Here is a 144,179-nt window from a genome sequence, read left to right on the forward strand (position 1 = left end):
GGCTCGGTATTCGGTCCGAACCCAAAGTACTCCCTCCCCGTATTCCTGGCTGTGGAAGAACAAGCCGAGAGTGAGTGGAGGGATGCTGAAAACTGTCAAGGAATGTTAGGTGAGTTGACAGAGTGAATAAATATATGCTTCCTCTCTTGCTGATAAGGTAGACATGGTAATTGTTTGATGACAAGTTGATTGGATTGATTATTTGAACGTGCTCCTCCCTAACTTTATGAAACATTATGTGGTTGATTCCACCATCGCGTCTGTTATAGTAGATATCAATCGCGCATTAATTTTAGGAACAGAGAACCGCGATCACGGCATTTGTCGATCGGAAAGATGAATGAAAAACATACGTCACTTACTCTGTTGCTCTGATTGGTTGTAGGTCTATCCAATTGAGTGCAGATGCATTTTCCTTCCTGGTTCGGTTGAAACACGCCCCATAATCACAGCCCAATAGAGCAGTATCAGACTCACATTCTGACTAGAATCTGAGTATGGCGACGTCAGGCTGTAAATGTGGTATTTTTTTACTGAATAACAATTCATTTCCATGGTAAATTGGGTATACAATGTAAACATACTGAAAGTTTTAGTCTTATTTTAAGTCTTACTGTATTGAAACCAATGGCGATTGCATAAAAAAAAAAAGAGGAACTAGCTTACAGCAAACACTGAACCAGACTATTTAAATGTTGAGCAAGCAATCTCATTGGCTGGCCAATCAGCTTGTGGCATGCGGTAATGATGTGATTGGTTGCAGATTGCATGTAAAGGACCGATCAGCCTGCGCCCTCTAGAGTTTCAGGACTGAACTAGATATTCAACATCACTGTTGGTGGATTTAAATTTAAATTAGTGCTGGGCAGCGATTAACTGCATACAAAAGTAAAAGTTTGTGTTTACATAATATATGTGTGTTTACTGTGTATAATTATGTTGTATATATAAATATACACACATGCATATATATTTAAGAAAAATGTGTTATTTATATATTAAATATTTATATATAATATAAATTATGTATAAATATATATACATATACATTCAAATAGTTCTTAAATATATACATGCATATGAGTGTATTTATATATACAAAATAATTATACACAGTAAACACACAAATATTATGTAAACACAAACTTTTATTTTGTATGCGGTTAATCGCTGCCCAGCACTAATTAAAATACAGTAATATAGCGCCTCATTGAAGCATTGGTGATCACAGCTATCCATTATGTAAACATAATTAAAAACTAAAACACTTGCACCAAACATCTGGTCCTCATCTGCCAACAGATGCATTCTTCAGTTGATGATGTTTCAGTTATGCGCGCACTAAATAATTTTCATTATATGACCCGCCTTCTCTCTGAACACAGACCTGAAAAACAACAACAAAACAGCCTTAAAAGAAAGATCAAACTATTGCATCAAAGGGCAGTTAGTGTTTACCATTTTGTCATTTACTTTTTTTTTTTTTCACAAAGCACCTTCGGCTCCAGAGTATTTTCAAAGTCTGTTTTGATGTCCGTGTATGTTACTGCAATAATAATGTTCCCTTTCGTTCAGTCACTTTGAGTTACGTCAGTGATTGACGAATGGAGGTTTCGCTTAGAAGCCTATCACCTTCGAGTTCTTACAAAACGAGCCAATGGCAAAACAATGCCATGGGACTGCGGAATTTGCATAGCGCAACTCCGCCCCACCGCGTGGGTATAAAGGAAGCAGCGCGGCAATCTCGCATTATGTTTTTGCTTCGGAGCCGAGTGTTCTCTTCACTCCTCTCCACTGCAAGTTGTCTACGAGTTCTAGATACGAGACGAGTGACTCTTCAGCGGTGTTGGTGTGACGGCGTGTTCCAGCGAGATCTCATTCCTGCTGCTGGTCTGTGCAGTGATCTGCTCTTCGTCACCTGGTGCTCTTCTCGCTGAGAAGAACCCAGAAAATGCCCGATCAGTGTCGTGCTTTCCTTCCTGCAAGATGGGTTGGAGCGAAGGCTGTCTCCCTCCACCCTCAAAGTGTATGTTGCCGCTATCACCGCAAATCACGATGCAGTTAAAGGTAAGTCCTTGAGGAAGCATGACCTGGTCATCAGGTTCCTTAGAGGAGTGAGGAGACTAAATCCTCCTTGCTCTCCTCTTGTACCCTCTTGGGACCTCTCAGTGGTCTTATCTGCCCTGCAGAGAGCTCCCTTTGAGCCTTTGCAATCAGTTGAGCTTAAGTTCCTGTCTATGAAGACAGCGCTCCTGGTTGCATTGGCCTCCATCAAGAGGGTAGGGGACCTGCAGGCATTTTCGGTTGAAGAAGCGTGCCTAGAATTCGGGCCGGCTAATTCTCACGCGATCCTGAGACCCCGGCCTTGATATGTGCCCAAGGTTCCCACCACTCCCTTTCGAGATCAGGTGGTGAACCTGCAAGCGCTGCCCTCAGAGGAGGCAAACCCAGCCTTGGCGCTGCTCTGTCCAGTACGCTCTCCGTGCTTACGTAGACAGAACGCAGTGTTTCAGGACCTCAGACCAGCTCTTTGTCTGTTATGGTGGGAAGCTGAAGGGAAAGGCTCTCTCCAAGCAAAGGTTGTCTCACTGGAGTGGACGCCATGTCCCCTTGGGGTTCGGGCACACTCCACTCCTCCATGTACATGGTTCCCCCTCTGGGCGACCCCCACATGTGTATTTCCACTGTAAGCTTCTCTGAGCGTGTATCTTTCCCTTGGCAAGCCACCTTGCCACCCCTGGGGTTGAAAGATACCACCCTGCGGGCTGGATACCCAAGTGTTCTCCATATGCAGCCCGCTCGTGGTTCATATTTGTATTCTGCAAGTCTTCCCTTTGGCCGGCATTGTTTTGCATATTTCCACTGAGATATGCTTCCCAGTGTACCTTGGTATTCCTGTGTTAAGTACTTTGTCCGTGCCAGTCTCACGACAGGGAGCTCAGACTTGCGCAGGGCACTGGAAGACAGCCGCTGTGGCGTGATTGAATTGGGACCCCCATTCGTCAGTCACTGACATAACTCGGAGTGACTGAACGAAAGGGAACGTCTCGGTTACACTCTCAGAAAAAAAGGTACAAAAGCTGTCGCTGTGGCGGTACCTTTTCAAAAGATACACTTTTGTACCTAAAGAGTACATATTAGTCCCTCAAAGGTACATATTAGCAGAGGTGGGAAATCCAGGGGCCAACGAGTAAAAGTCCTGCCATATGTTTATTCCACCCATGAACTCAGTCAGCTGATTTCACTAATTAGTTCTCTCTCCTGTCTGAATTAGCAAATCCAGGTGATTGGAACAAAATACAGAGGAGGACTTTTACTTCCTGAACCTGGACTTTACACCTCTGCATAGCAATGCCACATGTCAGCCAAGAGCAAAGAAATAAACCATAACTGGACTTTATCGTAGCCACAAAATCTGTGTATATTAAATATGGATTAATTTCAGCCACAGCCTCAGATGAAATCAACTGAAGAGAAAAGAAGACATTAAATCTGTGAAGATCTCAGCAGAGGAGGATTAAACAACTCCACAAACAGCATTACCAGCTTCACTTATTACTAACCAGACTGACTTTATGTCTGTCAGACGTCTACAGAAGTTTTATTGAGAATTAACAGAGGTTTAACTCTAATGTGTTTCATTTGAAGTCACCATAACAGTGATTAGTGCTTCCATTAGTTGGGCTCTTAACTCTTATTTGCTAATTCAGACAGGAGAGAGAACTAATTAGTGAAATGAGCTGACTGAGTTTATGGGTGGAATAAACATATGGCAGGACTTTTACTCGTTGGCCCCTGGATTTCCCACCTCTGCTAATATGTACCTTTGAGGGACTAATATGTACTCTTTAGGTACAAAAGTGTACCTTTTGAAAAGGTTTGACAGCTTTTGTACCTTTTTTTCTGAGAGTGTACGGATGTAACCCTCGTTCCCTGAGGAGGGAACGGAGACGTTACGTCCCCCTGCCACAACCGCTGTACCGCTGGAACAGCCGGGAGTGCAGTCTCGGCTCCTCAGCATAACATAATGCGAGATTGCCGCGCTGCTTCCTTTATACCCACGCGGTGGGGCGGAGTTGCGCCAAGCAAATTCCGCAGACCCATGGCATTGTTTTGCCATTGTCTCGTTTTGTAAGAACTCGAAGGTGATAGGCTTCTAAGTGAAACCCCCATTCGTCAATCACTGACGTAACGTCTCCGTTCCCTCCTCTGGGAACGAGGGTTACATACGTAACTGAGACGTTTGAGCTAACAAACCTCCCAGATATCTCCAAATATCTTGCAGATTTCTCTGTAGTAATTTTATAAAGTGAACTCCATTGTAGTTCTAGAGGCCGTTGAGAATAATGACTGATCTTGTATGCATGAGAGGAGGCGAGACTACAAAGCATCCAATCAAAGACACACAAAACATCTGTAAAACACGACACAATATCATAGAGGAGAATCATTAATGACACAGAGATGAATAATAATCTGCTAATGTGTGAACGTGTTCGGCTGAAAACCATTTAAGAGATTGATTGTATCCTGCAAGATCCGAGATTTCATTTACGACGGAGAGCTACTCTTTGAAAGGTTTTGTTTTTTGCTCTCCTCCCGACATTAAAGGCGATAACATTGTCCATCTGGTCATTACGGTGATCATTTAACAGCTCAGACTGAGGCCTTTATGATAGTGAGGTGTCCATCCATCCATCCATCCATCCATCCATCCATCCATCCATCCATCCATCCATCCATCCATCCATCCATCCATCCATCCATCCATCCATCCATCCATCCATCCATCCATCCATCCATCCATCCATCCATCCATCCATCCATCCATCCATCCATCCATCCATCCATCCATCCATCCATCTACAGCTACAGTTCTGGTTGTTTGTGGAATAATTAAGGCCAGTACATTTTTGGACTGTGTGTGTGTGTGTGTGTGTGTGTGCACAGTAGAGTGTTTATGCTGTCAGAATGTGTCATGATGGACACATGATCACATGATACAGTAACTGGTGTTGATATCCCATATATTGATCACACTGAACAATGTCCGATTTCATCAATGGTACACTGATAATGTGGACAGTCAGAACTAGATCGGACTCACAAAACAAATCACAATGATTGAACGAAACTTTTGAAAAAAACTGCAAATCTTACAAACAGCCGGACAGCACGATTTGCTCGTAGTAAAGGAGTGACAAGCAAAGCCCAAGTGAACAGCCAATCAAACAGGGACATTCGCAGCCGCTGGGAATCATTTGCTTCCTTCAATGTTCTGCGCACTGAAAAAAAATGTCAGGTAAGAATCCTGCTGTTGAAGATTAAAAGTCAAGAAGCTGTCAGAGTGTCTCTAACCAGCATCACAGTTGCGCTGAAAACACAGCAGGCTCATCAATAAATCACAAACACAAGCAGAAAAACACCAACTACATGCACGAATATGACAGAAAATACAGATACATGAAGTGATTTCACTGACAGCTTTTGTAAAACTGCAGTGAAGATGAGGAGTATTTACCTGAAATAAAACAAAAACAGAAGAAATTGATTATTAGTCTAATTCAGATTGGAATTTAAAAAACGAATAATTGTGAAATAGTGTTTAGAGCAATATATTTACAATGGATGTCTATATAGGGCAAGACAATGAATGTTAAAATGCACACGGTTTCAAAAGCATTCTCTACTAAACTTAAACATTGTGTTGACATGAGATCAGTGCAATTAAATCACTTACCAAAGTTTTCAGCGATGCGATGACAATTATTTCCACTCGTCATGATCATTTAGAGTCAGTAAACAGCCACTCTTCTGCTAAAATGACCATTTAGACACTCAAACAATGCACATTTTAAAGGAAAAATCCATGCAAATGCATTTAACTTTCAAATAGTTAAATAATTTTCTGTGGTTTTATGCTATTTTAACAAACAAACAATTAATTGTTCGGTTGTAATTATTTTCTGCGATAATCAACATTATGCTACAAATTCTGTCAACAGAGCTTGACTTGATTTTAATTGTGTTTAAGCTTTTTAACAAATAAACAAACAAAAAAGTGAAGACATAATTGTCTGTGGTTGTAAGCTTTTTAAATAAATAATTAAAACAAATGTTACTTTAATTTTTATTATTTAAAAAAAAGATAAAAAACTTTAATAAATAAATAAATTCTGAACTTTTAAAATAAACAAATCAATAACAATTTGAAATTATTTTCTGTGGTTTGAAGTTTTTTTAATATATATATATATATATATATATATATATATATATATATATATATATATATATATATATATATATATATATATATATATATTAAATCAATTAATAATCATGTGAAATAATTTTCTATGGTAATCAATATCATTCTACAAATGCTACTGATAAAGCTTAACTTTTATTGAACCCCAAACCTTCCTTTGACACCCTTGTAAATGGTGTCTATTTTATCATCAGCCATCTTTTGGTTATGTGCGACACAGCGAGTTTAATCTAATATTTCATTACAAATAATAATAATAAAAAAACTTAAGATAGGGCATCTGTGTGTGAATGTCAGAAAATCATACATTTCATTAAAACCTTATTTATTGAGAACCAACACAATAAAACAACACAAATCCCCTTCAGAGTTGTGCAGACTATCATTGCCGTGGCAAAGCATCATGGGAAATCCTTGATAGACTGATGGTAAACATCATAGACAGAAGGCTGTTAATTAACATCCATCTCGAGGGTATACGCAGATTTGATTGTATATAATAGAGTATTAAAGGCATATCTTCCATTATCATTAATTTTCCGTCACTCATTTTCTCATCTTGATTGCTTTTGATTGCTTTTGTCTGCTTGTTCAACATGTCAGAGATCTTGAAAGCAAAGGGAAGGATGATTCCTATTCAAAACTAGCAGACAATACGTACGAATGGCTGAATCAACCAAATTTATTCACCATTAGTCTACAAGTACAGATTAAAAAACACACACACACGCACGTTACTGTACACATTTGTGTCATCAAATATACTTCGGGTGGGTTGATGCTAGAAAATGTCCGAACAGAAGCAATGAAAATGCAAAAAGCAACCCATAGTAACCCACAAAGCGAACTCACTGTTTAACTGCTGCTAACCGAGTGTATATTTACAATCACCTACGCAGAAGGAAACGACACAGGTCCACTGAAAAAAATACATGAAACTGAGAAACCAAACAGAGATAATGCGACAAAGGAAAAGAAAAACAACGTCAGTTTTATTGTGCTTTTAAACCCTTTCCCCACTTCGGTATCGAAGCGGGACGTGTTTTGAGAAGAGGCACTCGCTAAAGTGCTTACACAAGTTTATATTCAAGAAGAATCGCTATCGCTATGTTTAGGACTCAAGTTAGAAATCATAAATCTATATACGCTACCGCTCAATGTTTGGAAAAATTACGATATTTCCATGTTTTTTGAAAGAAGTCTCTTCTGCTCACCAAGGCTGCCTTTATTTGATCAAAAATACAGTAAAAACAGTAAAACTGTTAAATATTATTACAATTTAAAATAACTGTTTACCATGGAACCTTGTTTCCGCCACGGAATAAACCAATTTAAAATGTAATTACGACTTTTTATCTCACAATTCTGACCTTTTTCTCTCACAATTGCAAGATATAAACTTGCAACTGCAAGAAAAAAAGTCGGAATTGCGAGATATAAACTTGCAACTGTGAGAAAAAAAGTTGGAATTGCAAGATAGAGACTTGCAACTGCGAGAAATAAACGTGCAACTGTGAGAAATAAAGTCAGAATTGCGAGATATAAACTTGCAAATGCGAGAAATAAATCAGAATTGCGAGAAATAAAATCGAAATTGCCAGATATAAACTTGCAACTGCGAGAAATAAAGTCAGAATTGCGAGATATAAACTTGCAACTGCGAGAAATAGAATTGTGAGATATAAACTTGCAACTGCGAGAAATAAAGTCAGAATTTGCAAGATATAATCTTGCAACTGCGAGAAATAAAGTCAGAATTGCAAGATAGAAACTCAGAATTGCGAGAAATGAAGTTGGAGTTGCGAGATATAAACTTGCAACTGCGAGAAATAGAATTGTGAGATATAAACTTGCAACTGCGAGAAATAAAGTCAGAATTTGCAAGATATAATCTTGCAACTGCGAGAAATAAAGTCAGAATTGCAAGATAGAAACTCAGAATTGCGAGAAATGAAGTTGGAGTTGCGAGATATAAACTTGCAACTGCGAGAAATAAAGTCAGAATTGCGAGATATAAACTTGCAACTGCGAGAAATAAAGTCAGAATTGCAAGATAGAAACTCAGAATTGCGAGAAATGAAGTTGGAGTTGCGAGATATAAACTTGTAACTGCAAGAAATAAAGTCAGAATTGCGAGATATAAACTTGTAACTGCGAGAAATAAAGTCAGAATTTCGAGATATAAACTTATATATAAAATAAAAAAAGTCGGAATTGCAACTGTGAAAAAAAAGTCAGAATTGCGAGATATAAACTTGCAAATGCGAGAAATAAATCAGAATTGCGAGAAATAAAATCGAAATTGCAGATATAAACTTGCAACTGCGAGAAATAAAGTCAGAATTGCGAGATATAAACTTGCAACTGCGAGAAATAGAATTGTGAGATATAAACTTGCAACTGCGAGAAATAAAGTCAGAATTTGCAAGATATAATCTTGCAACTGCGAGAAATAAAGTCAGAATTGCAAGATAGAAACTCAGAATTGCGAGAAATGAAGTTGGAGTTGCGAGATATAAACTTGCAACTGCGAGAAATAAAGTCAGAATTGCGAGATAGAAACTCAGAATTGCGAGAAATGAAGTTGGAGTTGCGAGATATAAACTTGTAACTGCAAGAAATAAAGTCAGAATTGCGAGATATAAACTTGTAACTGCGAGAAATAAAGTCAGAATTTCGAGATATAAACTTATATATAAAATAAAAAAAGTCGGAATTGCAACTGTGAAAAAAAAGTCAGAATTGCGAGATATAAACTTGCAAATGCGAGAAATAAATCAGAATTGCGAGAAATAAAATCGAAATTGCCAGATATAAACTTGCAACTGCGAGAAATAAAGTCAGAATTGCGAGATATAAACTTGCAACTGCGAGAAATAGAATTGTGAGATATAAACTTGCAACTGCGAGAAATAAAGTCAGAATTTGCAAGATATAATCTTGCAACTGCGAGAAATAAAGTCAGAATTGCAAGATAGAAACTCAGAATTGCGAGAAATGAAGTTGGAGTTGCGAGATATAAACTTGCAACTGCGAGAAATAAAGTCAGAATTGCAAGATAGAAACTCAGAATTGCGAGAAATGAAGTTGGAGTTGCGAGATATAAACTTGCAACTGCGAGAAATAAAGTCAGAATTGCGAGATATAAACTTGCAACTGCGAGAAATAAAGTCAGAATTGCAAGATAGAAACTCAGAATTGCGAGAAATGAAGTCAGAATTTCGAGATATAAACTTATATATAAAATAAAAAAAGTCGGAATTGCAACTGTGAAAAAAAAGTTGGAATTGCAAGATATAAACTTGCAAATGCGAGAAATAAAATCAGAATTGCGAGAAATAAAGTCAGAATTGCCAGATATAAACTTGCAACTGCGAGAAATAAAGTCAGAATTTGCGAGATATAAACTCGCAATTGCGAGAAATTAAATCTGAATTGCGAGAAATAAAGTCAGAATTGCCAGATATAAACTTGCAACTGAGAGAAATAAAGTCGGAATTACGAGATAGAAACTCGCAACTGCAAAAAATAGAATTGCGAGATAGAAACTTGCAACTGCGAGAAATAAAGGTGGAATTGCCAGATAGAAACTTGCAAATGCGAGAAATAAAATCAGAATTGCGAGAAATAAAGTCAGAATTGCCAGATATAAACTTGCAACTGCGAGAAATTAAGTTGGAATTACGAGATAGAAACTCAGAATTGTGAGAAAGAAACTTGCAATTGCGAAAAATAGAATTGCGAGATATAAACTTGGAACTGCGAGAAATAAAGTTGGAATTGCCAGATATAATCTTGCAACTGCGAGAAATAAAGTCAGAATTGCGAGATATAATCTTGCAACTACGATAAATAAAGTCAAAATTGAGAGATAAAAAGTCGCAATTACCTTTAAATTTTTTTATTCAATGGCAAGAAACAAACTTCCAGAGTTTTCTTTGTGAATATGTGTTAAAATGTAATTTATTTCTGCGATCAAAGCTGAATTTTCAGCATCATTACTCTTAGTCTTCAGTGTCAAATGATCCTTCAGAAATCATTCTAATATGATGATTTGGTGAGCCTTGGTGAGCAGAGACTCCTTTCAAAACCATAAAAAAAATCATAATAATTCCAAGCGGTTGACCAGCAGTGTAGGTTTTTTGATACTGAATGTATATAAAGTCAGTGCAGGTTCGCAACAGTTCAGTACTGATTCTGAAAAAAATAGTTTCAGGCCTCTGTTTCTAGTCCAGCGTCCACGCGCGAAGCCCTTGCGTTTGCTCTACGTGCGAGGAGATCCGGGTCGCTCCGGAAAGTGTGGATCCTATCCCAGCTGACCCAGAACTGATGGAGTGGAAAGCTTGCGCTGGAAGCGGGAACAGGTCAAGGTTGGACGCTTAAAAAAAAGAAACCTGTCCAGGGGGACACCACACATTTCCCGAGCCGGATTGTTTGTTGACATCATTCGCTCTCCCGTCTTCTCCCGTCTCTCTCAGACAGTTACTTCGGTCTTACTCGCGGTTCTGTACTGATGATGGTGGTGTCCAGGTATGTACTGCAGGTGGTCGACCGTGTGCATCTTTCGGTTGGCGAACGCCTGCCGTTTATTTCCCACCTGCGCGCTGTTAACAGTCAGTGTGTTGTAGGACTCGTTGTTGTGGGTTGTTGTGGGGTGCGAATGCATCTTCATCATTTTGTAGTGCCGGTCCATGACCGGCGTTGTCGGGATGAACATGTCCGTCTGGGAAAGCGCCCGCGACATGGCCTTCTCCCGGAAGTTGGAGCGCCGCAAGGAGAGCATCTTATCCGGGGAGAGCAGCGGATCCTGGGAGAGCAGTCGGTCGGCCGACAGCAGCTGCTCCTCGGAGAGGATTCGCCCGTGGTACGGAGACAGACCGCCGGCGCCGCCCGTGTATGAGGACAGGCCGTAGTCCCGGTGCGGCTTGGAGCGGGCGGGCGAGAGCACGTGGTCCTGGGATATGGTGCGCTGGACGCGTTTGGGCGAGAGCACGTGATCTTGAGACATGGCTCGCTGGACGCGCTTGGGCTTCTGGCGCTGCGCGGGCGGATCCACGTTCAGCTTGATCATGTGCGTCTGTAGGTTTCCGCCGCGAGGCGTCAGGTCGGACAAATGGTGCTTCCGTATGTAATACTCGTCATTGTCACCTGAGAACGAGAGATCAGAGCGGTGCTGTTATACCGTGAAAATAAAACTAACACTTTAGTTTAGGGTCCAATTCTCACTGTTAATTAAGCCCCTTTCACACAGCGCTTTGAACCCGGGAAATTGACGGCAAATTGCCAGAGTGCCTTCTGTGTGAACGCAAACACGACCCGGGATTGATGCCGGGATCGATGCCGGGTTGGGGACCTAGTAACATTGCCGTGTTCAGTCCCGGAACGCACACTGTGTGAACAAAAGCCGTAATAATGGCGTGTCGTAGTGATGACGCTGAAGCGCGGGATCGTTCGCCAGCTGTGAAACGGTACGTAATGCGCAAGTTTATGATCGAATCAGAGTAAAAAATGCACAAGCGTGGTTTATCAGCAAACTTAAGACGCTGCTGAGACATTACAAGTCACATCGATGTCACGTGTCTTTACGGGATTTTTACGGGTTGTGTGTGAACGCACTCTCTGATTCCGGCAAATCACTGGCAGTGTGAATGAACCAAAATCGAACGAACCCGGGTCAAATCCCGGGTCACTTTATCCGTGTATTTTCCGGAATCTCTGTGTGAAAGGGGCTTTTGTTGCTTACACAGGTAAATCGCAGAGTTAAATTAACTACTCTGCTCAGAGTACATATGGTCCCACTTTAAAGAGTATTAGGCTGTGTCCACCAAAGCGTTTTTTCACGCAGCTGGCGTATTTTTTCAATTGTTTTCAATGGGAGCGCTGCATTTTTAAAACGGCATGAGCTTAACGAGGCACTGAGCGTTTATTTCACGCTGAAGCGCTGAGCGCTCTGCGTTTTTTACAGCCCGCCGAGAGTTGAAGAATGTTCAACTTTGGGTAAAACACAGCGCTCATCACTGTGACTTTTTACCCAACCGTCCAATCACAGTGGAGGAGGGGCGGGACTAATACCACACCGACCAACCGCCACATTCTGCTTGTACAACGTTAACAGATGACAACAACAAGCATAATAACGGAACAAAATATTTTAAAACAAGAGCCAGAGAAAATACGTTACACTGTATCGACATTTTAATATAGAATCAACACAGAAACAAAATATGTGTGAAATGAGATACTAGTAACACTTTCGCGGATATTCCGTATCATAACAAGCAACGTGTCTCAACTGAAAAAAATGCTGCGCTGCCAAAATGCTCTCAAGCGCCCATAGCTAGGCGTTTTGGTGGACACATGGCCTTAAAGTAACTCTGAATCAGAGTTGAAGTTAATGAGATAATTAAGTGATTAATTAAGTGATGATTGGGTATTAGTGATGAACACCTGCTGTTAACAAGCAGAATCACGGAAGGAAAAAGAAACAATAAGAACAGAAAAAAAAGAAACGTAAGAGCTACAACTTAAGCCTTAGATAAAAAAACAAACAAATAAATCTAAATGAAAAAAAAAAAAGATAAAAACCACAAAAACACTACAAAATGACTAAAACTGACCTTTTGAAAAACATTTACATGAATTGAAATAAAATGTTAACTGATACACACGCGCACACACACACACACACACACACACACACACACACACACACACACACACACACACACACACACACACACACACACACACACTATAAACTTATACACAATTTATTTTATTTCAGTTAGTTGTAAAGGCAACATTTCTAGAATCTATAGTTCTATGTCTATTTATAATCTAGTTTAGTTTACATTGAAGTCCTAAAATAACTAAAACTAAAACAAAAATTTGAAACCTCAAATATAAAAGTAAAATCTCAAAATTCTAAATATAAATACATACTACAATGCTGTACTGGATCAGAGTAACATCAGCAGAAATGAAACAGAACAAAATCGGACTGATAATAAAATAACTCTGTTGTAACTCCCCCTAAAAAGTGCAGCTGATGCCGAAGCGACAGGTCCTGCAGAGACTATTCTGCAGATGTGCAATGGGGTTCTAAATTGTGTTTTTATGTCTCTGTTGCCTCGCTTTCTCTATTTGTATTGCTCTGTTAATCTTTTCTTTGTTTTTCTCAACAATGGCACAGGAAACACAATGTTTGGACTGAAACCGTTGAGACTATATGATGAGTCTCTGTGGAACAGGGAAATGTGTGTGTGTGTGTGTGTGTGTGTGCACGCGAGTGTGTGTGCGAGTGTGTACTTGTACAACTATCTTTGTGATAGGGATGTTTTAGGGATAAGGTTATAATTAGGTTAAGGGCCGGTTTAGGGTCAGGGTTCAGGTTAGGCACTTAGTTGTGATGGGTAAGGTTAGGGTAAGCGGCTAGAAATTGCATCATGTCAATGAATGTCCACATAAAGATAGATGTACAAGAATGTGTGTGTGTGTGTGTGTGTGTGTGGCCCATTTTGTAGTGTTTGTTGAGCAGCAGATGAACTCAAGGATAGGGCACTTCTCCTGAGATGTTGCTCTAGTCTTGTTAAAGCTTCTTTCTAGTTACTCATGAAGCAGTATGCGTCTGTGGCAGATGTTTGGGATGGTATCCTTTAGGGGTGTAACAGTAAATGTTCAATCCTGAACTATCACGGTTCGGACGTTACAGTTTGGTTTATACAGTCAGACGACGAATGTGGTGAGTCACAGGCGATCCACACCCCAATACAGAAGGGGGAGCGCGGTAATGCAACACTGTTTGCTAACCACCAACTTTTCTAAAAGGGTAGCTTTACCAAATTAAAATTATAACAAGTTACAGTGTTCTAGTAGCTTCCCCAAAATCCCTGCCCGTTTCCTTTCCGAACAGCCTCGGACAGAGAGCAAAGTTACGAGAAACATGAATGTGTTTGTCAGCGTTCAGTACAAGACTAGATATCGATTCAGCACTGAACTGTTTATCTTGGAGCTAATGAAGACAGGCTTGTGTAGTTCAGAATTACCATCACTGACACGGCAGGGTTTTGGCAGACGAACGGTTTCCAAAGGCCGAATGTTCCGATGCGAGGGCGTGACATTACAGAGAAAAGGTCAGCTGAACAGGCCTAAGGCCTCGCGCTGGCTAACGGTCACTCCAGGACCCCAGAGCTCAATTATACACTCACATAAGAGCGAATCTAATGCCACAGGCTTCAGCTGAGGAATATGAGCTACGGGCCATCCCACACTCTTCAAAATAAAAGTTATTTATCGGAATCGGTGGTTCCATGAAGAACCTTTAACACTTTCCATCTTTCCATTCCACAAAATTCCATTATGAGCCTCTTTTTGTCTTTCTATTTTTTTGTCATGCTAAATATCTTTGCATCTATATATATATATATATATAGATGCAAGGCAAAATATTTTATACAAATCTCAAAAAAAGTTGCTTTTTTGTTAAGTATCATATTTGATACACCATTTATGGCTCATATAGTTAGAGATAATATAGTGAGGATATGAAACTCTCACTCGAGTAGGAAAAACGCCTCAATTTTATTCAGAGGCCCAAACTGAGCAAAAAATATGCGATTTGTTGCAACTGCTGATATTTATATATAAAAAGTTAGATGAAATTCTGGAATGTAAATCGCTGAGATCTTTATAGCAGTCTAGCAGATACTCACATAAAATGCATATAAATGGATCAGTCGTCACTAAATCTGCCAATAATGTCTTAGTAAGATAATATTTGAATGTTTAGTTTTATCTAAGCTCTGTTGTTTTAAAACATATAATGTAATGCAATGATGATTGAGAGATGAACAAATAAACCTTCCTCAAAAACCTGATGATCATGTGTGAAAAACTCATAGATTTTTCTACAAAAATTATCGATAATCAAGTAACCGAAGTTGCTTCAGTCTGGTAAGTGTTCATCGTGAAATATTATTAACAATATAACAGTTATTCTATACGTTTACTTTATAAAAATCAGTAAAGATTTCACAGCAAAAGACCACGAGCTGAAGGAGGATGTTTTTACAACTACGCTAAAAAAGTCTTTTACTTGCTAAAAAACTATCAATCAGATGAAAAAAAGTAGATAATGTGCAACAGTCTTTTCAGCAGTTTTGATAATGTTGATCATTCAGAGGCCTTATAGATTTGTGTATCAAATACGATACAGTAGGATTTATAGGATTAAACTTATGACAAAGATCCCCAAAAAATTGCATGCTCTCTCTCTCTCTCTCTCTCTCTCTCTCTCTCTCTCTCTGTGCCATACGAAGCGTCTCCCTATTAAAACGAGACTAATTGTTCTTCATTACTGCTCATTACTCTCAGGTCTGCCTCCCTGTTCGCCTCACAGCAGGTGAAGTCCGAAATTACTCAAACCACACTGCAAACAGGGCTAGTGATTTAAGACACCAGAAGCACCATTATTTACTCCCCACTGGGAACAAAACCACGTCTAAAGCACTAAAACTGGGTTTGGCTCGCCTAGTGTTCAGTAATATCATTGATTCGACTGCACTGACACCATCAGATGAGAACAAAACTTCAACCGACTCGAGCTGAATAATGACACTATTGTCTTCTGTTTATTTGTTTCACAACTGACTAATTTTGCAAGATTGACTCAGTTATTGATCTGAACTGAATCAACACTGAGCCGTCTTGAGCTGAATAACAACACTATTGTCTTTTTAGAGCTGCTTTACAGCTGAATATGGATTTTTTTTCTCATATAATGAAGTTTGCATCATTGATTCTGCTATTTTCCTGTTTATCACGGTGAAGCTGCTTTGAATCAATAGTGAAATTAATAGCAATAAAGGTGACTTGACTGATTTTTCTCGTCTGTCATGGCAAGTTTGCTTTTGTGATCAGTGTCGGTTTGCACTTCAGAAAGAAGCTTCATTATGAATTCTTCTTGGTTTTCAATGTTTTTATTTTCTTCATTTGGTTTTGAATGTCATTCATTTAAGAGCCGTATAGTGGCATCCATCTGATCATAATGGTTTTGGACTATGTTAACGCAGCATGTCAATACTTTAATGTTTAATTTATCCTGCCCTTTATATTTAATGAAAGCCGTCTGGTTATTTGTCATTTAGCAGGTGCTTTTAACCGGAGAGATCCGCAGTGCGTTTATTATAAGCGCAGTCCCTGTGGAGCTGAGCGTCCCGCACAAGGTCACTGAAGTGAGAGGAAACCTTACTCATTTAAGAAACAACCTAATAGGGGTTTAATCCTACAACCCACCGAGATCCTGTGATGTGTGCTATACTGGTCAAAAGATTGGGGTTAGAAAGAGAAGTCTCTTCTGCTCACCAAGGCTTTATCTATTTGATTAAAAATACAGCAAAACATACTATTCAAAATAGCTGTTTTCTATGTGAATATACACTCTCCTAAAGGATTATTAGGAACACCTGTTCAATTTCTCATTAATGCAATTATCTAATCAACCAATCACATGGCAGTTGCTTCAATGCATTTAGGGGTGTGGTCCTGGTCAAGACAATCTCCTGAACTCCAAACTGAATGTCAGAATGGGAAAGAAAGGTGATTTAAGCAATTTTGAGCGTGGCATGGTTGTTGGTGCCAGACGGGCCGGTCTGAGTATTTCACAATCTGCTCAGTTACTGGGATTTTCACGCACAACCATTTCTAGGGTTTACAAAGAATGGTGTGAAAAGGGAAAAACATCCAGTATGCGGCAGTCCTGTGGGCGAAAATGCCTTGTTGATGCTAGAGGTCAGAGGAGAATGGGCCGACTGATTCAAGCTGATAGAAGAGCAACTTTGACTGAAATAACCACTCGTTACAACCGAGGTATGCAGCAAAGCATTTGTAAAGCCACAACACGCACAACCTTGAGGCGGATGGGCTACAACAGCAGAAGACCCCACCGGGTACCACTCATCTCCACTACAAATAGGAAAAAGAGGCTACAATTTGCACGAGCTCACCAAAATTGGACAGTTGAAGACTGGAAAAATGTTGCCTGGTCTGATGAGTCTCGATTTCTGTTGAGACATTCAGATGGTAGAGTCAGAATTTGGCGTAAACAGAATGAGAACATGGATCCATCATGCCTTGTTACCACTGTGCAGGCTGGTGGTGGTGGTGTAATGGTGTGGGAGATGTTTTTGGCACACTTCAGGCCCCTTAGTGCCAATTGGGCATCGTTTAAGGCGAGACACGGCAGGCAAAAACATCGTTTTTTTTTTTGCAAGTAAGCCTACACATTGGATTCACGTTTATTATTATATTTAATTATTTTTTATATTTTTTTTATATTTTGTTGTATTTATCCGCCGCACCTTAAAGGCCGGTCCGTGAAAATATTGTCTGATATTAAACCGGTCCGTCACATGATCCTTCAGAAATCACTCTAATATGAGGATTTGATGCTCAAGAAACATTTATGATTATTATCAATGTTGAAAACAGATGTACTGCTTCATATTTTTGTGGAAATTCTTTGATGATTATAAAAATATATATATATTTTTTATAAATATAATTCCAACATTATAAATGTCATACTGTAACTTTTTTTATCAATTGAATCCATCCTTGCTGAATAAAATTTCTTCCTTTAAAAATGTCTTTCTTACCCCAAACTTTTTAACTGTATTATATATATATATATATATATTACACATCAAACTGGGTTGCTAATGTGAATGTGAATTTACATTAGTGGCATAACTCAGAATAATTAATAAGATCTCCTTAAGAGCTTGACTGCTTCTCTTAAATAGAATTAATAAATAGAAAAGGCAGTGATCTCCATATGAATTCAAACATGTCTCCAAAATCATAATCTTGAGCTGCTGTGCACATAATATTTTTATAACTCTATATGCTTACTGTATGACACAAATTGTGTCTGTTTTTATCTCTCTCTGCCCTGAAAAAAAAAAGGATCACTGCATGAATAAAAAGGTGACTAAATATGAATAAATATATTTATTAAGCATTTATAGCGTCAATTAAAAATGCTTCATTATTTGGCAGATATTGCGCTAAAGTCACCTTTTTCATTCACGCAGTGATTTTAACTGCGTATCAGTGATTTATAATGCATTTGTAAATGAGTCATTAGTAATTAATGTACATCTTTATAAACCCTTCACAAAGGGAACTTTAATGTAAAGTGTTATCAGAACAACAACAACTGAGGAACAAAATATTGCAGATTGCAGCCAATATGGAAAAATATTTCTACCTGAAAATATAAGCACTGATAAATGATCATACAACATTTAAACTACATTCTTTAAACAAGTGTGCAATCAGAAATGTTGTTTGTTATTTGAAGTCTCTCTATACTTCCTCATAACCATAAAAGGAAAGCATAATTTTCTTTTACAGTACACTTTACACTTTTATATTAGTGTGATTGATTCAATGATGAGTAGACATGTATGAAACCTACAGTAAGATATATGGCAAATGATAGAGTTCTCAACGGGTCGGGTCGGCCCGACAAACCCGACGGGACCAGCGGGTTCGGGCCGGGTTCGGGTCGAAAATATAATCAAATGACTCGGGTCGGGTCGGACCTCGGGCTTAATCTTTTCCGCTCAGTAAAAAAAAAAAAAAAAAAAAAAAACATTTATTAATCATCGCTGCTGTTCACCGTAAAGAAAGTCTGGCTGCTGCGTAACGTGCATCATGGAGAGGGGCGGGGGCAGACCTGACGCCGCTGCGTGCGCGGCTGCGCGCCTTTATAGCCTGGAGAAGAAGATGGAGTTGGTGAAAAGTAAACTTGACTCAGGTGAATTCACCGTCGCTACTACAGCCTATTTATATATTTATAGTTTATTGTTTCAGTTGTTTGTATTGTTAAAAGGCGTGAACATTAAAGGTTGATTTGAATTCCCGTCTGCTGGTCATGATAATACGTGTATGAGAGAAAAAAAAAATCCGACGCGGCGTCGGGCCGCGGGCCGGGTTCGGGCAGATAATTCATGTTTATGTGTCGGGTTACATCGGGTCTGGGCTTTAAAAGCCACGGGCCGGGTCGGGTCGGGTTGTCATTTTCAGGCCCGTTGAGAACTCTAGCAAATTATATACAAATCCACCATCTTGTATGATTCTGGTCTCATTTTTTTAAGATAATTCTGCTCATAAATGTATGAAAAGTATGAATATTTCTCTCACTCACACTGGATGTGTTGTGTACAGTGAGGAAGGGAAGAGTATTTACCCAAGTCTGCTTTCAGGGCCATCTCGTAGGACGGCGGGAGGTGAGCGAGGTTCTGGAAGGAGCGGGAGAACGACATTTCGTACGGCTCCGTCTGGGATGTCAGGATGTTGTTCATTCTCGGCTTCTCTGCGGGGCGGAAAAGAAAAAGAGGCAGAGAAAGATGAAACACATCCGATACAAGCTCTGTGTTTGTGCAGGCCACCATGGCATCTGTCTGTGTGTGTGTGTAATCTTTTTTGAAGAACGTGTTTAATGAGGGTGAGTGTTGGTCCGGGCAGCAGCTGCTCACCCAGTAAAACACTTGTTGGGAATGTCGTTCCCTCATTTTAATTGTGTGCTCATGAGACTATGGACTGCCAGGCCTGGGATCTCCAATCTATTTTCAGTGGCATGTGTTTCTAGACTCGCATTCATGACATTATATAGGCACATTATATATGTCACACCACATACACACCGCAAAAAAACCTCGGTATTACTCAGTTTTTAGTAAAATATTTAAACATTCTTAAAGCAACAAACTTGAGAAGCAATCAGATATTAAGTCTGTTTTCTGGAAAAAAATATCAAAATTAAGTGACTTTATGTTTTCTCTTTTTTATTAATTTCATTTTCTGAGCCCATTGGCCCATTCTTGTTTTAAGTATAAACTCACTTAATTCTGATACCTTATTCAGAAAACAAGACTTAATACATTAAGTGAATTTGTGTCATTATGTAAATGCATCTTGATTTAAGAAAAATAAGTCAAAAATACTAAGAAAATAGTTTTTTTTGTTGCAGTGTATATACCAACATAGACATTGTACAAGTACTGTAACAAACACAGAACGAATGAACACCAACACTGGGAGATTATACACGAGAAATGAGAAATTATACACATGTGCAACATGTGTACTACTTACCATAGTGCTCTATTCTGTGTCCTAACAAACCCAAGTGAGAAAAACAAAATCAGTAACTTTTTTCTGCAGAATTTTAATTCACGGTGTCACATATTGTAAGGGCCGTTCTGTGTCAGATCAACCAAATTTCAGAAACTTGACTCGATACAATTTTTGATTTTGTTCATATTCTTTTCTGAAGAAAGACCGACATAAATAGAGATGAAAGGCAAAATATGAAATGTCATATTTATATTTACTGATTGATCCACAATTTTTGGAGAGGGCAGTAAAAATGGCACTTTTATCATTACAAAATGATTTTTTTTTTCCCCAATTGAATGCAGTTTTCCACATTTGGTTTTCAACCATTGAAAAAAATTACCATGGAGCCGCATTGAGATCTCAATATCTCTAGGATTGAACCATATTTGGCCTTCACTCTAAAATATGCTGGGTTGTGTCAACCCAAATTTGGGTCAAATATGGACAAACCCAGCTGCTGGGTTAAATTTTTTAATACAATTTTTAACTCAACGGTTGGGTTTGTCCATATTTTACCCAAATTTGGGTTAAACAACCCTGCATTTTTTTGTGTGAAATGAAGGGTCCAAAAGAAAAGTTAGAGAAGGAAAATCTAAGAGGATATCTTTAATATTTCTTGAGTTACAGGCATGCTAACTTTGGAATAAGAATATTTTTTGGTATGTTGTATGCAGTTGTTTTGATAGAGGGAAACAAGATACATTTCTAGTTTCAACATTATTTGTTCTTCAGACATTCCTCTTTGAAAAGAAAAGTATCAGCTGTGTGTAAAAGTGCCTGACATTTGGATTTGGCCCACTGAAAATGGATAAAATTCAACAATTTTAACATTGAGCCGCATTAAGATCCCAATATCTCTGGGATTGAACCATCGAGGGCCTTAAAAATGAAGATTGCAAAACAAAAGCTTGTTAAGAACCAAAATCTAAAAGGATAATGTGATATATTTAATATGTCTAGAGTTACAGGTGCATGTGCAAACTTTGGAAAAATAATATTTTTGGCACTCAGAGAGGAATTTTCTATTCAATTGTTTTGATAGAGGAAAACGAGATAGATTTCCAGTTTCAACACTATTTGTTCTCCAGACATTCCTCTTTAAATGAAAAAGTACCAGCTGTTTGCAAAGTGACCCACATTTGGTTTTTGACCACTGAAAATGTGTATAATTTATTCATGGAGCCACACTGAAATCCTCATATGTCTAAAATTGAACAATATAGGGCCTTACAAATGAAGACACCAAAAGAAAAGTTTGTGAAAAACAATCATTAATATTTCTTGAGTTACAGACATGCAAACTTTGGGGGAAAAAAGCTTCTCCCCATATTTGAACTCTCAACGTTGGCATATAAGGCAACAAAGATTGCTAAAGTCAACAGATTTCAGCATCATTATTTTAATAATAAAATAATGATGCTGCCATATTTCTAAAGTCTTTTTTACCGCCCTGTAATCTGGCTCCAAATCTCAGGTGAAAATGGTCATTTTGACACCCTCAACAGAACAGATTACTTGGTAAATATTCAGCTACTGTATGACATTTAATATTCTGTCTTTCTTCTCCATTTATGTTCTTCTTTCACCAGAAAAAAAGAGAGAGATTAAAATCAAAATTTTGAGCTGTGGACGTCAGGTTGATTTGACACAGAATGACCCTTCATTATCATTGGAGTGAGCTGATATTAACTTCCTCCAGACCAGTTCGTTTTCAATGACAGCCTTAGCACACAAGGTTAATTTAATTGAGTACAAAAGCTAATGGTATCGCCGCTCCAAAACGAGAGATGTGAGCTTTGCAGACTGAAAAGCTTTTTCACACAAAATCAAATTTGGGAATGCAAGATATAGTCAGAATAATTACAATTGTGGCTTTTCAATAACGTCGGCAAACTGTGCAGATCCGATTAGCATACTGTTTTGTTACAGAAACCTCCCCGCTAGCGGGGCCATTTACAGGCTAAGCTTTTAATTTCCTGTCAAGAGACCTGTTATTTTTTTTTTGTCAAAGCCCTGCTTTTTTTCCCAATCAATTTTTTGGTGAAAACCGTCTCTGATCTTGAGGACTGCCGGGGAGTTAAGCATCTTGAGTAATGGAGATTATCAGTGCTCATTTGATGAGGCTAATTATGAAAATCTTTTCTGGAGATAAAATCTAGCTCCATTAATTTCTCAAAATCTACACCGCACTGATATTATCCACCATGTTTTTCACACTTCAAACCATCTGGATGTGGAAGACACTGATGTCGTCATAAAGCGTCGTTTCACAACTCCGGACGAAATGAATGAATGAATTACCTGGACACAAAGGTGTTAAAACGACTCACCGATTTTAGGTGTGTGTGACCCAGTGAGATCCAGATGGCTGGTGTAGTGGTGTGGATGGTTATCTGTTAAAAGAAAACGAGGGGAAAAACTGGTGTGGTTTAATGTATTCCATATGAATTAATCTGCGTGACGGAGCATGTGCCATTTCTACACAGAAAACACAGCGTTCCCGACACTTCATCCATTCGGCAGATGCTTCTGGAAGACAATATATCTTTGTTTACAGCGGAAAACATCTGTACAGCACTCATAAGAAGAGCAGAAATCCCTCAAGACTTATCAAGAACACGTATAGAAAAGTTTTAGAGAGGAAAACAGGATGAAATCGAAAACTAAACTGAAAGAACTGCAGCTTTTAAGCCTCAAATAAACAGAAAATAATAAAACCTGTTTTGCTCCATTTCTGCTAGACGTCAGCGTTTACTCTTGAAACTGAAATTAAACTAAATGATCTCAGGGATGCGTAGTTGATAGAAGGACTGCATGAAAAGAAACAGCTTTCTACATTTTCTGAAGAAGCGAGTGATGTTTACCACATAAATGGTTTTAAAAATACCTTCATGTTTTTGAACAAAGTCTCTTCTGCTCACCAAGGCTGCATTTATTTGATCAAAAACAGTAAAATTCTGAAATATTATTACAATTCAAAATAACAGCTTTTTATTGTAATGTGTTAAAATGTAATTTATTCAAAGCTGAATTTTCAGCATAATTATTCCAGTCTTCAGTGTCACATGATCCTTCAGAAAACATTCAAATAAGATGAAACTTTTATGATGATTATCAATGTTGAAAACAGTTGAGCTGCTACATATGTTTGTGGAAACAATTACAAACTTTTCACCGGTATAGTGTATGTGCAGCAGGAAGAGTTACAAATGTCAATACTTTGAGCGAAAGCAATTGACCTTTTGCCAGGAGTTTGATTGGCAGGCGATCTGACCAATCATAACGCTGAATCCACCATTTTGTCCGACAAACAAACCAGACAGGAGAGTTAGTAGATTAACGTCGGAGGACTTGAACTTGAAAATTGGTGTGTAATGTGCAATGATGTCTTTCTGCGGTCGAAACAACATACCTTCTGATGTTCATTCATGTTTATTTTGTGCTATAACTAGTAAAGAGGAAGAGATATCGGTTCAAGTGCTGCTTGAACTGAGTAACAGCGATCTGTGTCTCTTTAATGTTCAGATCGCTGTTACTCAGTTCAAGCAGCACTTGAAACGATATCTCTTCCTCTTTACTAGTTATAGCACAAAATAAACATGAATGAACATCATTTGATGGCTGAGACTTTGTTTTATACCTAAAGTAACCTGCTCTGTCTTGTCTGTTGGCGTGTTGTCAGTGTCCTCTTTGCTCTTTGTGTTTTGCGAAGGGTCAATTGACATACTTATTACCATAGCAGGTAAATCAAATGATATTCAAAATTACTGAGCGTTTTAATGTTCTGAGGTTTGGAATCACACTTGCTCATTTTTAAGGACTCATAAAATGGTTTTTATGTAATGCTCAGTAGGCAAGTAAAAGGTTTACACCATTCAGACAATTATATCTCATTAGCCAACGAGATCTCCGATAAAAACCCAGCTTGTTTATATGTGATTAACATCAGTGACTTTCACCGGGTTTAATTTTCCTACAATGCTGAAGCAAATCAGCAATGGCAGATTATCTGGTTACACAAATCCTCTCAGAGCAGTGCGAGTGAAAAAAAAAGCTTGTAAACAACAACAACAACGTGACATTAATGAGAAGACTCACTGAAAATCACTCTAAAACAAAGATTTACTCTTCTCTCTGGATGTCCCGGCTATGCAACTCAAAACACAGAGAGGAAAAACAGGTTGTGTTTGGTGTAATCAGTGTGCAGCTTTCAAACATCACAGAGCTTGTTCGGTCTCTTCTGGTTTGTGGATTCGAGGGTGAAAGCAGAACAGACAAGCGCAGGTGATTAGGTGCATTTCCGCAGCAGAAAACACAGTCCAATTACACAATGTAGCTCTGCATGCTAAAGCGGCAGGACCGCTAGCTGCTGTCCCACTCAAACATCCCGCTTTGATCAAGGGACCAATTATCTTGTCTTCACTCCGCTGCGTAAATTAACTTGTTTGGTGCTTTCAGACGGGAAACAGCTTTCCTTTGCTTCACACGGACACACACACACACACACGCGCACATACTTTGCAGCCTCACTACACCAACCGAAAACTGCTTTTTATCCGGAATGATAAAGAAAGTCAGGAGAGCGTTTGAAAGAAAAAAATATCTCTGGATGGAACATTGCTGAAACAAAAAAAAAGCTTTTCATGACGCCTGAAAACAGTCAGCTAAAGTCAAGCTTTCCGAATGCACGAAAGATGAGACGGAATCAATTAGCTTCAAATGGTGATCCAAAACAACTTCAGCTCGACGTTGACAGGACAAAACCCCACGCTGTCAGACCACAGCAGTCCCTACATGCAATCTGTGCCAATATCTGCAATGCCTTTCAGGGTTACTGGATAATACACATCAAATGAAGCACTACAGGGACTGTCCACTGAAGTATTTTCTACCACAGATTTTTTCCACAGCGATTTAAAAAACACTAAACCAACCAGCTCCAAGAAAAAAACACACTTTTTGAGACAAAAAGAAGATTGTTGGGGGAAAAAAGCAGGTATGCATATTTAAATAGGTACTTATTTACTGTAGGTCTGTCTATGAAACTTTAGTTAAAAAACAATAAAAAGTTCAGTCTCAAATGTTGTCTCAGTTTTTCCCCAACTTTAGGTTGCTTCTAAATGTATCATGGCTCACACATACATCAGTGAACAAATTATTTCTACAATGACGGGGAAAACAACTCATTTTGTATGATGCTGTATCCTAGACCAGTGCTGTAGTGCCCACCGAAACATATAAACATTAATCAATTATTGTCACACTTTTAATTAATCTGCCCTCCACCCCAGTTAACACAGAACGTTCCCCTAATGTTATTTTTTGGTTCTTTTTTTGGGAACCAAATACTTATGTTAGGGGAACGTTCTTTTTTGGTTTTATTTTTATGTAACAATAAAATAACGTTCCCAGAACATTGCTGGGTGGTTACCATAAAAAATAACGTTCTGGGAACCATAAACTAACATTCTGAGAATGTTCTGGGTACCAAAAACTAACGTTATGGGAACCAAAAATTGTTAGCTGGGACCAGACATCAATTAAAGAATGGTGCTCTTCGACGAGACACGCACTGTCCCTTTAAGTCGCTTTCAAAAGGTGCATTCTCTGAATTAACATTTTTTGATGAAGATTCCCAGCCCTGATGTCAAAACCAAATGTCAAACAGCCCCTCAAGCGCTGGAAGTTATTTCTCCTAAAAACAGGGTCACAACCCTCGCCCTCCAAGTCAGTAATGCGACACACATGGGTGTGTGTCCTCATTATACGGTCACGCCGAGAAATTAAAATGATCCGTTTCATTGATTATAGTTAAGAAAAAGCACTAAATCACTGAAAGTCTCTCTCTTATGATGCATTTTGGAGTTTTTTTTGAGGAAAAAACTTTTGGGAAAAAACAGCATCTCAAAACAGTTTGGGAAGATATGAGAGTGAACCTATTCCTTAAATAAAACACACAGTGCTGTTTTGTATATGTAGTATATTCCATTAATTGTGTGAATCATTCACTGAATTCAGTCTAGCTAAATGAATCCGCACCTAAAAAGGCAGAGTTATTCAACCGACAGTGACAAAATTCCCCAAGGCTTGAACAAAGCTCTTTCTGAAGTGTCCTGTGTGTGGCAAACACTTGTGGATGTTAATCAAACGCTGAGAGATCTCCGAGCGGACACTGAACAACACACTCCAGCTGACCTGATTAACATCAGCCTCCTTTCTGCATGGGGAATTTATTCATTTCAATAAAACACACAGCTGAAAATGTGACTAAACGGCTCTCAGACAAGATTCTGAAATACTCATTTCTCCATCGTACTATGGAAACTTGATATTATCTAGCTATCATGAACAAATGATTTATTTTTGCTATAATGCCTGAATAATTATGCATCACATATTTCACTCTATTCGCTAAAAAGAAAACCAACCAACCAACCAACCAACCAAATAAATACATAAATAACATTTAGGATAGTAAAAAAATATAATTGTTTTTAGGACCATAAAGCTTTTTCATAGGTTTTTCACCAGAATAAAGCTAAAATTAAATAAACAAACAAACAAACAAACAAACAAACAAACAAATAAATAAATAAATAAATAAAAATGTATATAATAAAAATAAAACATATAAAACATAGGATCATTAAGCTTTTTCATAAGTTTTTCACCAGAATAAAGCTAAATATAAATAAATAAACAAACAAACAAACAAATAAATAAATAAATACAAATTTATATAATAAAAATAAAACATAAATAAATAAATAAAATAAATAAAAGTCAATAAATCATGGTTATTATACATAACTAAAAATAAAATCATGAAAACATTTTTAAATTAAACAAACATTAACTGAAAAAAATATATAAATAATAAAATATAAAGTTGCCAAAGCAGCATTTCTCATTTTCATTTAGTTTAAGTTGAAAAACTAAAATAACTCAAATAAATACAAAAATAAAAACGTATTAAAAACTATGCAAAAACAAATGACAAAAACACAACAAAATTACTAAAATTGGAACTAAAATAAAAATGCAAACAGAAAATATAAAAATAAATTCTAATTTAAAATATGAACAAACACTACAATACTATGCTGCATTCACACAATATGTCGTAATTACCATAATTTCTTAATCACAACCTGTGATGTTCTACTCGGAGCGGTTCTACACGTCCTCGGAATTATGCGTTTCTATAGCAAAATGAATCTGCTGTTGTCAGGTGGTACAAGTCGGAGCACTCGGAAAATGACCAGTTTACAAGTTATAATGCTGAGTTTACAGGTGTAAACGGGGTCTAAAACGTGTTGAGCTCGTCCACTTTTAACCACTTCTAGAGGAAGTTGAAAACACATTCGACCGGAGTGCTTTCGTAGTGTAAACGATCACGTGATCAAATGCCTTCGAAAGACCGTCTTCTCTCCATCTCTTCTCCCAAACATTATGGGAAACGCTCTAGCCAGATGGGATTTAAACTGTCAGCAGAGGACCCAAGTTTGGTTTGAGTTGAAAACCATACCAATCACAATGTTCTCTCTCCATTCCTGATTTCTAACACACACTCATTGCGGTCAGCTGGGTTCGTGGCTTTCAGAGCTGAAACTTAAACTGCTCTCCATATGTTTTTCCGTCATCTCCCGGCACGTTCATATGTAAATTGTGTGAGCAATTATTTTGTCCATTAGACAAAACATCTGAAAAACACACACATTTACCCGCCCATAGACCCTCCCCTCGAAGAAATCAGGACAGAAGTGGTTGAAAGTGGACAAAAGAGCAGGCTTCATCTTCTTAATGCAAAACATTTTTCTATATTTATCTATATGATTCTGGGGTGAAAAATAGACATGTTTTTCACAAGCTTCACCCATATGTTTGAGCATATGTGTTTGACTTTATGCAAAAAAAAAAAAAAAAAAAAGGGCAGTTTCCAGGCTGTTCCAAAGCTATTTCTAACACGGTCTTGAGTGTTTTATGTGATTGCTAGGGTGTTTTTTTGTGACAAGCATCCTGCACCCTCGAGTCTCTTAAAAAATGATCGTAATTTTAACGGTAAAAGACTGTAAAAATGCTACAGTGAAAAACTGTTAATTGGTTAACAGAAAGTTTCCGTACTATATACGGTAAATAACTGTGATAGATCTAACGGTACATTTAATGTAATTTTGCTGTAAAATACCGTTAAATTTACAGTTTTTGAAAGTGAAAAAGAACAACTCATTGTATAATTTACAGTGAAAAACCGTAAATTGGCATTCCCACAATTCCCTGTGTGACACTTCACATTTGATGTATTTTTGTTGAAATAACTGTTTCTTCATAGTTTTTTTTTTTCATTTTTTTCTAATCAGTTATGTACATTAGGGTTTTATGTTACATTTAATGTTGTTAAATTAATGTTTATTGCATTTTTTAAATTTCATGTGTTACCATGATGGTGTTTAATGTTTGTGTGAATGACACTATGCAGCTTTTATAGATTAGTATTAACTCTCTTGTGGAAGAGCTGCTTGTGATGAGCTTTGATTTATCATGTGACACTCATCACTGCTGTGATTGGTGGTTATCAGTGTATTACAATGGTACAAAACAGATATTAATAGTTCAATAGGATGGTAAATTCACATTATATCAGATAATAAAATACGGTTTATTACTGTAAATTTTAAGTTAAGTCTGTAAAACCAATAACGTTGCTACCGTATTTTTGACGGTAAAGTTCTGGCAACCACAGCTGCCGGTTTTTTACCGTAAAAATCACGGTTTAATTTTTACAGTGTATGATATTCTGCTCTCTGAATACGGCTCGGCCCCTCCTTCAAAGCAAGTCATCCGTTTGCTCAGTTGTTCATAAAACGAATCGCACACCTCTCCTGAACAGGTTCGATTTCATATTCATCCCAGAACTGCAGCGGGAGGCCTTTACAGCAGCTTTCAGCATCACATTGGCACAGGAACAGCATCTGTCTGTTGCTTTAAGAGCGAGCGCTCACATCCAGGCCGCTTTCTAAATGTAAGTGCCCTACATTGACGGTCTGCAGGGGGAACCAGCCATTTCACAGCTCTCAGCTGGCAATGGGGATCAAACTGCTCTGTGTGGCTTTGCCTCCATCCCGCCAGCCGCCCTTTCAGAAGAGCTCTAGTTTCTGTCCGGAACAGATGGAGGAATCAACTTGCTTTAGTGTCAACACCAAACCAAAACTGACCCTATTTACTTACTTTCTAAACGCACATTCCTGGTCACATCATGCACAATTCATCAGCGCACAGTATTACAGAGGAAAACATTCATCACGGTAGACTTCCATGAAACCAATATAACGAGCTCTGTATCTTCTGAAACAACTTTTATTTACAACATCATATTTTTTTTATCATACCCTAACCTGTATGTAACACCCACTTCTGACAATCCAATCAATTCCTGCAGGATAAAATCTTCTTTCCTGTTTTACTTTATGTCAGATTACAGAAGAAATAGTTAGTGTATGCTTTTTTGTTGTTTATTCTAGATGAATGTATATATATATACACACACACAGAAATACAATATATATACAGTACCATTCAAAAGTTTTGGGTCAGTAAGATTTTTGAAAGAAGTTTCTTCTGGCCGTCTGTCGGAAGCTAGTTATTTTAGTTCATTAAGTTTTAAATATGAATATTTTTCTTGTTTGAGGGTGAGTAAATCATGGGGTGAACTATCCCTTTAACAAAGCAAATCTCTACCGTGAACTGCCAAAATACAGGCAGTAACATGTCCCAGTATAGTTACATGTCCCACCAGAGACAGTAACACACTGTTACACCAAAATAAAGGATGCATATCACTCTGTCCCGGGGCTCTCTGACCACTGTCTGGTTCGTATACCGATTTGGTCAGCTAATAAGGACTGTTAAAAGATGGACTAATGAAGCAGAGCGGGATTTACAAGCCTGCTTCAATTGCAGTAATTAGAGTGTTTTTTAGGCAAGGCAAGTTTATTTATATAGCACATTTCATACACTACGGCAATTCAAAGTGCTTTACATTGAGAGGAATACAAATAATCACAAAATAAAAGCAAGGCTAATTAAAGCAGTTATTCAAAATGCTTTACATAGAAAGGAATTAAAATGTCGCACTATGGCAATTCAAAGTGCTTTGCACAGAAAATAAGCACAAAATAAAACCAAGGGAAATTGAAACAGTTATAAAGGAATGAATTAAAGTATTAAAATAAACTTTGTAAACACCGGTGCATCTTATTTTGCATCTTTCAGTTTCCCCAATTAAGTGGTTTATGTTTCTCTCTTCCCAATTCTCAGTGGCATTTGAGTTCAGTTTAGACTCAAAAGGAAGAATACAGTGCAGTCAGTCGACGTACAGTGGATACTCTGAGATTCTCCCATGATGGTCGGTCTTTTCTGTGGTTTTTCCCTCGGCGCGCCTGTATAACTCTAGACGCTGCTGCCTCCGATCTGGATGAGCTCACATCACATACCATCACACATCAGTTTCTGTGAGGATATGTGCATTTCTACTAGGACATTTTTATCATTCGATAATGATAAACCATGGCTTACAGCAAAAACTCAGACAGCTTGTAAAACCAGGCCAGAAACAGACTAACAAAGGAGATCAGAGTGGCTAAAAGAAGATACTCTGAGAAGCTGAAAAAAACAGTTTTCATCCAGCAATTTGGCGGCTTGAGGAACATCGCCAAGTACAAGACACCACCCCCACGATCTGTGGAGAATCAACAACTGGCCGAGGATCTGAATGTGTTTTACTGCAGGTTTGAAAAGCCCAGACTCTCACTCCACACCCGCTCTTAACTGGACTTCACACATAAGCCGCATTTCCACCGAAATTACCCGGAACAATTTGTCCGAGGAACTTTTTTTTTTTTTACCCCAGACCTGTTGCTTTCTGCGTTTTCACCACGGTCTAAAGTACCTTCAGCGGTCTAAAGTACCTTGAAGATTAGGCAAATTAGTCCGGTGACGTAGGACTGCACCAATCGCAACAGATTTTTGAAATGAAATGCTATGTGGAGTCAACCAATCAAAATGTGGCATGAACTCAACCAATCAGCATGTTCAGTGCTCAAGTCCCACCCCTGAAAGTTCCTGAACTTTGAAAAAGTAGTACCTTGCAAGCAGGGACTTTCTGAGGGGGAAATTTTAACCCGGGACTTCATTTAGACCCTGGTTCCTGCGGTCGAAACACACCGAGTCCCACCTCAAAGTCCCTAGTTCCTGGGAAAAGTTCCTGTGGTGGAAACGCAGCTATACACTAACACCTCCTGCAACCCCCTCCTCCCCCTCCTGCCCCTCCTGCTATTCAACCTGAGCTTAAGGTCAGTGTGGAGGACGTGAGCCGGGTCTTTAAAAAAACAGAAGACTAGGAAAGCTCTAGGCCCAGATGGTGTTTCATCTGCCTGCTTAAAAGCCTGCGCTGACCAACTGGCCCCAATCTTCAACAGATCACTGGATCGCTACATCACTTCAAACGCTCCACCATCATCCCTGTACCCAAGAAACCAAAAAATCATTGAACTAGAGGACTACTGTCTCTGTCAATTCTGTCATGAAGTCATTTGAGAGACTGGTGTTAGCCTACCTGAAGAACATCACTGGAGCCCTGCTGGAGTTTGCATACAGAGCTCTGAAACAGGTCTGTGGATGATGCAATCTACATGGGAATGAAACAATCTACATCCTGAAACATCTCGACAGACCTGGGGACTTGTGCAAGGATCTTATTTGTGGACTTTAGTTTGGCCTTCAATACCTGATCTTGATCATGCCAACCCCAATCTGTCAGTGGATCACCAGCTTTCTGACAGATAGGCAGCAGCTAGTGAGACTGGGAAAACTCTCACTATCAGCACTGGTGCTCCTCAGGGTTGTGTCCTCTCCCTACTACTCTTCTCCCTGTACACAAATGAGTGCACCTTTAAAGACCCCTCAGTGAAGTTTGCAGAACTCCACGACGTTGACGAGTCTGCATACAGACGAGAGGTCGAACAACTGGCTGTCTGGTAACAACCTGGAGTTGAACACGCTCAAAACAGTGGAGATGAGGGTGGACTTTAGGAGGAACATCCCAGCAATTACCTACACTCCCCATCATGGTCAGCACTGTGGCTGTAATGGAGTCATTCAGTTTTCTGGAAACCATCATCTCTCAGGATCTGAAGTGGGACGATCCCATTGTGAAAAAAGCCCAGCAGAGGTTGTGCTGAATTGCCAGTTCTCTCGTTTATTATATACCATCAAGAACCTTAAGATCGTCTAATTCAGGTTTATTGGAGGTTCCCAGCCACAGCCTTTGCAAATCATGCTGCAATATGAAACACACTTCCATCAGATATTAGGGAAGCCAGAACACTTCGTATTTTTAAAAGAAAGTTAAAAACATATCTTTTTTACTCTGGCGTTTCCTTTTTCTTTTCTAAATTACTCTGTAATTTAATGAGTTACTCTGAACTGCAAATTTCCTATTAGAAGTACTAATTTGACTTTTATGTTTGTCCTTCACATGTTTTAGTATTTTATCCTGTGTTGCATTTACATTTTTTCTCATTTGATGTATGTTTTTACTGAATGTGATGTCACTGTTGATATTTGACTATATTATTTTTATGAAAAGCACTTTGAACTGCATTTTATGCCTGAAAAGTGCTATATAAATAACGTTTGTTATTATTATTATACATTTTTTAAAGTTATAGAAAGTTCTAAAACAGTATCTGTTTGATTTTTTTACATTATGAATGTCTTTACTGTCACTTTTGAACAATTTATTGCATCCTTGCTGAATGAAAGTATAAAAAGAATCGTACTAACCCCAAACTTTTGAACGGTAGGTAGCGCAAGTACATAAATACAGGCCTAAACATGCATGTTATGAACATGTAGATAATAACATAATTTATATTCCACAGTGAGGACAGAATAAAGTAATCAGACAGGAGTGTTGGGCTGTGAAGCGGGACTAAGCCCCGATCCAGCCGTGTTATCCGTCATTGGCAGGTCTTGGCGTGATGCGGCTGGGATCCGGGTCTCATTTGCTTGCTTGTAGAGATAAGCACAGATTTAATTGATGTCTTCCTCAATTTGAAAGAAGTAACATCATTCAAAACTGTCTTTATCTCTACGCAGTGATTCCTCCGACAGCCGAGGTGCAGCGTGAGCCGACGTGACGAGGCGTCCTGAAGGAGCTTGAGAAGAGCTGAGATCGTGTTGTGCAAAACACAGCAAAAAAAGGAAACTCAGAGAAGTGTGATATGATTTTCATGCACTTTTTATGTGGCCTCACACTGTACACAAGTTTGTACCTCAGCTAGTGTTTCACATTTCACAAGTGAACTCGAGCGATTTCTATTACTGTCTATGTCAGATCTCTCTCATTCAAGCCGAGAGTCTCTTAAAACGCACGGCACGCAGAGCCGTAAACTCAATCTCGTCCTCCCAACCCCTGCATTTGGAAAAAATGGTCAAAAGATTGCAAAGCGAGTGAATGAAACTCTCGAGCAGCAGGGAATGATAAACTACTTTAATTCTGTGCGGCTTAATCAAAACTTTCCACACTGACACAACAAGCTTCATGTTTGGCTGGAGGCGTGTAATGGCACGAAAATATATAAATGCAAAGTGGATTATTTTCCTGAATTCTCATTGGCCCTAATTTTTGTTTGATTAATTGCTTTGCATGTTTCCTCCCAATTAGGCTTGTGTTTGTGGCACGAGGCTGTGGAGAACAGGCCCGAAATATAAAACAATCTAATGAGGGAGAAATGTCAGGCTTTGTGAAGACGCCGCAAACTGGAAAATTGCACCACAGATCTGTAAATGACTTGGTAATTATGGATTGCCTTTGACTGTGTACTGACATTTCAATGAATAGACTTGAATGCATAATTTTCGTGCTTACATACGGCGGTTGTTTATCCTGTGATGATCACACGAAACCTGTCAAGAACACGTCTGGGTTGTATTACACAGCTCTCAGGAATACTTCATTCTGATTGGTCAATCCTGACACTCTCGGGTCAAATATTTGCCTCTTAATTGTTTTTGAATGAAGTCTCTTTCTCTCACCAAGGCTGCATTTATTGGACCAAAAATACAGATTTTTTTTTTTTAAATTGTGAAAAAGTATTACAGTGGTAACATAAGTGTTTTCAATGTGAATATATATTAAAATGTAATTTATTCCTCTGATCAAAGCTGAATTTTCAGCATCATTACTCCAGTCTTCAGTGTCACATGATCCTTCAGAAATCATTCTAATATGAGGATTTGATGCTCAAGAAACACTTCTGATTATTATCAGTGTTGAAATGTCTTCATATCTTTGTGTGACACATTTTTCAGGATTCTTTGATGAAAAAAAAGTTCAAAAGAACAGCTTTTATTTGAATTTGAAATCTTTTGTAACATTATAAATGTTTTTAATGTCACTTTTGATCAATTTAATGCATTCTCAGGTCAAATTGTAGTTTTTTTTTTTTATATTTTTGAAAGAAGTGTGTTCTGCATTTATTTGATTTTATTTAAATAAAGCCTTTCAAATCAAAAGAAAATGCACTTATAGCATTGATATATGTGCCTCTTTAAATGCCACTGTTTCTAAAAATCTCTCAACCACAGAATAGTAACATGGCGTAAAAGTTTTCATTGACTAAAACTAGACTAAAATGGCCTGACATTTAGTCGACTAAACTTGACTAGACACAAACAGGATAAGGTGACCAAAAAATCCATTCACTCCTTTTTTTTTTATCCTCAAAAAGCCTAAACACTCTCAATAATCAAGCCGTTTGGATTTTCTGAGTAATATGATGATATATTGCTCATGCTCCGCCCACGACCACTGACGGACTGTCCCGTATTAGCATATTTCCCGTATTAGCATATTTCCCGCCCTCAGCCATTTACGTGTCTTGTGTCGACACCCCGCATGGAAGAGAGGGGTGGGGTGAGCAGTTGCTCATTATCATTTAAAGAGACATGCACCGAAACGGGTCGCTGTAAACAGAGCTGTTTTTGAGGAGGTAAAAGGGTGTTGTTTTACACAACCATTGAGGAATTTTAACCAAAGAATGTTGCAAACTTTACACGAAGACCCTAAAGAATCATACCAACTTGTGGAAAATGGGCATCTGATGACCCCTTTAAGGGATCAAATGATTGACTACAGGGGGACTTTAAGCTTATTTGCGGAGGACGAAATCCAGCGGGAACTGTAAAGTCGCGTGCAGTCCTGCATCATCGACTAAATTCCCTAATCTTCACGATACTTTAGACCGCGATGGAAACGCGGTCTAAAGTATTTTTTTCTGTGGGGAAAAAAGTTCCTGGGACAAATTATTCCGGGTAATTTCGGTGGAAAGCGGCTATTGAGATCTCTCTGACCTTGAATGTAAAGCAGCATTACGTTTATGAACATCAGCTGTAATTGATTGCTTGGGAAATTCTTCTAAAAGCACTTCCCAATAGTTTGCCAAACATAAAAGCTTTTTTAAAAAGCCCCTCACATTCCTGCATGACCTTCCCGTTACGTGCCTTTCCAAAAACAGGTTTTTAAACAAGCAGGTTATGGGTCCGGCGATTTATTCGGCGATCAAGTGTCTCCACACACAGACGGAGGAATGGAGCCAATTAACTCTGGCATGGGAACGTTTGTGAAATCTGTGACTGGCAGAAGCGTCCGGCGAGCGTCTCCGGGCATTTATTACGAGGCGTTTGATTTATGCGGCACTATCAGGCTCCCCAGAGTGTGTGTGTGTGTTTCCCCGGCCTCTCAAACACACGCCGTGATGGACCGGGAGTCTTATTGATTATCTGCCCGTATCAGCGCAGACGCCCATAGAGATGAGAGACTCTTAGCGCTTCCCAAACACACACACAAGCACTCCAGCACTGGTAATAGCAGGCATTAATTACAGCCTGGTGACAGCAGACAAAGACTTTAGTCTGAGAATGTGCCACTAAAGCACCTTTATTAGCATATTGAGGGAAATAATTGGCACCTTGCAACTGTGGAGAGGCGATGGGCGCAGCGGCTTAATGCGGTTAACAAGCAGTGTGCTTTGTTTATAATAATACATTTTTATAATATTATTATAAAAATGATAATTATTATAACTTTATTTTTTAAGGAATATCACACCATTTTTCTTTTGTGTTTTAATTAATGTTGTGCAGCACTCTGGTTGCAAAGGAATTGTCATTTGATTATATTATAAAAGATTAATTTCATTGTTAATGTTAGGTATAGCCTGGCTAACGTCAGACCTCGTCTCATTGAGACGTGGTCTGGGAACCACATGTTCATTTTCTCGTATTTGAGGCGTGGTTTACGAATGCCCAGAGCCGTTTATTGGGCGCTACGAATGTCTATCAAATGCGCCTGTACGTAGCTCATAGCCAATCGCTTCAATTATACCAGATGACGTATGTAGAGCGACAGAAATTCGACGAGGAAGAAGACGATGGGTCAGAGATTTATGTGTACATGATGGGGGGGTGGTGGACCCATATAGGGTCCAATAATGTAAAACAATGAATAATTAATTAAATGGTTAAAAATGTATGAATTTAATTAACTATATATATTTCAATAATCAAAAACCATGAATAATTAATGAAATGGTTAAAAATGTATGAGTTTAATTAATTATGCATGGTTTTTGATTGTTAAAATATAATTAAATAATTAAAATGACAGAATTTCTGAAAAGTAAAACATTTCATAGGGTGTTATTTATGTAAAAAAAATAAAATATTTTTACGGTTTTATGAATTTAATTGATTAGACATCACTAAAAGTAATCAAAGCATTAAACCGGAATACAGGAAAAACTTTAACTGAAAAACAAGATTTCTGAAGAAATAAAATAGTAAAAATTGGAATTTGGGGAAAAAAATAAAAAGAATAAATAAATATAAAAAATAAAATTATTGTTAAATTGTATTAGTTTCAAGATTTCAATTAATTACACATCTACATAGACTAAAATGTAATGTAACCATTAAAACAGTATACAAAAAAAAAAAAAAAAAAAACAGAATCCAGAAAAATTCAGAAGAATCCAGAAGAATCCAGGTTAAATTTTTCACGAAGATAATGCAATGTGTTTATTAAACATAAAGATAAGAACCGCCCACCATTGTTTTTTTATACCAAAATGCTTAATATAATATGAAAAGTTGGCATTTTTAACAGTGGTTTTAACCGCTCCCGCTCCCTTCCACTAGATGGGGCGTGACGTCATAAGAGGAACTCACTAGTAGAGTTACCGGCATAGTCAATAGTACGCTAGCAGCTAAATGTAATTACTCATGCATTAAGTATGGTACTCTTAGATGCCTTACATACCTACAGAAAAGTTATTTGTATGTTTTATTTGATAAAAAAATTATGGATAAAATAACTCAACTGTAAACATACTCGTGTGTGCTGACTTCAAGGGGACCGTGATCCTGCCTGAAATGAGAATAAGCTATTCGCAAAACAAACGGGTTCAGGCACCGGGTTCAGGCACGTCAGATCAGCCGGTCGCAGGTCGAGCTGTTCCACTAAACTCCAAAACGCGTTCACCTCACGGCAGCACAAACTCTCCACTGCTGATTCAATTGGGTGGCATAGCCCACACAAACACAGCGATGGGGACATCGATCTCTCTTTTTCTTTTCTGACAAAAAACATCGCTAATTAAATCGTGAGAAATTGACAAAGCGTGGATTGAGGAAGGGTTTTACATGGCGTTTGAGGCGTCGATGAGACTAGCGATTGGTGCCTGTGCAGTGTGTGCATCTCTACAGCTCTGATTTGGACTGACACCATGTAAGTAAATAACGTCTTCAGTCGTTGTCCCTCCTTGCTATTCTACATGACGGCAAGATTTTGAAAAGACTGGCTTGTTCCCTTATATTATCCGGGTTAAGTTTGCATCAGGCTAGCCTAGACTAGCTCTAACGTAGCTACTCACCAGGACACCTGGCCAACCCTCCACTCATTCTCCTCACACCAAGCATTAATAACTCTTTGAGTGCCATGGGTCCTGGCAATTTCCTCCCCTCTCTCACGCCTGACCGGTTAAAAATTGTAGGGCTGTGGTCCAAAAAGAATTTGATGGTTTCCCACATCCTCAGTCGTTCTCCAAATAGCCATGATACAGTAGGAATCTAGCAGAGCATGGGTTGCGAGTTCCTCTTATGACGTCCTCACCCAGTTACTGAAAAAACACGCTACCTTTGAAGAAACCCCAATAAATGTTATTTTAACGCATTTTAAGACAGAAATAATTAAATATATACATATAGAGCACTTTAATTTACACATTAATTGGCTGTGGTGGTTAACCTGCAACTTACACTTTAAACAATGACATCAGTCATTCAGACAAGTGTTTGCCAAAATAAAAGCAAATCGTGATGTTCCTTAAACAAACAATGACAGCTGCTGGGCGGTCTGTGCTAAAACAGATGTGTGTGAAACGTGTCAGTTTGTGTGCAGACGAACAGCTTTAACTGCATAAAACCGCAATCAGGCGCTAAACGCTTAATTAGCCCCCAGCGGACGCTCGGATACACAAACAAACACCAGCGTTTGATTTAAGGTGCCTTGCACACTCCAGCAAGGGCTTTGATGTGGGAATAGACACATTCATGATTGCATGTGGTACTGAAAAAAACGATAATTATGCATAATCATCAATAATGATAAAATAAATAATTCTAGTTCCACATGCTGATTGATCAAGCCAGCGTTCCAGCTGTGCAAATATACAGGATATCAAACCAGCTGTGGTGCGAAACACCTGTTAAGTCACCTCAATACAAAATGTATTTGAATAAAATGCAGCTGTATGGCAGTGGACGTATTAGAAGCGTCACAAAAACTTTTCTTTTAACTTTTGCTCCAAGATGCTTGAAACTTTTACATATTATGCCCTATTATGCCCTTTTACAAAGTCTCAATTTTGAATGTTCAAAAACACATGATTTTGCAGCTCCTCTCTTCCCAGTCTGTCAGTAACGCTCTGTTTAGTCAACCTTCTAACTTCAACGTACAAATTCTACGAGGTGGCTAATTCGTACAAATTCATACGACCTCACTCGTACAAATATTTTTTTTTTGCAAAATCGTACATATTTTACGAATTGCCCAATTCGTATGAATTCATACGAATGACCTACCCCTGACCCCGCCCCTAAACCTACCCATCACGTGGGTTTAGACAAATCGTACAAATTCGTACGAGTGAGGTCGTACGAATTCGTACGAATTAGCCAACTTTTTATCATTCGTACGAATTCGTACGAATTGGTCGTGAGATAGTGTTGGTTTAGATCCTGTCTCTATGAAGCCCCTCCTTCTGAAAAGCTCAATGTGCTCTGATTGGTCGGCTGGACCAGTGTGTTGTGATCGGTCAACTGTTTCAAACATGTTTGGGAAATGTTACACCCCTAATTACCATAAGTTTCAACACTATACTAACTAACTCAACCAGGCCCCGCCCCTTTATTCTGCATACTAATTATTTAAATGAGGAATTTTGTGACGTGTTTTTTCCAGGAAGAAAACTCAAGACTACAATGGAGGCGTTTCATGGAGTTCAGAAACAGTGACACGGATATCGAGAATAACTCCCATTTTGTAACTTTGCAAACATTTTTCATGCTCAAACAGCAACATTACACACTAAAGAAAGCTGAACATAAAAAAAGCAAAGTTCTAGAAAATCAAATCAATATTTGGTTTACCTTTAGAACAGCATGTGCCTCGTTTTTATGGTGGTTTGCAGGTGTTTCTTCTATGCATTTATGATTTAGTCTGAATTGCTTCTGTCTCTTCATGCAATCCCATACGGACTCGATGGCGGTGAGATCAGATCTCTGAGTGTGTCACATGACTCTTTTGCAAAGGGAATGTTTGGAAATCTAACACTCATATATTCTAAAGGCAAAGAAATGCAAAAGATAAAAATGTCCTGACTGACGCCGTCATAAATGAACAATAAATCCCCCAAAAACCCAAATAAGAATAGGAAAACTCCTTGGTATTTAAAAAAAAACACATTTGAAAGATATTTTCCATAAAATCACATTAAAGGACTCATTAAACCTTTTATTTCTTTCCCTGTGGTTTGGTTCTAATATTAGTCAATACTTTTACAATATGCTTCCATATAACAATAAACACTTTTATTTCAAAAGATCCAAAAGAAGGTTTTGGGTTCTCATGATAAAAGTGAGGATATTTTTGAGGGACTGACGTGAGCAGAGTGTCTGTGAGAGACGTTTAATTCAGAAAGTCAATCTCCATTTACTGATCGTCCACTCGAGCTCATGATACAGAGACGCGACAGGAGTCAAAGAGCCAGAAAATGAGAAACGCTCTGAAAGCGATGACGCGTGACACAGATACACGCAGGTTTAGGAAGCGGAGAGGAGGACGCTGCTAATGTTTGGAAAGAAACATGGATTTATGATGCTACCCAATAAATGAACAATCGCATCACCCTAGCAACACCCTAGCAACCACCCTGGCAACACCTTAGTAACCACCTATCAGAACATTCTAACAACTGCCCAGCAATGTCCATCCAGAATATCTTAAAAGGAAAAGTTCACCCCGAATTAAATTTTTTGGTTAAACTACAACTTTAAAAGTTGGAAACATCTGAAAACACATCAGCCACCACTTGGCAACACCCTAGTAACCACACATAACACTATGACGATTACCTGACAGCTGCCTATCAATCGGCCAGAACACATCAGCAACATGCAGCACTCAACAACAATATCTTTTACTTACTCAGATTTATACCTAAAAGTCTGTTCACTCCAAGGACGATAACTATAACAATAACATTTTAATAATAGTTCTAATGTTAGAAGAGGGAAGTCAACACTAAAGCTATATCGACGCAGACTATCACAACTATTTTTTTTTTCAGCTGATGAACAATAAAAACACTGACAGCCAATCAGAATCCACCTGACTCTAAAGAGCTCAAGCATTTAAAGCGACAGATATAGTTATAGTTATCTATAAAGTTCTTGGTGTGAACGGGTCTTAACACTCAACATTTTGACTAGCAACATCACAAAAAAATTCTAAATATTTCAGTAACATTTTTGTTTAGCAATATATTTGACAGTCTCATAATTATAAAAAAAAAATATATATTTTTCATTAAACATGGTAATGAAAAATAATACAACAACAGTATATTTACAACAAATATTTTGTTGCTTGGTAACATTTTTCTTTAGCAATATATTTAACTCTTTCCCCGCCATTAATGGAAATGTTCGGCTTTTTGTGTTTTCACTGTAATACGGTAGGGGGCGCTATTACACATCTTCAGAAAGAGTACTGAATCTCCTGATCAAAACACAGGCGAAGAAGAAGCAGAAACAAGCAATAAAAGCATTGCTTATGCACGTTGTAGTCTCCGTTTTGTGTTCAAAATGTTGCTTTTTTTATGAAACTTACCAACATTCAAGTGCTGGTAAAATAAAAAAAAATGCATGAAGCTAGAATAAAATGTTTGTTTGTTTAAAAGCAGATGCTCTGTTCTTTTTTTTTATATATATATGGATGTTGAGATTTTCATACAACAAAATATTCTGGGGTTTTACTATCAAAAACGCTGGTGGTGGCAGGCAATTAAAACAAATGCTGGCGGGGAAAGAGTTAATTAGGGTTAGAGTCAAATATTTCAAATAGTCTCAGAAAAATACATTTATAAGTTTCATTAAACATTATTTTCTTTTTAAATTACAATATATTTACAAATTTACAAATTTGTGTTTTCAATTTACAGCAATAGTGATAATACTCGCATACAAATTCACACTAAAATCGACACTTTTTTCCATTCAAACTGATGCTTCCAAACTTCATGCAGATCATCATACAAACTCTTTTATTTCAAAACAGAGGAAAGAAACCCTTGTTTGCACGACACGCGAGCGAGAACCCAGATCTGAGATGAATCGATGAACCCCTCGCTCTCTCTGTGTGATATGCAGTTCATTTGACCAGGACTCAAACACCTTCACCGGACTCAGCGTGAAGCTCAGGCCACGACTCACGACACACAGATATCAGGGCCAGAGCACACAACAGCAGCGCTCTGAAACGCGTGTCCCTGATAAAGCCCGGGATTTCAGTCTGGGCTCAGGAGGGACGTCGTGTGGTGAATGGTAATACATTTTATCTGTGCTTTTCAGAAACAAACATCTCAGAGGCAAAGCTGAACTTCTGCAATCTCCAAGACACGTTCAAACGTGGAACGACAGCAAAGCACCCGTTTAAAACACTCCACTGAAGCAGAAAAATCACAAATGAGATCTCTTTAATAATTCAACTGCTTCTCAGACACCAATAAGATTGAATGGAAGGAAAATGGAGATGTCTACTGAGAAGAAGACAGCAGTAATCCAATATTTCTCTCTACTAGAGTTTTAGATGAGATCTCACACTGTATTTGCCAAGATGGTGGAATCTGTAATCAAAAGTCTCAACAAACTTTCCTCATGTCAACCAAACAAGTTCTCCTGATATCTGATATCCCACATTACTGCCAAAAATTGTCTCTCTCGTTCGTTCGTTCGTTCGTTCCTTCCTTCCTTCCTTCCTTCCTTCCTTCCTTCCTTCCTTCCTTCCTTCCTTCCTTCCTTCCTTCCTTCCTTCCTTCCTTCCTTCCTTCCTTCCTTCCTTCCTATCTTCCTTCCTTCCTTCCTATTTTCCTTCCTTCCTTCCTTCCTTCCTTCCTTCCTTCCTTCCTTCCTTCCTTCCTTCCTTCCTTCCTTCCTTCCTTCCTTCCTTCCTTCCTATCTATCTTCCTTCCTTCCTATCTTCCTTCCTTCCTTCCTTCCTTCCTTCCTTCCTTCCTTCCTTCCTTCCTTCCTTCCTTCCTTCCTTCCTTCCTTCCTTCCTTCCTTCCTTCCTTCCTTCCTTCCTTCCTTCCTTCCTTCCATAAATACATTTCATAAATAAATAAATGTAGAGAAAGACACAAATTAGACAATTTTATTACAGTAATGTAGACAGCATGACTTTTTATCAGAATAAATATTTATAAATATTCATAATCAATTATTCATTTATAGTCTGATATTAGAACCAAACGTTACAAAAGTAGTTATTACTAGTTCAAGTAGTTTAACTATTACAAAAACCCCCTATACAATATCTTTCAATGTTTCCAAATGTATGTATATACATATATATATACACAGCATATATAAAAAATATATAATAAAATAATATATATATATATATATATATATATATATATATTATATTATATGTAAATATATCAAAATATTCTCTATCTATCTATCTATCTATCTATACTGTAAAAAAGAATACATTGATTTTATTGATATCTAATTAATAAAAATGAGGCAACAGATTACAAGCAATATTATTAATTAAATTTAACAAATTAGAATTGAGTAATAATTAATCAAATGAATTCCTTAAAAGTTAACCATTTAAAATGAGTAAAATGTACAAAATATATTTTATTGCCAACATTGAAGACACCTGGTGTTAACAAGCAGAATCACTGAAGGAGAAAACCATAATTAAAGTCACCATTATGGAGATCAGTGTTTGCTTTAGTTGGGCTCTTGACCTTAAATTATTAACTTTAAGTTTTGTTCGGCTGCTGTACATGAGTTATAACAGCCAGATGAACAAAGAGAAAAGGTGATGTAATGGCGTTGGTTGTGTTTTAACATAATCATTATTTCACAATCATTTGACCTGAATCACTGAACTCATAGAGTCCAATTTATGAGTTAGGTGAACTATATTAATTATAGCAGCACTGGCCTTGTACGGCATAATATTTTTTAACTTTTACAATGTAAGGCAACTAATTTCTAAAAAGTTTCTCTTACATAAAAAGGAGACACACAGACATCAATAATCAGCCTGTGAATCTCAACAATGGTGACATTTATAAAGCATGTTGCAGTGCATTCTGGGTTCCACCAATCAAAACTCATTCATGGCTCCCATCATGCATTGCTGCATGAATAAATAATGAGCTTATGTTCAGAGGTGATCTGTTTGTCACCATTGCTGAGATTCATACGCAAAATTTTGATTTGTGTTTGTGCCTAAAAAAAAAACTATAAAAAAAACCCATATATTTATTTATTTTTTATTATTGATTTGATCATTTGGATTTCATTGAAAAGGAAAAAAAATATTATACTGCTGTAATTAATAAAGTTAACTCATAAATTGGACTCTATATGAGGTTCAGTGATTCAGGTCTAATGATTGTGAAATAATGATTATGTTAAATCACAACCAACACCATCAGATCATCTTTTCTCTTTGTTCATCTGGCTGTTATAACTCATGTACAGCAGCCGAACAAAACTTAAAGTTAATAATTTAAGGTCAAGAGCCCAACTAAAACACACACTGATCTCCACAATGGTGACTTTAATTATGGTTTTCTCCTTCAGTGATTCTGCTTGTTAACACCAGGTGTCTTCAATGTTGGCAATAAAAGATATTTTGTACATTTTACTCATTTTAAATGGTTAACTTTTAAGGAATTCATTTGATTAATTATTACTCAATTCTAATTTGTTAAATTTAATTAATAATATTGCTTGTAATCTGTTGCCTCATTTTTATTAATTAGATATTAATAAAATCAATGTATTCTTTTTTACAGTGTATCTATCTATCTATCTATCTATCTATCTATCTATCTATCTATCTATCTATCTATCTATCTATCTATCTGTCTGTCTGTCTGTCTGTCTGTCAGTCTAGATATAGATAGATCTAAATATAAATAAATTCTAAATACAAATTATATTCTTTAAACATAAATATAATTCACCTTTCAATAAAAAGATGTCTGCAAGTCTTTAATAAGGATTATTTTTGTTATTTAAACCCAATATAACCAAGAACTCCCTCAAGTCTCCTGAGCTGTGAAAGAAAATCTCTGAGCAGTAAAAGTTGAAATACACCACACACACACACACATCTATACGGGTCAGAATAATCTGCAATGCAGAGGCTCTGAACTAGAATCCCGAAACGCCGATACTGGGGCAACTTTACACACGTCTGAAGGGTAAATACACCTGCATAACTGCACAGGTTAGCATGCGCAGGTGGCATCGGATAGCAGCGCGTTCCAGTTAAACACAACCGAGTGATGATTTACTTCCAAATGAGAGCATACGACAGAATAAACTCACACACCTGCCGGAGAGAAACATTAACGACAAGACTGACTCTTCATTCATGAGAAGTGCTTTGTGTTTTATGTTCAGCTTGACAAAGTCATAAACATCACTTCCCACAATCAAATTCCTTTGGTGAAACCCTGTCATTACCGAACGGACGATATTGTGTGATTATAATCAGCTCGCCGCATGTTAGCGCACATCCTAATGAACACACAAGTGTGATGGCACGACCTCCCGGAGCAAAGCTTTTCTCCTTCACTTAAATGCTTCAGGCTGTTAGACTGCAGCCTTTCTAACACCAGAAACACAGGCGACACGATAACAACCTCATTACTTGAGACCTTGAGCTTTCGCTGGAGAAGATGGGATGTAAATCAAGCATTTATCGCCTGTAATCTCTCTGAAAGTTGAAGAGGGTGAACGTGAGATTCAGCGTGAGCCACAGCTGCTCTATATATGATATAATACGCTCTTCTCTTCTAGATGCGGAGATTTGACGGCTATTGAAGTGCGTGTCGCTGCTTTAGGCTTCTTAGACTCTTTGAGGTTGTGTTTAGATGATGATGAAATCGAGAAGGACACTAACGGGGGGAAAACATGCACATCAACTCTCGTTTGTGGTCTAATAAATTGCATTGCAATAAAATCAGCTTTGATTGTCCAGTGACAGGAGCTATTTTTCATGTTTTCATGACTAACAGGGAGTGCAAGTGTCTTTTTCAAGGGCACTACATTTTATATGCACACACAGCTCCCACGAGTGTTTATGGGTACTTGAAAAGCCCATAGCAACACCCTGGCAAACTGACTCCTAGTAACTTATTATTAATGTATTTTTATACGTGTCAAAAATTTATATGAAGGATATCAAAACTTGCATATATATGAAGGAATAGATTTGAATCATAACTAAAGACCAGAATAACACCTTAGCAACCGCATAGCAACACCTTGGAAACCTAACAACATTCTACTAAAAAATGTTTGCAATCTATATTTATACATGTAAAAAAATTATATATATTTGTATGTCAAAAATTCAATATATTTGAAGGATGGATTGGAATCATAACTAAATACCATACCATAGAGATGCCTTAGCAACCACATAGCAACACACTGGCAACCTGACAACATCCTATTAAAGTTTTTTGCAATCTATTTTATACATGTCAAAAAATTACATATATTTGAAGGATGCCAACTTATTTTTAAATATTTGAAGGATGGATTTGAATAACAACTAAAGAGTAAAATACCATAGAGACACCTTAGCAAACACATAGCAACACCTTGGCAACTGGACAACATCCTATTAACTTTTTTTGCAATCTATTCTTATACATGTCAAAATATATATATATATTTGAAGGATGGATTTGGACCATAACTAAAGAACAGAATACCACAGAGACACCTTAGCAACCACATAGCAACACCTTGGCAACATCACAACATCATTTAAGATATTTTAGTAACTTTTTTAGGGATATGTTTTAATATCAGAAAAATACACCAAATGCTTAAATTATAGTAATAACTTGAAATGTGAGAATTTTACATAAAAAGCTGGTTAAAGTACGACAGTGACATTTGAAGGACAGACCAGAACCACATCCAAAGAACAGAATATAGTATCACACCTTAGCAACCGCATAGCAACACCTTGGCAACCTGACAACATCCTACCATCATGAATGGGCAAACATCACTCACATATTCTTCATAGAGTATCTAGTTTTCATATGCGCGTCTGACTTGCATGTTTAATGTAAGCACACACAAGCTTTGGTGAATGGATCCGCGTTGGTTTACAGTTAAACTCCCGGCCCGATCACAAACGGGCATCTCTAATTGCAGTCAAGCATTGCAGTAAACCTCTCCTCCCACTCTTGACCGTCACGTCACATTTAACGTCCCGCCGAGAGGGGTGCAAAAGACCCCCGCCGCCCCCAGGGGCCTGAGTCGGCACAGTTCACCCTGCTAAATTGGATTTTAAATGCAGATAATTGTTGCTCGAGTGAGAATGGAGCGATTTCCAAAGATGCATCGTCCACACAAACACTAGACAGTGATTCATGATCATCTTGTAGGGGTTTGCAATTAACCGAAGGTGGTCCTGGTGGAGAAACAGCACTGTAAACCACTGTGTACTTTAGTTAATGCGCTCTACTTTCAGCATTTGGTACGTTGTTGCCATTAGAAAGGCAAGCAATAAACATGGTAGATCACAAATAAGAGAATTGTGCCTCTCATCATATTAATGTGTACTATTACAGCACTACACAAGGAAAAGTGCAGCATTGCAGAGAAAACGTATTGCATTCATAAGAACAAAGTCCGAATTTCTTTGTACTTTAAAACAAGGCTGCTTTTCCAGTTTTGCATTTGGAAGATATGAAAGTGAATATATTAGACATGCCATAATCTTTCCCTAACAGAACTTATTCAAATCTCTTAAACGAATCCGTTCTTATGGCTGAAAGGCAGGATTTGAGCAGGTTTTACTCCTGAAGGTGTTTAAGGTGCCAAGACTCAGAGCAGTTGAGAACGTAACCTTGATATTCGCAAAAGAGGAATCTCTGCAATATTACCGATCAATAACGTTGGCTCTCTGACTTGAGATCGATCCCAGTGCGTTTCTACAGACAAGGGCTACTATAAAAGCAACTACATATTTTCCAGATTACTGGCCCTGAGAGAGAGAGAGAGAGAGAGAGAAATCTGCACTTGCTTTGATGGAATTTATTGGCTGAATAAGGCATTTTGCATTTAGTGAACAAACAAATGAAAATGGACAAACCAAAGTAATGTTATTTAGTCTCAACAACACTTTCTTACAGTGTACAGCTTTCTGACACACAAAAACGAGGGAGTGGAGAGGAAATCTACTGCTAGAGCTGTTTATTTAACACTCGACCTCATTTATTTGGCCTGAACAGTGAGTTCAGCGTTGCTGTATTGCTCTCTTTCTGAGAGACCAACCTGTCTGTTTATGGGATATTTTACAGCACTGTTAATCTGCTAACAGAGATCTACCAGTGTTATGCTATTTAAAGACACTGTCAACTCTTTTCTTTCACTCTAAAAAATCTTGGGTCATTTTTTTTTCAGTATTTGGGTAGATTTTGTGTTACCCAGCTCCTGGGTTAGACGTAACAACCCAGTGTTTGGGTAGTTTTCTTGTGTTACCCAGATCCTGAGTCAGATGTAACAACCCAATGTTTGGGTAATTTTTGTGTTACCCAGATCCTGGATCAGACGTAACAACCCAGTGTTTAGGTAGTTTTCTTGTGTTACCCAGATCCTGAGTCAGATGTAACAACCCAATGTTTGGGTAATTTTTGTGTTACCCAGATCTTGGATCAGACGTAACAACCCAGTGTTTGGGTAGTTTTTGTTACCCAGATCTTGGATCAGATGTAACAACCCAGTGTTTAGGTAGTTTTCTTGTGTTACCCAGATCCTGAGTCAGATGTAACAACCCAGTGTTTGGGTAATTTTTGTGTTACCCAGATCCTGGATCAGACGTAACAACCTAGTGCGGGGTAGTTTTCTTGTGTTACCCAGATCCTGGATCAGACGTAACAACCCAGTGCGGGGTAGTTTTCTTGTGTTACCCAGATCCTGAGTCAGATGTAACAACCCAATGTTTGGGTAATTTTTGAGTTACCCAGATCTTGGATCAGACGTAACAACCCAGTGCGGGGTAGTTTTCTTGTGTTACCCAGATCCTGGATCAGATACAACAACCCAATGTTTGGGTAGTTTTTGTGTAACCCAGAACCTGGGTCAGATGTAACAATCCAGCGCTGTTACGGTGGAAACAGGACAACAGAGACTAGTCGATTACACTTGAATTACTTATAAATGTTACATTTTTACTTCTAATATTTGTTAACCCCTTCTCAGTCACCCCCAATTTTGGCAAGTGCTGCATACATGAAATGCCCAAAATAAAAAGGTTACTGCTCATAAGTAATTCTGAATAGAAACATAACACACATACATTTAGAAAGCCAACACTTGAGAGTTTATAGTTCAAGACTCAAAATTAACCAGACTGTTATTAATATTGAGATATATAAGCTCAAACATATTTTGAACTAAAATAATCTGGGATCACCAGTGATCCCTGACTGGTAAGGGGTTTTAAACGAGATTAAATGTTGGCAATATGTATTAACAATTATATAAAATATAGGCTACTATACTGTAAAATATGATTGAAAATAAAGGAATTATCATGCAAGCCAGTGGTTGTATCAATTATTTTTAAAAAGTTTAGAGGATTTAAGTTAATCCGTAGACATTAATTCATGTATGAAGTAAAAAAAAAAGAAAAAAAAAGAAGCTAGTATTATAGTAAAAATGAATGCTGGGTTAAATCAACCCATTATTCTGGGTTAAATAAACAACCCAAAATGTGTTCTGTCCTACTCAGCCCTTCGATTGAAAACATCCCAAATTGGGTTGAACAGTGTTTTTTAAAGTGTTCATTGAGTGTGTCTTTCAGCTGGGGTTTCATTGAGATGGGCGATGCAGGTTTATATCTGTTCCCGTTTGACGAACGACACAATATAAAGCATGAGCTGTGATAAAAGATCTGGAAGATATTGGACCTTGTGTGAGATTAATGTCAAACTTATTTTGGAGCTCCCGAGCGCTCAGAGAAGTTCGGATGAAACGGCTCTCGGTAGGGCCATTACCACATCCCGCCAGGATGAAGTATTTCTGGATTTGGGTTATTCCACTCCTCCAACATTAATTTAATGTAGCTTTCCTTCTATTCTGTTAACATTGACACAGTATTTCATTTCTATTACCTTTCTGTCAGAGATAAATTCAATCAATGGAGGATTTTTGTCCTTGAAATATTGCAATTTTCTGAGATGTCTTTCTTTACGAGAAATAAAAACAGAAACACAGGAGAGCACATTGTTGACATAAAGAGCGAGTATAGAGTGATAAATATTGATCATGATTATGTGTCATTGAGAACTAAATAGAGAATTCTTTCTAAAATCGAATTGAATTCCGTAATTCGAATTGAATTTGAATTTAGGGTAGCAAACTGGATTTATGAAATTCTTAAGAAAATACCTCTTAACTGCATTTTTCTTTTTATTAACAATTTATTTGGATGGTTCTACTAACTATAAGTAACTTTGCAACTACATGTCAACTAACTCTCATTAGAGTATTAGTAAACTGTCTGCTTAATATCTGATAACACTTTATTTGGTGTTATTTTGTCCTATTAGGATATTATACAGTCAGACAACATCATAGACTGCCGTTTTATTCTTTACTAAGCTAAAAAATGTTTTATAAAATTATATTATAAAAATAAAAGATAAGATATAATATCTGAATTAAGAATTGCACTTAATGAACTTAGAATGTCTTAATTATTCTTTTCTTAGAATATTTTTCAATCTGGCCCCAGGATGCAGAATTACAATTTGAATGTGAATGTAAGGAAGTAGAACTGAAATTTAATGAAATTCTAAGAAGTTACACTTATTTTTAACTTAATAAAAAGTTTGTCAAGGTAAAGTTATTACTGGTTTTACTGTATTTACGCACACATTGGCAATATAATCACTTTTTTGTAATTAATTATAGTAATTTCTGTAGTTTACTCACCAGACTGACACACACGCATTCACACACAGTCACACACACACACACACACACAGTCACACACACACACACTCTTGTACATCTATCTTTATGAGGACATTCATTGACACAATGCAATCTCTAGCCGCTTACCCTAACCTTACCCATCACAACTAAGTGCCTAACCCGAACCCTGACCCTAAACCGACCCTTAACCTAATTATAACCTTATCCCTAAAACCAAGTCTTGACCCTCAAACAGGCCTTTAAAGGGCTCTCAGAAAGTGAGGACCGGCCAAAACGTCCTCACTTTACTCTCTATGTCCTCACTCCAATGGTCTAAAACTCAAACTGGTCCTCACAAAGATAGTTGTACCCACACACACACACGCACACACACAGTCTCTCACATAGCGAGTTTCATAGAAACTTCTCTACCCTTTTCCACCAACAAGAACCGGGTGCTGGTTCAGAGCTAGAGCTATTGCCAGTTCGGAGTTGGTTCGACTGACGAGCTTACTAAGAACCGGTTTGCGTTTCCACCGGCCAGAGAGCCACAACAGAGCTATATCTTACGTCACTGCATACGTATCATGTTGCTCAGCAACGCGCGTGCGGCAGCGCCAAACACAAACACACCAGACTTGTTCGAGTCATGCATCGGCTTCTCGCAGAACGATCAGCACATGAAATCAAAGCACTGCGAAAGCGATCAAAAAGCACAAGGAGTCGTATGATCTCCAAACACTCCCGCAGCTCTGATCGGTCCACGCTGCTCCGATGCATCTCGAACAAGGCATCAACAATAATAGACGTTGCGTTACTATGGATGCTCATGGGTTTGCGAAAATAAATCGGCATCCAAACACGGCGAATCCAACGCGTTCGTGCAGCTCGCCGTAACTTACATAGACGGATATTATAATCGAGCTGCTATTAGCTCGACTAGCTGCTATTTAAAAATGGCGGTCACAAGTTTCTCTTCAGTCTTGTTGGCCACGGTAACCCCGCCCCCAGCCTCTGACGCAAGCGGTTCTTTCTTGGCTCCGTTCTAGACCCTGCAATGATTTGGTGCTACTTAAGAACCAGTTTTACTGGTTCGGAGCTGGTGCTTTGGCGGTGGAAAAACAAAGAACCGATTTGAAACTAGGCTCTGGCTCCGAACCAGCACCAGCTCTGCCTTGGTGGAAAAGGGGTATCAGTAAACAGTGCTTTATTACACTGTGGGCTGGAAAAGATGCAGGTCTGACGGGATTCATATCTGCACTATATGAAACATCAGAAGTCTGGCAGCAGAGATACCAAATAACAAATAAATACTACAGCGGGAAGGAAACGGGACGTCCTGTAGATTATTCCCAGTGGCAAAGTTGTTTGCACCTCCTATAGAGTGTAACAGCTCAGATTTCTCACAGTTTGCTAAATTGATAGATTTACATAAATAGCTCCAAATTTGAAACGCCCCAAATAAAACTCACAGTTCTTATCGTAATTGCTGATTATAGAGGACGAGTGTTCAGTGTGAGTTTTATGAATTTCCACAAGCGATGGGAGGTGTTTCCCTACGGCCAGTTTATGATTACGCTCCTTCACCACCTGCTTTCTCCACTTCAGTCTGTGACTAACTGATAAACCCTCCCGAAAACACGCTCATCCCGCCCGGAAGGACCCCTGTTTGAAGTCCTGCTGTCGTACTTCATCATTTCAGCCCGTAAGCGAATGTCTCCGCTTCCTTATTTCCCAGCGCTCTGGGTCCTGAGACACACACATCTCGTTTAAAGCATGCGTCCCAGGTGAAGGTGAGGCATTATGAATACCAGTTTAATTTGCTGGGAGCTTCCCTGCGGGATCCGCCTGGGAAGTACATGTCGGACAAGCAGTGCATCATGGGTAATGAAGGGTTTTACCTCCTGCCTGCCGGGGAGAGTTTCATAATAGAGCTTTTGATTTGAATAAATGTCTCTCGCTCTCTCTCTCTCTCTCCTCGACTCAAAGAGCAGCATTCGTCTTGTTGCAGTCGTGAGATATTTGGTAATGGTGACGAATGTGGTTTGACTCGTACAGCGTGACCACGCAGTTCTGCTTTCTTAAACACAAACTCCAACGCACCTGCTCGTTTATCTGAAATATTGCACACTTGTGGATGTTGGAAGAGCTAGTTTCTGTCAATGGGGTCCAAAATCGATATAAATCTCTGTAAGAAAGCAGAGTGAGCGCAAGTTTAATAGTAGGTCTGCATGACTCTAACAAAAATCTATGATAAGTTATTTTCTGAGATACTGTAATTATTATTTATATAAAATAATTATTCATATAAATGATATATTATTTATTTAATGGTTCTGGTTATTTATTTTCAATAAAAACATTTTTTTTTTTACTTGAACTTTAAAAATGATTTACTGAGATATTGTAATTAGTATTTATATAAATTACATATAATTATTATGTGATTATTCATTTTGATTTTAATTAATAACATTACATTTTTACGTACAGTACTTTAAAAACAGGTCCGCACGATTGAAACAAAAATCATAATGTGCATCATTTCCTGAGATATTATTATGATTTCTTATATAAATTATTATTTATATATTATTATTACGTTGTTATTAATTTTGATTAATAATATTACATTTTAACCAAAGATTTTAAAATAGGTCTGCACGTTTGTAATAATTATTTAATATAATATATAAAACTTTATGTGATTATTAATTTTGATTAATAACATTTGGTTTTTACTTACATAACTTTCAAAATTGGACCGTACAATTGTAGTAAAAATGATCATTTTCAGTTATTTATTAAGATTTTGTAATTATTATTTATATAAATGATATACTATTTTGATTAATACCATTCTTTCTTTTTTTGACTTGCATACAGAACTTTAAAAATAGGTCTGCATGATTGTAACAAAAAATAATTTTCAGTTATTTCCTGAGATATTGTAAATAGTATTTATATAAATTAAATATAATTTATTATATGATAATTATGTGATTTTGATGAACAATTTACACTTTACAATAAGGTTTCATTAGCTGACTACTTTAGTTAACATGAATTAAGAATGAATAATATTTCTACAGCATTTATGAATCTAAATTAATGTTAATTTCAATGTATACATCATTAAAAAACAGAAATTTGTTAACATTAGTTAATGCATTGTGAACTAACATGAACAAGCAATGCACAGCTGTATTTTTACACGTAATAAAATAGTTAAAATAGTTAATACATTAACTAATGTTCAAATGAAACCTTATTGTAAAATGTACCAACAATTCTGATATGAAAAAATAATGTGATTATTATTTTGATCAATAATATTACATTTATACTTTTTTTGTGAGTGAAATTTTGATTGGCCCAATCCATTATAATCAATAAAGATCAATTATATTATGATTATAATCAAAGAATAGAGTATGCATTAGATAGTCATAGTGTTAACTAAGCAATATGCAAAGAATAAACTCGACTGAAATCAATTTTGAGTCAAGACTTTCATGCGCTTTACATGAGGAGCAATATTTTTGTGGATTTGTTGCCTACCGGGACCATCAGCACACTAGGTTTAGAGTTGAAATCTGTGTTTGTCCTGAAGAAGCATATTTACGCTTCTGCTGCTCTGTGTTTAAAGCGGGGTGTTAAACCCAATCTCAAACTGTTGTTGTATCTTTGGCCAAACATCACACCTTTCAGATGTGACACACATCATGATGGCCCATAGAGACGAGGGGAAATGTGTGTCTCAATCTTCACACACATTCACTGCCCTCAATCTACAACAACAACAGTAATAAACAATAAAATAAGCAGAGATGCACAGCTGATACCGATATAGGCGATTATTCAGAATGATAGCTGATAGTCTGATATTTTTTCTTTTTTTACGGAAATAAATCTCTCCCAACTAGTGCTGTAAACTACACAGGGAACATTTGGTGCATTTTCTGTAATATTAGAGGTTAAAATTAACAATGAAGTCCAAACATTCAACTGCTGTTTATTTTCAGGGTACAGCGGGGCTTAAAGGCGCACCGGGGTGAAAGGCGCATTTGACTTTATGGCACCAAATTTCAGCTCAGCACTTTTCTTAACAACTGCTTTTCAAGATGCACGCTGAACTTCGGACAGCAACACAAAGTTGATTCTGTGCTAATTTGATCTAATATTTGATGTTAAAAAAAAAAAATTTAAGTAGCAAATGAGAATCAATAAAATTATTGTCTATACTTTGAGACTATAATGTCTTGTTAATAATTTTCACTTTTGTTCAAGGGAATTAAAGCAACAGTTTTTCAATATGAAAGAATATGAAAAAGTATGGTATTTGGGGTAAAAGGCACAATAATTAACATGATAATAAATTGCCGGCTGATTTTTCCATTTGTTGACGTGACATGGCTGGATTCAGATATCATATATTAAGTTGGGTGCCCAGCTAAGAGATCATCACCATGTTTATACTGAAACCATCATATTTATCTATTAATCATTTCAAATATTAAAATATATTTACTGTTACTACTGTAAATTAAATTACTATGGGATCTCATTCAATGCTTTCAGAATCTTTACTTTTTTTTATAATTTTGTTTCTGTAATTTTAAAATAAACATATTTTAATGACAGTATATGCATTGAACAACAATGAATTCTTTTTTCTTCTTTTTTTTTTTAAATAAAAATAAACCCAAATAGTGCAAACTTCCCAGACAGCAACATAGTGTCGGCCCAGATCCGGCCCACATCTGGTACATGTGGATTAAAGTGATTGTTTTGAACAAGTATTAACTTAAACATTATTAAAAACATTTTATTTTAGCTAAAGTATCAATCCTGTGTGTCTTTTGCCCCGTGCTGGTTTCAGTGCATGTAATGTCCTTGTCTAGAGACAGCTCAGTAAATGTGTACTCTAAAAAACACTGGGTTAAAAACAACCCAATTTGGGATGTTTTCAATCAAAGGGCTGGGTGAATGTAGGACAGAACACATGTTGAGTTCATTTTACCCAGCAAATTGGGTTGTTTATTTAACCCAGTGTAATGGGTTGATTATTTTTTTCTATAGCACTAGCTGCTTCCTATTTTTCATAACTCAACCCCTGGGTTGTTCTGACCCAGGATCTGGGTAACACAAAAACTACCCAAACACTGGGTTGTTACGTCTGACCCAGGAGCTGGGTAACACAAAAATTACCCAAACACTGGGTTGTTACATCTGACCCAGGAAATGGGTAACACAAAAACTACCCAAATACTGGGTTGTTACATCTGACCCAGGAAGGGTAACACAAAAACTACCCAAACACTGGGTTGTTACGTCTGACCCAGGATCTGGGTAACACAAAAACTACCCAAACACTGGGTTGTTACATCTGACCCAGGATCTGGGTAACACAAAAACTACCCAAACACTGGGTTGTTACGTCTGACCCAGGAGCTGGGTAACACAAAAATTACCCAAACACTGGGTTGTTACATCTGACCCAGGAAATGGGTAACACAAAAACTACCCAAATACTGGGTTGTTACATCTGACCCAGGAAGGGTAACACAAAAACTACCCAAACACTGGGTTGTTACGTCTGACCCAGGATCTGGGTAACACAAAAACTACCCAAACACTGGGTTGTTACATCTGACCCAGGATCTGGGTAACACAAAAACTACCCAAACACTGGGTTGTTACGTCTGACCCAGGAGCTGGGAAACACAAAAATTACCCAAACACTGAAAAAAGAACCCAAAAAAGGTTCAAACCAGGATTTGGGTAGAAAAAATAACCCAAGATTTTTTAGAGTGTGTGAGCGCATATGAAATCTCAGTCCTACAGAACCAATAACCCACGCAAACCTTCTCAAACTGTCCTAGTTAAGAGAATATTTTAAGACCTCCCAGACGGGTTGGTTTACTCACCACATCAGGACAGTCTCTCTCTCAAGACGTCAAGCACACGAGAGAAGGGAGACTTACAGAAGACTGAGTGAGCTTCAGTCTAGTAAACATCAGCTGAATGAGAGATGATGATATATATATCCATTAATAACGGCTGGAGCAGAAACAGAACAAACTGCAAAATGACACCGGAGAGGAAAAACTAAGTGATGAAGTCGTAAGAGAAAGGGCTGTCAGGATGTCATTGAAGATCTTTGCTAATGCGCTAATAACTCACGCGACACATTTAGCTGATGGTGGCTCAATGATGCATCTCACAACGATCCGGATGTGAAAACAACATATGCTCAAATAACTCTAACCATGATTCTACGCTCAGCCTATTTTGTGGAAACCATTTCAATAGAAATCTGCATAATAACCCCAAACAAAACAAACAAACAAACAAACAAACAAACAAACAAACAGTGTTGATTATTCCAGCAGGAGGCAGCGACGCTCGTCTCCCACATCCAATTACTTATAAACTATCTTTGAAATGCCACCAACAGAAATGTGTATTTAATTTATTTATATTTCATTATATTTAACTTGCAATTTAAGGACCGTAATGGAAGAACACTTAGGCCTGGTTTCACAGACAGAGTTTAGATTGAGCCAGGATTAGGCTTTAGTTCAAATAGGGCATTTAAGTAACTTTTATAAACATGCCTTAGATAATAAAAAATAAAAAAACATTACTGGTGTGCATCTTGAGACAAAACAATGACACTGACATATTTAAAAACATGCATTGTAGCCTGGGACTAGACTTAGGCCTTGCAACCGGGGGTTTATTTCTCATAATGCTCTAATTTTCTCAAAAGGTGCGTCTTATTTCATAACATTTTCTCAAAGCGTGTAGTTTTGCACGACTACTGTCAAAAGTGTGTGAGCAGAGTTTTGATTTGGTTTGGCAGTGTGCCACAGTCTGCAGCTCCTGACACTCTTGCATGAATCAATGTATCATCTTTTCCTAATGACAGACCTGTCTCAGAAAGACAGCATTGTTCAACAGCGTTCATGAAAGCAGCCATTCGTTTCATCGTGCATATACACAATGCGAGTTGCTATAGTGATGTTTATTACTTACACTACAGACGTCATACTGGCACCATGAATAGAGATATTCTTCAAACAGACTAATAAAGACAGCTCTGCTAATGAGGCGCATGTTTTTCCTACAGTGCTTTCTGAGCATTAGGGCTTTGCTTTGGACTGTAATCTGCCTTCAGGAACGCCGAAGAGCCAATTCAAACCCCGCAGGCCCTTTTTACGGACGTAATTTAGTTGTGTTTTCTACACGGCCTGTGCTTTCATCATGTGTCTGCTCATTGTGGATATGACTTCAAGAGGGACCTGGTCATTTCACAAGGTGTTGCGCTTTTAACCCTCCACATGCTGAATTATATACATGCATCATAGCGCTTTGCATGTGCTGAGCTGAGATCTGAAAACATAACACTGTTGATTTCAAAAGAATGGCTCACCATAGTTCGTCATTTAATCGCCCTCATTTTGTTCCGAACTCAAATGTTACTTTCTCTGCGAGACACAAAAGAAGAGCATTTACTGTGTTGATGTGGCACTTTTGCATTTCGAACATGCAAATTTGTCTTTGAACTAGGAAAATGGTCCGTTGTAAGAAGTAGGGATGCGTCAAGAATTTGGGAAAGGAGATAACGGATTCTTCTGAGCCCCTAAAGCAGAGAAATATGAGATGGGAGGAAATAATATATGCCAATGCTTTTGCATTCTCGCATAATTATATATTTGGGTGGTTATATTGTATATAACTTGCAGGCATCAGGAAGCCGCCATCAGTATACGGAGTATTGAAAATGTTTTTGAATGTTTTTTACTTTCACTTTCCAATTCGCAATTATGCGTACTCTGTGTATAGGGAGCGGCGGCACCGACCGCACATTTTAAAATCAAATCCAAATCCACTAAAATCCACCAGTCACTGTAGCTGGTGGTTTTCCAAAGTTACGAGCCACTCAGCATTTTCACTGGCCACAATTTTGACATCGATACCATGGGGAAAACTGCCATTATCTCATAATTTGGCGGCAGGAATATTAGGCTGCTGTCACTTTAAGAGCTGACGCACTGATCCATTATACTGTTACACATGCGTTTTCTTTCCCAACTGTTTACGTTCACTTAAAACAACTGACTGTGTTTACGTGAATACTCACCAAGACTGGCATTTTGACATTATTTTGTGTGTATTTGACTGTTTAAGTGCAATAAGCAGCTAAAAAGAGCTCAATTTAGGGCTGAGAGGTGACTTTATGTGCTGCACTTTGAGTGTGAGCACAACATCTGCGGAAATGAGTAAAATTATGCGCAATATGTGGAATCCCACACTGAAATTCAAGCCCTGTAACAGCAGCAATATTTAATCTCACTGCTGTCTAAAGGAAACAATTGAGATTTTAAAATGCTTTTTCTTTCACTACCATTGAAAAGTTTGGGGTCAGTAAGAAACTAATACTTTTATTCAGCAAGGATTCATTCAATTGATCAAAAGTGACGGTAAAGACACTAATAATGTTATAAAAGATTTATATTTCAAATAAAAGTTTACACATCCTATTCATCAGAGAATTCTATGAAGCAGCACAACTTTTTTCAACATTGATAATGTTTCTTGAGCATCAAATCATCTTATCAGAATGACTTCTGAAGGATCACGTGACACGGAAGACTGGAGTAATGATGCTGAAAATTCAGCTTTGATCACAGGTTAAAATATATTCACATAGAATATCACTATTATAATAATATTTCACAACATTACAGTTTTTACTGCATTTTTGATCAAATGAATACAGCCTTGGTGAGCAGAAGAGTCGAAAACATGAAAAACTCTTAGCGACCTCACCCCTCAGAACGGTGGTTTATGTATTCTTGTGCTGAAAGCTCAGTGTTTGTTCAGTATTTGGGTCGGCACAGATTGTGTCTGTGGGGTTTCGATTTGTGCTCAAGTTTTCCGAGCGCTGAAGCACATCCTCCTCTCCGCATGACTATCCTCTTTCCTAACCTTTCCACTCTTTTTCTTTTTTCATCAGAGTTATTAATAAGCGTGTGGGAATCAGTGTTGAGGAGTTACTAGCTTACAAGTGATGCATCACTCGACATATTTTAAAACAATGGAAAAATAATAATAATAATAATAAAAACTGCTCTAGTCTAGTCTAAAGATATTGTTCCATTAAATAGCTCTAATGTACTCCCAAATATAATTTATTTCTGTGATGCAAAGCATATATATATATATATGCCCTTTTTTACATTTGAGCCCCTGCCTCTGCCCCTGAGGAACTCTCAGCACGTCCCTGTTGTAGTGTATGTCTACAAGGACTGACTCTGGTTTTAAATTACGTTTTGAAGTAGCTTCCTCAACTTTGTCTCTCTCTATCCGCTCAATCTCATTTCTTTAGCAGGTCAGCAGAAATGTGCTGGGTTATTTGCAGCTCTTTCTCAGTTTCAAAGGAATAAGGTTGAAGGCGTTCTGTGATTGATCTGTAACATAAGCACGAGAGAATGAAGGCAAGTTATGAAACGGACAAGAGGAAATTATGTTTCTGAGGACAAGAGGCCTTGGTAGAAAACACCTCGCTGTATGAATCCAACACAAACCATATTCATTCTTGCTACATATGAAGGCTGGTATAGGCTAAAAAATTTAGGAAGAAAAAAAAAAAACTTCCAGAAAAGACCACAAAACTATGAATAAGGTAGATGGCATGTAGGTAAAATAAAATAAAGTAAAATAAAGTAAAATTAAATACAATAAAAAAAAATAAAAAAAAATAAAAAAATCAAATGTAATTACATTTTTTATTTATTATAAATTTTAAATAAAATAATAATAATAAATACATAAAAAAAAAAAAAATGGATACATACACTTGCTATTGCTGCCAATGACACATGCCTCCCTCATCTTAGATGGCTGACCTCTGAGATAGAGGAATAGTTTCTAAACATGTCTTGAGGAGTTTTCCAACAGTGAGGACAGGACGTTTTAGGGCCAGAATGACCTGGTTTGGATGGCCAGCACATGCAGGCAGTCTCAGGGCTGTTTGAGTGGACACTGACGCCTGCTCCTCAGACCATGAGCTCAATTCATTTCACAGCGGGACGCGCTCAGGCCTGTGGGCGGAAATCAGCTTCCTACCGGGCCAGATCTGTTCAGATTAACACCTCCTCACCACATACATGCATAACAGCACAACACAAATCACTCTCACAAATAACTGTCCCACAGCGATTCCAGAAGAACCTTTTTTGGTTCCCCAAGAACCTTTCAGTTAAAACTAAAAAAATGTCTTAGTGTGAAGAACATTTTTTAAATCTATAAAGAACCTTTTGTGCAATAGAAAAGTTCCATGGATGTTAAAGGTTCTTCATGGAACCATAGATGCAAATGAAATTAAATAAAAACAAATCTAAACAAAACTAAACATTTTTATTTTTATTTTTTAGAAACAGACCAAAAAAACAAAACAAAAAACAAAACAAAACAAAACAAAACAAAACAAAACATTTTGCACAGATGCCATAGAAGAACTGTTTTTGGTTCCCAAGAGAAGGTTCTTCATGGAACCATAGATGCAAATAAAATAAAATAAAATAAAGACAAAGTCTAAACAAAAATAAACTAAAAGATGTGTATTTTTTTGGGAAACAAACCAAACCAAACCAAACCAAAACAAACCAAACCAAAACAAAACAAAACAAAACAAAACAAAACAAAACAAAACAAAACACCTAAAAGGTGTGTATTTTTTGAACAAACTAAAACTAAACTAAACTAAACTAAACTAAACATTTTGCAACGATGTCATAAAATAATCGTTTTTGGTTCCCAAGAGAACCTTTCAGTAAAAAGTTTTTTTTTTCTTTTTTTCTCAGTGTGAAGTACATTTTAAAAATCTAAAGAACCTTTTTCCACTATGAAGGACCTTTTGTGGAATGGAAAGACTCCATATAAAAGGTTCTTAACCAACGATGCCAATAAAGAACCTGGATTTTTAAGAGTTTACAAGAGAAACTAGATCAATGGAAACTGCAGATGTGATCTACAGAGCCAATGGATGTGCTGGAACAGCAGGAGGAATCTTCCTCTGTCCACAAACTGTGTGTCGGAGATCATTATCACTGACGTCACCTCACCGCAGTGCCATTACAGGCTCAAGGACACTTCTAACAGAAGATCCAGCATTATCATCATCATCAAGAGAAACACATCCCAAACACATTTGTAAAACTATAGCGCTGTAGCCATTGATTAGCTTGTGTTGTGAACTGTGGGGAAATATGTGTGAGAATGTCATTCTAATTGGTTGTCTCTGACCTACAGGAATGCAACAACTTTAAAAAAGGCTCTATTTACTTTCCTTTCCTGGTCCCACACACAATTACTAAAGCAGAGCAGATTTCAATTCCATACTTAAATCCTCCCACAATACACAACATCCTATGAGAGCTGTTTTGTCAGGCCATTTTGGGTTTGTTTTCCTATTTTTTTTTTTCCTATTTCGTGGTGAACACGGGAAACTCAAAAGAAAATCATTCATGTCACAAACGCTCATTACATAGTTGGCTTCTTTTCATTTTAAAAATATACAAATTTCAGCTTTATCATGAAATGTGACTGATGAGTGAAACTCAAGAAAGGCAGGCTTTCAAAACGCTTTTTAGATTGCCAACTTTCTCTTTTAAAAAGTTCATTTTAGTGCTCTTCATCAGAAAGCTGTCTTCATGAATAATTCATGGATTTATTAATGAGCTTATGGAGCATAGTAAAGTAATGCAGCCCTTGAATGATGCTCTCCTCTTCTAAAGCACACGAAATAAGCAGCCCTAAATGAATGCGTGTATGCCTGCACTCTGAATTAATAATTAAACCACTGACCTGTGCATGACTTTGAAACTAAACATCCCGTATATACAACCAGACCTTATTCAGAGTACATTATGCCAAAACTTTCCAAAAACTAAACAAACAAAAACAAAAAACCTGTGATTTCAAAGACACTCAAAAGGACCAGCAGAATGTCATGCACCATTATGACTGTGATGTCATACAAAAACATTCCACCCTACGAATCTTAGAATGCACTTCCTGCAAAGTTCCTTTATAGAGCATCTGGTGATGATGTCACAGAGACACACTGTCCTTGACCTGGACTCCTCAGTGATGTCACCTCTCAGCAGTCCATTTAAACGGGTCATGACAGGGATTTTTTTAGTTCCTTGAGGTTCACTTATAATGTTAATCGATTTTTTTTTTTGCACACACACACACACACACGAACAAAAGTTTCTTTATGAACTCTTCTTTAACCTGTACCTCAGATGTTCAGAACAAACATAAAATCCTCAGACTCAATCCAGGATGCTATTAAAATAAAGCAACCATTTGTTTCTGATGCTAAAATCCTTCTGAAGTCTGTCCAGAGATGCAAACGAGCTGTATAAACAACGTGTTTAAAGGAGAACTCTGGTCAATTTTAACATTGAGCTCAATTTTTTGTACATTTGGAGTGCTGTCAGTACAGAGAACAACGACAAAAATCGGTGTTGCCTACACCGTGTTATCCTCTTTTTAAAATTTGCACCCTGTTGACTTCAATGGGGCAAGTTTTAAACCTGCTTTTAGCCTCTTAACATCCTTGATGTGTCATTACAAGTGCACAGGTCATGTGAGTGATTCCTTCGGAGTGAACGCGAGTGAATCTGACTGCAGTAGATGTTAAAGATATGAATAAAAATGATGTTTTTTTATTAGTCGATTGTCGAGTTCACGTGCGTGATCATAGGTACTAAACCTATGCGCGTGAACTCGACAATCGATTACTGAGGACTTCGACCGAAAACAGGATGTAAATACAGGTATGTGCGCTGGCTGAATAAACATCATTTTTATTCATATCTTTAACATCTACTGCAGTCAGATTCACCCGCGTTCACTCCGAAGGAATCACTCACATGACCTGTGCACTTGTAATGATTATGAATCTGACTGGACTGAGACGTTGCTTGATGATAATAAAAAACTACACTTACAAAATGTTTACACAAGACACAAGCAATGGAATAAAAACTATAATATAATGCACTGTATATTTATATATATAAATCCAAGTTGTAAATTAAAAAAGATTACTGGAGTATGTTTTACAAGAAAATACTATTTCGTTCTTTCTATTTCAAAATTTCTGGCAGTTCAATGTACCGTGTTACTTGCTGTTTCTTAGCAATTACTTGAGAAATTTACCAGCAATTTCTTAGTAAACTCAACGCTAACTCACGACCAATTCGAACGAATTTGTACAAGTGATTAAAAGGTGTCTAATTCATACGAATTCGTACAACCTCACTCGTACGAAGTCGTATGATTTGTCGTGATGGTTAGGTTTAGGGACGGGGTCAGGTGTAGGTAATTTGTACGAATTCATATGAATTGGACAACTCGTAAAATATGTACGTTTTAGCAAAAATCTTACTAATTCGTACAAGTGAGGTCGTATGAATTCGTACGAATTATCCACCTTGTAAAATTCGAATGAATTGCCGTGAGATCGGGTTGGTAAATCCAACACCAAATGTTGTTTGAGTGTAGTAAACAGCATCTGCACTCAGCAGAGAATCACGCCGCAGTGATTTATATGAAGGGTGCTGCACCTGAGAAGAGTTTTATGAATTCTGATCGCATGCTGCATTGGTTTATGCTTCTCCTTTCGGTCCATAACGCAGCATGCTATCAGAATTCAGACGGCATCAGAGGCCAAGCATGCACTGATACACACACATGCATACAAACACAGTCTGATCAGCGGTGTGATATAATAACAGTGTGCTTTCATTGAGTAAACGCTCATCTCACTGCTGAATAATGCAGGGACTCCACTAATAAAACCTACAATGCAAATTTAAGATTAATTATTCTAAATAGATTAAAAAAATTAAACAAAAACTAAAGGCCCGTTCGCACAAAGCAAAAAACAAACAAAAACGTGCTATTGTAAAACTCTCCTTCCACTCATCGTCTTTGAAGTGGAACAGGACAACGTCCCACCAGTCCTTGTTTCAGACTCTCATCCACAGACGCCGTGTTTTGGGCGAGGGAAGGGGCATTTTTACTGCATGATAAATATAAGCAGCATGGCACAATGGTTCATGTACTTGTTGTCTCCTAATAATTGCCTGGAAATAGATATATATTAAGGGCCAGATTTACTAACAGTTTGCGCCAGTGCAAACCATCTTTCGCGTTAAAACCATCTTTTCACACAGTGAAAACTTTCCCTTTCAGATGCTAAATTTATGTGAGGAGTTTATTTAAGTGTATCAAGGTGATTTACTAAGGTTTGCGCTTGTCAATTTACTGGTATTTGCACCATTATTTACCACCCTAAAAAAGCATGTCTTAAACCAGATGCTAATTTGCACTGTTCTTGGTAGATTGTGATGTTATTGTGGAAATGATACGGCTGCGTCTGTGTTCTGTAATTCGTCAGTAGATCGCGCGCCGAACTTTCCACGCAATTATGGGATTGCGCTAATTTGTTCTGTTTAGTAAATATGTCCCCAAGTCTGCTCTTTAAAACAAAGAAATGAAGCAATATGGGAAAATGGTTAGTATGAACAAACTGAATTTGTGCAGTGTGCGCATGTCAAAAAATCAATTCCAGTTTGAAGCTTGTGACATATAAACACACACATCAACCCGATCACTTTATTTAGCGTTCATGTAAACACTAAATTCGGATTCATCAACAAACTGTGTCCATGGGCCCTATTTTAGCGATCTAAGCACATGGTTTAAAGCACAAAGCGCAAGTTCACTTAGGCCGTGTCTGAATCCACTTTTGCTAGTTTAACGACGGGAAAAATGGTCGGTGCTCCCGGCGCATGGTCTAAAAGGGTTGTCCCTATTCTCTTAAAGAGTAATTGGTGTGTTTTGGGCATAACGTGCAATAAACCAATCAGAGTCTCATCTCCCATACCCTTTAAATGCTAGTTGTGCTCGCGCCATGGCGGATTCGCTATATTTACATGGAGGTATTTGCAAGCGGAAAAACTGAACGCGTCTCCAGAGAGCAAACGGATCTGCTCATGCACTAGGTTAAAGCATGCTACGCGACAAAGTGTATGCGTGTTGTGGACCCGCCTATAGGCACACATTACAAACGTGCTCTTTAAATAACAAAAAAAATATTGAAAACGAGGTGTGTTCAGGTGCATTGTTGGCGTGTTGCTTTTTTGAGGCAGCTGAAATAGACTGTGCCATTGACCAAATGAAACCTGGTCTAAAGCCAATGGCACAGTCTATTTCAGTTGCCTCAAAAAAGCAACATGTTAACAATGCACCTGAACACACCTCGTTTTCAGACCAGCAGCCCATGAGCGCACAAATGTTCACAAATCCATTTGCTATTTAACAAAGTGGCGCAGGACGTGAAAATGATAACTACGTCGGGCTGAAACTAGCAAAAAACACATCGCACCTGGCGCTGCATTGCATATGGGTCCCCCATATGACAGCCAATCAGAATCCATCCTGCTTTAAGAGCTGGAACATTTAAAGCGGCAGACGACATAACCACAGCGCTCACTTAGAATAAACAGAACAATATGATATGATGTTGGTGTGTTCGTTAATATAGTAATCTTATAGTTATCATTATTGGTGTGAATGGGCAGTAAGTATACAGATTCAGGGAGAAAAAAGAAAGAGCAAAGGGCAAGAAAAGGAAGACAGTAAAGAGACATACTGCTGAAATAATTTGCACACCATAAGAAAACCCTTTGCATTTGAACTAGGTCCTGCAGGGGTGCTTTATCTGCGCTCTGCACGATCCCAAAGGCACGGAGCAGTAATGAGGACACAGGGCAGAGAAACCTGCTCTCCTTCGGACATATTTTCAGACTGAGCTCCCTCTGCTGTCATTAAACAGGTCATCTACCATGAGGAGCCACTTCAAGTGTCCAGAGCAAGTTTTCCAATATGATCATTTCAATCTCAACCTTCTGACCTGATACTAATAAAGCAAACCGTTAAAGCAGCTGACCGAGAAAAGCAGAGCCGAGTTCCTTTCCAGTTCCATATTATGCCAATGATACAATGGTCAAAGGAATTCCTAGGTGATTTTCACACTGCAATCTACCTCTCAGAAAAATAAATAAAAATAAATGTATTTTGTGTCCCACAGCAGAAAGTACGTTTTGGTTTGGAACGAAGTGAGGGTGAGTAAATTATGACTGAATGTTCATTTTTGGGTGAACGATACCTTTAAGACCCAGTTTGGCACATGCTTGAAAAAGTCAATTCTTATTCTAAAGTCAAATATAAACAATGCAGAATCACTTGAATAATTCTGATGTTTATTATTCAGCATGTCACTGTTTCACAAATGAGCTGGATATTAGAAATCGGTCTTGCGTGAATGTCAACACAAAGCTCACAGTTGGTTTCATTCTCTCCTCCTTTTCAAGGACAATATTTCTCACATTGTTTTTAAGTATTTTTCTTTTCCACACATATGCAATGTGCAAATATAATATACACTACCATTACTACGTTTGGGGTCAGTAAACTTGTGAAACTAGCATAAATATTTAGCCACTAAATGCACTGGCCTCTGCACTGCAGAGATAAAGACTCGTTTATGGCATCATGCCTCAAATTTGTTGATGCGGTAAACGAAAACAGTTTAGTCTGTCAGCACGAAATCTATAACTTTTTATCAACACAGTCTGAAGATGATCTGACTCAAATTTAGTGAAAATTGGACAAACAGTCTAAGAGAGTTTCGAAAAAGTAGGTTTTTAAAGAAAAATAAATGGCAGACAGGAAATTCATCCAACTATGGCAAAATTGATATCTATGTTCTCGACATGACCCAAGGAATCTATAAAGGCTAGTTACATTACAGTAGGTTAATGTAATCAAAAGTTATTGGCATTTTTGGAAATTTCATTATAACTTCTGACCACAAGGTCCCTAGTGGCCCCAAATCTTTTTGAGTACTTTCAGGGCATGGTGCTGAAGACACATACCAAGTTTCGAAACGATACACTAATGCATTCGTAAAATGTAGCATTTAACAACAAAATAAAAGATTTTGGCCGATATGGGAAAATTTTATATCGTTCAACTCTGCATGCTGCACCGAATCAAATTTATGATAACAAACATAACTCACACCAAGTTTGGTCAGAATACGCAAACGAATTGCAGTGAAATAGCCTCACATTCATTTTGGCGGTCACTTCGTTGAATTCGTAAAAAAAAAATTTTTTTAAATTACCGGCACAGTCTGAAGATGATCTGGTTCAATTTACAGGAAAATTGGAGCAATGGCCTACAGGAAGAGTTCGAAAAAGTAGGTTTAGCAAGAAATTAAAAATGGCGGGAAAAAAAAAATCATGACAGAAAATGACGTCATATAGGGAAATCGAATCGAAGGAAAAAGATCCCTTACAGTTCAAAAGTTACTCGCATAAACATGAGTGCAAATTTGGACAGTTGGTGGCGCTAGAGGATTGAGACTCCAAATTTGCTATAGTGACATTTCAGACTGTCCTCTATCCGTGTGCCAAATTTCATAACAAATAACATATGTGAGATAACAAGTAAACTTGATTCATGAATGTTTTGATATTTGTACTTGTTTTTCTGCACCCAAAGAGGGAAATTCTTGACATTTTTGAGGTGTTTAAAAACATCCAAACTAATCAATAAACCTAATCAATCACTCAGGAAGCCGGACCGCCGTTGGTCCCTGGTGACATATTTCCTGTTCAAATTTTTGATGTGGCGAACAACACTGCAACCGTCAAAAAAGACCACACAAAAGCTCTTGGGCTGCGGGCAAGTAAATCAGCAGACATGATAAACAGACGCTCTGTCTGACAGAGAGCTTCTTGATCTCTCTGCCGTGTCATTTAGACGGATGGCTCGGATTGGCCCAGGTCATTACCGCCCGACGTCTCCTCGGCAATGCTGTCAAATAAATCTCCAGAAGCCCGCCGTCTGCCCCACCCGGCCCGTAAATCACCCCGATGATGAAGTGACAGACAGGTGGAGGTGTCTCTCTGGTCAAGGGCTTACCTGGAGTCTCACACTCTATACAGCATCTACTGCAAGTCTGATGTATCAAAATTCAGTTCAAGTTTATTTGAATTCACCTTACTGTTAACGAAAGATCCCAGACAGCAACATAGTATCGGCCCAGATCCGGCCCACATCTGGTACATGTGGATTTAACATGTACCAGATGTGGGCCGGATCTGGGCCGACACTATGTTGCTTGTAAACAGACATGTACTACTCTGCACTGATTGGCCAGATGGTCCAGTCTGTTTTGATTGGTCTCTGCACTGATTGGCCAGATGGCTAAGTCTGTTGTAACTGGTCTACTCTGCTCTGATTGGTCAGATGGCTCAGTCTGTTGTGATTGGTCTACTCTACATTGATTGGCCTACTCTACACTGATTGGCCAGATGGCTCAGTCTGTTGTGATTGGTCTACTCTGCTCTGATTGGTCAGATCGTCCAGTCTGTTTTGATTGGTCTCTGCACTGATTGGCCTGATGGCTCAGTCTGTTGTGATTGGTCTACTCTACATTGATTGGCCTACTCTACACTGATTGGCCAGATGGCTCAGTCTTTTGTGATTGGTCTACTCTGCTCAGATTGGTCAGATGGCCCAGTCTGTTGTGATTGGTTAGTTAACATCAAGTATTCAGTTAAACAGACACAATGAATATGTCAGGCAGCAACTACAACATAATGCTCATAACGATTACAATATAAGGATAATATTTGACAGTTTCATATTCGATCCAAAGTTGGCGTCATCTGAGGTCTTCGCAAGTGTGGCGTCGGCTGAAATCAATCAATAACAGTAGCGCCAGCTCTTGTGGTCAAAAATTATTTTGGGATAAAGGAAAATTTGACACCTTAAAGAGCTTGATGTACTCAGTGCAACAAGACGTTGTGTTGAGACCAAGCTGCAAAAGCTACGAATTTAGCACAGTAGAAGTCTTAAGTGTTTATGCATCACATCATGTATGCAAGGAAGACCATAAATGAAATCTCTTAAACAGGGCTCTGGGAAAAGCTTTCTGTTATGTTTTTGGAAGTGTTTAGGGTTAAGAGTTTAAGGGTGTTCGTGGAGATTAACGGCATGCGTTTGATGTGTAAATTGTTAAGACGTGTTGCCTTCACAACAGATGATTGATGTGAGCGGTATTACACGGTTAGGCAAGGTTATACTACTTTACACAAACCCTGTCAGTCACATTGGCGTATCTGTCTGCTGTTCATCATGACTGGCAGCTGTTTCTGTCTAAGTGGATCTGACCGATCCTTGGCACTGGTCTCCAAAACGCCAGACTCTGTTTGGACGTCTAAACAGGTGTGAGACTTCAGTTGCTGATGGCATCAGAGCTGAAACACTGCCAGGAATATTACCTTTCTGCTCACGGGGCGGCTGGAAATCTGCTGCGATTACACACCGGGCCCTTGTGGACGGGCATAAAGCTTCTACCAGAGAAATTAAAACACAACACAGCAGCTGGAACACAGTCTATTAGCTCTGATAGGACCAATGGGATTTCTTTGACCTGCACATGCATGCCAGGGTTACTATAGTTAACTACAACCAAAACCGGTCACTTGAAATAAAATACATTTGATCTGAAACAAATTAAAATGAATTATGATAATAATAACTTTTGAAATTTCTTTAGGTCTCCTACAATAAGTTTACATGCATCCAAGGTCAACAAACACTTTTGATTTTCTCATAATATACATTGCAGCATCAGCTCTTTTCTTACAGTGTCTGAAACAGTTCGATAAAGAATTCAGTCTCTCTAAACCCCTACTTTCTGAGAACCTACTCTGCTCTGATTGGTCAGATGGCCCAGTCTGTTGTGATTGGTCTACTCTGCTCTGATTGGTCAGATGGCTCAGTCTGTTGTGATTGGTCTACTCTGCTCGGATTGGTCAGATGGCTCAGTCTGTTGTGATTGGTCTACTCTGCTCTGATTGGTCAGATGGTTCAGTCTGTTGTGATTGGTCTACTCTGCTCTGATTGGTCAGATGGCCCAGTCTGCTGTGATTGGTCTACACTGCTCTGATTGGTCAAACGGCCCAGTCTGTTGTGATTGGTCTACTCTGCTCTAATTGGTCAGATGGTTCAGTCTGTTGTGATTGGTCTACTCTGCTCTGATTGGTCAGAAAAAAAGATAAAATAATAATTATAATTATAATGGCAAAAACTAAACTAAACAAAATTGAAAACAGAAAATGTAAAAATAAAAACAAAAACAAACCCAAAACATTGATGAAAAAACAATGATACCACATGAATAGGGGTGCATGAATGCATGTATGCATAAACTACATGAGAGCATTGTGTAAAATCAAAATTGCATTCAGTTCCCCCAACAACAGTTTGCAGCACAAACGATACTTCTGGGTTTGTTTCAATCACTAACTCTGAATATGAGCAATAGTAACAGCAATGCTTGCTAGTGCAAACAGCACTAATTATGTTTGTTGAGAGTTCACAGTATAATTAAAGCTGTAATTATTGCAGGTCAGCTGAATAATCCCAAGGTTTAAACAAAGAGGGATTTAAGCTGGTTTAGAGCCAAACGTTTTTGTTGAATTATATGGCACAGTGGTTAAAAGGATCACCATGGTAACAGCGAGGAGAAATCCGCAACAACAGTCATTAATAACCTAGAGATACTGTACTGGGAAAAAGGCTAGAAATGAACCAACACTAAACTTGCTCCTGCTGGTACGGGAGGTGAAATTAATCAAAAAGTTAATTTACGTGAAGCACAAGGGAGCAAATTAAAGCAGAACCGCTGCACATAAATGCCGTTTACCCAAACAAACACCTACATTAAACTATTAAACTATAAATCACTACATATATGTCACATTCTGTATATGTCAAAACACCCTTACATACAGACACAAAAACGCACAACCCAACATTCAGTTGAGCAAGATTCAGATCTTTCCTCGAACTGACATTCGACAGAACATCTCAGTCCGTCTTCTAGACTGAACACTGCAAAAAAATCTTAAATATAGCAAAAATGTCTTAAAATCAAGCAAAACAATCTTGTTAGTGCATGGTAAAAATGACTAAAACTAGCATATTAATATTTAGCCACTAAAAATATTAATGGTCTAAAAACTAGCGGGAAAACGCTTAAAATTCTAATACCCTTCAAAAGATTGTGGTCAGAAATATTTTTAAAAATATTTTCATAAAGGATGCATTAAATTGATCAAAAGTGACAGTATTTATAATGTCACAAAATATTTCTAATTTAAATCAATGCTGCTCTTTTGAACTTGAATCCCGAAAAACAAGAATACAGCATAAGACATTCTACACTTGAATTTGTAAAGATACACTAAAATTGCTTAATATTCAATGTTTCCAATACAATTAACGTGCATAATGTTGCACGATATTAGGAAATTTTTGCTAAAAGTTTTCTTCTTCTCAAGAGGGGCGTTTAGCACACAGTTGTTTCATAAGCGTGGTTTCCGACAGATTGCAGATCATCCCAACATCAGTCAGGACTCAGGACACAAAGCTCATCCGTGAGGAATGCGTGTGTTGTGTTTTAAGTGCATGAATGAAGCACGATACATACTGTAGGACAGAGGAACGTCCAGCTCGCCCTGCCACGACTGCCCGAGATCGTCTACAGAGTGCTGCGCTGCAGAAACACAAACACACACACACACACATTAACATATTTCATACACAAACACTGAGGACTTCACGCTCTGTAAACATGAAATGCTCCTTAATATCAATATAAACACTTTCAAGCATCGAAAAATGTGCTTAATTGACATCGACCAGAGTTGTTATTGTAAACACTAAAACTAAAAACAACAACATTGTTGTTACTTGAAATAAAGCTTTAATATCAATAATTAAAAAATGATCTAAACCTTGAAACTAAAACTTAAATGAAAATTAGAAATGTTGATGTAAAATGTTGTAAAACTAAGGGTCCGTTTACACTAAAAAACTTTTTGAAACGTTTTTGAAAATGATACCGTTTTTGAAAATTTTACCAGTTTTTGAAAATGATACCGTTATCGTCTCCGTGTAAACTACAAAAATGAGATTTTGTGATAACGGTGATGTCATGCGCATGCATGTTAGATGTTCAGTCTATAGGCGAAGAGTGTTTCGTTACAAAGTGGCATCGCCATCTACTGGCCTGACAGCAGAATACAGTGTTTTTAATCGTTTCGCAGATACGTGTGAACGAGGATCGTTTTGACAACATTTACATTTACATTTTACATTTATTCATTTAGCTGACGCTTTTATCCAAAGCGACTTACAATTGCTATATATGTCAGAGGTCGCACGCCTCTGGAGCAACTAGGGGTTAAGTGTCTTGCTCAGGGACACATTGGTGTCTCACAGTGGATTCGAAACCGGGTCTCTCACACCAAAGGCATGTGTTTTATCCATTGCGCCACACCACCAACATTATTTTCCATAGTACATAGTTGTGGTGTAAATGTTCTGTACCCTCAAACTGAAATAAATAAACACTAAATAACACTTTACACTGAGGTTTCATTTAATTTGAATTTGTTTTGTGTACATTTGTTATCTACATTAGTTAACATGAACTAACAATGAAAAATATTTCTGAAGTATTTATTAAAGGGATAGTTCACCCAAAAATGAAAATTCTGTCAGTATTTTTCTGTCAGAAAATTCTGTCAGCGCAAAAACAAACAAAAATAACGACTTTATTCCACTATTCATTTCCTTCTCTCTGGGCCTCGTAGTGTTTTTGCGCTGCGCGTCTGTGTTATACGTCATCACGCATCACACACATGACCAGCGTCGGCCAATAGTGAGCCTACGTGGTGACGTGTAACACAGACGCGCTGCGCAAAAACACTACGCAAACCAACTAGAGGTCGAGAGAGAAGGAAATGAATAGTGGAATAAAGTCGTTATTTTTGTTTGTTTTTGCGCACAAAAAGTATTCTCGTCGCTTGATATACTTAAGATTGAGCCACTGGAGTCACTTGGACTATATTAACGATCTCTTTAATAACTTTTCTGGGCCAGCAAGTTTGGGCCACCTAGCAGCCTATGGAGGAGTGATCAGCTCTCAGATTTCATTAAAAATATCTTAATTTGTGTTCCGAAGATGAACGAAGGTCTTACGCGGTTGGAACAACATGAGGGTGAGTAATTACTGACAGAATTTTCATTTTTGGGTGAACTATCCCCTTTAACATTTGCTACTACACTATTAATATCAAAAGTTGTATCTGTTAATATCATTTAATGAACTTACATGAACAAACAAAGAATGACTGTATTTTAACATTTACAAAGACTAATAACAACTGTAACAAATGTTTTGCTCATTGTTAGTTATGCTATAACTAATGCAAGCCAATGGAGCCTTATTGTAAAGTGTTAGTAAAAAATAATATTAGATAAAAAAAATAAAAAAAAATAAAAACCTATAACCTAAATTTAAGCGAAAATGAGAAATATTTATTGGCAGCTAACTTAAATTAGTTTAAGCTTCAGTACAAAAATTATTAAAACTAAAATAAAAATTCAAGTTAAATATAAATATTAGCTAGAAAACTAATAAAAGTGACAACTAAACAAAGAATATTAGTGATAAATGCACATGAAAATGTTAAAAATAAAAATAGAAATGTAAAAAATAAAAGCTAATTCTAAATATTAATAATATAATTGTGTATAAATCATACTAAAATAATACTTTCATCAACAAGATGTAGTGATAAAGATATTTATATACCCATTTACTTTTGTAATGCAAAATGAACAATCTAAATAGATATTTGGTGACCAATTAACATAAAAAAAAAATCCATCTAAAAAGTAAAGCTGTTTTAAGTACCTATAAAATAAATAGCTAAAACTTAAATAAAAAAATAAAGCTAAACAGTTTAAAAATAAAAATAAAAAAAAAATAAAGTAATGCAACTATAATTAAAATGCAAATCAAAAGTATTAAAATAAAAGCAAATATATTAATAGATTTTAATGCAATATGTGACCCTGGACCACAAAACCTGGGTCACATGGGTCACAATCTTGAAATTGAGATTTATACATCATATGAAAGCTGAATAAATAAGCTTTCCATTGATGTATGATTTGTTGTTTGGATATATAGGACAATATAGGACAACTATTTGAAAATCTGGAATCTGAGGGTGCAAAAAAATCGAAACATTGAGAAAATCGCCTTTAAAGTCCATTTATGTTCGAGATTGTACTGCATTCACTCACAAAAATAAACGTTTTATATATTTACGCTTGGAAATTTACTAAATATCTTCATGGAACATGATCTTTGCTTAATATCCTAATGATTTTTGGCATAAAAGAAAAATCGATAATTATGTACATACAATGTATTGTTGGCTATTGCCACAAATATACCCGTGCAAATAACGTCCACAGATGAATCCTTCACAACACGGTGCGTTAAGTAAGTAAAGAGGCTGAAAGTCAGATTTGATGTTGCCTCTATCAGGCCGAGCTGAAACGAGTCGTGAGTCGTGAGCAGAACGAGCGGGCAGCTTCACTCCTTCGCCTCTGGAGAGAATCTAGAAACAAATTCAATCAGGTGGAATTAAACAGGGTGAAGATTAAGGCCAATTTGCATGAACCGCAGGGGCTTCTGATAGAAGTTGAATAAGCAAAAAAATAATAATACTTAAGCAACTTATTAAACTCTTTCACCTTGAGGAAGTGTAGGGGTATTAACTTTATCCTCTTTTACAGTCACGTCTGAATCACACGCCGAAAAATCTGCATATAGTGACGCACAATCAGCTCAATCAAAAGATGATTCAACCAACTGACATTCTTCATTCGCCAAGGAAAACAAGGTGGTGATTTTGTGTCAAAATAATAACGGCAATCATTCCGTGTGATGTGTGATGTCATAGGTGAGAACGATGATGCCACGGATGTTCCTCAGACGGCTATGAATGTAAATGTTACTGGTTGTGTGTGTGTGTAAGCCGGTCGATTATGTTGTTTAACAATCGCGTGATTATGTGGGCCGCGGTGATTCACTCAGGAGAGACAATGAGGAGCGCAGACGCTTGGCAGATCTTTTCTTTCCCGCAAGCTTCCTCATCTGTTCATTAGCTTTAGGAAACGTCATTATTGCACTGTCAACAGCTCAATCTCCTCATAGGACACGCACTCCACAAATGAAAAACAACTAGACGTTTGGGGGCTTTTATTCGGTCGTCTACCTTCTTTTTTTTTTTTCAATTGAGTTGAGTAATTGAAAAGGGAAGAACTGTAATATGTATTTAAGCATTAACAATTGTTTTTAAATGACATTGAAAGTGTTGTTAGTGTAAACAGAAAAAAAAAATAAAAAAAAAAAATAATTTGATACTTGAAATAAAGATGAAATAAAATAGTCTAAATATTAGGTTGAAATAAAATAAACCTTAAAACCAAAAAAAAAAAAAAAAAAAAAAAAAAAAAAATGAAATGATCCTTGGCAACCAGATACGTTTATACAATAAACATTAACTGAAAAAAAAATAATATAAAAACTAAACTTCTTTTATTTCAGCTTATCATTTTAATTAGTTTAATAGTGATGTACTAAAATAACTAAAACTAAACATTTAATACAAATTCATGAAAACCATATAGACATAAAAAATGGGGAAAAAAAATAGTTAAAATGTCAAAAATACACCACAAAATTACAAAAAATTCAAATATGAAAATAAAACCTATGATGGTATCTCAACAATACTAAAATACCACTGTTGAAGTACTAAAATTACTAAAATTGAAATAAATAAATAAATAGGAATGCTGTAAAAAATAGAAGCAACAAAAGCACTTTTTTTTTTAAACAGAAGCTAAGTAAATTCTATATTATTCTCTATATTAGAATTCTATATTATTCTCTATATATTCTATAGTAAATTCTATATTAGTACTCAATTCAAGCGTGTAGAAATGAAAGCGTAAATATCAACATTATATACAATTAAGTAAAATTACTAATTTTTTCGGATACTGGTGTTCCCATCATGCACTGGGTCTTGAATAATTAATGAGGTTGATTTTTCACTGTTTTCCAGCTGTATTTACACTGTTTCATCATTGCTTTTGTTGTTAGGATTAGTAACTTGCCATTTTGTGACATCTGGGGCCGTATTCACAAAGCATTTTATCTTACCACTAGGAGTACTCCTAAATCGCACTAAAAGATTTTAGCTAGGAGTTTTCTCTTAAAAGTTATTCACAACGCCTTTCAGACCTACTCTTAGTAAAGAAAAATGACAACTCCTAAACTAAGAGTGAGTCTTTGTTGCTATGGATGACGTCATTACTCATGCATGAGCTTGACTGAAGTGACCACCTTGATTGGCTGATGATTGTAACGCGGGAATGATTCCAAACCCCTCCCCTACGATGATGAGTGACACGTGACAGGTCTGAGAATGCGTGCGCTGCACAAGTAGTGCGAAGGACGGAAAATGATGAATAACTGAATAAATAGCCTAAATGAATAAAGAGTAAGGCAAAAAAAATAGCCTAGTAGACTAATGAAACATATGGATTGATGCAATATCTTTGCAACATTATTGAATTAATATGTCACTATATGCCTCTGCCTACGTTTGAGAGAAGAACATTTTAATTTGATTCACAATGAAACTTTACAATTAGTTTACATGCAATGAGTAGCCTAGTTTTGGTTGTTGTTGGTGGCGTTATTGCAGCCCTAGTTACTGTATGCCTACAATGCTAAATTGTTCCCTCGCGATTGGAAGCTCCGGTAGCCGCCGCGTTCGCATTTCAAAACATTGCAACGTGAAATGCCGAGCCCGATCTCACGGGAAAACGTACAAATTCTACGAGGTGGCTTATTCGTACGAATTCATACGACCTGACTCGTACGAATTAGTAAGATTTTTGCAAAATCGTACATATTTTACGAATTGGCCAATTCGTATGAATTCATACGAATGACCTACCCCTGACCCCGCCCCTAAACCTACCCATCACGTGGGTTTAGACAAATCGTACAAATTCGTACGAGTGAGGTCGTACGAATTAGTACGAATTAGCCAACTTTTTATCATTCGTACGAATTCGTACGAATTGGTCGTGAGATAGCGTTGGAAATGCCACAAAAAGCGGTTTGTGAATAGGTCTTAGTGAGTTAGGAGTCCTCTCGACTTCTTTTAAGCTGTCCCAGGCTTAGGTGCTACTTTTAGGGCTAAAATGCTTCGTGAATTACTCTTAGTCAAAAAAATTAGGAGTCCTAAAGTTACGAGTGACACGCCCATTATTTTTAGGAGTTGCTCCTAAATTCGCCAGTTAGGAGCTACTTTTAGCCTTAAAATTCTTTGTGAATACGGCCCCTGGAGTTCATTTTCTACTCAAAATGACACATTCAAACACAGAAACGATCCATCAAATGTTACCGTTATTGTTTATTGTCTACGAAGTATTGAGGTCTCTGCGTTCACGTAATGCTTAATAATGTAGATATGGTGTCTCACACAATATGTATTGTATTTATTACTTAGACGTTTCTAAGTAAAGCATAAACTTTAAAAGTGTGGTTTAATTCAATGTTATATTGTTTGAATGAAATGTATTGCAAAGGAAACTTCAATTAAATAGATATTACTCAACCTTTTACAAGCCAAGTTAAAATTGCTTATTTTCTTTGTTACTTTCACTTAACTTAGTTCAGTAGAGTTTACTTAATTCCATATGTGAAATTAACTTAAAAAATATTCGTGCAAAAACTTGCCAAAGAAAAATGAAGTAAATTTGACTTATTGTTTTTTTAATTGTATAAAAAATAAAAGCTAATTCTATATATTAATAAATATTCTAGTAGTGTATAAATAATACTAAAATAACACTGTTATCAGGAGGATGCAGCACAGATACAGTGGCATTTAAAAAGTATTTGGACACTTAAAAAGTGTCTGAATTTCACTGCATTTGATACAAAATGCGAACCTGAGGTCAAATGATGCTCTAATTCTGTTAACAAGGTGTCGTTCATCAAATCACGATCTGTGTGGTTACCTTTCAGGTGACTCCTGCCGATTGTCACGAAGCCAGAGGAGATGAAGTTGTGCATGTCTTGACCACTGCGGAAGTTTTCTTTCCCATAATGCCCTGCAAAGACAGACACGCAGCAAGTGTTATAAAATGAAAACAAATCGCACAAATAAAGCACAGTGGTTAAAAATAATCACGGCATGTCCCTGAAAAAGCTTGTGTTTTATTAAAACCACGCAGAAGTGATTCGACTTCCATTTGAATGAATCATCCGGGCAAAAATCAACTAACTAAAAAAATGTTTCCTCAAAAATTCTCAAGTTGGTTAGTCACAGGACATTAAGACTATTGTTTTGTATCGTGTTCATGTTTTCTGAAATGCTGCTGAATTGGAGACAAAAACTTTAAAGATATGTATTGTGTTTGAAATCTACAGATGCAATATATTAAACACTTTAATCTGTATTTTGGATTAATCTGAAAGAAGACATGTTGTACAAGCAAAATAGATAAAAATATCAAAATTGACCAGTGCATGAAAAAAGATTTTCTCCGTATTCTCAATGAGGGGAAAAAAACACCTCACTTTTATTCAGAGACCCAAACTGAGCAAAAATATGAAATATAGTGCAGATGCTGATATTATATGGCCAAAAATAAGATGAAATTCTGATGCTTTTAATGTAAATCAAATAGATCTCTAGCAAATACTTACATAAAATGTATATAAATATCAGTCGTCACTATGTATCTACAAATAGCATATCTTAGTAAGATGATATTTAAAGTTTTATGATCAAAGCTCTGTAGTTTTAAAACGTATAATGCTATGCAATACAATGATTATTTAAAGAAGAAAGCATGATCATATTTAATACATCTGAACATCAAGGTCAAGACAAGGTGCTTCATTAAGCATTAATGGTGTGTGTGTAGCGGGGCAGAGGTTCTGCACAGGGACTCGACACTAATACACACACACACTCTCAGCTCGTCTTCAGCCCCGCGGGGTTAGAGGACACTGGCTGTGATTGGGAATCTTCACCATCTTGCACTGGCAGGTGAATCCTCCATCTAATTGCACAGTTATTGACGTCTCTGACCAGGACACTGATCCGAGGTCACGAGATGGGAGAGTTGAGAGCTTTATCTGTGTCATTGCTCAGCTCTACAGAAAGCCAAGGCAAGGCAAGTCATCTAATATAGATCAGTTTTCAATCTTTTTTACAGCTGAATTGTTTAGAACTATAAAGCCCGCTGTATCATATTTGATACGCACATTTCTTAGGCCTCTATATGATCAACATGATCAAAGCTTTGCTGAAAAACCTGTTGCACACTATCTACACACCTTCCGTCTGATTGATAGTTTTTTTAGCAAGTAAAATACCTTTTAGTATAATTGAAAAAACGCCCTCCTGCTCGTGGTTCACGTGTTTTTTTTGTTGTTGTTTTTTTGCTGTGAAATCTTTACTGATTTTTAGAAAGTAAATGTAAGAATACCTTTGATATTGTTAATAATATGTCAAGATGAACACTTACTGGACTGAAGTTTACTTAAATATCAAATCAATAATTTTTTGGAAAAATCATGTTCAGATATGAGTATCAAATATGATCGTCAGGTTTTTGAGGAAGGTTGATTTGTTAATCTCGCAATCATATCATTGTATTACATTATATGTTTTGAAACTACAGAGCTTTGATCATAAACTAAACATTTAAATATTATCTTATTGAGACATATTACAGCCAGATATATAGTGGCGACTTATATTTATATGCATTTTATGTACAATAAGTGTTCTATTATCTGTTATAAAGATCTCATTGATTTACATTACAAGCTATCAGAATTTCATCATACTTTTTGTTCATATATATATCGCAAAAATATGCAATTTGATGCAGATGTTGATATTCTTCCTCCTCAAGTATGAGCTCCATATTCTCACTATATCACACTAAATGAGCCATGAAAGAATGAAACTCTACAACAAAAAAACATGTATGCAAATATTTCGTCTAACGGTTCAATAAACTGTTCTATCTAAAAAAATAAAAAATAAATTCTGACTAAAAATATGTCAGGGATGACAGGGTTAATATTTATCAGACTTCTCAATGCTAGTGAAAAGTACTTTTCAAGTCACTCATTATGTGTTTTTTTTTTTTTCTCAATTCAAGGGAAAACCTGAAGAGAGATGCACACATTATTGCTCCATAAATCAATTGTGTGCTGTGTAATTGTGTTGAGATATTTCTCTGTGAAGTTTATAGCGCTGAAGTTCAGGGTTCTGAGGCGGAACAGAGATTACGGTCAATACTAACAGCAACAGAAAGAGACAGAAAAAACATTTTCAGGACAGTCTCTCATTTTGAGCCCTATCTTCCCATTTTGTGTTATTTCTGGCACATAAAAAACATGCAAAGCTTTGTAAAAAGGATAGCCACCATATGCTTTCACGAAACATCAGCTCCTTTGTTTCAGTATTTCAATAATGCCCTTTTTTTTATCTCCAAAAAGTAAAAAAATATATACATTTACAATCAGACAAGCATATTGAAAACTCTGTAAAACTTTACTACTAGGTCTCATTTGTTAATATTAGTTAATGCATTGACTTATATGAAGTAACAATGAGCAATCTATCACAGCATTTATTAACCTTTGTTAATGTTACTTAATATAAATGTGTTCATGTTAGTTCAGAGTGCATTAACTAATGGTAACAGATACAACTTTTGATTTTAAAGTGCCCCTATTATGCTTTTTAGAATATACTTTGAGTAGACCAATCACAACAGACTGAACCATCTGACCAATCAGAGCAGAGTAGACCAATCACAACAGACTGAGTCATCGGACCAATCAGAGCAGAGTAGACCAATCACAACAGACTGGACCATCTGACCAATCAGAGCAGAGTAGACCAATCACAACAGACTGGGCCATCTGACCAATCAGAGCAGAGTAGACCAATCACAACAGACTGGGCCATCTGACCAATCAGAGCATAGTAGACCAATCACAACAGACTGAGCCATCTGACCAATCAGAGCAGAGTAGACCAATCACAACAGACTGGACCATCTGGAAGGAGGGGTTTAGAGAGACTGAATCTTCAAAACAAACAAACAGTTTTCAGACTCTTTAAGAAATTAGGTGATGTGCAATGTAGGTTATATTATGAGGAAATTAATGTGACGTTCGATGCATATAAACCTATTGTAGGAGACCTCCAGAACAAAACTGTGAACCTTTAAAATAGCATAATAGGGGCACTTAAAAAATGTATTGGTAAATTAAATTATCATTAAGATTAATTGATACTGTTGAAGCATTGTTCATGTTAACTAATGTAGTTAACTAATGTTGGCAAATGAAACCTTATTGTAAAGTTGTGTAAATCTCAGATCTTTTGACTTTCGTTCAACCATACTAGATTTTTCAATCAGATATAAGGAATCACAGGCCAATGCCTCAAGTAACCAGTGCACAATTAAAATTCCCAGTGTCCTTTTCTACACTAAATCAAAGACACGGGTGTCGAGATGACCCGGGAACAGACAAGAGATCAGATTGAATTAAGGAAACCATAATGAGAATGGCAGATGCAACCATTTGCCATCTTCATTAGGCTCTCTCTCTCTTCATGTTTTCCTCACAGAGGCCAATCTGTCCATCATTGTGATTTTGGTACATTGCTGCATGATGAAAGTTAATATTTAATGTTTGTCTTTTATTAAAACAAGACCTCATTGAACCATTTTTTCTCATCAAACCGAGTAAAAATGAGGCAACACGCATGCTAATGTATTTCATCTGATAGATCTGCTTCATTTTGACTTCTGATGTGCATCAAATCCTCATATCCTGGTTACAATAGCCTAAGGCAAGGCAAAATTTTGCTATTTAATTTTCTAATCTGGTGTCCATTTATAATACCAGCACTAAAAACATCATAATTTAGTATTTCATGACTATTTTCCACCCCTGTGGTTGTTAAAATTAAATAGGCCATTTTTGCTACTGTACCTTTAAGACTTCTAGGCTGATTTGCAAATGACCTCTATTGTGATTGGCTAACCTCTGCAAACTGATTTCTAAATTTTGAGTTGTGACAGCAACAAAACATCAAACTCAAAAAGAGAAACACACTATTTTCTAGGGCTGGGTATTGACACAAATTTCACAATTCGATTCGATTTCGATTACGATTCGATTCGATTCGATTCAATATTGATTATTTTGGATATCAAGTACAATACATAGCAAATTTTCTCAAGGAAAACAAATGTCTTAACTATTATTGTAAACTATGGGAGTCAGTTGTACTGTAGCCTATAGGCTTCATTAGCCTACTATAATATTGAAGGTAAAAATGAACTGATTTGTATACAAACACTTAAAATACACTTATTTATTTTTATAATAATAAGGTTATATGAAATTACATACAAATTTAAATGGTGGCTGTCATAAAAAACTTTCCAGATTAATTCAAACAATAATCAATTGAATCATTTATTCAAACATGCATAATCAATCCATATTGAAGAACATTAAACATTATAATGAATATGTAATATGGTGCATATATTTAACAAAATGCTCCTCTCTAGAGTACATTTTTCTAGCTGACTAACGAGTTTATGGTCACTGGATATGTTTTTTCAGAGGTAAATGTGACGTTACATGACATTGTTTAATAACGTCTTTCCACGGTTGAAACACTGATTGAGCGATTCCATGTGACATGATACGGACTTCGATAAGTTGTACTCTACCTTTTAACACATTTTCAGATCCTCATTCATGTTTATTTCGCGCTGTAACTGGTATTATTAAGGCGGAAGAGAAGGTCACGTGCGCTCGGCGATGCTGCTTCTCTTAAGCTGAGCTGCGCCAGAGCGATCCAATATTAACCAGCTGCAGAACCGCAGAACCATACGTCATAGCAGTGTGAGGATGACAGCGCCAGCCTAACAGTCTGATGCCGGAAGTGGGCGGGGTAAAATCATCTATGGGGTGGAGATGGGTAGGTTTAGGGGTGGGTTTAGGGATCAGGGGGTGGAGATGGGTAGGTTTAGGGGTGGGTTTAGGGGTCAGGGGGTGGAGATGGGTAGGTTTAGGGGTGGGTTTAGGGATCAGGGGGTGGAGATGGGTAGGTTTAGGGGTGGGTTTAGGGGTCAGGGGGTGGAGATGGGTAGGTTTAGGGGTGGGTTTAGGGGTCAGGGGGTGGAGATGGGTAGGTTTAGGGGTGGGTTTAGGGATCAGGGGGTGGAGATGGGTAGGTTTAAGGGTGGGTTTAGGGGTCAGGAGGTGGAGATGGGTAGGTTTAGGGGTAGGTTTAGGGTTCAGGGGGTGGAGATGGGTAGGTTTAGGGGTGGGTTTAGGGGTCAGGGGGTGGAGATGGGTAGGTTTAAGTATGGTATATGTAAGGTGGATATGTATGGTATGCGGTAGGGCTTGACTGACAAGCTGAGCCATATCGCATTAATAATCGCTGGCCATACGTCCGCGATTTTAATGCGATATGGCTCAGCTTGTCAGTTAACTACGGCTCTTTGTAGTAAATGCCGCTCCATCTGAAAGCAGGTGATGGCAATTTACTACTAATCAAGGAACCGGCTTTACTGACGAGATGCGCATAACAATCTCACGATTTAAATCGCCCAGCCCTAGTATGCGGTTCCGGCATCAGACTGTTAAGGGGGTCGCACACCGGACGCGCAGCTCAGCGCCACATCTTTTAAATTCGAACACATTATTCTCTATGAGTGTACACACACCGGCGGCGCCTTTCGGCGTCTGTCCGCGGCGCCCAGCTACGGTTCAGGACCTTGTTCAAAATCCTGCCGCGCCACAGAGCGCCATTTACATAGTTTTACATTAAATGTACATTTATTTGTCTCAAATCGTCGTTAATGTATATAATGACTTCACCCTGAGCTGCAATATACATTTTGTTTTACATTCATTCACAGAAATCAGCTGCTTGAATGAAAACGGCTGATGTTATCGGATTTTCAGGTGATATTTTCAATTCATTCAGTTTAACGGACGCTCTGAGGTAAAGTGTTCAGACTGCAGACTTAGCAACGATTGTATTTAATTGTACAGTACAATCATAACATAGTACAGACATTATCTTAATTCCATAATGTCCTTAAACATAACAATATTATTGGCCATAAATTGAGAAAGTGCGTGTCCGGTGTGCGATACCTCGAGTTGTCCTAGACATGGCGCGGCGCGGCGCCTACTATTTTCCATGATAAGAGCCATGAACAAGTCCAAATATCTACAAGTGAAAATGGAGTGCGACTATAATAATCCTGTCAGCTAATTTAACATTGGTTGCAACAACTGCAACCGTACGTAAATGAAATTTCATTCAGTGATTCCTGGAATCAAGTCAGTCCCAAAATACCATTTTAAATAAGCATGTAATGCGCTCACAACAGGCATAATTACACGCTATAAATCACTGAATACAAGGTCTCAGACTGTCATGCGACGCTCAAAAAAGAGAAAAGACATCTAATATCGCACGTCTTGCCACCAGTTAAAAGCTATTTAAACTCAGCTAGGTTCAGAAAATGCAAAAACTTGGCGTTGCTAACACTATTTTCTCCTAGTTGCACAACATTAGCACATGCAATATAATTGCAATTGCTTTTGGTGTAAATACGTCATTTAATAGTGGAACGAATGTCAGTGTAATTCATTCATGAATCCATTAAAGTGTCTGATTAAATTGAATGCATCAATTACAGTTATATACATTATGCATTATAATGGCAAAACGCTAATGGACAGAGCAGAGTGACGGGAGGAATGGAGGTCACGGAGGTCGAGCACACGGAGAGATGGACGACCAGAGAATTGAAAGAAAATCTCAGCGTGGGGAATCAATAAGGGAGGCAATGAGATTGAATTTCTTTCAGCCAATTAATCAGGTGAACAAACATTCAAATTTCTTTGGGTTTGAAGGCTTTTTATGAACTTTGTGCCCAATTTAAAGGCAATTAATCAATCACATCGGACATTTTATAGATCACAAGAGCACTTTGTCACCAGTTCTCAGGGGACGAGAGAAGATCAAACGCAGCAGTGTTCCTCTCATGCAGTCACAAGCTTGTATGTTGTACAGATTGTATACGCCAGAGAAACAAGCGCGTTGCCATCTTTAGAATCTTGTCTTTGAACTTCTGTTTTTACGATAGCGCTGTATATTTCTATGGCATCGCTGTCGTAGGATAATTAGCTGGTGAAGTGGATTTACTTACTGTAGAGTTAACGAGAGCTTATCATGAGCACTGTAATGTTTGAAGCGAGTGTCATAACAAATGTCAGCAGACTGGGAAGATTTAGAAACGAGTTTGGTTCATTCATAAATCCATAAGATCTTACCTTTAAAAATGTAGTGTATATCGATCGGGCCAGTGATGCATGAGATAAGATGCATGTGTAACAGTGTATTGGATTCGTGCAGCTCTTAAAGTGACAGCAGCCTAATATTCCTGCTGTTGTCTGTTCTTATACGTTAATCAAACAAAAGACAAAAAAAAAAAGCTCACTGCTCTTGACTAAATACCTGTAATAAGGGCTAATAGTTCTACAGTGAAGACATTTTTCTTTTTACAGTGAAGACATACTTTACATTTGATTACTATTTCTGTATCTGAAAATCTAGTTTAGACCTACATGAAAACCTGAAAAGAACTATTTATTTCATTTTCAAAATAAATTTATTTATTTTCATTCTATTTTGTTCTGTTGTATTTATTTGTGCTATTGCTCATAATTCGATTTTTTGTTCTAATTTTATTACTTATTACCTGTAATAATATTTCAAATGTATCGTTTTATTTAGGCTAGTAGTTTTTTGGTGTCATAACCTTATTTATTAAGGTAACATGGATCAAAAACAACAAAAACAATAAATAGGCCTATTTTATTTTATTCATTTATTTATTACATTTTTGTGGTGGGGCCAGTGAAAATTTTGGCAGGGCAAGTAAAAATGTTAACAAACTAGAAAAAATCCTTAGCGTTAAGCGTAATTAAAATCGCTAAGCGTATTTTCTTGGAAATGCATATAAAATATATACAGATATTGTGCTTGCAGAATGCAGACATTTGACTAATTCAGTATTCCATCGTACATATTCTAACATAACATAAAACATGACTGGGATATGAAAATATGCCTCAATATAGGAACGACCCACATTCAGTCTGATGCAGCACAACATCTGATATCAAATTCATCAAAGGGTTTGATTATCAGTCATTTATTGCTGCCTTTTTACTGTACTTTATATGAAATGACGGGACAAATTTTATAAATGTCATTTTATATGTTTGTATCCCCCTGAATGAAGCAGTGAGTGCGTAAACTGTAAACTAGCATCTCACTCAGGCAAACAGTAACATTCAGAGCTAAGCCCAACCGCTGACCTCATTCAAACACAGCTGCATTTAGTTTATTCAGTAGCGCTTTGAATATTGATGTACAACAAGCCAAAGCACTGATTAGCTCAAACACAAACGAGACAGTACATCTGCATTAATGCTAACACTGAACTGGAGTCAGTAAAAGAGCATCAGGAGCATGTTTCGATGGCTGCTTGACTGCTGCGCTCTGTGTGAATGGGGAATTCATTCAGATTTGATTTCTGATATTAGCTTGGACGGCGTGCCGGCAAACAGCGTGATGCTGAGCTTTTAAATATGAATCAGAAAACACGCTCAAGAAGTGCTGTGGGAGAGAGATCGAGCGAGAAGTTTGGGCCACAGCAGATGTTTCCTCAAACATATCGTCGCAAATAAACTCCTGAGCATATGTACAACACCCACACACAGATGCACACATATAGATTTTATCCAAAGCGACTTACACTGCATTGAAGTTGTACGTTTTATCAGATCATGCATTCACTGCGAATCGAACCCATGACCTTGGTGTCGCAAGTGACAAAGACTCTCAAACATTTTTTGTTAGCCGAAGCCCTTTGACATAAAATATTTTACACTGAGATTTCGAATTCATATCCAGTAACTTAAACACATTAGCATGTTCATGGTTCTCAGATGTCGGTTATTGTTCCACTGACATGCAGAAAAACAAATAAAATATTTAATATTTTTTACTGAGAAAATGATCTCATATCATAGGAAAACGTCTCATGCTGCTGAAACATCCAGGCCAAAGTTATATTTATATTTTAGAATATTTTTTATAATATTTAATTTTATTTTACACAACAAGATACTATTCATTCAGTCTGTTCATCATATAAAGCAATCAGACTTGGACTAAAGCACTCAATCTCTTTATGAACAGACTTTCAATGGAGGGACAGAAATCTCTCAGATTTAATTAAAAAGATCTTCATTTGTGTTCCAAAGATGAACGAAAGTCTGTTGAGTTTGGAACGACATGATGGCGAAATCCCTTTAAGATTTAGGGCCCTATCATATACGCAGCGCCAGGCGTGACGCAAGCGCAAGTGTTTTTTGCTAGTTTCAGCCTGACGCAGTTATCATTTTCACGTCCTGCGCCACATTGTTTAAATAGCAAATGCATTTGCTCCCATGGGCTGCTGGTCTGCAAACGAGGTGTGTTCAGGTGCATTGTTGACGCATTGCTATTTTGAAGCAACTGAAATAGAGTGTGCCATTGACCAACAAAAACCTGGTCTAGAGTCAATGGCACAATATTTTTGTTATTTAAAGAGTGCGTTAGTAATGTGCGCCTATAGGCAGGGCCACAACGCACGTACACTTTGTCCCCTAGACGGTCTGTCTGCTAGAAAAGCATTCAGTTTTTTCACTTGCTAATTCCGCCATGCAAAGAGCGAATCCGTCATGGCGCGAGCACAACTGGCTATTAAAGGGAATGGGAGATGAGACTCTGATTGGTTTATTGCACGTTACACCCAAAACACACCCATTACTCATTAAAGCGGGGCTCAGTAGTTTCGGGATTTCTTCGCTGTATTCTCGCTTTTTGCTCGCAGGTTTCTCTCTAGAGCTCCCCCCACAGCTTCGGAATAGATATTTGACAACACTGTTGTAAAAACTCGTTGGCGATTCTCAGACACCAGAGGCTAGTAGATCAACGACATCAAAGGAGATGGGACATTCTAAAAAACGTCTTCTTCATTCGGGTTCGAACAGCGTGAGGGAGCGCAATAATGACAGCATTTTAGCAGATTTCTTTTGGCCGTAAAGCAATTGTTTACATCGCGAGACCTAATATTACGCGATACTTCCTGACGCGGCGGCCGGCGGCCCGCCGGCTCAAAGTTGCAAGTGCGGATTTTCCACTCACGGGCACAAGGGGGGTGCGAAACGACCACCATTCAACCCGAAATAAGTATTATAACCATTCCAATGACTCCGAAGCTGTTCAGTTAAGGTAAAAAAGTTACTTAGTTCACCTTTAAGAGAATAGGGACAACCCTTTTAGACCATGCGCCGTGCGCGCCAACCATTTCTCCCATCGTTAAACTAGTAAAAGTGGATCCGGACACGCACTAAGTGCACTTGCGCCCTACGCTTTAGACCATGTGCTTAGATCGTTTAAAATGGGCCCTTAAAGTGTAAATTGCAGGTTAACCACCACAACCAATTAATGTGTAAATTAAAGTGTTCAATATGTATATATGTAAAAATGTCTGTCTTAAAATGCGTTAAAATAACCTTTATTGGGGTTTCTTCAAAGGTAGCGTGTTTTTTACAGTGACTGGGTGATGACGTCATAAGAGGCACTCGCAACCCATACTCTGCTAGATTCCTACTGTTTGTGGCTATTTGGAGAAGGACTGGAAGATTGATAACATTAGGGAACAAGCCAAAGTCTTTTCAAAATCTTGCCGTCATGTAGAATAGCAAGGAAGGACAACGACTGAAGACATTATTTACTTACATGGTGTCAGTAGTCCTAATCAGAGCTGTAGAGATGCACACACTGCACAGGCACAATGGCGCTTTGCCGGCATCTGCTGACAGAACGCGATATTGTCAGTGCTAAAACGCAACTCCGCAACGACACGGAGCTGTCGCGAGATACACGCCTTTTTACCTGGATTAAGCCGAGAAAAGTCGTTTTGGACGGACCGAGCTCAAGGCGGATGAGCGCAGCCCGCAGTAGGGCAAGTGTGTTTCTGCGGCGGGGTCCAGTTAGAGAAAGATGAACAAAAACCACAGAGTGCCGAGCAACCGAACTCTGAACGCCGTGGAGGTGAATTTTGATGTATTTAACCATATTTGCTAGCTAGGTCTCCAATATAACTGCTAAAGTTAGCCTACTTGCCGTAAGACTAATGGTAACTCTAGGCTTGGAGTCCCTCTTATGACGTCACGCCCAGCCTAGTGGAAGGGAGAGGGAGTGCTTAAAACCACTGTAAAAAGTACCAACTTTTCATATTATATTCAGCATTTTGGTATAAAAAACATACAAAACAATGGTGGGCAGTTCTTATCTTTATGTTTAATAAGCACATTGCATTATCTTCGAGAAAAATTTAACCTGCAATTTACACTTTAAGCGTTCAAATTTACCACATTTCCAATGCAACTTATTTCAAACTTTTGGAATGTTCCAAAAAGAATTCCATGTCAAAAAAGAACTCATCCTTTTAAGTACTACATTCATGTGCCATGGCATTTACACGGCAGAAAACACCACTTGGTAATGGTAACCACCAAAATAGCATGGTAATACCATAGTACAGTTTTGTTAGTGAGTAAAAAGAAGACAGAACTGCCAGCACCTACCATGGTTGATTTTGTTGTGTACAGGTGTGTAGTGGTTCTTGGACGTCCGTACAGGCGTGTTCTCTTTGGACGAGGCGTCTATAGCAACGACGTTTTCATGCTCGTATACCGGAACGGACCCCTGCTGTCTCAATATGTCCGCCAGCGCTCTGTGAAAAACACACAAGTCCAAGATCATTTCACTACTCTCCAGAAACAAAACCTGTCCAAATGCGGTTCAGCTTTGAAATAAAAGCTTGTTTAGCATTTCATCCAGTTTAAAGATTCAAACACACACCGGCCCCCAAGAGGTTTTGTCAATTGGCCCTGTTAATGCTATTGTTTCTGTTGTTTTCCCATTCGCGAAGGTTCTTGCCTCTTGGAACTCGCACACACACACACACACACACACACACACACACACACACACACACACACACACAACTTTAATTGCGCTTTGTGTTATAATGAACAGTCGAGGTTTAGTCTCCCAGGTTTTCTAGACCTCAGGCCTGTGAGCTCTACAGCAATAAACACAAGCCATTAATCAATGTTTCTCGGCAATATAGCGTTGGAGCAACACACCCCACCTACACCAGCCTAATGGGATTCAAATTCTATTCATGTTTTTGCTCTTTGGCCCTAAGGACACGGTTTCTGACTCGAGACCCAACCGCCTCATGGATTTTCGAAGCAGTTGCAATCCGAGATTCTGGTCGCTGAAGTTAATGGTATTTTCTCACTAATGCAGTTTTCGGAGCGTGTGCAGTTATATGGGCCTTAACTTTTTTACTGCAGACGAACTTTGTAAGTTTGGGATAGTGTTGCCTAGTGGGTAAACATCAAAGTTGGTGATTAAAAGGTTGCAGGCTCCTTATTAAATTTTGCAGATATTCGGTAGCACTTTATTTTACAGTCCTGTTCCCCATGTACATAGTAGTAGTTGTAATAACTGGGTACTAACCCTGACCCTTAACCCATGTAGTTACCTTATATTACCCAGTACTTTACCCAGCACGTACATGTACTGTAAAATAAAGTGCACCCCATATTCAATCTTGATGTGTGAAGATGCACCAGGTTTGACGTAGATTATGGTTTTAACTGGTTGTAATGTGCAAAATGTGAATAAGCACAGGTGTGAATGACAAAAATGATAGCAATTTTTATGGTAAAATACTGTAAAAATGTGAAAAACTAATATATCTACTTGGACATCCCATGTCATTTTACATGGTCATTTTATAATTTACACTGAAAGCCCATTAATTGGCATTCCCAGAATTCTATGTGTGACATTCAGGTTTCACAGTTGATGGTTGTTCATTGAAATAACTTTCTTCTTAGTTTTTAATTATCGGTTGTACATAATGGTTTTATGCTACATCTTTTGTCATTAAATAAATGTAAATAAATGAATGACCAAATACTTAATAAATAGTTAGATAGTATAAGGTATAGTAACATTATTAAGGTTAATGAAATAAATCTACAGTAAAAATGTACAAGTTTGTAAATAAATATACGTTTGTAAAAAAAATTATTTTAGTAATACTGTAATTAACATTATTTCAGTTAATGAAATACACATTTTTGATGTAAATTTAAGTTCATGAATAAAAAAATTATAATAAAAAACAGGTTACACTTTATTTTAAGATGTTTTGTTACACTGTAATTATACAGTACATTTAAGTACTGAGCAATATTAGGTACTTACTATAGGATTAGGGTTCGGTTTGGTTTAGGGTTAGTTGCATGTAATTATGCATAATTTATAGTTATTACTATAGTAACTGCATGTAACATATGTAACAATGACACTGTAAAGTGTTACCAAAATGTTTTTGTCATGTTTTGTCAGACAAGTTTTTTACTGTAAATTTAAGTTTAATAAGTAAAATGTAAGGTTATTCATAATGTTTTTTTTTTTTTTTTACTGTAAAAGTTCTGGCATCCACAGCTGCCATTTTGTAAACATAAACTTTACTGTTTTTATTTTACAGTGTACGGCAGAGGGAAAATTAATAAAATTTGTGTCTATTCCTCACATATAGCTATCATATGGCTTCAGAAGAATTGGAATATTGTACAAAAGTCATTTCCACTACTTATATGTTTATTAGAACCACAGAGAAAGTGCAAAAAAAATTAATAATAATAATGATAAAAATAATAATAATAATAATAATAATAAATAAATAAATAAATAATAATAAAATATATATATATATATATATATATATATATATATATATATATATATATATATATATATATATATATATATAATAAATGCTCATTCAGAACCAGTAAAAAAGGTTGGATTCGGTCGGACCATCAGTTCTCATGGCCAGCTATCTCAAACACGGCTATAGATCCAGCAGGCCTGGATGCCATCTTTCCTCACATGAGAAGCCTGAAATGGCGTCTTAACTGTGTCAATGTCAGCGTATTCGCTCTGCCTCACGGTCCACATCTCTGAGCGCGCGAGAGACAGATAGAGAGAGAGAGAGAGAGAGAGAGAGAGAGTGTGTGACTTTGGAAGGATGTATAATTAGTCTTTCCCTTCCAGGAGAAGGCCTTTTTTAACAGAAGTTGTTCTCACGTGGGGGCGACCTGGTTTCAGTGGCCCAGTTGGCTGTAAGGCTCTGAGCTCAACTCCACCGTTCCACCTTTTTCAGCTCAAACACTGCAGGATTGGTGACACTTTCAGGCCCGCCCGGCTTGGCTACATTAATGCACTTCAGTGGGCTCTTTTACTGTAGTTTTTGCATGTCACTTCCTTTTTAGGTTATTGCTGTACAATCTTAGGGGGAAAAAAAGGTTCATTGGGGTTCTATATAGAACTATTGGGCCAAAAAGGTTCTAGTGGAGAAATGTCTTAAATGATTGCATAATACTTTCATGCTTGTTTTTTTTTTTTTTTTGGAGTGATACAGTATGTTTACGAGCTGCTTAATTCATAAAATGTAATTACAATAAATACAATTTTAATTCATTAAAACTAAATCCAAAAAATGATCCCATGATGGAAATGTTCTATATATGATGCGCCTGACAGAACCCTTTAAGGTTCTATAGAACCTTTTCTTCTAAGAGCATAAGTTTAAGAGATTTAGAACAGTTTAACATAATCCATGTTTCCATCCACCTTTTATATCGGATGCATTTTTATCGGATAAGAAGACATGCGCATAAACCATGATTGAAACACGTTTACCGAAAAAATCCCTCAGTGTGCAGCAGAAAACTAACAAGACTTTGCCTCAACAGAGGATGTGATTGGATAACTGGAAAAACCAACGGACCAATCACATCGTACAGGATCTCAAATGTTGGTTTGGTCGTTCTGAAAATCCTGAACCAAGAATCATCAGAATGATTCGGTTTAATTCCCTCTCAGAAGTCTCTCACGCGATTGCGTTCCCAAACACCAGACATCCGAACGAGAGAGAACCTTTTATTGCGTTCTGAGACACATTTATGATGTACTGTACAAAAAAAGAGCCACAGTGGCTTCCTTGATGGCAGCAACTTCCATTTTTATAACAGATATTTTGTGGCAATTTCCCAGAAAGTGATTATTTTGTTCTCTTGAACACACGAGATGGAAACACTGCTTTATTCGAAAATGTTTTATGCAATATATTCCAATTTTGCAACTTTGGATGGAAACATACACCCCTCATCCCTATATCAAAATATCAAAATTAAAAATCACTGTGGTTACAGTAACACGCTCACAATGAAAGTGGGCAAAGCAATGAACGCAGAAGTATACAGCTACTAGACTAGTGTGATAGAACCATTCAACAATCTTGTTAAGTGTGCGTTAAGTGTGTTCAGTTTTTCAACTTCATATCATGACCCATGAAAAGCTGGTAAACAGCAGTAAGTTTCAAATCTCATGCACAACCTAAAAAAGGATGATCTTGACAACTTTACAGATCAAAAAATATATTTTTATCACTAAATAATGAACATTATAAGCTGCACATTTCTGCCTTTAAACCCTTTAAAATTGTATGGCTTTGTTTACATTTTAAGTGCCTTATTGAAACTGTAATTTTTGCCTAAATAAATAAATGACCAAATACAAATAAATACTAAATCAGTCAATCAAAATGATCTTCTATGGTTAATTAACATTTTCCAAAAATGTTTTTTTCATAAGTATTCTCAATCTTTTAAGAGGCCGTTTAGGGTCAAGTGACACACACACACACAGGATAAATGCATTGCGAGACATGCAGGTGATGCATTGCCACGCAAACAACCTTCCATGTTTTGGCAGATCCTCTTCAAAAGCCATTCAATTGTCTGGAGTTAATATATGCAAGACGCTGCTAAGGGTAATTTGGGCCCGAGCGCTACCCTGTTTGCTCTAAAGACACATCCAAACACCAGCGTGAGTTAATTACATCCTCACAAAACACCCTGGTGCAGCCTCCGGGGACACACAAGCACCATTTCTGAACAAATCAAGGCCAATTTCCCTCATTCCATCACCTGAATTGGGTTGAATGGTGAAACATATGGGGGCTTTAGAGACTCGATGTTGCTAGAGCGGGAATTAAACACTTTAACTACACACTCACTCAAACGCACTCTCTTACTCTGGTTGCATGTTTAAAATGCAAGTAAAAGCAGTGATTGAAACTGTGATGCATTAGAGGTCCAAAATGTACTTTGTCCACACTTGTCAATGGAGAGTGAATTGACACAATTACATTTACCTGCAATAATACATTTTGCGGATGCTTTTATTATTTATCTAAAGTTTTAAATGTAAATTCATGTTCCAGTTGCACTTATTTGTTGACACATTTTTCAGGTTAAACAACAATAACCATTACTTATACTATCAAGAAAACAACAACAACAACAACCAATATAGTTCTATTGCAATACAACAACGTAATTAATGTTTAGTCAAACTAAATAATTTTCTCAGAAAATTAAGAACTATTCTTAAATTAAGAATATTAAAATAAAGAACACAGTAACAAATGTCATATTTCATGTTAACTGATTTGTTAACTGATGTTCAGCTGTTTTATTAGTCGCCTTATTTTCACAATACGTGTGTCATGATGGTCACAGATATGGAGATGGACTGTATCTTTTATTTCACCAATCCGATTGCTTATTAAAATATCCCTCACAGATCATGTTTTCAAGTCATTTGACGTTTGAATGTAACGTGGCAAAGCAGTGATATCAAGTGAGCAAGTTATTTATTTTTTAAATACACTGTAAAAAAAAAAAAGTTGAGAAAACGTAAAAGTTTAAGGCAACCAGCTGCAGGACATTTTTAAGTTTTCTCAACTTACGTGTTTGAGTTATCTCAACTTTTCTCAACTTTTTTCATGTTAAATAGTTGAATAAAATTTAAAAACTGAATTTGTCATACAAAACGTAAGTTGGATTTTTTACAGTGTAGTTTTCACAGTAACACCATTATTTATTAATGCAGACCGATTTGTTGATGCGGAACGCGCCGGAAAACGAGAGGCGGGATTTATTGTGAAATTGTAATAAGCCAATCACAGCGCATGTGACTTTTCCCCATTCATTCTTAAAGAGGCCATGTTATATTTGTTTTTGGACTCTACTAGATTTTCACGCTTCAATGTTCATAAAACAACATAGTTCCTGTTACTATTAAGCTCCTCCTTCTGAAAGAGCAATGTGCTCTGATTGGTCGGCTGGAGCAGTGTGCTGTGATTGGTCAACCGCTTCAAGTGCGTGTTTTGGAAATGTCGTTTCCCTTATACCATAACCTTACTAACTACTAACTAACTCTACTAACTATTAACTAACTCAACCAGGACTCGTCCCTTTTTTCTGCGTATGCCTTGAGCGGGAATTATTTAAATGAGGAATATTGTGACGCGTTTGTTCCCGGAAGAAAACTCAAGACAGAAACAGTGACACTGATATAGAGAATAACTCCCGATGGTGGGACTTGGCAGAACTTGAGAGAGACTCTGCTTCACTGCAAAAAATGCTTTTATGACATTTATAAAAAATTATATATATAATTTTTTTTAGATATTTGGACTGGAAACAAGACAAAAATACTAAGTAGGAAAAGCATTTTTTTTTGTTCTCTTTGTTTCATTCTTTAACCATTGGCATCACCGCTGGACAGTGTCACTTTAGAAAAATGAATGAATGATTTATATGCCTTCTAATGTCGTGTTTTGTAATATTTGCGTTGTCTTATTTTTGTACTGTTTATTATTTTTCTCATCCAATTTTTCGAGGAGACAATGCCTCCTCAGAGGAAACAAGCCCTGGCCAAATGGGTCAATCAAAAGACGAGTTTATTTCCACAGCTTTCTTTTTAAAGCACTGAAATCGAGAACAACTGTGACAAAGTGGTCTGTCTGGGTAAAAAAGTCCTTCTCTTACGTCAGAGCGAGCTCGGATTGCATCGGAGCGTGTTCCCGAGGAGACTGATCAATAAAAGCACTCGGATCACCCGCGGAGGCTTTCAAAACACGGCCTCTCTGTTTTGCTGAAGGTCACCGGTGAATCTGCATGTGCTGAACACAGCTGCCACCTCTTTTAACCTCTTTTAACCTCTTCCACCTCTCAGCTTCAGCTCACAGAGACCTCGGATGCCATGGGGAGCTGGGAAATTATCCAAAACTCAGCTTTTTTTGCCACTGAGATGCGTGGTTAATCATGTGTTCCACTCAAACTGCTAATGTACGGCTGTCAGGTTATAGAGCATAAAGCTTTATGCCATCAACGTCACTGGTAAACCAGCTCCAGGCAATCTGATTGGCTGGAATAAACACTCCCAGAGTGCTTTTTAACCGGGATACAATAGGCATGTTTGAGTTTTTCCTTTGGTCCGCACCGGCCGAGCCATGACAGTGATGAGGGTTTAAAACACTCTAAGGTCAGAACTGAATCATTATATGCTTACAGAGCTCCGGAAGTCACTTTGCGCTGAGTGCAGAGTGTGAAAACCATCTAAAGTCTTTTCAACAACTGCTAAAGCGGATGGAGAGGATTCACTTTGGCATTAGCTGTCATGTTTCCACAGAGTTCTTTAAAAAAATGACGGTTTGGTCGTCGTTTACTCACCTTTCAAAAGCCTTAAAGGATTAGTTCACTTCAGAATTCAGAGTCACGTGGGTCCGCCAAGGAAGATGGCAGCACAGTTGTGTAGCAAATATTTTCTATTTATTCGAGCATATTCACTCCACATTTTTATCAAAACTAGTGTCCTTGGTAAGATCAAATACTTGGAGAACAAAAAAGTGCTTTAGATCGCAAACGTCGACCTCCACATCTAGTATTTTAAGGAGATAACGACGAGCCGCATAACGACCAGACAGACTTCACCGGCACACGGTGATAATACAAAACTTATTATCCGAAATAAGTTAAATGAACTCTACCTTACAAGTAGTAGCGACGGATGCGTCATCAATACAAGAGGTTGTTACTGACCTTAAAAATTCAGTGAATGCAATCCAAGAAAGGCTGCACGAAGCTGAGGGCCGCATCTCCAATATGAAAGACGTCACCTCGTAGCTCGTCGGTGACGGCGAGTGACATGATAAACGCCTGGAAGTTATGTGGAACCGAATCGAGGATTTAGAAAACAGGAGCCGACGCAACAACGTAAGGATGATCGGTCTGAAAGAAGGGCTGGAGGCAGGTGGATTGATCAAGTGCGTGTGTAAAATCTTATCGGAGGGACTCGGTATTGATATGGATGGAAAGTTCAAGATTGAGAGGGCGCACTCCCTGGCCCAGTGTTGATCAACCACCAAGAATAGTTTTGATTAAGTTTCTGCGTTCGTCAGCCAGGGAGAAAGTATTACAAGTGGCCAAAGAAAAAGGAATGGCCGAATGGGAGGGATGTAGGATTTCCTTCTTCCCTGACATGTCAAGAGAGCTGGCCAGAAAACGGAGGGATTTCACCTCTTTGCGGAGGATGCTGAGAAGCGTCAACGTGAAATATATGCTGGCATATCCAGCCTCACTTCGTTTCACATGGCAAGGGAAGAATAAGGCGTTTAGGGTGGTTTTTTTAAACAATTTGTTACTTTTTGTTAAGTAACAAAATTTAGCAGAAAGTAGTTTTGTTGTTTGAAATGTTCAACTGCAGTTTGTTCAATTTGAATAAATGTGCATCACGGTTTAATATGCCATTCCCCAATAGGGGGCAGTCACTCAACGCATTTGATTACGCGCACGATAATGTGCGATTAATTTGTATTATACATAGGTAGTAGTCACATCAGGTTTATAACATGGAATATTAACGGATGTGGAAGTCCGATTAAAAGAAAAAAGGTCCTGTCGTATCTCAAACATAAACAAGTGGATGTTGCTTTTGTACAGGAAAGTCATGTAACAGATAATGAAGCGCTCAAATTCAAAAGAGACTGGTTGGGACATGTATTTTATTCATCATTTACAAGCAAACAAAATGGGGTTATGATCCTAATAAATAAGAGGCTGAATTTTGTCATGTTAACGGACACTAAAGACGATATTGGGAGGATTATAGAAACCCTTATTAATGGAGTTAAAGTGATATTATGCAATGTATATGCCCTCAACAAGACAGATCCGGGTTTTATTAATAAAATAAACAAGATTATTGGTGAGAAAGAGGGGCAAATCATTTTGGCTGGGGACTTTAATCAGGTTATGGATGGGGTTCTGGATAAGAGTAAAAATCAGGGACCTTCAATAGGATAGGGCTGCCCTTCATTTGCTAACAGAGGATATTGGATTGACTGACATGTAGCACTTGGTAAATCCAACAGAAAGAGAATATACTTTTTTTCTCATTGCCATAAATCTCACTCTAGGATAGATTTTGTTTCTTGCTTTCGAACTCTATCACTGATCAGGTAGTAGATTGTAAAATTGGAGCAATAGTATTATCAGACCACGCGACTGTGGAATTGGGTATAGCTCTAAATACAGAAGCTGGTAGAAAGGGAAGATGGCGTTTAAATACTGCATTATTACAAGATGAGGAGTTTAGCACATTATTGGCTGATGATCTGACCTCCTTCTTTGAATTGAATGTAGGAAGCACTGATAAGTTGGCGTATGTATGGGAGGCCTCAAAAGCATACATTAGAGAAAAAGGAAGGAAGGAAGAGACTTGGTTAAGAACTTGGAAGCAACAATTTGTACACTGGAGAAGGAGTTGGCTAGACATTACTCTAATGATTTATATCAGGATATTTGTAAATATGAAGTTTTATTTTATAAGGGAGGTGAAAAAGCGGGCAAGCTCCTGTCCAGACAATTAAAACAGCAAAATGCTGCTAACATTATTCCGGCAATTAAGAAAGGAGATACTATGGTATCATTGACAAAAGATATACACAAGGTTTTTCAGAAGTTCAATAAATCTTCAGGTAGTCTGGATGGAGAAAAACTGATTTTTTTTTCCTTTTTTTTTCCGAACATTACCTAAATTAGATGTATTGCAATCCGAGTCTCTAGATCTTCCCATTACACAAGAGGAGGTTAAAGCTGCAATAACCTCTATGAAATCTGGCAAATCACCAGGGGTGGACGGGTTTCCAGCTGAATATTATAGAAAGCAGGTTGACATAGTGGCCCCAATTCTAACAGAAGTCTATATAGAGGCATTTGAAGCTTAAGTATTGCCTAGTACTTTCATGGAAGCACTGATAACACTGATACCTAAAAAAGATAGGGATTTAACAGATCCGGCTAATTTTAGGCCAGTAAGTCTTATTAATGTGGACTGTAAGGTGTTTTAGCTTCATGGTTAGAGCTAAATTTTAGCTTCCCAAGTATAATTTATAAAGACCAAGTGGGCTTCATTAAAGAGAAGGTCATCAGCCAATAATATGAGAAGGCTAATTCATCTGATGTGGCTAAATTCTTCAGAAAACACCCCGATCGCGGCTATATCCTTAGACGGCGAAAAGGCTTTTGACAGGGTGGAGTGGGGCTTTTTGGTCGCAGTTGGATTCAGTCATACTTTTTAGGTCCTGGGTTAGTTTATTATATAAAAATCCTAGAGCAGCAGTGATGACAAATGGCATGACTTCATCATTTTCTTACAGTTTCAAGAGGTACTCGTCAAGGATGCCAACTCTCCCTGTTATTATTCACAATAGTTTTAGAGACTCTAGCCATTATGATCAGGGCAGACTCAAACATTATGGGAGTAAGCGGGGTAGAGGAGGGGATAGAGCATAAGTTAATGCTGTATGTGGTTGATATTTTGTTGTTATCTCATGATCCTCACAAATCTTTACCTCCATTAATGAGCATTATTCAATTATATTCAAGTGTGTCAGGATACAAAATAAACTGGGAGAAGTCAGAAGCTATGCCAATATCTGGAACATGTCATTCCCATACAGTGACCCAGTTTGACTTTAAATGGATTCCAAAAGGTTTGAGGTACCTTGGGGTTAAATTAACGCAGAATGTGGAGGATATAATGTTGTTTATTATGAACTAATGAACCACTGCTGTCAAAGATAAAAACAAATAATGTGGACAAATGGGAACAGCTGAAACTCTCTCTGTGGGGTAAAGTAAATATTGTCAAAATGGTTATTGCTCCGCAGTTCAATTATATATCCATGATGATACCTGTGAACATTCCAGACCCTATCTTTAAAAGATATGACAAAATTATCAAGGACATTTTATGGGAAGGAAAAAGACAGAGGATCAAAATGAGTAAGTTGACCTCCCCAAGAGACAAAGGGGGCCTTGGACTACCTGATGTGAGGATGTATAATATCTCTTTTAAAATGGCCAAACTGGCTAAACATTGGGACAAGACAGATTCTGGGTTGGACTGGATCAAGATAGAACAGAAACTGGCCTCACCATTTCATCCCATTAGCATTTTCACAATGCTCTGGAGCTAAATGGGACTCAAATCCAGTGACAATACATTCAAGACATGTTTGGAGCAACAAAGTGTGCAGGACATCACATTATAAACAGTCATATGCATCATTGTGGAAACAATGGCAGCTTAAAGGGGTAACTGTAATTGGTGATCTGTATGAGAACAGAATTTTATGTCATACTCTGAATTGGTGAAAAAATATGATATTGGGGGCCAAGGAAACCTTTGGAAGTACCTGCAGATTAGACATTGTGTCAAGAACAAATTTAATGCAAGTGATAACCCTGTTTATGCCTATATTCAGTTGCCATGTGAAGCTCAGACTGCTTCTATGTGTTACAAATCAACGCTTAGTGTAACTGCAGATCTGTAATAACCTGAAAACAATATGGCAGAAGGATTTGGGGATTAATATCCATGATAATGACTGGCGGTACATTATATCTAATGTGGGTAAGAACATACGAGAAGCTAGGGGGAAATTCATTCAGTACAAAATAGTACATAGATATTATTATACACCATCTAGGCTTTACAGGATGGGGATAGCTGGAGATAATCTATGCTGGAAATGTAATGAAGAAGAGGGTACTTATTTACATAAGATTTGGGAATGTTCTTTAGTTCACCCATTCTGGTCTAAAATTCTGACAGTACTTGAAGAGTGAATGGGGTCTAATTTACCTGTGGAACCAAGACTATGCCTTCTTGGAGATAAATCAGTGAAACCTAACATAGCAACAAATATATTTAGCCTTGTTAAGAGTGGTTGTATTACAGCTGCCAGGATGATTTTAAGAAATTGGAAATGCCCCAAAACCCCAGACCTGAAAGACCTGGCTGATGGGATGATTGAAATTGCTTCATATGAGAGCATGTTGGGGAGACGGCATAGTGAGGGAGAAAAAAAAAAAAAAACATGGGATCATTTTTGGCATAAAAAATGGTGTAAATGAATAGGACTGCTTAACAATTGTTTAATTCTAATGTACTTTTGTTTTGGTTGTATTCCACTGATGGTGACTGTGGCTGAATGTGTAATTGCAAAGGTGATTACTGAATAATGTGGTGATGTACTCTGAAGTTTTGACTGTTGAACAATGAAAAAAGTTGAATTATAAAAAATAAAATAAAAATCTTCATAATGTACTCACCCCCCAAGTCATCCTAATCTTTCTCACCCCCAAGTCTTTCTTTCTTCAGTCGAAAAGAAATTAAGTTTTTTGAGGAAAACATTCCAGGATTTTTCTCCATATAGTGGACTTCAATGGGGTCCAACAGGTTGAAGGTCCAAATTGCAGTTTCAATGCAGCTTCAAAGGCTCTACATGATCCCAGCCGAGGAATAAGGGTCTTATCTAGCGAAACGATCAGTCATTTTCTAAAAAAGAAATAAACATTTATATACTTTTTAACTACAAATGCTCGTCTTGCACTGGCTCTGCGATGCGACACACATTACGTAATCACGTTGAAAGGTCAAGTGTGACGTAGGCGGAAGTACCGACCAAGTGTTTACAAAGCGAACGTGCAAAGACTAAGTAAAACGCCCTTTACACACAAAAAAACAACAACAAAAACAAAAAAAATAAAAGGTAAAACAATGATGTCGGACGATTTTGAAGTTTTGGAGTTTTTCGCCCTACCCTTCCAATGTGATTACGTAATGCGTGAAGTCGAGGACGTGCAGAGAAGAGCCATTATGGTTAAAGGGGTGGTTGATTGCTATTTCACTTTTTTCATTTTAAATACTGTGTAATGTTGCTGTTGGTGCATGAACAGTATCTGCAAAGTTGCTGCGCTGAAAGTTCAACGTAAGCGGAGATATCGTCTTTTAAAAATCAGGAAGTTTAATGCCTACAAAAACGACTCGAATGGGACTACAACGAGATACTTCCCGGGTTTTATACGTAACTAACCCATACATTTACATCAACCCTCCCTCCGGAACATGTTCTGCTGTCGAAGAGGAGGAGTTATAGTGGAGAGCTGTACAAATTTTGTAAACGTATTTTCCATGTATACTTTATGACGTAATTTTTTGATTTGATCAAGAACGCAAACCAATGCCAAAGCTGTTTGGTTATAGTAGCTAGTTAGTTCGATGTTATTTTGTGTGTATAAGCAACGTGTACAAACTTCAAAAAATTATCGCAACAGCAAACTTCAGCTGCTGTTATCACATGTACACCTAAAGAAACCGACAAACTGAGTAGCCTAAACTACCGGTAAGTTTTGTGAATAGTTAAACGGTTGTTCATTCTATCAATAAACAATATCTTTAAAAAACGGTATTACTCAGTCATGTATTCAGTTATATTAAATGTTTAATCAGGGGGAAACCGTATCTCAAAAGCTAACAAACAGCAGTAGCATTTTCAAGTAACAGCGTATGGAAATTCTTTGAGAAAATAATAATAAAAAAAAAAAATACCATTCAGAAACATTTAGTAAGAGCCGTGTTTGCGGAGGTTCTGCTTGACTCTCTTCATCACTGCTCTCTGGGTCTGATTCTGGCTCAAACTGATGAGGCAATATTATTGACACCATTACATTTGACCGGAGCACATGCAACTGTCGCCCGTAAAGGAAATGGGCGTGAAGATTCCGGACGCAGTTTAGCCAATTACAACACACCGGCCGAACTAACCAATCTGAGCCCATTGCCTGTTTCTGAGGGAGTGGTTTCATAGACTCAGGAAGTCAACCGGTCGTTCAAATGACAGAGGAGGAAGCGGCTTACAATAAAGGTGAAATTTATGAAAAATAAGGCGTTTTTTAACAAACGAAACACGAAGACATGTTATATTGCAGCCCATAAACACAATCAAGCAAAGAAAAAAGGCAGTAAACCACCCCTTTAAAAAGTATACTGTATAAAAGTAAAAAAATAAATTGAAAATTTAAATTGAAAAACCTTCATTTCTTTTCGACTGAAGAAAGAAAGAGATAAACATCTTGGACGACGTGGGGGTGAGTAAATTATCAGGAAATTTTAATTCTGGAGTGAACTAAATGAGGCAAGGCTGCAGAGTTACATTCAAGGCATTTTAAGGTATGCATACTTTTTTTTTTTTTTTTTTTTTGGTAAAAACGCTTAAATATATTTTTTTGGTGATTAAAGATAGGTTTTAAGAGATAAAATGATTGACTACAGGGGGACTTTAACATTACACACCCTAAGATCATCGTCCCGTTCTTTGCATGTAGTCAGATCCGTTTCTACATGACTTGGCATAAACCGAGATTTTCCGCTCTTCGAAGCAAGTTTAATGTTTGAAAATGAGCGATGGTTTGGCTCGATAAGACTCTTATTCCTCGGCTGGGATCATGTAGAGACTTTGAAGCTGCACTGAAAATGCAATTTGGACCTTCAACCTGTTGGACCCCATTGAAGTCCACTATATGGAGAAAAATCCTGGAAATTTAGTTTCGACTGAAGAAGGAAAGACATGAACATCTTGGATGATGTTAATTCAATTTGACAAACAAAAAACATCTTACTGACCGACCGATTTATGTATATGTATATTGCATGTCAATTCCAAGATTATGATCATATATTCATGGAACTGAACATTCATTCATTACTTTTTAGGCAAGTAATGTTCTTATTTCCTTACTGGTGAATCTCTCAAGGACTTTTCTTTATTCTGCTGTTTTCTCCCAGAGGCTGTTCATTCTCTGGCCATTTCAGCAGGTGTCTAAAGCAGCACAGCGCCATCAATATTTAAACAAAGATAGACAACACGCTGAGACACAGCAGGGGGTTCTGGGTAGCTGAGAGATGGAGAGTCATCACACGGGGATGAAGAGATCGGACAGGACTGCAGCTGCTCACCCAATCACATTCCTTATTATGTCATCAACACGAGACAATTAGATGGCATTATGATCAAAGAAACTTCTCAATATGTCACTCACTGTAATACGAATATGAGAAGACAGTAGAAAAAGATGCAGGCTCTTTGATGACTCGACAAATATGTCTGTGTTTAAGGCGAAGAGAAAAACTAGCAAGCAAAATGCAAGCTGGTGAATCTTATGAAGAAATTTTCAGGTCATATTTAAGTTTGTTTCTGGGGTGTTGTAAGATTTTAAGATTATTATTTTCAAGACATTTAAGGTCCTTTCACACTGGATGCGATTTTGACGCACGAATAATTCGCGCGAGGGTTTTATTTTTTGATCAGCTGTTTGTGTAATGAGTGCTTCCACACCGAATGTGAATGTGCTGCGGCGAAAAAAACGACTTTTTATCGCTTCGATGTCGATTTTCTTTTTACTTTTGCGGCGACAGAAAAGGCTCCAGCCAATCACATACTACAAGGACAACGATTTGAAAGACAATGTGTGGCGTAGCATTGCCAACCAACTCAGTTATCACGGCTGTGAGTATGTTGTGTGATAGTTTTAGTCGTTGTATAGTCCTGTGCTGTGTAGGCTAGCAGGCTAAACTACATTTGGGATAGAAAGCTAACACTATTATCGTCGAAGATAGAGACAGAGACCGTGTTTACTTTGAAAATGTAACAAGATGTAGTGAGACTATTTAGGGCTGCTTTTAGTATACTATACATTATCTACAGTTTCTAGTCTAATGATTTTAACTTGTTACTTCGTGTGTTACATGTAATGTGTAGTGACATTACAAAACGCACTGTGTTTAGTTGAAGACGCAAAAAAAAAAAAAATGTGGAAAAACAGGAAAAGGAAACTAAAAGTGGACATTAGCATATTCCCCTTCAGACTCTCTGTTCTTTAAGATTGGGTGCACCCAAAACCTTCTTTTCTGTCTTTTAAAGAAAATGAAAAGCTCGTCTTCACTGGATGATGATGATGAAGTGTCCATGTTTTCTCAGCTGTCGGCGCGAACGTTTTGGAACGTTAAGCTCTGAACGTCACAGACGTCGCAAATTCGCGTCGCAGCTGATGTGAATGGTTTTGACGCGAACTATTCGCTTTTTCGTTTCGCTTTTTCGTTACGCGTCCGGTGTGAAAGGGCCTTTAAGCACTATATTCTCAAAGAAATCGAATGAATTAATATATATTTTATAGTGCTCAGCAAACGATTAATCGCGATTAATCGCATCCAAAATAAAAGTTTGTGTTTACATAATATATGTGTGTGTGTACTGTGTATAATTATTTTATATATATATATATATATATATATATATATAAATACATACATATACATGTATATATTTAATATTTGCATGCATATACTGTATATATATTTATACATAATTTGTTATATATAAATATAAATATTTTATATAGAATTTTATTTATTTTTTACATGCATGTGTGTGTATTTATATATAGAAAATAATTATACACAGTACACACACACATAATATGTAAACACAAACTTTTATTTTGGATGCGATTAATCGTTGCCCCCTAATATTTGATTAAAATTACCATTACATTTAGTTTAGTTTCTAGCAAATTCTATGATGTAAACAATTTACATTATACATTAGTTTGCAATTAAAATAATATCTCACGCTCATCTTCAAATTTAAATATAAAAGAGTTGAGAATTGCATTTGTGATATTAACCCAGGGAAAATATAATTATGTAACACAAGTAGTCTGCCTCTTTCTCAGCACAAATTAGTCAAAGTTAGCTCAAATTAAAACCCATTATCCATCTGAGCTAATCCATCTTTTACCCAGAATGAGGTCATTAGAATACTTTTGTCATCACTATATCATCAGTCTCCAGTACAACAATAAATTATGAGGTCAAACCACAACCTGCCCTTTTATGCTACAAGAACTCTATAGTCCTTGTGATCAATTCATTAATGAATCAGCCAGAGATGAGAGAGACAGATCTTTTCCCTTATTGACCGAGTCCTACACAGACGTTCTCCTCAGAGAACCCGCATTTCATGTGCCTATGCTCTTCAAACACACAAAAACACACACAGTACATCAAGAGCTTTCCAGCCCTGAGCTGTTTTACTACACATCTGAGCTGCTGGGTAAACACACTCATCATATATTTAACTGTATTTTCCTGCAAATCACCAGCCTCCACACACACAGTCTAAATGAAGCAGAGCAGTGTCAAATGGTGCTGGTTAAAACAAATGTCCTGGAACATTCTGTAATACTAGAACGAAACGTGTTGTCTCTATGAGACGCTGTGAGCAGCAGGGACGGTTTGTCAAGTAATGACGGAGAACAAGACTGATCTAAGATGGGACACATCTGAGTTTAGCCACAAAACCTTCTGAGAAATGTTTAGGATTGTGTTTAGGACACATTTCATACTCTTTGTATCTTGTAACAGTAGAGCTTGTTCTGAATATAAAAATGCTCAAGGTGTCTAAATGTTCAATTTCAATTTAATAATCACAATCGAATAAGTGATTGACTGATTGATTTAGTGACCATGTGAACTGTGGTCTATATTTCAAGACTTCTACAGTCATATAAGAGTTTTGGGTGAGAAACCCAAAGTTATTCACTAAATACCTAAACTGACGTCTTGAAATATAACGCAAAAGTCCTATGTACTTATTTTATGTTTTTATTTTTATATTTCCTTTAGGGGAATCATCATAAGAAAAAGTTTTAAAAGAGTTTAAAGTCCCCCTGTGGTAAAAAAAATCAAGCTTTTAAGGTTGTTTATGTGTCTACGTGGCATTTTTAATATGCTTTAAGACAAACTGACAAAGTGTTAGCAGCCATATCACCCTGTAGCCCAAGACTGGTTGCCCACTGAAGCTAAGCAGGGCTGAGCCTGGTTAGTACCTGGATGGGAGACCTCCTGAGAAAACCAGGTTGCTGCTGGAAGAGGTGTTAGTGAGGCCAGCAGGGGGTGCTCACCCTGTGGTCTGTGTGGGTCCTAATGCCCCAGTATAGTGACGGGGACACTATACTGCCAAAAGAGCACCGTCCTTCGGATGAGACGTAAAACCGAGGTCCTGACTCTCTGTGGTCATTAAAAATCCCAGGATGTCCTTCGAAAAAGAGTAGGGGTGTAACCCCGGCATCCTGGCCAAATTTGCCCCTTGGCCTCTGTCCATCATGGCCTCCTAATCATCCTCATATACTGATTGGCTTCATCACTGTCTCCTCTCCACCAGTAAGCTGGTGTGTGGTGGGCGTTCTGGCGCAATATGGCTGCCGTCGCATCATCCAAGTGGATGCTGCACATTGGTGGTGCTTGAGGAGATTCCCCCATCTATGTAAAGCGCTTTGAGGTCTCAGAAAAAGCGCTATATAAATGTAACGAATTATTATTATTATTAAACCATGTGCAAATTCATAAGTCGACACCATTGCTGAGTATTTCCTCCTTAAAACTGCAGTGAACCAAAGACAGTCTCAAAAACACGGTTTGAAATCGCTGGTGTTTCTGACGTCACAAACTACCTTGTAACCAATCAGATCAACGTGTGATCGTCAACGAGTGGATCTCTGAGCTGCTGTGAGTGAGTGGAGGCGGGGCTCATTTGCATATTCATAGAACCGTATTCACGCAATATGTTTTAGAGAAACTCCTTAAGGAGTGTTATACACCAAAACAGTTTAAAGAACACTGACTACATATCGAAAAAGAGTGATTTGTCATTGTTAGTGCATGAGAGTGAATGAGGAAGTGAGAAATGAATGAAACCTTGTTACACATCTCAGTTGGAACATACAGTACATAAACTAGACCGTGAGTGAAAGTGTACTGAATGAGGCAAGGCTGTAGAGTTACATTCAAGCTTTTTTAAGGCATCAAGAAATATTTATCAAGGAAAATATGTCATTTTGGTGATCAAAGATGAGTTTTAAAGGATGAAATGATTGACTACAGGGGGACTTTAAAGAAAAACTAGAGCAAGTAATATAAAAATAAAATGAAAGTAAGCTAATTTAAGTTGTGAATCTCATTAAGAAAAAGTCAGGTCATCTTTCACCCCAGAATTAAATTAAGTTATATTTTGAGTTAAAAAAAAGAAAAAAAGTTTGTTTCTAGGAGCTTCACAATTTTAAGATTCTTGATTATTTTAAGGACAATTAAGCACATAACTTGGCAGACTAGATATGTTACGCTACTCCTGTTGCAGAGCAAATATATGCTTCTACTGCTAAAAGACACACAGAGACGCTGCTGTGAGCATGTAAGATCTGCTGCTGCATAAAGACACATACATAAATCCTGTAGCAGATTTAGACAGGTGGAGCTGGGGAGGTGGAGGGGTTCAGAGGTACTAGCTTATAGCAAACACTGATATATATATATATATCTATTATATATATTCATATTTTTTATAATAATGTTTTCAAATTATTCATTTTTAATAATATCAAAATATTTGTTTATATTTTGAAAATATCATACGGGTTTGGAAAGACGTGAGTAAATAACAACAGACTGCACATTTTAAGTATGCTGCTCACAAGTGTCAAGCAGCTGTGGAGAATGCCAGTCCGTCTTCACAAATCCAATAAGCCTCATTGTGAGCACCAGCCAAACTCTTATCAGACTGTCTGAGCTTGACTCATATTTGGTACATGTATCAGTTCAATAAGAAGAGAGCAATGTGCCATCTTCAATACTCTCAACAGCTCTGCACAGGGGCGACTTCTTGCAGAGTGACTTATTAAAACGGCTATGATGTCAGTGTTACATCATTATTAATATGAGAGTTCATTGTTCTCAGTTAACATTGTCTGACATAAATCTAATAAATAAACAATTCAGATAAAACCTAGAACAGAATTTGACCTTGCTCTCTGAAATTTCTCCTTTTTGACAATGACGAACCACAGGACTATAAATCTGTCTTATTGACAAACTGCACCATGAAGACCTAGTTCTCCTAGTACTACGACGGTTTCCAGTTGACCTCCATCTCAGCACAAGACTAATGAAATCCAGAATCAATCCCTCCTAGACACAGATGAGTCCTAGATTTAATACAGTATGCAATTAACTATTAATATTCCATCTTAGCCCAGAACCCAGTGCTTAATTTGAGACCGTAAAGCTTTCACTCACGGTCTAGTTTATGTACTGTATGTTCCAACTGAGATGTGTTACAAGGTTTCATTCAGTTCTCACTTCCTCATTCAGTCTCATGCACTAACAATGACAAATCACTCTTTTTCGATATGTAGTCAGTGCTCTTTAAACTGTTTTGGTGTATAACACTCAGATAACTCATCTTTGATCACCAAAATTACATACTGAAACATTATTTCCTTGAAAAAAGAAAAAAAAAATTCTTCATGCTTTAGCTTAAATGTAACTTTACACCCTTGCCTCATTTAGTATACGTGGTTCTATGAATATGCAAATGAGACCCGCCTCCACTCACTCACAGCAGCGCAGAGATCCACTGGTTGACGATCACACGTTGATCTGATTGGTTATAATGTAGTTTGTGACGTCAGAAACACCAGCGATTTCAAACTGTGTTTTTGAGACTGTCTTTGATTCACTGCAGGTTTAAGGAGGAAATACTCAGCAATGGTGTCGACTTATGAATTTGCACATGGTTTGTCTTAAAAAGCATATTAAAAACACCACATATAAACAATATTAAAAGATGGATTTTCACCACGGGGTACTTTAAGAATATCTTGTAGTGTGTGATGCACCACGATTTTCAAATCTTGCAGTATGTGCAGGTATGAGATTTCTTTGAAGATTCTTCTTATGTGCGTGATGCAACCAGATTTCACAATCGAGCCCGGCTTTAGTGTGAAGCACTATAGAAGAACCTTTTTTCACTATAAAGAACCTTTTGTGGAATTGAAAGGTTCCATTGATGTTTAAGATTTTTTTTTACCTTTATTTTTTAGAGTGTTAACCAGGCTACGCCTCCCCTTAACCTTCCATACTTCTTTCTTGTGATGCTTTAACCCAAAGTTTGCAGAGTAAGTAAATTTCCAAAGAGTTTTCTGAGACTTACCTGTGGACGTTCATCTCTTGAGGTGGTCTGGTGGCTTTATCATAGGCCACTTTGGCAGAAATCCCCAGGATAATAATGAGGGTGATGACCCCGCAGGTGATGTAGACGGTGGTGTTGGTCTGGTCCAGCGCGGGGTCATACGTGTCCCCTGTGGGGGCCGGTGAGGGCGGCTGTGTTTTGATCCAGTCGGGTGTGTTGTAGTTGGTACAGACTCTCTGATCCACTCGTTTGGCTTTCACGGGGCAGCAGAAGCGAAGGAAGCAGCTCCCGCAACAGTACCTATGGTCAGTGTTGTTGCAGGCGAACTCTTTGTCGAGCGCACCGCTTACGTCGTAGTACCCTAGACAGATGTCGTGATCACCAATGATGGGCGCCTGGACTTGTGTGATCCGTCGGGGAGCCACCGTTGGCGCAACAGTGCTGTTGACCTCCTTCAACTTCGGGGGTCTCTTTGAAGGGGGTTTGCTCCTCTTGGTCGTGGATGCGCTCAGGACGCACAAAGGGTCTAGATAGACCAACAGAAGCAGGAGATGTCGTATCCCCATGGCTTCAGGTGGTGGTGTGTGTTTCGCCTCGTTTTAGGATTTCTTCAAACCAACCCTGACCTGCTTGTCACGCACTTTTGCGGGTCCTCCATTCTCCATCTCCGCATAGCGTCATTTCAACAGTCCTCCTCCCTAAGACTCTCATTCATTAAGGCATAAGCACTTACAGAGTCAAGACAACAACTGCGCAATGCCCATTTCACCTTGAGTGAATGGAGAGAATAGGTTCTCAAACTTACTCAAACATTATGTTCGTCTGAAAAAGAAATGTGAGATGGAAATCAATTAACAAACACAATTTTGGACAGATTCTCTTCTCAGTTAATGTCTCAAACACTACAGCAGTGGTTTTCAATACTGGCTCTGCACATTTCTCTCTTAACCAACATACTTAATTCAGTTGGAGATCAGACCAAATGAGTTAATGATCTGAATCAGGTGTGATAAATACAGGGGACATACAAAATGTGCAAAGCAGAGGGTCTCCAGGACCAGGGTTGAAAACCACTGCACTACAGTCTACAAACATGATTTCAGCACCATGGACAGCGTATATATCATAGTTCAGTTGTGTTCTTGACAGAAAAAAAATCATGTTTTAACACATGAAGACTGTCAATGCTTAAAAAGCTATGAATAGTGAATCTATTGGTGTGAATCTATTGTATAATGCCATCATATGCTGCATAAAAGATATAGCCTAATTATTTTAAATAAAAAATTTAAATCAGAGTTTACACACATTAATATACAAGAATAAATACATTTAAAGATAAATTAATTAATTATTAAACACATGACGATATTAACATACAATAAAAGGAATACTTTACTGTGTAAAAGGAAACAAACTTAATTTATTTCCCGATCCCATTTACACTGATTTCCGTTAAAGTAAACCTGAACATGTGCTACATGTGGTAACGTCCAAATTAACAGGTTTTTAAGAAGCATTATTTAACATGATCGAATCAACCTGACTGCACTGGGTGTCTCCAACAAAAGTAATTTTTAAAAGCCAGATCGTTTAGACATTGCTCCTTAAGAAATCAACACATTTTCACTTTTACAGTAAATTAAACCGAATAAATATTGACATTTTAAATCACAGTCTCCTGACGGTCTACATACAGTCATGAAGAAGCTAAAAAGTGGATTTAACTCAGCAAAAATGAGCAGAACTTACGCGTTTAGTGCGCTCGACTCCGGGATGTCCGTCACTGCGTCTCCGAACCGAACACAGCTGAGAAAGAGAGAGAGAGAGAGAGAGAGAGAGAGAGAGAGAGAGAGAGAGAGAGAGAGAGAGAGAGAGAGAGAGAGAGAGAGAGAGAGAGAGAGAGAGATTCCCCTCCGCTCTAACCCGCCCTCTCTCTCTCTCTCTCTCTCTCTCTCTCTCTCTCGGTGTAGCTACTTGTAAACGTCAACAGCGAGTCAGGTAATTACAAACCCGTCTCGGGTAAACGCACGCCTGCTCATTCCTGCAGGCGTTATAACAACCTACACCTCTCAACAACTGCATTAGTGTCACGGACAGCCTTTAAAACACACACAAGACATGTTGGTCGATCAACATTCATGTGAGGAAAACATACGTTTCTTAGAACTGTACTTTGCTAACATTACTTTGTTCTCCATACAATAGTGCAATGTTTTTGAAAAGCAAGAAATGATTACCAGGCAGATTAAGCGGGGTTTTCTCTGCTTCTCTGTTTTTCTCTTACGAACAAGAGAATGTGTTGGGTCTAAATAATAATTTATTCCTCAAGAAATAAGAGATCATTAAACTAAGATGGCCGATATATGACCGTTAACTTTTGAATTTTGCACGCGCGCGGATATCAGAGGCATGGACTAAATCAAAAACCAAACTAACGCACGGCTTTTGTACATTGATCTAACATTATCAGCTGTGAAATTTAAGAATTAACATTCTTCTAATATTACAGTGTTTTGACACTATCAATCCCAGATGCCCGTAAAATATGTAAACTGAGTAGGAGATAGGCATATCAAAATACTCCAGTAGGTAAACAATATCTGTGATGTGGCGTCATAAGGTCTGCATCTTATTTTGGTCAAGAATCAGCCACTGACTGACATGTAGCCTACACTTTAAATCATGAAATGTGGCATTTATGGGGAATCTGAAATATGTTTTGCCCTTGACAGCCTCTTCAGAGTGACACTGGTCTGGATGTTCAATTTTAGAAAAATCTAAGGAAGGAATTCATTTTATTGTGAAAAGTGCACATTGCCAGAATTGGCCACGCTTTCATTATATAAATATATATATATATATATACAGATGGTGGACAACCAGAATGAGACTTTTACCGCCGCCGTTCCCGCGGCGGCAAAATTGGGATGTGTATTTGCTGCCTTTTACCGCTGAGTGGCGCTGTAATCACAGACTTTGAAAAGTGTCAGTTTATTCTCTTTATGACGTAATCTGCCGCGGCAGTAATCTGAGCTGAGAGGCCACAGATAAATTCAAGATAAATATTGTGGTTAAACGAATTCAAATTCATTAAATTTAAACAAAGTAGACACGTTAAAATTGTGTGCCCAGTTTTTCTATAATTTAGAAAGGCTATGTCAATAGGTTACTTGTCATTTAGCCTACTTACGTAAAATTAAAACATTTTCAGGACTTGCAGTTTCTAACCGATGTTAGTCGGTTTAAGCATTCTTTGTTATATTCAGAATTAAATAGGCTTACATGTTGTTATGATTATCAATTGAATTATTTAATAAATAATCAACCACAATGCCTATTACTGCCGCAGCAAAAATAAACCAGTCGAATTTCAAAGTCGTTCGCGAAATGACTAGGCTATACCGGGTGGCGCAAGTGACAGGGCAAAACAGCAGCAACTGCGGCATTTTAAAAGGTAAGTTTCCTATCTGTTTATTTAAAAAAAAATGAGACTAATTGAATATGTAAAAATATAAACAAACAAAGCAGAGAATAAAACAAACTTTTAGGGAAAAAATATAGGCCTATTATGCTACAACAGAATTGGTTAACATTAACGAAAGAAAAATATGTAAAAATACATTTAAAACAAAATAAAACAAAACAAATTCGTGGCCGAATTCAAATCGGTTCAAATGCCGACCAAACAGTAGTAGACTTAGGCTATTCAGACGATAGCTCTGTGGTCAAAGCAATAACAATAGCCTCTCGAAGCTTCAAACGATCTGAGATCGAATCTCAGTGTAGCCGACAGTGTTTATGTTTTTCCGTTCTTGATGCTTAAATATGCATCTGTTTAAAGTCAATCGTCTTGTTTAATTATCAATTGTACATTACAACATAAATTTGCAACATTCCAGTTGTGTCTGATGAAGGAAGACTGTCAGCCGATTGCACCAGAAAATGAAGATGATGAAGCTCGTCTTTAATCTGCTAAATTATTTTTTTTGTGTGTGTGAATCATTCACGAGATTGAGATGACTGACAGTGATACCCGGCCATAGCAACGGAAGACATTTTTCAAAACAGATCGAACAAATCAGAAAAATACTTTCAATACAGTATTACTTTCAATTAAAAAATAAACAATGAAAATGTAAAAGAAAAAGAAAATTAATTAAGTTTGAAAACCCATCGCACATTTCAAGGTATGAATAAAGTGTGGGGACAGTTTATTTATTTAAACAGGCTTGCATCGATAGAGTTTATTCCCTTTGTGATGCAAAATAAGAAACACAGAATCTTATTCTTGCAACATTTTAAATTTCTCTTGTCAAAGAAATTGCAGCTAAATTAAAAAATTAAAACGGTACAAAACGAAAAAAGTTCAAAGCAACATAAATTAAGAACAGGCGTTTTTTCTTTGCCTCTCTCGCGCTGGATATTTTTTTTAGTAAGTTTGGTCTCCCTCACTGCGCGCAGTGGGTCTTTCTCGAAATTAAGCATTTCAGCGTAAAAAACACCATACACAAATCACGAAAGAAAAAAACTGTAACAAATAGCTTTTGTTCCTTCAAAGATACAACATGCCTTGCTGAATTCACCTTACAACGAGGTGGGTCGCGAATTAAAGAGCTCTGTATCTGCTAAATTGAAATTGTGTGTGGAAAACCTTTAAATACAATCAATAAAACTACAATATATAATTTAATAAGATATAGGGCCTACTGTACATAGGCTATGGACTTTTGGAGATTTTGAGATTAATCCTTAGAAGAATTTAGCCTTTGCCTGCTCATCAGGCTGGCTCCGACACTCTCCATATGAAAGACGGAACATTAACACCTCTGTCCTGCACCCCCACGATAAAGCAACTATTGCCTTCTCCAAACCCCCCACAGGCTAGCTGAGTTTGCAAAACAAAACAAAGAGTTTGCCACTCGTCGTGGTGTGCCAAAACACTTAATTATAAACTTCAATATTTCATTCAAAACAATCTCAAAACGCTTTGTGACATTCTGAAAAGCCGTGGATGCATTACTGCCACTGGAACCATGAACGCAAATACTGGTTCTGATTTTATTGTTTGTCGTTTAAACGTCATATATATATATATATATATATATATATATATATATATATATATGTAAAATGGAAATGCATGATGATTTTATTTTGTAAATAGGCTATAAGCAAAAAACTATGTTTTAGAACTAGACAAATCTCTCTGCATCAACAATAGACTATAAAATGCATTAATAGGCTAATATAAAAATATCAGTAGGCTAGTCCAAGTTAGTTCGGGATTCGAACCCGTGTCATCTAAATGATCGTAACGTAAGTTCAACCACTCGGCCACGATTCACTCGTTGCTTCATGGCCTAACGTTCCAGTGTTCAAATACACAAAGCTTGAAATGTCTTCAAACGAAATAATAAATAAACGAAATAATTCAAAACGAAAAGAAAAAGGCTACTCTCTGATTATGTCTTTATGTGCATTTCTCTCTAGGTGCGTTCACTACAAATATGGCGATCGTCAACTTCATCTTTGCAGTCGACACTGTCAGAAAACACTAGTTTATTGATAAAAATCAATGCACGCATCACCGGATTTACAAATACACATATTGCTTGTTGCACGCACACATTATGTCGAAAAAACGAAATATTATGTTGAAATGACATTATTATTAATAATACATCTTTTAGAATATTTGATTAAATGCTGATTGTTGCGCTTGTTCAATTTAATAAAATAAAATTATTACAAAATTATATGCCTATTGCCTATATTAAGTAGGTCATATTAAGACAAGGCATATATTAGTTATTTTAGCTGTTATGAGAAAAATAAATCTAACGAAATCTAAAATCTAAATCTAATAAATCTAAAAAAAAAAAAATTAACGTCAATTCAACATGCCAGAATAAAACCTGATTTTTGAACAATGCGTAACGCCACTCGGCCTGGTGTGCCAAAACACTACATTTTAAACTTCAATGTTTAATTCAAAACAATCTCAAAACGCGTTGTGACATTTTTTTAAAGCAGTAGCCTAGCCTATATACATTAAGGGCATTGAAACCAGGATCTTAACTAAAATGCGTTCCGAGTAATCTCTCAAAAATTATGCCACACTACTCCATGTATTTTTTTTTAAGGACTGCTTTTGAAATCACTATAAATTACTATGCAATTGTATCGCTCACGAGAGCTCTTCATTTATCTAATTCCTCAATAGAATAGTAAAAATATTCCGCGTCATTGCTCCTAATATCGTCTCTATTTTTAACTTTTGATTCTATTTTTTTCAGTTCTAAAATTGATTCTATCTTTGGTTCTATTCTGTTGTAGCCTAATAGGCCTATTTATATATATGAAAAATATGCCTATTAGGCTTAGGGTTTTATATTTAACCCACTTACATTTTAAAATACGGCAATTGCTGCTGTTTTGCACAATGTCCCTTTGCGCCACCTGGCGGTCATTTCGGGAACGACTTTGAAATGCGGCTGGTTTATTTTCGCCGCGGTGATTTCGCCGCGGCAGCTGGCGCGGCGGTAATAGGCACTCTGGTTGTCCACCATCTGTATATATATATATATATATATATATATATATATATATATTTATCCTGTGGTGGAGTATGAATGGGGCATTTTCTAGCAGTTTTCAGGAGATTCACTCAACCAATTAACAACCCATAAAATAAAATTGATAGATTGATAAAAGTGTTGTGAAACCCCTAACCCTCAGCCTTTTCCAATTCCTAAAATCTGAAAAGTTGAACGTAATGTTGTTCCTGTGCGCAGGAACAGTACGCAATTTGGCACATCATGAAATCTGATTCTCAACTCGTTCAATAGAAGTTCAGCTGAGATTGGATACTATGCGATAACAGAATAATTAAAGACTTAAGAAGTCAGAAAGTTCAAGAAAAGATTACAAAGCCCTAACTCATCGTTATTGGGATGAGTCTTGAACATAGATGTTTTGGACAGCAAAAGGATATAAATATCAAAGGGAAGAATGTTATGACAAGAACCTTAAGATGAATTTCAGATTTTGCATTTTTGATGTCTAAAGAACAGATTAATAACTATTCTGTTAGGAATAATAATAGTTCACATGCTGTTAGTAGCAGATTGTAAAAGGAAGAATCTAAGTAATCTATATATATATATATATATATATATATATATATTATAATTAATTTCTCACTAAAACTTAAAAATACTAAAACGTGATGGCGTATCATCCATATAGCCAGTAATAGAAAGTCTTCAAAATAATAGTAGAGCTTCATGTCTCTCAAAAGTAAAGTGAGGAAGTAATTTGCAGACACTGTTAAAACAGGAAGAGTTTGAGGAACCCGTCTGGATTTAAGAGCTCTTTGGTTCGGAGGTTTGCAGACGAGTGCTGTATTCTGTCAATCAGCATGTACAAGTATGACAGATGCACTGTGGAAGGACAGATTGTCCATTAGATTTTAACTGCTCCCACCTCAGAACTGCGACCTCAGCAAAGAAAGAAAGAAAAAAAATTCCCTGACAGGTAACGTCAGCGCTGACATTGGCTTAGGAATTATGAGGCAGAGATTTCAGCCCTCAGAAAAGACGTAATTAATCACAGAGGAATATTCAGCTGTGAAGACGGGGTGTCCACACAAGCTGTTCCAACACGGGACCTCCTATAGATCTGCATACACCACTGGACTGTAAACATTTCAGCATGGATAACTTATTATCGCTTGATAAACTGAGAACTGCTGATTTCAAACTTCAGTCTTGTTGGCGACATAACTTCTAATTAAAGCTACTGTATGAGTGCTCTATTACATTATAATTTAGTGCACATAATTTAATTCCGCTCATAATTGACCAGTGTTAGTTACATTTTGCAACCTAAAATTGAGAAGATCCCCAAAATTAAAGTCCCCCCTGTAGTCAATAATTGTATACCTTAAAACTCATCTTTGATCACCAAAATTACATATTTAAACATTATTTCCTTGAATTCTTTTTTTTAAATTCGTCATGCTTTAGCTTAAATGTAACTCTACACCCTTGCCTCATTTAGTATACGCGGTTCTATGAATATGCAAATGAGCCCCGCCTCCACTCACTCACAGCAGCTCAGAGATCCACTCGTTGACGATCACACGTTGATCTGATTGGTTATAAGTTAGTTTGTGAGGTCAGAAACACCAGCGACCCGTTTTTTTTTTTAGACTGTCTTTGATTAATTTCCGTTTTAAGCAGAAAATACTCAGCAATGGTGTTGACTTATGAATTTGCACATGGTTTGTCTTAAAGCATATTAAAAACACCACATAGACATAACAACATTAAAACTTGACTCGATTTTCACCACAGGGGGACTTTAAGTACTTGTAATTAGATTATATTGTGTTTAAAAATACTTGTAATCATACTACAGTTTACTTTTCTACTGATTGCATGATTACATATTATTTACACAATGGCAGTGAATCATTCATAATTTATTGATTCTCACTAAATCTTCTTTTTCGTGTTTTAAATGTTCTTTAAAAAAAAAAACATATCATTTATATACATTCAGAAAGTCTTTTAGTTTTATGAAATTGCCCACACCAGACACTTACTAGTCAGGTGGCTACAATTACATGGAAAACTGAGAGGCCACAAAGCATTTGACCACTGGATTTACAGAAATCATTTCACTTTCAAGAAGCGTTTCTCAACATTGCATATTGAATCAAATCTGACTAACATTATTATTTGAATTTTCACTTAGTGAGCCATTTAACCATGTGTTACTGTATTTAGAAGGCTTTTGTGTTCAAAATCATTTTTATTTTCATTATTTGAATTTTACATTTTTATTATTTAATAATTAACTTTTCGTTAAATTCACAAACCCTCTGCATTTTCTTCACAAACCACAGTCTGGGAAATTCAGACGTAATGTAATGTTTAATGCACTTCATGTTGTTGATGACAAAGATTGGAATATCTTTCTTTCTTTTTACCCTTGTATTTTTATATTAATAAGAGTTACTTTTAGATTAAAAGTAATCCAAAAGTAATCAGATTATATTATCTAAAATCTGTAATGTGATAAACAGGTTAAAAGCAATCAAAAAGTAATCAAAAAGTAGTCAGATTATATTACCTAAAATGTGTAATGTGATAAACAGGTCGAAAGTAATTACATTTACATTTAGTCATTAAGCAGACGCTTTTGTCCAAAGCGATTTACAAATTAGGACTAAATTAAGCGAGTCATCGTGAAGAGGCAAAAACAACGCAAGAAGTGCTCAAAATACAAAGTGCAGGCATTGCTCTGAGTAGTATAAGCCAGATAAGGGAGGATTAAGGGAAAAGGAAAGTTTTTTTTGTTGTTGTTTTTTTGTTTATGAGATTAAGTGCTCACGGAAGAGATGAGCTTTCAGCTGTCTTTTGAATGTTGTCAGGGATTCTGCATTCCGGATGAGGGTGGGGAGATCATTCCACCAGCATGGAACCGTGTATGAGAATGTTCTGGAGAGTGATTTTTTGCCTCTCTGTGATGGTACCACGAGTCGTCGCTCGTTGACCGATCATAGGTTTCAGGTAGGGATGTAGACTCGTAGGAGCGAGTGAAAGTAAGAGGGAGCTGAGCCTGTGGTAGATCTGTAAGCAAGCGTCAATGCCTTGAACTTGATGCGAGCAGCGAGAGGTAGCCAGTGCAGAGAGATAAACAGAGGAGTGACGTGGGCCCTTTTGGGCTTGTTGTAGACAAGACGAGCTGCAGCATTCTGAATCATTTGTAGAAGTTTAGTTGCACATGATGGAAGTCCAGCCAGAAGAGCATTGCAGTAATCAAGCCTAGATATGACCAGGGCCTGGACGAGAAGTTGTGTTGAATGCTAAGTTAGGAAAGGCCTGATCTTCCTGATGTTGTGCAGTGCAAACCTGCATGATTGAGCTGTCTTTGTAATTTGGTCTGTGAAGGTTAGCTGGTCATCAAATATTACTCCAAGATTTCTGACCGACCTTGATGGGGTGATTGATGATGAATCTAGCTGGATAGGGAAGTCGTGCTGTAGAGACGGATTGGCAGGGAGGACGAGAAGCTCAGTCTTTGCCAGGCTGAGCTGCTGGTGATGTTCCTTCATCCATGCCGAGATGTCCGCCAGACAGCTTGAGATCCATGCAGCTACTGTAGGATCATCGGGCTGAAATGAGAGGAAGAGTTGTGTGTCATCAGCATAGCAATGGTAAGAGAAACCATGTGCCTGTATGATGTGTCCCAGTGATGTGGTGTAGATGGAGAAGAGGAGGGGTCCAAGAACTGAACCCTGAGGAACCCCTGTGGTCAGTTGATGTGCTTTGGATACCTCGCTTCTCCATGCGACCCTGAAGGATCTACCTGTGAGATAGGACTCGAACCAGTGGAGAGGAGTTCCTGTGATGCCCAGTGATGAGAGGGTGGACAGAAGGATCTGATGATTCACAGTGTCGAAGGCAGCAGACAGATCCAGGAGAATGAGAACTGAAGATATGGAAGCAGCTTTTGCGGTCCATAGTGCTTCTGTGACCGACAGTAATGCAGTCTCGGTTGAATGCCCTTTCTTGAAGCCAGATTGGTTGACATCCAGCTAGTTGTTCAGAGACAGGAAGGATGTTACTTGGCTGAAAGCAACTCGTTCAAGTGTTTTCGCAATGAATGGTAGGAGAGAGATAGGTCTGTAATTCTCTACAAGTGATGTGTTTAATGTTGTTTTTTTAAGCAGTGGAGTTACCCAAGCCTGCTTGAATGCAGTAGGGAAAATGCCAGTATGGAGGGATGAGTTGATGATGTGTGTGAGTGCTGGAAGAAGTGTGGGAGAGATGGATTGTAGAAGGTGTGAGGGGATGAGGTCTAGAGGGCAAGTTATAGGATGACTGGAGAGGAGAAGTTTAGATACTTCTTCCTCGGTTAGTGGAGAGAAGAAGGAGAGAGGGATATTGGCTGTGGGAGAGGTTGGTCTGGGTTCCTGTGTGTGTGGAGCTGAGAACTGAATGCTGATAGTTGTTTTGTCGGTGAAGAAGTTAGCAAAATCATCAGCAGTTAACGAGGAGGTGGGTGATGGTGGAGGTGGACAGTGGATAGAGTTGAATGTCTTGAAAAGTGTTTGTGTTAGAGGCGCTGTTGATCTCGTTGTGGAAATAAGAAGATTTTGCAGCATGAACATCAACAGAAAAGGAAGAGAGCAGATCTATGAAGAGAGTAATCTAAAAGTAATCCAAAAGTAGTCAGATTATATTACTTAAAATGTGTAATGTGATAAATAAGTCAACAGTAATCCAAAAGTAGTTAGATTATATTACCTAAAATGTGTAATGTGATAAACAGGTTCAAAGTAATCTAAACGTAATCAGATTGTATTACCTAAAATGTGTAATGTGATAAACAGGTTAAAAGTAATCTAAACGTAATCAGATTGTATTACCTAAAATGTGTAATGTGATAAACAGGTTAAAAGTAATCTAAACGTAATCCGATTGTATTACCTAAAATGTGTACTGTGATAAACCGGTAAAAAGTAATATAAAAGTAATCCAAAAGTAGTCAGATTATATTACCTAAAATGTGTAATGTGATAAACAAGTTAACAGTAATCCAAAAGTAGTTAGATTATATTACCTAAAATGTGTAATGTGATAAACAGGTTAAAAGTAATCGAAAAGTAGTCAGATTATTTTACCTTAAATTTGTAGTGTGATCAACAGGTTAAAAGTAATCTAAAAGTAATCCAGAAGTAGTTAGATTATATTACTTTAAATCTGTAATAGATTATAATAACTAATTATAGTTACTAACTATAATTTTTGTCATGTAATTTGGAATTTATATTTGACGAGTTCATATTCAGATCTCTTGATTTTGATGGCAAACTTCTCTCATATCTTATTTATGTTTCCTTTCCTGAATCATTGTGCAATTGAGGAAGACCGCAGATGTCCTCAGAGGAACCGGTGCATTAGTCAGTGAAGTTTTAAAATCACTGTGTGAATAAAAAGCATCAGTTACATGACAAGCAACTAATTAAGCATCAAGTCAACCTAAAGACTCTATTAGAAAGTCTTTTCTGAAAGCTGAAAGTAAATAAAGGCTTCGGTTCTACAGTACGTTTTTGGCCTTACAGTTTTATCAAGGACGCACACACTTACATGCAGAGAGATCAAATGTGGACATGAGTTGTTTGGTATCTTGTAACAGCAACGAGCCGAATCCACCGCAGAGTCCTTATGAGATAAGACGAGGGAAAATTAGCATGGTCTTATCATCCGGTTCCCACTCATCAGCGCTCTGAAACACAGCGTGTGGTCTAAAGAAAGATCACAGTGGTGGATTCAAAGAAATTTAATGCAGCTCTACATATCTGGGATCTCTGACCCATCATCCCCAGGGACAATGGGGAATGGAAAATGACACTAGAACGACATCAAAAATTCCTAATTTTTCTTACATATTGGAACACTAGTGCACTGCTTACTATGCAATATACTGTATTACCTATTTCAAAACATATGGGAAACAGTATGCAACAATAAACATTGCTAGCCCACTTTTTCAGCAGGCTTGGTGTCAGAAGTATTTTTCCCACAGGTATTTAAAAAAAACGTGTTTATTTAAGGCAAGGCAAGGCAAGTTTATTTATATAGCACATTTCATACACAATGGCATTTCAAAGTGCTTTACATAGAAGAAATTAAAATAATAAAAAGAAATAAGAATAATTAAAACAGTTTAGAAAATTAAAATAAAATACAGTACAGTACAAACAGTCGGACAAACAGTGGCACAGTGCTCATTCAGTAAATGCATAGCTAAACAGAAGTGTTTTGAGTCTGGATTTGAATGTGACTACTGTAGGAGCACATCTGATCTCCTCTGGAAGCTGGTTCCAGCTGCGGCTGGCATAATAGCTAAAAGCGGACTCGCCATGCTTCGAGTGAACCCTTGGTATTTCTAGCTGATATGATCCTAATGATCTGAGTGATCTGTTGGGTTTATATTCAGTGAGCATATCTGCAATATATTGAGGTCCTAGGCCATTGAATGATTTATATACCAGTAATAATGCTTTAAAATCAATCCTAAATCTAACTGGGAGCCAGTGTAAAGACCTGAGGACTGGTGTGATATGTTCATATTTTCTGGTCCTGCTCAGAATCCTGGCGGCAGCGTTCTGTATGAGCTGCAACTGTCGTATGGTCTTTTTGGGAAGGCCAGTGAGGAGTCCATTACAATAATCCACCCTGCTAGTGATGAAAGCATGAACAAGTTTCTCTAAGTCTTGTCTGGAAACAAAGCATCTAATTCTTGCAATATTTTTCAGATGATAGTATGCTGATTTAGTTATTGCTTTGACATGACTACTGAAACTAAGCTCTGACTCTAGTGTCACACCAAGATTCCTGACTTGATGTTTAGTTGTTTGACCCCTAGAGTGAAGGTATGCGTTCACCTTGAGAACTTCATCTTTGTTTCCAAAAGCAATGACTTCAGTTTTGTCTTTGTTTAACTGAAGAAAGTTTTGGCACATCCAACTGTTGAGTTCATCAGTGCATTGGCACAGGGAGTCAATGGGGCTGTAATCGTTAGGTGATAGGGCTAAGTAGATCTGTGTGTCGTCTGCATAGCTGTGGTAAGCAATTTGGTTCTTTCTCATTATTTGGCTCATTGGGAGCATATACAGGTTGAACAGGAGTGGCGCAAGAATTGAGCCTTGAGGGACTCTTTATGGTCCCCTATACTCACATAATAACCTCTCCCATCTAAGTATGACCTGAACCATTTTAGGACTATCCCAGAAAGCCCCACCCAGTTTTCCAGCCTGTCAAGAAGTATGTTGTGATCGACAGTGTCAAATGCAGCACTGAGGTCGAGTAGCACCAGCACCGATAATTTGCCTGAATCAGTATTTAAGCGAATATCGTTTATTATCTTTATGAGCGCTGTCTCTGTGCTGTGGTGCGGTCGGAAACCAGATTGAAAATTGTCAAAGTATCCATTCGAGCATAAGAATTTGTTCAGCTGATTGAAGACAACTTTTTCTGTGACAACAATCTTGCCTATGAAAGGAAGATTTGAGATCGGTCTATAGTTGCTTAATATGGTCTTATCCAGACTGCTCTTTTTCAGGAGGGGCTTGACAACTGCAGTTTTCAGGGAGTTTAGAAAACTCCCAGAGAGAAGTGAGGCATTTACCACTTCTAGAAGATCTGCTTCTAAACTGTTTAACACACTTTTGAAAAAAGATGTGGGAAGTGTGTCAAGAGCGCAGGTTGATGTTTTAAGGTGCTGTACGGTTTCTTCCAAAATTTTGCCATCAATTTCTTTGAATCAGACATAGTAACTACTTTCTCAGGTGGTCTGATCTGTCTGACCCCAGCGTAACTCAAGGATGTGCTGATCACCTTTCTGATATTATTGATTTTCTCAGAGAAGAAAGAAGCAAACTCACTGCACTTGCTGTCTGAGAGCATTTCACTGGGAATCTGGCTTGGGGGGTTTGTCAGTCTCTCTACAGTAGCAAAAAGACTGCGTGTGTTGTTTAAATGGCTGTTTATAATATTTGAGAAGAAAGTCTGTCTAGCTTTGCCTAGTTCCATACTGAAAGCATGAAGGCTGTCTTTGTAGATGTTATAATGGACTACAAGTTTTGTAATGGAAGCTTGTTTCATATGTAAGTATAAGTTTTCATATATAATCATATATAAGCTCCTTCAGTATTACCATCAGCTATGGCGTTTCTCAGGAGCTAATTAGCCTCCTCCCTCCCCAGCTCCTCCTCTCGTCAGTCAGGATTCCCCTTGAATCAGAATAAATTCTCGAATTATGTTGTACTTTAAAATCTTGAATTAATGATATCTGCAATACATTCATGTTGGTTATGTTCTGTTTACCCTAAGGGGGGTTATTGCTGCTCTCCCTGCATCGCAGGGAGTTCTTGCCCAGAACTGAACCATACCGCCAATCCTAACTGTATGCTAATTGTCAATCGTATTTGACGATAGTGGTCCTGACAGAATTGCAATTACGTGTTATAAAATCAGAATTGCATGATATAAGCTCACAATTCTGACTTTTTCTCGCAATTGTGACTTTATATCACACAGTTTTGAATTGTGAGATTTAAACTCGCAATTGCGAGAAAAAAAAAGTCTGAATTGTGAGACAAGAAAGTCTCAATTACCTTTTTTATTCCTTGGCAGAAACCATGTTTGACGGAGGGCGTGTCTAAAGCTTGGTGCTGACGTGACCGTCATAGTGACAACAGCCAATCATATCACTTTTCCAGTGTTGCATGAATGCAATTGGCTAACGTCTGTGCTAGGGTATTTGCACAGGCGATCCGATTGGCTGACGCCTGCTTTGGCGCTTGAAAAGTTTTTAACTTCTGCCACGAGCAAAGGCACAATGGAACCCAAAATTCAGTTCGGCAACGCAACCATTTAACGCCGACGCCTCATGTGAATGCACCGTGAGTGCTATGCCATTATAAGAACAGAACAGTGCTAGCTCTAAGATTTTTTACAAATGTAGATTTTAGAGGCACTTGCCTGTGCAAAATGTGGCGCCATGATGCAATGTCATTCAGGTCTCTAGACTCAATGCAGTCTGTGCGATTGTGCCACAAGCATTATCGTCCATCAAATCTAGACAAGTTGCATGCTGAAGTTTAATAGTTGGGGTGAGAAGTTTGTCAAAGAATGAGCAATAGCAATGCTAGCAAACACATCTAATAACCTGAGTGTGTGAAAGCATCTTCAGAAACCCCGCGGCGGACAGTCTTCACAACATGAATCAATTACCATTTCTGTCTAAATGTCACTGATCTGGACACTAGAGGAGGGACAGAGAGAGCAAAACAGAGATCAAGGGAGCAAAGCAGTTCTGATCCCACAAGGAGAGAGATTTGCAGTGTGCAAATGTTGAGCCGACACCGTTCTTGGATCACATTTCACATTTCACTGCAAAACCAGAAGAAAGAAAAAACACAAAATCTGATTTTGCATGCATGAAATATGTTTGATTTTCTTTCAGCATTGGGACAGTATTTAAAGTAGATGACAATTAAGCTCATTAGTCTGTTATAGTTATTATAGTTGGCACAATAGAAGTCTAATATGCTTTAATTTATATTGATGAATAAATGTTTCTGCAATCTACAATCCAATGAAGCATTGCAAATGCAAATTAAAAACGGCATGAATATGAAACTTCTGAATTAAGGATGTTGATTATATATATATATAGAAACAACATATTTCATGTTTACTGCAAAATATGCATATGTATACAAATGTTTAAATAGTTTAAGGAGTGTATATGGACACTGACTATTGCTTCGTTGGCAGTGCTTCTGGAGCGATATGCTTGTTGTGATTCTCTGATTGGTTGATTTCTTAGCAGAATCATGGGTAATGTAGTTATGTTAAACATGATTGTTTAAAAAAATAAAAAAATAAGTTGAAATAATGCAGAGTGGCGGCTTCAACAAAAGCATATCCCATCGATCAACACCTTTTAGCTGTCTTTAGGTCCGTCTTTAAAGATTTATAAGTTATTTATAAGTTATCATTAAATTGTTTCCTGGGTCGGTTCCCTGTAAGACAAGATCAGATATCAATCTGATCTATATCTCTGTATCGTATATCTCCGGCTTTTTGACCCTCGAGAAGTGACTCATGAGTTGCTGTAGGGCAGTGATACACTAAACCTTCATGAAGCCGTCCGTTCTCCACCTTCCATCCCTTTCTCTCTCTCTTTAACAGCTCCTATGCTGCTCATTTGGTATCTCTCTCATCAAAGCAATTTATCAAAAGTGCAAGCGCAGTACTTCCTCTAATCAGCCCAATCAGGCATTAAGACCTCTCTCTCACACACACACCCAGTCAGTCACTCACACACACACACACACACACACGCACGCACGCACACACTAAGTTGGTCTCTTCTAGACATTCTGCATTCCTGCATCTCTTTCTCACCAATGTTAAATGACACTTAAAATTAACTTGCGCTGTTGATGTCCAAATCTCATCAGAACATAGAAACCACAGTTGTAGCTGTTAACTAAAATTATTCAAAATAAATGTAATTAATCATGCTAAAGCTGAAATAAAATACATTTTAAATATTAGATGAAGAACTTAAACTTAAAAAACAAAAACTGGACTTTTTTTGTTGTGGTGTTCTAGTCTGAAATACATGCTCCTCTTTTCAATGCATTCACAGTTTTCACTGTTTACTTCCCACTTTAATGCTAACAACCTTGTAAAATCGCCTTTCCGTGACGTTATCCGCAACACTTCTGGCGTGGAGGTCAAAGGGTCAGAACGCATCATCCAGGGCAGTGGAATGGAAAAACACGCAAGGTCTCAAGATGCATTTTTTAAAAGTTTAACTTTTAACTGGAGTGCTGCGTTTTTAAAATGTTGTGAGAGACCCTGAAAAAGTGCAATGGTCAAAGACATCCATCTAGAGCAATGGAAAACTAGCACAGTGGAATTCAAAAACACATTCTGTGTGAATTATTTAAAAAAAAATTATACTAAACTATTATGATTCTCCTCATATATGCACCCAGTTCCCAGGTGAGTTTTATAGAGATGTTTTATAGTTCTGCTCATATTGAGGGAAACGTGTGGAGTGTTGAACCCTGCATGTGACACGCAGCACAATTACCCTTAATTAAAAACACTACATGAACAAACACTCCACTGATTACCAATCACAGCTTGAGTTACCCACATAAAGCAGAAACATACTCTTAAGTGCATCAATGCAAAGGCTTATACTTGCACAAGCTCTCTTTATTAAAAATAAAAGCTTCTTAATTGACATCGATGGTTCTATGAAGAACCTTTAACATCCATGGAATCTTTCTATTGCACAAAATGTTCTTTAGAATATTAAAATGTTCTTCACACTAAGGAAAGAACTGATCGCTGAAAGGTTGTTTGGGGAACCAAAAATGATTCTTCTGTGGAATCGCTGTCAAATCCCCTTATCGAGCCTTTATTTTTTAAGAGCGTATGTCATGCATCGTGTTACACATCGAAAAAAATGTTTTTGTTGGTTTGGTTTCCAGTACAAATATCTACACATTCTTAAATAAAGATACATTTACCTTGTTTATTTTTCTTCTTTTAAGCATAAACTCACTTCATTTTGATACATTTTTCAGAAAACAACAGTACCTCGTCATTTTGCTTCTCAAGTAAACCCTCTAGTGCTCTTCGTATGTCAGTCAAAAAGTACAGATTTATTTTTTTTATTTTTTTATTTTTGTCAATGAAATGAATGTACTATATATTTTAGTTTGATCATTTTTTTTTATTTAATATTTTGTATTTTTAGGGGATTTTTTTTATACTAAATTATATTTATGCTGTATTTATAATCCATTTATTAACTTTTTGAGCATAGACCTGAAAATTAAGTTTGATCTCTTTTCAAAGACGACACTTAGCAGATTAGTCCTGAAGTGAAAAAAAGTTTTAAAAAAAGCGAACTTAAAAAAAAAGTAACAGAATTGTACGTGTGTTGTTATGAAAAATGCACAAAAATTTTACATTTTTATATGAAATATATATTTTCTAAATCACGCTTTACTCTAAACTGCAAGAAAATCAAAGCCATAAATCTAAACAAGTTGTGTTCCAAATTCGAGGATGATATCTCAAAAATTGAGTGTTCAGTAAGATTTTGTTTGGCTGCAGTACCAAAAGTTTCCACTAGATGAAATTCGTCATTTTTGACGAAAGGAGCGTAAGTGTGACTATTTTTTACAGTACCATTTAACCTGTTCGAATCATGTCCATGATTTTTGTGTGTGTGTTCACACAGCAAGTGCTAAAACTTTTACCAAGTTTCATACCATTCCAAAGTAAAACAAAAACAAAAAAAATTTAACGTAAAACCAAAGAGCACCAGAGGGTTGAGAATGTTGCAGTGTACAAAATGTGTCAGGATGCACATTATGAATTTTTGATGTTTGCTATGTTACAGTATATCCGTAGTCATTCTGTTTCATTAGATTAGCAAACTAAAAAACAAAACAAACTTAACAACTTAGATTGTCTGTATATTTACAGCAAGCGACTTGAACAATAATGCAACTCATATTTTGACCGTCAGTACTGAGGTTTGTTAATGCCAACGTGCTTGTATTTACCATACAAATGTGCATTTTTCCTATATCATCTCTCCCTTCAGAAAACGCCAGTCAACGAGAGTAAAGCAAGAGCAGATGAAAGGAAATAGAAGAGGTAGAAAAAGCGTTTGATTTGGCTCTTGAGCTCAGAGTTCGGTTCTCCGGAGGCGTAAATTATGAAACACTCAGGCCGATTTAAACAGAAAAGGAGGAGAGGTGAAGACAGTACCCAGAATGCAATGCTCCGCCCCAATTAACTAAGACAAATGGGCCACATGTATTAGCCTGACACATCAAAATAGAGGGCACGTCACTCCATGAACCGGGATACCGGATGAGCTGAAGTCAAGCAGGAATGCTGATTATTAGTCTGGAGTGTTTCTAGAGAGCAGAATAACTGCTATGAGGAGAAACCCTTCAAAGTTTGGGAGAGCGTCCTCTTCGTCAGCCTCGGATGAAAGCGTGAAAAGCCATGAAAGGCCTGATGGGAGAAAGAACAGGGGAATTAGAAGCCAACACAGAAAAGAGGGATGGGAAAATGTCTAATGACTCCGGGGTCTTTGGAAGGTTATCATCAGTGAAATATGAATTGATTAATATTCAGCCAACGAGTACGAAAGCTGACTCAGGATGAAGACTGAAAGAGAAGGATAATGAAGAGAGTCGAAGACAAAATCTCAGCGCCTCTCCGTCTGAAGTCACGTCTAAAGGGAAGCAGAACAGACACGTAGACGGATGAAGCGTTGCAAAACACGCTGCCGGTAATATGATGGAAGGAATAAGAGAAACTCCACTAATGCTGAATTCGTGTCATGGTGGAGTTACCGAAATTATGAGATTCTGAATCTGTGAACAGTGAGAATCATTATAACTATTGCCAGTCCCTAAATCCCTACAGCGGTGTAATTTTATACTCAAAAAACAAATTAAGCCTTTTTTCAAGATTTACGAATTTCTATTGTATATTTCCATCAAATTTAATTGAATAATCCTTATATTATTCAGATTATGAATTAAGAATTTTAAATTAGTAAAAAAAAAAAAAAAAAAAGAGCTTAATAAAATATGTTGTATACTGTAAATCTTAACGGAACAAGGGAATGGGCCATTTAGTTTATGTGATTCTTTTTCATAAATTTAAACAAATTGTTTATTTATTTTTAAATTTATGAATACGAATTAAATAAACTGAAATACAATTGAATGGCATAATGCAACGTTACTATACAGCTGAAATTCGTAAATCTTAAAAACAGGCTGAAATATAAAGTTTTTATTAATTTTATTTTATTATACATTTTATTTATATTTATTTTATATTTTTATTTTTACTATACTAGTAACAGTTTTTATTTGTATATGTTCCATTTCATTTTTATTTTGGTTACGGTTTAAGTTTTAGAGAATTTGTCGTGTTTATTTTTTTAGTTTTAGTTAATCGAGCACATTAAATTAAATGCAAATGAGAAATGTTGCTGAAATAAAATTTATTTTTTATATATTTTTTTTTATTTCAGTAAACGTTTATTTTATTTGAAGTAGTGACATTTTTTATGGTTTTATTTTTAATAACCCTGCGCTACAGTAAGTATTAAATGTAGGTGCTTCTCATACAGACATGAATGATAGCAAAAACAATTGCTATTATCAAAAATGGGGCAAAAATTACATTCATTTTTGTGATTTATTTTTCCAGTCATGTCAATGACAAAAAGTGTCTCAATCAACCTGAATTCACCCTACAGTACGACTCAGAATCAAGAGACAAGAATATATTTTCTTATATTTTTATTGTTTTATTTTAAACTCACTTCAGTATATACACTAGGTCAAGCTTTACTTTAGTCTTCAAAAGTGTCCCATTCCTGAGAAGGGATGAATGAACGAGGCTGAACGTGATATTGTGTGTTTGTTTCAGAAACCCTTTTGCTCTTTTCTCTTTCCTTTCATCTCTCCCTCTTTTCCTCTCATCATTCTGCGGGTCTGAATTGGGTCACATCTGCATGAGACTAAAGCTGTGTTCTCAAACGCACTGAGCTACAGTACATACTGTACAACGCAGGCAGCACTTACACCATCATATCTGTGAAGAACAGGCTGACCAGCCGACATGTGCCCAAAACCCTCTAAAACCAGCAAACCAGACCAGCTAAACACCTTAGGCTTGTTTAAGCTGTGCCTTTTCAACAGCTTAGACACACTTCTTTTGGCTAAATGCATCCATTGCAAATGCAATTCAGAAAAAGAAGCCACAGCTTAAACTAGCCTGGCTGAATAAAAAGTGGCTGTTTGGATTTAAATAGGCTAATGACTGTCTATGACTGGATCATTATTGCAGTGATTATTATGTTTCTAGCATGTTATATGTTTGGGAACAGTTCTTCTAATGCTAATTGATGGGGTGTGTAGCTTTTCATTTCATCCAACAGCCATGCATGAAGACACGACATCATGGCCATATTCCAGGAGGACAATGTCAAGATTCATCAGCCTCAAACTGTGAAAGAATGGTTGTGAGGAGCTTGAAGAATCATTCTCACACATGAATCGGCTCCTCTGAGCCCTGATCTTAAACTCATTGAAAGTCTTTGGGATGTGCTGGAGGAGACTTTACAGAGTGCTGGACTCTTGCATTGACAATACAAGATCTTGACCAAAAATCTTGATGGAAATAACATCACAACATTTATTTCTATAAATTTCTGGTCAAGATCTTGTATTGACAATGCAAGAGTCCAGCACTCTGTAAAGAAGCACTATTAGTATAGACGTACTGCATATACCTATGAACAGCTCGACACAGTTTTAATTTTCACGTCCAGCGCCACGTTGTTTAAATAGCAAATGCATTTGCACCCATTTGTGTGCCCATGGGCTGCTGGTCTGAAAACGAGGTGTGTTCAGGCACATTGTTGGTGAGTTTCTATTTTGAGGAATTGAAATATAAATTTATCAACTGAAGTCATTGGCGCAATTTTTTTTATTTTATTTAAAGAGCGCGTTAGTAATGTGCGCCTATAGGCGGGTCCACAACGCGCGTACACTCTGCTTATTACACACACAGGGACGCGCAGCAGCACACAAACATGCCAAATATTAATATATAATAAAAGTAAATTACAATGTATTACAATGTAGCAGCCATATCACCCTGTAGCCCAAGACTGGTTGCCCACTGAAGCTAAGCAGGGCTGAGCCTGGTTAGTACCTGGATGGGAGACCTCCTGGGAAAACTAGGTTGCTGCTGGAAGAGGTGTTAGTGAGGCCAGCAGGGGGTTCTCACCCTGTGGTCTGTGTGGGTCCTAATGCCCCAGTATAGTGACGGGGACACTATACTGCCAAAAGAGCACCGTCCTTCGGATGAGACGTAAAACCGAGGTCCTGACTCTCTGTGGTCATTAAAAATCCCAGGATGTCCTTCGAAAAAGAGTAGGGGTGTAACCCCGGCATCCTGGCCAAATCTGCCCCTTGGCCTCTGTCCATCATGGCCTCCTAATCATCCCCATACACTGATTGGCTTCATCACTGTCTCCTCTCCACCAGTAAGCTGGTGTGTGGTGGGCGTTCTGGCGCAATATGGCTGCCGTCGCATCATCCAAGTGGATGCTGCACATTGGTGGTGGTTGAGGAGATTCCCCCTTTCCATATGTAAAGCGCTTTGAGGTCTCAGAAAAAGTGCTATATAAATGTAACGAATTATTATTAATGTAAAATATTGATATTGTGTACATAAAGATATGGTGGAATCCGGCTTGTCCCGTAGATGGTCTCGCTTTAACCTCGCGCACGAGCAGATCCGTTTCCTCGCAACAGAAACGTTCAGTTTTTCCGCTTGCAAATTCCGTCATGTAAATAGCGAATCCGCCATGGGATCCGAGCGCTACTGGCTTTTAAAGGGAATGGGAGACTCTGATTAGTTTATTGCACGTTACACCCAAAACACACCCATTATTCATTAAGAGAATAGGGACAACCCTTTTAGACCATGCGCCGGGCACACCGACCATTTTTCCCGTCGTTAAACTAGCAAAAGTGGATTCGGACACGCCCTAAGTGAACTTAGTCCATGCGCTTAGATCATTAAAATAGGGTTGATGATGTTTCCTTTGCATTAGGATGCTGACTTTGAAGGCTGCACGCTGTGTTTTGAACATCTCATTTTCTGAATGGGAGACATCATCATTTAACCATCAGCTCCTAACATTTTCCTTCCATGTCTTACATTTTGTATAGCCTAAATTCTCGCTCTATACCTTTATTCTCTTTCTTTGTTCTCTTCTCTTTCATGCAGCTACAAACCCCCCCCAGTTACGCGGTTCTGTTTGACTCAAAGCTCAGAGGAACTACAGAAGAACGTCTCCAACCACCCGCGGCGTCCACAAAAGACGAGCCTTTCTTCTGTTTCAGGAAACCAGGCAGGCAAAATGCAAAGGGAGGATGAAGAGGTAATGGGTCACGTCCCCCCATTGGACCCTCCATTCATCACAAGTGTCAGGATTGGCTGGCGCAAACGTCGAGAGCTGCCCGTTAGTGTTGAGAGACCATCTAAAAGGACAGATTTCTATCTCCTCTCATGCGTTACACTGAGCGAGAGAAAGCGAGAGAGACTAGTCCTAAAGATTGCTGCCACAGACACAGACTAGATGCGATCGATACGGCCATTTAAAGAGAGAATGTCAGTGTCCCTGAAGAAAGACGACACATTCAAACACTGACAAATGATGGCGGCCGGTCCGTTTACACACACAAACCCAGAGCTCTCGCTAATCACACGTAATTGGGTTTTAATGGGAGATTGTGATTTGCTTGCTTCACATTTTTAATGCTCTCTGGACTTAAAAGTCCATAAGGGAAACGGCATGATTTTCTGAATCGCACATTAAAACAGCCCAGTCTCACAATGCAAACATGCCATAATTTTCCTAAATAACCACCAAAATATGATTCAATGGCCATTTTAGCCTCAGTTCGGAGGAGTCCCGGGAGGGTAAAAAAGCAAAGCTAGTTTAAAATATGAAGAAATACTATTGTAAGAATTGAAATGGGAAGGTTTAAATAAAGTTAGATGGTACGCGAGATATCGCGAGCGTAAGAAAAAAAAAAACGTGAAAAGGGGAGGAGTTGGAAAAAGAGGAGGAAGAGAGATGATATGGATGGAGAAATGGACAATGTAATCGGGTGGAACGATGTAGAGTCATAGTTAAGAGAAATGTTGGAATAAACACTGAGTTCTGAGCACAGAAGTCTTGGTCTGACTCCTCTATCAAGTGACCACGACAGATACAGAAAATAGCCAAGAACCCACGCATAATACTCGGTAAGCACGGATTCCTCAAGACCCGCAAATCCGAGTATTACACTATAATGGAATATTAATAATATTAAAATAAAACTGTGTACAGTCAACATTGGCAACTACTTCTTTAAATGAAAAACCTCTACCTCCAGATCATCCAGAGAGAGACATGGACAAAAAGTAGAGAAAAATAAGAGTTAGTTTGGTAAAATGTTCAAGGCCTGTGATGTATTGTTGCTACACCTTCAAATAACCTTCTACAAATAAAACAAGTTAGTCAGTAGTTTTACATCAGCGTTCATCTTCCCAGCAGGGGCATGCAAAATTCTAAATCAAAAAATGAAATTCTCTTTTGATTAATAGGCTGGAATCTGAATTAGCCACAACACAGATGGAGATGAATTGGAATCACAGGAAGTGGAAATTAACAAATTGCATTAAATATAACACCAATATCATTTTTTATAACTTATTTTATTTTTTGGTTATACAAGGAAAATATATACAGTGACCAAGATTGGCATTATTTCCACAATTATTTAAGAAAATGAAGATGGTTACACAATTGTTGCCAAATATGCATGTCATCGATCCTGAATACAAAATTCCAAATTTTGCCCAATGCCAATTTAATCAAATTCCAAAATGTCATCAACATTCCAAAATGTTCCAAATTCCGATTCCAATTGGATTTTTCCAATAAAGTCAACAATCGAAACTTGTCTTGACATACTTTCATAAGCTACATTTCCATCCATCTATATATATATATATATTTCGCATTAAAAAGCTTTAAGGAAACAAAACACAATGCAGCGCATAAATTAAAAGATATTTTGCACCAATTTTCCAGGAATTGTTGATTTTTGTTTTCTCAACACATGGGATGGAAACACTGCTTTATTCGCAAATGTTTTATGTGAGATTCCAATTTTGTTCCAATTCGCAACTTTGAATACTATTTTCTAGTTATATAAATTTCTTAGAATTTCAATAAATTTTTTACATCCATCATGAACTGGAATTTAAAATACATTCTTGAATCAGTTCTGAATTGTGCACAATCCCTTTATCCAGACATATATTCTGCCTGACATATATATCAATTATTGCTCTCTACACCATTGGAAATAGAGGCAGAATATAGAGGATTGGGAATACTGTACATGCGTGTGAAAAAGAACTGCGATGATAACAAGACTTTCATCTGTTTCCTTGTGCAAAAGCTTCGGCAGGTTGCATCACACACCCTGAAACAGCTACTCCGGATCATGACAGTCAGTTCAACTGACAGAACCGACTGGTTTTTGACCCTGGATCACTTCATCTCTCCGGCTCTGTTCTATCTTACTATCTATCTACACTCTCACCCCTTTGGGAATCACTTTCATTTCAGAAAACCCAAAGCATGATGCTCAGAGTGAATGAGGTGTGTAATACGTGGTTAATAAATGTGTAACTGCATTCATCTCAACAGTTCTTGAACGTTTGTTGTTTTCAATTGCTTTGGGGTTCACCGCCTGGAAGGGGTTTGTCCAAAACTACAAGGGAGGAATATTCAATCGGAAATGAAGTGAGATGTGTTTGTAAATGAATCTCACAGCTATTGAATACTCCTTGAGGTCAAACATTCAATTTATTTTCTCTCACAATAAGCACACCAGTAAAGAAAGTGTGCGTGTTTGTGAAAGAGAGATTATATGTCAGATCTCAGACCACTTACAGGCAAACTAGAGTAGACAGTTGAAGTAGCAGTTTTAACCAAGATAAACAGCTTTAAGAGGCTTTCTTAGTGTCGACAGATCAGTATCTGATGTGAAAGTTCAATCTCAGGTAAGCTGGCCCCAGTTTCATCACTTTCGTGGATCGTCTGATGAATATTGCACACAGGAATGGCAAGAGCTTCCTCAAATCTGGATAGCTACAATCTGGTTTACTGGCTTAAGCAATGTTTGGGGAGTCAAGAGTGCACGGGTTTACAGGTCACTTGTTACGAGCACTTCTGAGGAAGAACAAGTCACTGCATTTGACAAAGTTTGTAAGGATGAGTCTTTGAAAGATATCTGACTTCTGTTCGAGACGCGCTGAGACTTCATAATATAACATATTCATTCCCTTTTCTATTCTAAACTTTCTACACATTTTTTTTTAAACATTCAAACATGATATTGTCAAGCCAACATTCAATGGGCCTATTGTAAGGATCTAAGCGCATGGTCTAACTGCACTTAGGGCGTGTCCGAATCCACTTTTGCTAGTTTAACGATGAGAAAAAAGGTTGGTGAGTCCGGCGCATGGTCTAAAAGGGTTGTCCCTATTCTCTTAATGAGTAATGGGTGTGTTTTGGGCATAACGTGCAATAAACCAATCAGAGTCTCATTCCCTTTAAAAGCCAGTTGCGCTCGCGCCATGGCGGATTCGCTATTTGGGACATTTAGGATTCAAAAGCATATGAATGTTATTCCTGCAAGAAAAATAAATGTTAGTTATGATTAATTAAAAATTCCATCATGTCGACCAGAACCTCTCTTCATGCGTAAAAGACGGTCCTTTGCCAGAATATGCAGCATTATAGAACAAATCTTCCATTACAGAGTTGCTCATGTGCATCTGAAATCAAACTGGCATGTGCCATGGTTCAGTTCGTATGTTTTATTCTGAATGAATCTGAAGCAAGCAGTTGAAAAACATCTTAAACGGTTGGATCTGAGCATCTGGCCCTCTGAGGCATGATCGCCCGAGCGAAGGAAGCTGAAGTGGTAAAGGAAGATCTGTTAGCAATTACTCAAGCAAGGCCTGAGAGCTCCTTTTGACATTGTGAACAAAGCTGCATGTGTTAAAGTCTGGAACAACATCGCTAGTTCTAATTCTAAACATCTAAAATACTGGACACACAACTTCATTGGTGAAATATTACCTGGGTGATTTGCCGTTAACACTTCCCTGCTACTTAAAGGGGATTAAATCATTAATTGTTGAGGTAGCAAAATCTTTTCAATCCAAATCAAATACCCGGATTAGTGCTCATTATATAGAATTGCTATTGACGACGGTTGTTTTCGGGGAATAATTGACCTCGGAATTCCCATTAAATTATGTTTGTCAGATATTTGTTCTTATTTTAAGCATCAAGGAACTTCATTTTGTGCAAAATTGATTGGTCTGTTAATATTTTTATTTTATTTTAGGGGATTTTGTGATACTTAATTATATTTATGTAGTAATAATCCATTTATTCACTTTAGACCTGAAAATGAAATTTCCCAACTTAAACTGTCATAAATCTTGGATGTTTAAAAACATCCAAGCACAGACCTAAGTTTGGTCTCTTTTTAGAGACGACACGTGGCTGATTATTGCTAAAGTGACAAGTTTAAAAAAGTGTTTTTTTATTTTATTTTATGTTTATTGTTATGTAAAATGGACAAAAATACCATTTTAAATTTGTATATGAAATACAAATTTTCCAAAACACGTTTTACTATAAAACTGTGAGAAAATCAAAGCCATAAATCTAAACAAGCTGTGTTGCTTATTTGAGCTTGATATTTCGAAAAAATGAACAAAAAAGTTTTTTTTTTTTTTTTTTTTGCATAGTACCAAATGCTTCCACTTGATGAAATTCGTCTCCCATTCATTTCCACTGTGCTTATTTTTGACCGTGAACATTACAAGTGTGACTATTTTTTTCAGGACCATTTAACCTTTTCAAATCTTGCCATGATTTTTTTTGTGCGTGTGTGTTCACATAGCAAGTGCCAAAACCTTTACCAAGTTTCGTACCATTCCGAAGAAGTAAAACATTCACAAAAAAAAAATGTATCTTGATTTAAGAATGTTTAGATATTTGTACTGAAACACAAGACAAAAATACTTAGTAAGAAAATACATTTTTGCAGTGTATCAGTGCTACTGCCAAACGCTTCTCTTCTCTCTACACTCCACGGTAATGAAACTTTCTCTGTCCTGCATCATCTGACAGGCCAGACATTCATAGCACATTTCTCAGATCCTCCAAGACTCTTCCTCCACTTCAGAACTAGACACCCTTAGCGCAGCACTACTGCCTTTCTCCGTCTGGCTATTACCTCCAATTTAGAGAAACACGCCTCACGCACAGCCTAGCTGAACTGATTTCATCCCCTCCTGTCTTTTACACTTAGTGCATAATTGCTCAGCTCATGAGCTCCTGACTGGATTCAACCTGCAGTTAGCATAGCTATCTGGCTAACAACACAGCAACCCGCCTCTCATTAATATAAAGTCCACGAAGGACCGTACAACCAGGCTAAAACTTCCACTCTACACATTTTTCAGTGGTCCGCAGGCAAGGAAAAAACAACTTAATGAGTCTTAACCGAGCACCCAGCAGGACCATTTATAACCGTTACACCAGACGCTGCTTTCTGTTGTTAGTGATCACGTTCTCGCTAATTTACTGCAGGCGAGGAGAGGTCATTCATCTACCTCTACGTCTCAGCAAATATGAATCAGCCCTCCTCTATTACCCCCGTCTGAGGGTTTGTCTCTTGTGTGGGCTAATGTACGAGGCACGGCATTAAACTCTGCATTAGTTCTTTGAATGAATCAGCCATTCTAGCACAGTTTTTGTGTTCTTTGCAAAGAAGTGTGGTGGAAACTTGTGGAAAAAAAGTGCTTGTGTGCGGAACGGGAGTGTTTAATGTTATCAGAAAAAGAGAAGAATATTACCCAATAAAACTTTGTGAAACAAACACTTTCCAGTTTAACTTTTTTGAGTGTGAAAGTATTACAAAAGTTGAAACACCTGGTCCTTTATTATATCGGATTGTTTGGCTAACACCTCAAACACATACCTCAGGTCTTTAGGGACCTGGGACATTCTTCACAACCCTCCTTCTCATTCATTTTGTAAAGTTAGACAGGCAGAAAACAAAAGAATAGGAAGAATCATCAGCAAAACTTGAAATGGCTCAGCAATTTATGGCTCAAGAACTGAACGCAATCAAATATTACTGGAAAATGATAGTTTTGAGAATATGTTTGAGATGGCAAATATGAACCAGATGCTGAATGTTCTGGGAAATGAGCTCTGAGGAGGTATAAAACATCTGCTCAAACTGAACCCTTCCAAGCTCCAAAAGGTAACGAAATATGCTTTATTTTATTCTTCTGTAATTGTTACTTTAAGTTTTATATTAATCGCGAGAGGTAGAGATCCATCCGTGTTAGATATAGATCCGGGTCGCTTTAGACCCGAATATGTAATAATGATTTCTGAAACATTCATGCATTTAAGGGTTAAAGGAATCCGTTTAAAAGAGCCCTGAATCACTGATTTGGGAGACAAACTCAAAACAGAACTTCCCTGATGGAAAAACTAGGTAAGTCCAAAGGTTTTTGGAACATGGGAGTTGGTTTGTGATCTTACAGGCTGGTTTGCCAGGTTGGAATCAATTTTGTCTCAGGTTCTTCTCCCATAAATGACTTTATGAAGAAATAAATCCAGACATAAATAAGTCAACATGTCATAAAGTAGAAGTATAGAGTTATAAAAAATAAATAAAAAAAGTGGATCCTCCCTTTTGGGAGAATTTGATGAAATATTTCAAATTGAGATCTCAAACATTGTGACGTCTGAATCTTTTTACCAAATTGGACAATTTGTTTAAACGAACCCGTTAAAAAGATTAATCATTGAGTTGAGACATCCCTCAAAAATGCTAGCAAAACAGAACTTGCCCTGATCGAAAAAGCAGGTCACTCTGGTTTTAGCAACATGGGAGATGGTTTGTTGCTGGTCTTTACAGGCTGGTCTGCCAGATAGAGATAAACTTTGTCTCTCTCAATTCATGACTAACCAACCAAGACAGACAGAGAGAGAGAGAGAGAGAGAGAGAGAGAGAGAGAGAGAGAGAGAGAGAGAGAGAGAGAGAGAGAGAGAAGAAGAAGAAGAAGAAGAAGATTTATTGACTGACGAAAGATTCATTTTGTTTCCTTACGTCTTCGGTTCTCTCATTTCTTTCCACCTTCACTTCTTTCTTTCAGCTTCCCTGAGTGTCTCTTCAGCATCATTATCTGGTTCTAGCATCTTTTTTCTCTCTCCCTCTGCCTCTCTCTCTCTCCGCATCCATCTCTCGCGCTAAGAGAGAAGTCACAGTTGTGATGTGTGCCGTCTGGATCGATATGGAATCGGTGCTGTCAGCTCTTTTGTGTGGGAACAGTGACTGCTGGTTGTCCACAGCTGTGACACACAGTCTTATCACAAACGCCACCATCACTCCATGCAGACACACCATTCACACACTTATGAATATCTGGCGCAAATGACACAACGCCTCAGAAATGCATTGCAATATATTCTGAATGGACAAAATTAGATCTTACCCTGATGGAAAAAACAGGTCATTTCGGGTTTTTCCAACTTGGTTTGTTGCTGGTTTAATGTGATCTTGGCTGGTCTGTCGGGTAGAAATCAACTTTCTCTCTGGTGTTTCTCCAGAAAGAAATAAGACACAAATGACTCAGCAATTGTCATATAGTGTATATAGAGCTTTAAAATGAATGTGTAGAGTAGATCATTTGGTTTGGAAGAATGTGATAAGAAGTGTTCATAATGAGATCTCTAACTGTTGATGGTTTTTTATTGTCCTCTAATTTGAAGGGAAATTAAGTTTCCTCCCATCTAATTACTGTCTAGGAGAATCAAATGAGATATTAAAGAAATCATACAGTATTTGTGATTTTCCAATCATGTAGGCAGCTTGGACTAGCTAATGACTATTAATTGACAACTGTTGTTCCTGTTTGCCAACCCAAGCTTGTAACCCATTTCAACTTGTACCTCTTGTTTAGTCACTAACAAGGTTCCTGTTATGCTGCCTTAAGGCACACCAAAGACAATAACTAATAGTAACAATAAAGATATAGTACGTAAAATCGTTCTAAATATAGAAGAATAGTAGAGTCCACAACTATAATGATAACGGCACAGAGAAACGATATCGTTGGAATCACTTTCACAATGATGTTTTTCCAGCAGATGAACGTTAAAACATTGAAAGCCAATCAAAATCCATCCTGCTTTAAAGGAGTCATAATGTAGAAATTTCACTTTTCCACGAGAATCAATGTATGTTATGATTGCATAATGATTGTACACTGGCCGGGAAGCCGATATTTAAAAGTGAAGCGTTTGTTTACCTCAGGGTTTGTAAAAAAGGCCACGTGCACGCGCACGAAAAAACGAGATTTTGATTTCTTCCCCCTCTTGACGTCAAGACGGGGGAGGATATACCAAATATGGACACCGCAAACCTATGCCGCGGGAAGCCCGCCCCTCTCCCCCTCAGATTCAGTTTAGTCGACTCGAGAAAGATGGAGAAACCGAGTGCACACCTGAGATGCTCTGTGGGTGACTGCCACAAACAACATGCAAATGTGTTTTATCTACCAAAAATGGACGAAACTATCAGGGAACAGTGGAGGAAATTCATTTTTAATGACGCTGTCCCAACAACTCTTTCAAGTGGCGTATCGTTAGGTGTGTGCGCTAAACATTTTACACCGGAATCATTTACAAATTTGGGGCAATATCAGGCGAACTTGGCCTCGAAGCTCCGTTTGGGAAAAGGTGCCATCCCAACCATCAGGGACTTGCCAGAAATTGAAAAGGTAAGACTGTGTTTTTATTGCTCTACTGTGGTTAACAA

At 37.6% G+C, this 144,179-nt stretch overlaps 1 protein-coding gene across 1 annotated transcript; it reads right to left on the bottom strand.

The window, feature by feature from the left end:
- Positions 1-6,639: 6,639 nt before the first annotated feature.
- On the bottom strand, positions 6,640-113,857 carry LOC311300508 (shisa family member 6). The gene is made up of 9 exons (XM_084424807.1): positions 113,783-113,857; positions 112,052-112,852; positions 91,248-91,396; positions 79,478-79,570; positions 73,002-73,067; positions 22,786-22,848; positions 20,432-20,452; positions 19,524-19,649; positions 6,640-11,419 (listed from the first exon to the last, which is right to left on the bottom strand). The coding sequence occupies exons 2-9, from the start codon at positions 112,594-112,596 to the stop codon at positions 10,746-10,748; spliced, it is 1,737 nt and encodes a 578-aa protein (XP_084280933.1). The 5' UTR covers positions 112,597-112,852; positions 113,783-113,857; the 3' UTR covers positions 6,640-10,745.
- Between the last annotated feature and the right edge of the window lie 30,322 nt (positions 113,858-144,179).

Source organism: Rutilus rutilus, assembly GCF_951802725.1.
Source record: "Rutilus rutilus genome assembly, chromosome: 1".
Taxonomy (NCBI): domain Eukaryota; kingdom Metazoa; phylum Chordata; class Actinopteri; order Cypriniformes; family Leuciscidae; genus Rutilus; species Rutilus rutilus.

Bases quoted from the DNA above. Each gene is read 5' to 3' on its own strand.
- LOC311300508 (XM_084424807.1), bottom strand. From the start codon at position 112,596: ATGGGGATACGACATCTCCTGCTTCTGTTGGTCTATCTAGACCCTTTG. The intron at 91,397-112,051 runs GTAAGTCTCAGA...TGTTTTTCACAG, and splicing joins CAAGAGATGAACGTCCACAG to AGCGCTGGCGGACATATTGA. The intron at 19,650-20,431 runs GTAAGTAGTACA...TCCGCCCCGCAG, and splicing joins ACACAGAATAGAGCACTATG to AGAAGCCGAGAATGAACAAC.